Below are 144,179 nucleotides of genomic sequence, written 5' to 3' on the forward strand. Positions count from 1 at the left end.
GGACTTTTCCCAGTGTTTTTTAAAACAGTAGCCCCACCAAATGCACAAACACAACCTGAAATCATATACTAAGCCAATAATAAGAGAGCACTGCTACCCACCCTAACTTTGGGGAACAACTGAAAAGATGTGGTGCAAGGGGATGAGCTCCCCTAGGGCATCTCATTGTGGATGTGCCCCCACTCTCTCCTGTACTTGGAAGGCCATCAAAGCCTTCCAAAGAGAGTAACCCGGTGGAGCAATGCCTATCATGAGTTGAAGTGACAGTTCTACTTCTCTTAGTGGTGGAGCGATGCCTATCATGAGTTGAAGTGAGCGTTTTACTTCTTAGTGGTGGAGCAATGTCTTTCATGAGTTGAACTGACAGCGTTGCTTCTTAAAAGACTGGTCACTACTAGGACCAGTCAAATTGGCAGCTGCTTCCCCCTCCCCCGGGCACGTCCCCCTATTACTGATAAAAGACAGATATAACCTTTTTAAAAAAGTTCTTCTTGTTGTTTATTCAGCAACACTGCTGCTTTTAATTCCACCCCTCCTTCGTTTATTTATTTATTTATTTATTCCATTTTATATGCATTACTGGCTTATCCTTGGCTCACTTCCTTATGCCCCCAGAAATGTCTGCTGCCTGCCTGCCTTCCCTCTCTCCTCCCCTGCCCACCTTGCAGGGATGTTGTGTGTGTCTGGCTTTGACTCAGGGGAGAAGTCCTTCCTGCGCTCACTTGGAGTTTTGGAAGTTCCAAATCCATTTTTCAAGTGTGGAAGAAGATTTCATAGGTTTATCTCTACTCCCCAATTCATGGCATGTTGGGATTTCCTTTGAAATGGCCCCATTGAGATGTCTGCAGGTTTAAGCCCCGCCAAAAAACAGGAGATGATGGGACTGCCTTGAGTCTCGGCGTGCGGCATATGTATCCCTGGATAAGCTGTCATGGTGGTGAGTTTGAGGGTTTTTTTTAATGTGCAAATTGACGGAGCTATTGGAAAGGGGTGTGAATGGGTGTTGAATTTTCATAAATTCCCCCAAAATCAGGGGATGATGGGACTGCCTTGAGTCTCAGCGTGTGTATGTATCCCTGGATAAGCTTTCATGGTGGCAAGTTTGAGGTTTCTAACGTGCAAATTCACGGAGCTATTGAAAGGGGTCTGAATGGGGTGCCCGATTTTCAAAAATTCCCCAAAAATCAGGAGATGATGGGATTTCCTTGAAACTTGGCATCCATATGGACACGTGGATAAGCTATCATGGTGCCGAGTTTGAGGTTTCTAACATGCAAATTGACGGAGCTATCGAAAGGGGTGTGACTTAGGGTTATGGGTGGTGCGTTAGAGGTTAGAGCCCTGCCAAAAATCAGGGGATAATGGGACTGCCTTGAGTCTGGGCATCCATGTGGACACATGGATAAGCTGTCATGATGGCGAGTTTGAGGTTTCTAACGTGCAAATTGACGGAGCTATGAAAAGGGGTCTGAATGGGGTGCCCAATTTTCATAAATTCCCCAAAAATCAGGGGATGATGGGATTGCCTTGAAACTTGGCATGCGTGTGTATACGTCCATGAGGTGTCATTGTGCCAAACATGAGGTTTCTAACTTGAACAGAAAAAAAGTTTTTTACTTTTTTAGCTTTCAATGCAACCCTATGGGAGGAAAAAAATGGAGCTCCGATCCGGATCCGGAGCTCCGAGCGGAGCGGAAATGGGCGGAGCGGGGGCGGGGCAAAGCGGCCCGATCCGAAAATCGCAGATCTGGAAGTGAAGCGGAGCGGGGGGTCCATGCACACCCGTACTAAAAAACACCCTGAGGGAGGCTGAGGGAGGTGAAGTAGTGCAGCTACAAGGAGGGGAGCATGAAAGGGAGAAGTAATGGAAGCAAAAGGAAGGAAAAGGGGGATCATGCAGAGCTTGGCTAAGCTTGGTTTGTCAGAGACCAAGGAACAACAGCAGCAGTTGATTTGCACTCTCTCAATAGGGTAGGAGGGGGCTTTTCCCTCCCTGCAAGATCAGGGCTCTCTTTTGAGTGTGGATCTGGCTAGGTCAACTCTTTCAAAGAGCTCTGCTTTCTCAGCTTGGGGGAAGTGTGTGTGTTTGTGTGTTGTCCCTTTAAGAGAAATGGCCCGCAAAGGGAAGGGGCTTCAAAAGCAGACAGATGGTGGGGGCCACATTAAATTATCGGTTCCCCACCGTTGCTATAAAGCCTCTGGCTCCACACAAACTGTATTTCCCTGGAGAACATCACACTTTTGGCAACAGAAATGTTTTTCTCAGCATTCAAGAATGACTCATACTGTTCAAGAAAAATGATAAATCTTTTCTTCAGATTTCTCCCCCTTTGCCTTTATTTGTTGGTCCTCATCCTGAAATTGATGTCTAAATCAGTGATGTAGGAGAAATCAGTGTCGGTTTGTTGTTGGCTGAAATTTACCTAGTTCACACTTCCCATAACCAGACGCAGAACTGAGTTGAAGTCCATATATTTGCCAGCTTGTGATGCGCTTTGTGGAACAAAAATATAATAATAATAATAATAATAATAATAATAATAATAATAATAATAATGATACCTTTGAAAAGTGGGTACGAAAAATGTATATGTTTGAAAAATATACACAAAATATACACACTTTAGTCCATGGGAGAAAAATGTGTACATTTAACGAATGTGCACAATTGAGGTGTATATATTTGGGGGAAGGGGAAATGTGTACCAAGAATTTTCAAGTGTAAAGGAAGAACAAAGCTCGCAATCTTATACGGACATGAGTCAGAACATTCTTCAGAGAATCTGGCTAAGTCAGAGTTTTTCTGATTCACACGCTTCTAGTGTAAATACATTTAACAGCTTTTGTCACCTTCTCCCTATGTTGTCCTCCCCTCTGTTGAAATTTGGATAAGCTCCTTGTTGAAGGACTTCCCTATACTCTGTGAAGTGGCATTTACATGGATGGAAATCAATTATCATTATGCTAAATAAATAAAGGCATTATAATACATCTTTGAGAAATTTTCTATTGTTTATGAAACTTCTGGAAAGAGATATGGCTGGTAAAGCACATAAATGACAATCCAGAGTTTTATTACAATATTTTATTATGTGTCTCTGTAAGGAAAAGACCAACAACCGTATAGAAGCTTACAAAGATGGTTAACCTCCAACACTATAGATGTGTTAAAGTGACAAAAGAAGCTCAAGATTTTGCATCTTTATTGACTTTTACAGAGTGAAGGAAGAAAAGCCCTCAGGAATGGCCTACCAACAGTATGACTTTCGATGAGAGACATTTACAATTGTTGTCAAGCCTTGATGTTTTAATGCAAGCCAATAAACCTGGCTTGCAGATTTAGAAGTGAAAAATACACAACTAGCACCATCACATTTATCTTTTTACACTTCCCTAATTTTAGTGGTCTTGACCAGCAATGACAGGAAAGTACAGGAGCACCCTTAAAAATTCAATGCAGTCCAGCAATAAACTTATATTAGTCTGTTGACCTCAGGGCATTCACTTCTTCGGATGGACTGTATTCTGTTCACCACAAATCACAGTACAGAAACAAACAAAAAAATCTGACCAGATGTATTCACGGCTCCCAACATATTTTACTTTGGCTTTTTCGGTGTGAATCATCAAACTCATCCCAGTTTCTGTCCATGTTGAGGTAGTTGAAACAGGGAATTCTCTCTAGCTTTATGAACTGCATGTTATCATGGAGGGTAAACTTGGATGCTGGAATTCGTCAGTGCTTGATCAGTGGGCAGGTATTCAACTAAAATTACACAGTTTTGCTGTACTGAGTGTTGAGGTTGTAACGTAGCACCATGGAGATATTGTTGAAACATGGGATTTTGGTGAAAGAAAATAGAGCAAAAGGCGTTTTGTTGTACTTTGTGTAAGAGCAAAATAAGAAAAAGGTAACCCTTTATGTCAATTTATCTCTTCCTCCCCTTCCCCTCTCTCCAGAATTTTGGCAAATAAATAACTGGGATACAGTTGATTTGACTCTAATTGTTGAGAAGGTTAAAACAAGAGCAAAGTTGGAGTGTGATTTTTTGGTTGGGCTTCAGAATGAGCATTATTCTTGGTTTATAAGAAGCAAACTGGGCCAATGTCCACACCGAATTCCTGATTGGGTGCGCCGATATCAAAAGGCGCAATATCGATCACAGGCAACCTCATTGTCTTGCGTGTTCTGAACTCGAAGACTGTTTGACCCCATTCGTCAGTGTGTTTCTGTGAAAAGCGAAAAGAGAAAGGACTTTAACCCAAAAATCTTCTCAGAGAAATGCCTGATTAGCGTCTACAGGGGCTTGTCTATACGGCCTGTGTACCCTCTGGTGGCTGCGCAGTGGCACTGCTTTGTTTATATGACGCAGCTGCCAACTCACAGCCACCATATGCTTTCCGCCCTGGAACTGCACTTTTAAAAAGCTGTTGACTGGCCACGACCTTTTCCCTTACTTCCCACTGTCTGTCACCACCGACAGACAGTGGGAAGAGGGTGGTGACCTCACTTCAGGCAGGGGTAGTTCTGGGGGCACATCAAGCACAGCATAGGTCGGGGGGACGTGTGTGAGGGCCAGGCAGAGGGCGGCTTGGTGAGCTGAATGACTGCAGCACTGCCTGGAAATCCTGCGCTCCCTCCGGCTGCGGAGATTTGCAGGTCCCCTCTCCACAGCTGTGATGCCAAGGGGTTTTGAGGAATGAGAAGCAAAGCTACGTTGTCAAGGCACCCACCCAGGAGGTCCCTTTGGACTGTTCTGTGGTGTGAGAGAGGAAGTGCTGAGTGTGTCTTATGATTTCCCTCTCTGTGCTTCTGAGTCACATTTTTTTAAGTAAAAGGAAGAAAAGAAAAATAACCCTGATTTAAGGTAAGACCACCCCCTTCCATTTTTTAGGGTTTTGCCTATTGAATGTCCCTTTAAATTTTGTGTGAGATGGGTGGTCCCACAAAAGCAGGGTGGTCTTCAGCATGCCTTTCACATTCTCCATTCTGTCCCCACATTGGGAGTGCTGGTTAGCAGTGGAGCTGATGGCTGTGGCTATGCCAGCAGTGTTTGCTCTGGGGAAGTGGAACCCTAAATCCCTTGTGCTTTGTCTCTCATCCCTTCTAGAGAATGCCTGAAGCAGGCATCCTTCCTCATGGGTCAGACGTAAGGATTGACAAATCCATCTATTTCGGTTTCTCCCACTTCCTAAGTTTTCCAGTCTTACGTTCCGTTAAGCACTGCACTTTGATTGGTTACGTTCCTGAACTTTGAGAGTTTCCTTTGGAAGTTTGCATGAAAATTCATTCGCGTTTAGGTGGCCATTGCATTTTGGTGCATGTTGGAGCACCAGCAGGTAAGTGGACACACAGGAAGCTGCCTTATACTGGGCCTGTTCAGACAACATGCCAAGCCATAGTTAGACTACTAACCCTTTTGTAGCAAGTGGTGAGTGAGCAAGTTTAAACCATGGATGTGTAGCCACCATATTTAGGAATAGTTCACACAACATGCTAAGCAATAACAGTTAGATCAAAATGCTTAATCATCATGGTTTAGAGTGTTGTCTGGACAGGGTTACTGAGTCAGACCAATAGTCCATTTAGTATTGTTTGACCTTGACTAGCAGCAATGGCTCTCCAGAGTTTCAGGCAGGAGTTTTTCCAGTCCTAGTTGGAGATCCCTGGGAATGAACCTGGGACCTTCTGTAAGCAAAGCAGGAGTTTGGGCACTGGGTTATGGCTCCTCTCCTAAGTAGGGTGGAAAGGCATTGTGGAGGGGGGTTCAGAGCATCGGTAGGTGGGGGAATTGGGCGACACATACCAGGAAGGGGACTATGGAATGGGGAGTTTGCTCACCACTACTCTTAAGCCTACATAGAAGATGGAATGTCTGTATACAGTACTATGTGTGAAAGCCCAGCTCAAAATCCCTGCTTCCCTGCTAGCAAGCAGTGTAGTAAAATTTTACTTTGCTCTTCTGTTTCTGACTCTTGGCTCCTATAAATTCTGTGAAGGGCTATGTGAAAATACTTCTGCAGTAGAAAGTCCTAGGGGTTGGATCCAGTCCAGGAGGGATCAGATCCAGATTTATGCTAGATCAACAGTGCTGATGGAAATAGAATTCACAACCATCTTCTTCCCACAGCAGCCCTTCCAGCACTGTGACAACACTATGCAGAGAGCCAGGAGACCTTTCTGAATGGGGTGAGTCATGATGTGAGGGGGATCCCTAAAAAACAGGCAGAGGGACCTTCTGGGAGCAGAGCCCTTCCTCTCACAGAAGGTCCCTTCTTCTCATGGAAGGCACATCCTGGATCCAACCAACCCCAGTTAGGTGTACTTGAGTCCCCTTCATTTCAATGAGACCTAAGTTAGATATTAGTAACTTTTCACGTTGATTTCAATGAAATCCAAGTGCAACTAATATCATTTTGATCTAGTCCATTATACTTGGGGTTATCCAATCCATGCATTCTATTGAGCAATGTGGTAGTGTAGGCAGTTCCCAAACCATATATAAATAAAACCCAGGGCATACAAATCCATGGAATTGGTACAGAAAATGCACCATGTTAGGATTTTTGTTCATGCAAGAGGGTGGAAAATTTACTAAATCTAATGGCGTAATATACCAAATCCCTCTTTCATAAAAGATAAATGAACATTTTTGAGGTTTTTGTTTACTTACAGTACAGCCATCTTCCAGAACAGTGTATGTGAATTTGCTGTTTCCTTCTGCCTTGATTTCGCTGTCAGTAGAGCTCATCAGCTTAAGTGCTCTCTTTACATTCCCACTGGCTTCATCCATGTAAGCGATGCTGTTTTTGCAGTGATAGGTGATATTCTGAGAGGCGCGACTAGAGAGAATTCGAAGGAATGCCAGTTGAACATCTGCAACTTCTTCTGGAAGTTCTGGATCTCCGTAGCTGAACTGTGGTGTAAACACAACAGGGTTGGCCACTGTTTAACACAATTGTGACCATCCGCTTCTGTCTGGCTTGCTTTTTGCTCTGCCAGATTGAACCGTTTCATTAACAGCAAATGAAAAAAACGAAACTGTATTGATAAACAACTGCAGCACACACTCTAGTCAAAGTTACTTATTTGAATGATAGTGTCCTTACCTGGAAACCTCCATTCATAGACTCTCCAAACCAAATATGTTTCTTTTCAGGTCCTGGGCTTGTCCACCAGTTCTTCTGTGGAACATTTTTGGGATTGGCATTGATGCATGTCTCTCCAGTTTCCATATTGCAGAATACTTTAATAGCATCCAATTTGCAGCCTTGGTTAGGATCAACCCAATACTCTCCTGCAAAGACATTGCAAAAAGATAGTCCATACATGATCTATGTAGGGATGTGATTCTTTGTTGTGTCTGTTGCAAATACTGGTGCTACTGCCTATAAATTGTTAGCATTTTGGGACGTAGGAACACAGAAAGCTGCCTTATACGCGTTCAGACAGAACACTGGTTCATCTGGCCTGGTATTGTTGACACTGACTGGCAGCAACTCTCCAGGATTTGAGGCAGGAGTTTTCCTGCCCTACCTGGAGATGCCGAGGATCGAACCAGAGACCTTCTGCATGCAAAGCAAATGCTCTACCGCTAAGCCACAGGCCCTCAAATTCTACCCCTCGAGTTCTAGTCCCATAGTGAATGAGCAACAAGAGTAACCCATGGGGAGTGGGGATGGGGTGGGGAGGCAGAGGCAGAGGCAGTCAGCTTTCCAATGAGTAGTTAGAAGAAAACAGAATCAAAACTCCAGTAGACTCAATATAATGGGAAAGATATTGATCCGTTACATTAAATCTCTACAGATTTTTAAATTACAAACACGATGAGGTCCCAATGCTATCTAAGAAGATGTTAAATTATATTGATGAGAGCTGTAAGTCTTTTCCCATATTATACATTGACCACTTAGGGAAAATTCATTCTTGGACTAATCAGAAGGAACATAGCAAACTATATAAAGTTCCACTTGCTATCCCTGTTCTCCACCCCCCACCCTGCGCCCCCAACAGTATCCATTATGAATTTATGGAAATCCAACACTACAATAATTTAAAAACAACAACAGTGCCATTACTGGGCACATTAGTAGAATGATCATATCCAAGACATGAATAAAATATTATTAATATATTTGGTACCTAATAATAATAATAAAAATAATAATAAAAATTGATTTGTACCCCACTTTTCTGTCAGACAAAATGGTGCTCAAGGTGGCTAACAGTAATGAAAACCAAGATGAAAATAAACTTCGTTAAAACAACATAAAAACATTGCATTTCATCAGTTAGAACAGTGGTACGGAACCCGGTATCTTACAGATGCTTTGTACTACAACTTCTATAATTCCTGAACATAGACCATGCTGGCTAGGGCTTATGGGACTTGTAGTCCAAAATACCTGGAGAGCACCAGTTTGCCAACCCCTGGACTAGAGGCATTAGCCATTACTCTATGCGTCCTTCTCTCCTGTTTCTGGTCAAGTCTAGCGCAATTGCACCGTGCATCTTTCCATTCGTACCCCCCATTCATTGACTGACATTGATGGGGAAGCACATGGTGTCTTGAAAACACATCGCATATTGCACTGCCAGATGTTATCAGAAAGAGGGCAGAAAGGGATATGGGGCGGTGGCAGCTCTGTCTCTTGTATTGTCTGGGACAGTGTATGTTTGGAGGATCCATTCTGTCTCTCTGATTTATGCAAGAATAGAATGGAACATACCACTCTTAAGTTCAGGATGGCAAAACTTCAGATCTCTGCAGTTACGGGCTGGGTTCTTCCGTGAACCGTCAGGGCTAATGATGTTTTCAATCTGGTTATTGATTGATTTCAGTGAAGTTATAACATCAGTCATTGCAATTTTGTCTTCAGGTGTCTGATCTCTGTAGTAGCCTTTTTCCATGCTTGGCTCAGGACCTCCTCCACCACCACAACATGGGCCAGGAGCTCCAGGTTGACCAGGAGGCCCCGGAAGCCCACTATGACCAGGTGGACCCTATAAAACAAAACAAACAATCTGGTCAGGTGGACACACAAAGTGAATGAGTATTCAGATGTAACAGGCACCTTCAGCCTTGTTTGGATGTAGTCACTCTGCAAGGACGTGACTTCCCTTGGAGGTGGGTGGGGGGAATCTGACTTGACTTGTTTTGCCATGTCTTGCACCAAGTTCCCTGACTGTAGGACTAGCACATAGAGCAGAGTTTTCAAGAACACGTCCCTCACAAGTGGAGCATAAGAATGGAATCTTTCCATTGTCCTAAAGAGTGCTGTATCCCTTACCGCAAGTCCAGATTCACCTCTGCTCCCACGAGGACCGGGAGGACCAATGGGGCCTGGGTAGCCATTTGAACCAATTTTTCCAGGTGGACCACTTGGTCCAGGAGGACCCTAAAAAGCACAGGTAATCAGTTAATATCTGCATTGTTCATGTCTGGAGAAGCACTGATACAAAATAAGATGGGGTCAGAGTCCATTAATTCTCTCTAATTTGTCTAGCCATAATTTAAAGATGCATCCAGCTGAGGCTGAATAGGGGGATTACTTACTCTAGCACCTGCAGGTCCTGGGTTTCCATTTGGACCCGGGGCACCCAGTGAACCCTGTTAAGACAAAATTGACAAATAGAGGTAAATAAATCCAGATCTGACACTCCTCTTCCTATGTTGCAACTCAAACTTTGTTGCATTCATTACAACAGGTGGCGACAACCCCTAACTGCTTTGAGCATGATTTTTTTTAATGAAAAGGCAGGGTATAAATCAAACAAACAAACAAACAAATAAATAAATAAATAAGAAAAATCTATAAGTAGGGAATGATCCTAGATCAACAGCAATGATTTGTGCTAGGTGGAATATCTCTGAATAGCCAAGCAAGAGGGGAGAGGTGCTCCCTCTACAGCCGGCTTAAAATTTTCTGGAAACAGAACACTGAACTAGTAGCATGGTGGCTAAGAGGCTGAGCTTTGAATCAGGAAATACTCAGTTCAAATCTCATCTCTGCTGTGAACTCAATGGGCTTAGGCAAGCCACTGTCTCTCAGCCTAAGCCAACAACAAGAACAAGAACAGTCTGGTCTGGTGTAAAGCATACTTTTATACCCTGGACATACAAATCAATGGGGGTTGTGAGCGCTTAATTCATTTCATTAGTCCAGCTAAAAAAAAAATGGTGCTCAAAATTCTCATCAGTGCTCTAAGGATTGCACTGTCAAAGCCAAATATAAATACTATGATTCTCTGTTTTCTAGCAGTAGAGTCTGGTGGCTCCAATTTCAATGGGGCTGTAAATCCACTCTGGGTTTTAGTCAGAACCAGCCAGAATGCTAAAGGAACTGTCCAAGGTGCTGGATCTATTTTGGAGTTAGCATTCAGCACCTTGGATAGTTCCTTTGGAGTTCTGGCTGGTTCTGACTAAAACCTAGAATGGATTCACACCTGCCGTAATCGGAGCTGACAGCCTCCACTGTTTTCTGTATTATTACTTTGTATGGGTCGATATATCATGGCAATGAGAATGGTTTAGAGAGCTCAATGCTTTTCAATAACATTCAGTTCAACAGGACTTGAATGCTTGCATTTCTATAGACTATACCAAAGACCTTGAAAGTCGATCACTCATGGATTATCTACTGGTTTCAGGATTGAGTGTCTCCTTTGAGTTTCATACCACTGTAGTCACTGTTCAAAGAAAGCTGGCTGTTCCCAAGTCCTCTTGACATCAGTCGGACTTGAGTTAGTTGTGATGAATGTGCCACATTGATTTCAAAGGGAATAAAGAGCACCTTTCTCTGAAGTAGAACCATTGAGCTTTTGTATCAGAAAAACAACAATGCCATTTGTAGCAAGCAGCTCTTTTCATGCATTGCCCTGGTTCAGAAGACGCCTTAAACCACAGCTTCACCATGGTTAAAGCCGTGGTTTAAGGCGTCTTCTGAACAGGGGTATTGTTTCCCAGGATTTAGGGATATAACAAAATGTCCACCTACACTCCTCCAAAAATGAAACAATAACATTCTAAAGCAATATTGCCGGATGCCTTCCTCCCGTGAAACATAATTAAAAGCTAAGAAATTGGATGGGAAATGCCCAAATGCTTGTTTTTCCCCACCAAACCATGCAATCGTATATCAGTTTTAAGATGAAAATGGGGTTGGGGGTGGGGAAAGAGATGAAACCGTTTTAATAAAGGAATTGTTTGTGCTCCTTTTCATAATTTGTCAAAGTTATTTGTGCTTATTTTTGGGATCATCTAGACACTCTGCATCATTTTGCTCTTCTGCAAGCCAACAGACTTCTAAAAACTTATAGGTGGACCTGAATTATTAATTTTGAAAGAAAATCAATTCTCAATTTTTTGGTTGCTCTTATTAAAAGATCTGCTATTGGATGTGAATGAATGATGTAAAGACTTTGATTTTATTGCAATGAACTCCTACAGTTAAACTCTAGCCATACTCTAGTAGATGACTGTTCCAAGCTTTTGTGTTTTGTTTGGATTCTGTATATGAAACTTCTGATGTATAATTTATGAATGCTAAAATGTATATATTGAAATAAAAACAAAAATAAAAAAAACCAACCCCCCAAAAAAACTTACAGGTGGACCAGGAAGTCCTGGGTTACCATTCATTCCTCGATGACCCTTCATACCATTCAGTCCACGTTCACCAGCTTCACCTTTATCACCACGTGGACCAGCAGGACCCTTTAGAAACATATTGAAGAAAAGGATGTTTGTTTTTAAATGCATTTCAGCTTAAAGAGAACTAGCAACATATGTAGAGGTGAAGTTGCAAAGTGGAGACTTACAGGAGCACCACGGATCCCAGCAGGCCCAGCAGGACCAGCTGGACCACCAGGTCCCTGAAAAAAAACAAAAACAGGAATGGGTGCACTTCAGGATTGCATCTATGTCCAGGATCTACTTCCTAGTTATAAATTTGCCAAAAAAACAGAGTGAATATTCACATCACAGCTAATAACACTGTGCTCTCAAATATACCATTGAACATAAAGTACTAATGCTGCCTCTGTGAGTTAGGTTTTCAAAAGAACTTACATCTCATACTGTTTTCCCACAAGAATATGCCCTTAGATCCGTTTGGCGTTTCGCACCGGATTTGGTTATGAATGGCTTGTTATCAGCAAAACTGATCGGATTTAAATAGGGATGTGCACCGGATTTGCACAAATCCAATGCAGATTTGTCCAGTTTGGACAAATCTGTCCAAACTGGACAGATATGGACAGATTTGGGAGATTTGGTCTGGATCTAAGTGGGGCTCCTCTGGAGCAGAACCTATCCGAATCTGAACCCTTCTGAAGAGTCATTACCAATTTGGATTAGGAGGGACAGAAAGACACAAACAGTGGGTCTCCCGAAATTGATACATTTCCCCCCAACCTCTCCATATAAGAAAAACATCAGGGTGGGTTGAGGGAGCAGAGAGAGAAGGGAGTGTAGTTTTGTGTCTGGCAGCTCTAGCTTCTAATCACAGTGAATGCTTTTACCAGGGTTCTTCAATCCCTGTGTTTTGGGCGAAGGATGTTGAAGTAATATATCACAGGGCTGCTCGGTGCTTTTTGCTAGTTCTCTCTCTCAGGAGCAGGAATGTTAAAAGAGGTTTGGAGAAGTCTGTGGGACCTTGCAGGGTATAGCATTGGGTGCTTGCTTGGAAAATGCTGAATATTCATGCTCTCCTACTTCTGCCACTGGATGTTCCACATCCATCATTCACCCCCCCCCATATTGCATTTTCTGCCATTTTGGTGCCAATTGAGCAGAAAACAAAATAGCCTTGACTTGTTTTTAATTCATCATAACTCCCTAGCACAAAAAGTGTAATAGCCATTTGTTGATTTCCAGTGATGAAAGTTTGGATTTCTGAATCAAGATGCAGATTCAGAGTCAAACTGAGTGGCCTCTGAAACAGTCCAAGCCAAATTGAACTGTTTTCTGAATCACTATGTTGGGGTTCAGACTGAATCTTGCGGTTAATGCACAATCCCATAGTTTTTCAGTTGAGTATATCCCCCCTCCCCGCGCAAAGCACTAGAATATGAAGTATATTCACCTCCCACAGTTTCCAGCATTTCAAAGGAAATGGCATCACAAGGACCTATTGTATTCGGAAACTTTTCGAGATCCCTGATTACAGATAGCTTCCATTTTTTTTTCTCCTCTAGTTTGTGGCAACTTCTGCAGTTGCTAGATGATGGGATCTACTGGAAGTAGTTCACCTAAAAACATCCACAGTTACTAAGTGGATGTTTTCTGTGGTATTATTGCTAGGTTTCCCTTTGTAAAACAGAAGTCTATAGTATCAGATGAAAGTAAATAAAATATACCTTAATATAGATACTAGGCTAGTACAGGGAACAAACAAAAACAGAATTTAACATTGTTTTCATACTTACGGGTTGTCCTCTATCCCCTGGTTTTCCGGCTGGACCAGTATTACCTGCAGGGCCTGGATGACCTGGGGCCCCTGGTGCACCTGCAGGACCATTTTCGCCACGATCACCCTGAGGAAAAGAACATCACAGCCGATGTGAACAATTTATTTATTTACTAAATGTTATGTCAGTTAAGCATGGGCAAACTCTAATATTAACCAAGGCCTAGGAATAGGTAGCAACCACAATAATTGTCATTATAAATACCACACACAACTGCGTCACTTAGATAACTACTCACCTTTGGCCCTGAAGATCCATCACGACCTGGCAAACCATCAGATCCAGGGTTACCCTTAGAAATACAGAATGATAAGTGTTTAAATATGGGCATAAACTGTCCAGAGAGCTTTGGTTATTTGATGGTATAGAAATGTAATAAAATAAATAAATGTGAGACATACATTATGGTGGGATGTGGGAGAGGCACCCCGCTTGTGGAACACCCTCCCCTTGGAGACCCGACTGGTGCCGACGCTGGCTCCATATCAGCGCCAAGTTAAAACATGGCTTTTTATCAAAGCCTTCAAGGGCTAGATTCTCCATGGTTACACATAGTTTTAATTGTTTTTAATTAAGAACATTAGATGTGCCATGTTGGATCAGACCGAGGGTCCATCTAGTCTAGCACTCTGTTCACACAGTAGCCAACCAGCTGTCAACCAGGGACCATCAAAGCAGGACATGGCGTTTTATTGCTTTTAAATTTTTTCCACCAGTTTTAATTTGTTAGCAATTTAATATGATTTTAGCTGTGTAAATTATTTATGTTTATATTGTTCTGATTTTATCTGTATGCTGCCCTGAGATTCCAGTGATAATAGGGGTGGGATACAAATATTTTAATAAATAAATATATAATAAAATAAATAAATATAAAAGCAATGGGAGAAACATTAAAAAAACCACCCATTAAAACTACTGAAACTTTTATCAAGTTCTTTAGCTTGGGCTATCACAGATATATCACAAGTTGCACTTGCATATTACCTCAGGGTCAAACTATATGTTATGTTAATTGTATAATATGTTGTGGAGGATAATCGTTTTGTTTTTACTCTAGGCGAAGTGTGTGTGTGTGTGCCATAATTTCAGGATATTTGAATGAGATCTATTTTTTCAATTTTTTTGGATAAAGTGCTGTGTCACTCTTTTAAGCATAGAGAGCATTTATCTCTGGGGTTCAGCAAATATGAAAAAGATGGCTTACATCTCTGCCTGGTTCTCCAGGGCTTCCCCTAATGCCTGAAAGACCTGGTGGTCCTGCAGGCCCTCGTTCTCCTGGGTTACCATTGGTTCCTGGTTTGCCATCTTCACCCTGTAATGGATGGATAACACATTGAATTTTTAAAAAATCCTTCTAAATTTATGAGTAGCTGTTACCAGAAAACACCTTTAAGAAGCAGTGGATGGCCCACTTTGGGCCCATTCAGAAGACACCTTAAACCATGGCTTTAACCATGGTGGTTAAGCCAGAAAGCTAGGTCGTGTTCAGAAGACACCTTAAACCATGGCTTTAACCACAGTGAATAAGGCTTTTTTGCTTTATTCATCATGGTTAAAGCCGTGGTTTAAAGTGTCTTCTGAGTTCAAATTCTAGTTCAGTTCAGTTGTTGTTGGACTACGGAGGAGGTTTGCTGAAAAACCTTCCTATTTTAAAGGGCAATTCTCCCAGTAATCCTAGAATACAGGCACTAAGCGCTGAACGAACCATATATCAAAATCCCATTAGACCCCTATATTTTTGCAGAGCTTTCTACACCCAAGCATCAAATTAATTCTCAGACTATGGCTTGTATCCAACATTCTGCTAATATAAGTGGTTCTGTCAATTAAACTGGGGGGGGGGGGGGCTTCAGCTATTGGGTGGTATAGAAATGCAATATAAATAAATAAATAAATAAATAAGGCCTCAGAATGGGCTCTGGAGGGCTGAGAAACCCTCAGAAATATATTATTACATGGTGAAGAGGGGAGGAGAGGATGGGAGAAAGTCCTGTTGCATTAGTGGACATCTACCAGCAGGACATTGAATTTCACCTTATATCATTAATACATGTCTAATTTTTCTACTAAAGTGTATATCTCTATAAATGAAAAAGGATAGAGATTATATATATATATATATATATATATATATATATATATACACACACACACACACACACACACACACATACATCCCTAAGACAAACATGTGATTCTATACATTTCTGATACCTGATGAAAGGCATCATCCAAATCTGAGAGGAGAAGCAACCGAAGTTGCATTGAGCTATACTTTCATCTCACTGGACATAATTGCCAATATCAGTGGACAGTGGATTCATTCAGTGTGCATCTGTGATTGGGCTTTTGTAAGAGATAGGAGAGAAAGCTAGTTGGGGTGGCTTGGGGCATGGGGGGCAGTACTTTTTTGTATTTCTCTTCCCATTGTTTTTTCTTTTCTGCTGCCATTGGCAAACAGTTTAAAAAAATATTAGAGAAAATGCTGCCACTGCCCTGCTAACAATGATAAGTGCCCCCCATTCATTACCCCAAATTACACCTGTTCACCCTCCCCCAAATTCATTCCCACAATCCCCCCTGTTCACCCCTCCACCCAAATTCATCCCTCCAAATCCCCCTGTTCAAATCCCCCCAAAAAAGCTACGTTCAAGAATGTTCACTTTCGGCAAAGTCCTTGTTGTATTAAATGCTTTGGATGGTTTGAATAATGGAATAATGGCTCACCTTTGGACCAGGTTGACCAGAGGAGCCAACCGAACCTCTCATGCCTGGCAATCCCGGAGAACCACGTGGTCCACTTGTGCCTAATACTCCCGCAGGACCTGGGTGACCCTATGAGAGATAAATCAGTCCAGGACAATACACTTTTAGTGACAGACTTATAATATGGGTTTTGAGGTAAAGGTTTTATCTATACTTACTAAGACATGTGTACTTGAAAAAAGAAATGTTTATACAGCAGAATACCTTCAGCTGAGCACATGAAAAGTTTTTAAATGCAAAACAGAGGATAAAGAAAGATACCTGCTGTATTGCGGGCTAATCTCAGGGCCAGATCTACACCAAGCAGGATGCGACAACATTTTGAAAGCTTTATATGGAATGTGTCCTGGGTCCTAACAGTTGTCACTACTGTTATAAACTGATTTAAAGCAGTAGTGTAGATTCTTCCCAGGTTGTAACATTCTCCTGATAAATTTTTTTTGTAAGGTATCTTTGGGTCATCTAAGGATTGATTCATTAAATAAAAATCCTTTGGTTTACAAAATAATGTTAAGGCTCTAGAGCTTTCAACCAAGCACCAAAAAGAAAGGAGAGATCTGAAGATCAGGTTATCATGGATCCAGAGGAAGGCTGAAAGAGATCTCTCCTAGAATCCAGGGTGTAGAACTCAGCAAAGTCCAAGTGGGGAAAATTAATCCAGGTAGAGAGTATAGAAAATATTTTCAAATGAAAGTTGCTGTGAAGCCCAATCTTCACCAGTGAGCAAAATGAAATTAGGGGGCAAAAACTACACCAAGCTGCTCAGGAGCCAGGTTCCTGGGTCAGAGAAGCTGGCCTTGTGAAAAAATAGCCCAACATAGTCTCAAAGCCAAGGGAAAACATGTTCCAAAAGAGAAAAGAGGACTCTTCTTCTCTCAAAAGGGAATCAAGAACCAGGCTGAGCCTGCTTCTCAGACGTCAGGCAGCAAAACTCTCTGCCCTCAAGGAAAGCAAAGGCCTGTTTATGAACTAAAGTTTCACTCCCATTTAATTCCATAGCTTCCATGTGGTCACACGGAGGGGATTGCTTGTCCATGTACAGTACATCCACCCACACACATGCACACGTCACAGAAATTCATAGCTGCTTCTGCTTTTAATCCAGATGGCAGTTATTCCCTTTCAACATTCTGAGTGCTGCATCATGAGCTTCCATAAGCTTTCATTAGCAATAATTTATTTATTTTAAAAAAAAAGTAAATTGAATTTTAAAATAAGCAAAGCTACTCCATCAAATATAAGATCAAAGAAAAAGGAAATCATCAGGACTTTAATTAGGCAAGCCTTCATATCCACAAAGGCTGGACAAAAATTCATAAAGGTTTTTTTTTAACAAACACTTTGGCCGAAGGAGTTTTTCCCCCCCTACTTTAAACTGCCCTCCTTCCCTCAATGTTTTACCAATATTCTTGAAATTTTCAGGTTATGTAAAACGAACATTTCTTTCTGGCAAATGTAAATTTCAGGAAGATTGGTGAAACATCTTTGATTGTATGAATCTTAGAATGACCAGCCCCATGATTACCCCTTTTTAATAGTAGAAGGCTTTCCCCCCATCTATTGAATCTTAACTAAAGACTAACTATCTCTAATGGCCCTGCCATTAAAAAAAAAGGGGGAATATGGTGAAAGAAAAGAGAGAGTCTCTTTTCTAAAGGAAAAGAAAGAAAAGTAGGACATTGTAAATTGCTTAAGCTGCAAGAAAAAAAGGGATGGTTCAGAGAGGCAGGATCTACATTTATACGTTTTCCCTTGTTTATATTCTCTCATGTCCATGACATGGTTTGTACTTGATAATCACCATCAACTCTTTAAACTTCCATTTGTGCATGTATGTTATGATTGCCAATTATGTGGTGATATATATTTCTGTGGTTTAGAGACTAGAGGATTATGATCCCACAGCTGTGAGATATTTGCTTTCAAGCACACATATGTAACCTGTGATTCATGCACATTGTTCTTTAAATGTTTGTTAAATGTTTGCTAGATGTTTATTAAATGTTTGTCAAATGTCTATTCATATTTATCATATGAATGCTGACTTGGATAAATCATATTGAGGCTTTTGGTATGCGTACAATACACTGGGCTTCCCAAGCATGGTGCACTTAACTTCAGGGGCGTTGGTGGATCCTTTCCCTCCCTTTCATTCTTTCAGTGAGGGTTTCTCCTTAATTCTTTTTGTTTTAGGATCTACACTACTGCTTTAAAATAGTTTATAACAGTAGTGTAGAAAAGAGACGGGGGGAACACCACAATGCAGATGCCAAAAGTGACACAAGCTCTGGTGTTAGTAAAAATTATTATCTTTAATAATAAAAAAATTTCTTCAGTACAACTGTTGAGGCCCAGGACACACTCCATATACAGTTTCCAAACCATCTTCAAAGTGTCATATCCTGCTTGGTGTGGTTCTGGCCATAATGCCAAATCCTGGTTTGGTGTTGTGTGGATGAGCCTTGCAGGACCATTGAGCTTTCACGCTCCGTCCTGCCCTTAAGTGTGCTGATTTCCTGGTTTGGAGCCAACCATAGTTGACCTTTTCATCTGTACTGACAAGCTATGGTTTGAAATTTACCCTGCAACTGTGGGTTAAAAATTGAGGACCAAGGCCTGTGATGTAAGTAAAACAAGGCATAAAATAAAATCCCGAAAGGGTGTTAGTATAAACCCGAAAAAAATGTAATTTTTGGTAGCATTCTACGATGTAGACAAAGTGATGCTATAATTCAAAAGAAGAACAACTATGACTAGGTTAGTCTAAAGGTTGGTCTTCATTTAGGTTAGTGTAATTGATGCATTTCAGTGTTTAAGTATCAGGAGGAAGAAATTACAGGAAAAGTCTAATCATCACTGAATGTTTATTGATTCCTATTTTTAAGTAAGACTCTCAAATAGTGTGCTTACCACCTCTCCTTTTGGACCTGATGGACCTTTTTCACCTGGCGTGCCAGGCTCACCTTTAGGACCCGGACTACCTGCAATGCCAGGAGGGCCAGAACTACCAGATGGACCAGGAGGACCGTCTTTGCCTGGAGGACCTGAATTGCCAGCTGGCCCTGGGTTACCCTAGAAACCAAGAATCGAAAATGAAGATTGAAATACAGTATTTGATCAACGTTACTAGAACACCAAAAGAAAGGAGAAGTAATGATATATCTTCAGATACCCCACACCCTCTGCTGCTCACTGAAACCCCCCCCCCAAATATCTATATGACTGTACTCTATAATACATTTGAGAGTTGAACGCATACATGATAGAAGAGTTAGGTTTGACAATGGTGCAGGAAGAAGGGCATAATAGTAAAAGGCAGTGAAGGCTGGTGGCTCCAATTTCAGTGGGGCTTTCAATTCATTCTGGGTTTTAGTCAAAACCAACCAGAACTATCCAGGGTGCTGAGCCCTATCCCCAAAACAGGTTCAGCACCTCAGAGAGCTCCTTTTAGAGTTCTGGCTGTTTCTGACTAAAACCCAGCATGGATTCACAGCCCCATTGAAATCAGAGCCAACACCCTCCAGTGGTAAAAGGAGTTCACTAGCTTGTATGTGCCCATCTAGTTTTCTAAAAATGAATTTATTCCTTGTCCCAAGAATTCATTTGCTAGAAGTGTTTAAGCAGCGGTCAGATGGCCATCTGTCAGGGATACTTTAGTTGAACCTACATTGCAGGCCTTGCATTGAGCAGGGGATTTATTTATGTATTTATTACATTTATATCCCACATTTTTCCCTCCAAGGAACCCAAGGCGGTGTACATAATCCTCCTCTCCATGTTATCCTCACAACAACAACCCTGTGAGGTAGGTTGGGCTGAGAGTCTGTGACTGGCCCAAAGTCACCCAGTGGGCTTCCATGGCCTAGTGGGGACAAGAACCTGGAACTCCCAACTCCCAGTCCAACACCTTAGCCACTACACCACACTGACTCTAAATGTCCTTCAACAGCCCTTCCAACTGTTGGACTAAATGTCCTTCAACAGCCCTTCCAACTTCATGATATTATAAATCCTCTGGCATAATTTAAGTTGATAACTCTTGTTTTCTTTTTCTAGCAAACCATAATATGGACAATTAAGGTTTTGCCTTCCTTTGATTTGTGATTATGGATTATGCTATTATTATTATTATTATTATTATTATTATTATTATTAAGCTGGAAGGACAAGAGGGTTTTGGGCTTGGGGTTGGGTATGACAGAGATATTTTCTTCTTACAACCTTGGTATAGGTGAGGCTAGGAAGGACTTAAATTAGCAAGCATGGTGATGCAGCAGTTTGAATTAGATTTCTCCATCGAAGGGACATTTAATAATCTATTAAAATAAATCAGTTGATTAAAAATTCAGGAATTGTGATCTAGAGCACACCATAAGCTGCAATGTACATACGGGGCTTCTGTGAAAATGTGTTTTCCCATCCATTTTAATGGAGGGCCCAGCTCAAACTTTGGATCAGAGCAAAGGAATTTGAAAACATAATGGCATGACAAGTTTTTTTAAAATGATAGTAATCCTTACATTGTTACCAGGAGGACCAGGTAGACCACGACCACCAGGAAAACCAGCCTGACCCTGAAAGATAAGAGGAGTGTTCATGTTAACAGGTCTCAAAACTTTGTTAAGCAAATGTGGAAACACAGAATTCAAGAAAGGGGAATACAGTTCACCACATAAGTTAACCACTTATATTTGGCAACTGTATCAGAAGATTCTTCACAAAAAATAATCATGACAGCTAACTCAAACACTTGACATGATCTAATGGTACACATGTTACCCAGCTACAACTTCTAAAGAGCTGAAAACTTAATGACCTGTTTTGTATGTTACAGTAAGCAAGAATTTTTTTGGGATGGGTTTGAAGAACAAACTCTTATTGTTAGGAGAACAACAAGCCAGAGTTCCCACTTCAGATATCACACTAAGCAAACCATGGATGGAAAGCCTCTGGCTTGTTTAGCCACTCCCTCTGGAAGAAGGAGCCAAGTGGGAATGATTGAGCAGCATATGCCAGCACACAAGCCAAGATTCAAAACAAATTCTAGTTTACGACGATTATCTGAACATGATCAATGAAGAGTCCTGTGGTCCCCTAAAGACTAATATATTTATTGTGGCAGAACCTTTCATGGAGTACAGCTCACTCCATCAGACACCTGAAGTGTTATCCTTAGCTGGCAAACATATATGCAGAGATAGATTCAAGAGCAGCTCCGTGCAATATGTATGTAGCTGGTTTGGGAAGAGGTATGCAGGTACATTGCCACAATACCTGTACATATTGCTCAGGTATTAATATTTTCCCATGGAAATGTCTAACTGTAGGTAAGTACATTGTCAAAGAGAATTTTTGGAACCAAAAATGCCCGGTGAATGGGAGTACAAGATCTACTTCTTTACTTTACTGATCCTCCTTGTTAGAGGAATTTGGTGTGCTGTTTGTGGATTGTAAATTAGAGACCATAAAGGTTTACATCTTGCTGGAGTTGGAATAGTGGTATCATTGTTTAATGGCTATGGGTGGACTGAAAAGGTAATACTCACTGGAAGACCTGGGGAACCACGCTCTCCTTTCCCTCCTTGTGGACCAGATGGACCCTAGACAAGAAGCGAAAAGGTTACATCAGAATACCAAGGAACCCAGGCCAGATAACCAGTGGAATCCTATGGAATCAGTGTGTTGAAAGATTTCTTATTGCATATAAAGGAAAATGAAATGGCAGAAACAGTATATTTGAGCATATATTGCAGAATACTTACTGGTGCACCAGGGCCTCCTGATGGACCTGCAGAACCTGGGGGTCCAGCTTCTCCTCGTTCACCCGCAGGGCCTTTCTCTCCTTTCCCGCCAGGTTCTCCATTTTGTCCCTATATAAAAACAAGTTGTCACACATATTAGACCTTAATACTAGAAGAGACTTAAGAAACCTTGACTTTTTGGTTAGTCCTATTGGGAATAACAGCAGAAATGGTGCTTAAGGGAATCTGGGATCTAAATCAAATTCACTTTCAAGTTCAGTGTCTGTTTTACATTGCAGATACAATGAAAGTTGCTTGCCACAAACTAGTGTGTACAAGAGTTGGAATCTCTACTAAAAGGCTGCAGTTCTTCCTCCATCCCAGTAGGAGTGCTCCTGTTCCTACCAGCCATTCTCTCCAAATAGGGAATTCTATCACTCACTCCCTGTCTTGTGTTTCATTTCTCTCCCCCCCTTTCTCTCTCTCTCTCTCTCTCTCTCTCTCTCTCTCTTTCTCTCCATTCTATGACTACTGAGCATGCTCAGTCCTCCTTTGGCTGTTTGGGGGATTTTTGTTCCTTTGGTGTTCTTTGTTTAACCTCGGGATTCCACCAAGCATGCTGATTCCTCCATCTTGTTTCTGATTAGCCTGATTTTGGCTACAATCCCGTCAGCCCTCACCACCTCATTCCTCTATTAGAAAGAGTGATATTTCTACACTGCTCAGATGAGAATGCATCAAAGAACGAGAAGAAAGAAACTGCAGTGTGTTGATAGCTGAAATTAAACATATCTCTATATCTGAAGTCAACTTTTTATGAATAGTCCCTTTGAAATACCAATATGGCTGTCGAATGCACAGCTTAGAGACCTACACATGAATATGGGGTTAATACTTGTCTTCTGCATATACACATCAAGTGCAGGGCTTATATTTAAAGAGAATAGGAAAAAAATGAAATAGTAACAATACATAAAAACAACTCCATACTTACAGGAGCTCCAGGGAAGCCAGCAGGACCCGGGGCACCTTGTTCACCTCTATCACCCTGTAGATTACAAAGGAAGACATGAAGGAGCATAAGTAGCCTGCCAGGAAAGCTTGACACTCCTAATGCTGTCCTTCATTTCCCCCAACTGTCCTTGTATGTTGGGGATATTCTGCCTTTGCAACGTCTTCCCTGTCCTCTCCTGCCAGACTTTAAACAATTTACAACGTCTAAGGAAGTCTGAGAAATATTAGCTCTCCCTCAACAACTGGTTGTTGCTTTGTTTGGTCGGTGGTTATATTTGGGGGTTTAATGTTTTCATGAACTGCACAGACAGCTTTGGCTATTGGGCAGTATCGAAACATAGTAAGTAAATAAAATAATGAATGAAGTTGTTTACTGACAACTAATGCCACTGTGCTAACTTCCACTGCTGCTTGATTCTCCTACATATTGGCCATGGCTAGACCAGGCCTATATCCCGGGATCGCCCTAGGGTCATCTCTGTGTGTCCACATGATGCACAGGGGATTCCAGGAGCAGGGAGGGATGATCCCTCCCCTGGCTCGGGATATGGCCCTACACTTTAATCCCACTTTTACCATGGCCCGAGACCATGGAATGTGTGGCCAGGCATCGCGGGTTGTCCCAGCTCCTTGTGAGTAACCGTGAGGAGCTGGGACCGGAGGTGGGGTGGGGAGAGAGCAAGGTTGTTTTTTTAAAATAATAAAACCTCGCCGTTTGCGCACGAGCAAATGGTTTTATCTTTACCCACCCCAAGATTTTGGTATGTCTCTCAGGGGTCCAAATATACACTATGAAGCCAGGATGGTGAAATGAACTCACAAGGGGGCATTCTAATAATCATTTTTTTAATAAAGCCCTTTTGGCACTGTCATAAAGAATATTTTATATAGGGCAACAGAGCTAATGCCTCTCATAAGGAAGAATACAGAAGAGGTCTATTGACCATGCTCTTGTACTTTTTTTTTTTTTTATAATAATTTTTATTCATTTTCAACACTATATAAACATAGATAAACATTTCCAAAATATAACTGAAACTAACACAATAAGAAAAAAAAATGCATCAAATATCTGCTGCATACATATTGAATAATTGTTGAGTACAAATATCAAAAACTATTACATATGCCTTATCACACTACAACATCTTCATTCTTAACATAAATGTGCACCCCCCACCTCGGGATCATTCTTGAGTCCAAAATCTAATCATTTCTTCTGCTGGTGGTTTCCCACTTCCCTTAGTAAACACGAACACTAGGAACTGTTTCCAGATTCCTTCGAACTCATTTATTTTAGTTACGCCCATGCTCTTGTACTTGACTGAAAACTTCTACATGGCCTCCAAATGTTTAGCTAATCCTGTTAATCTTGAGAATGAACAATGCTGTGTGCAAGACATAGATTGTAGTTACATGGGTTCATGCCATCATTGGAGTTAAAAGCTTGAAAGTCTTTGACAGAGATCAGCATCCAGGTGTTTCATAAGAGACAGTAATATGTCAAAGTCGAAATAATATTTACATAAATATAAAAATAAATAAATATAGTATAAAATGAAAGGAATATGATGAATACTAATGCCAGATTGTTAAGTGTGGCAACTAAGTGGGATCCTGTGAACGATCAGGCCCAATTCAAGGTGTCGAAAAAGCCCTTTTTGGCCTGGGACCCAAGTTATTACAAGAATGCCTCCTCCATTAACGACTAGCCTGTGTCTGAAGATTGGCCAGAAAGGCCATTCTTATGATTCCATCAGTTGGCATGGCCTACAATGTGATGATTTCAGTTCAGCCTTCTTGGTGGTGGCACCCCAATTATGGAACTCCCTCCCTGGTCTTCAAGTTGTTGAGTTTTAGAAAACAATCAAAAGCATGTTGCTTTACCTGGGCTTTGGAGATGTAACTTGACCCTGGCACCTTGCTGCTTTAAGATTATATGTTTGTTTTTTTAGATTTGTGGTTATGTTTTAAGCATAAATGGCAGTTGATGTATTTAATTATCTATACATGATGTATTTTTATTGTGTTGTGTGCACTGCCCTGGGCTCTTTTGGGAGTAAGAACAGAGTACAACTAAAATTCTTATTGTTATTCTCATTACTACTACTACCACCACCACCACCACTTTAATGTTTAATTTAAAAATCTATTCAGGATTCAAGTTCTAATACCTTCCATACATCTGGATTTCCTCTATCAAAATACTGATCCATTAACAAATAATCTAATTTTTAAAAGTACTATAACCATATGAGGTGAATGAGTTCTACCCAGGCTACATGTCTTCTTGAGGAAGTATTTTAAGAGCAGTACAAAATAATCTAGGATTGAATTATGATTGATGATAAAAAAAGTATCTCTTACAGGACCACCACGAGCACCCGTTGGGCCATGAGGTCCAGCTGGGCCAGGCTCCCCCTAAATGGAAAGGAAGAACGTAATTATTTCATGATTTGACTCTCCAAAATAAGTACAGTTAAACATTATGCACCAATAGCTGGTATTTCAGAATGAGACCAGTACCTTATCACCAGGTTGGCCAGCTGGCCCAGGAGGTCCAATGGATCCTACAGGACCCTGCAAAGTTAGAAAATATATATTCAGTAATGGAATGAATGGATATATCCATCAATAAAATCTACAATGCAAAATCTCTCTTGCATGGATACTAAGGTCGTAGTAGAATTTTGTTTGTGCTCTCAAAGCAATATGCCCCATTCACAACTGGGAATGTGATCGAAAGCAGGAGAACCACGTTCTACAAAGAGGTTCGCAAATTCTCGAACCTGCATTCGAATTTGAAAATCGCGCAAACTTCAGAGAAAGGGCAATTCGAAATTGTGTAACTTTGTCATTTCACGCTTTAGTCTATGAGGGAAAGGGACGCAACTGTATAAATACTCATTTTTTTCATGCAATTTCCCCACTCAATCACATTTGATTTGTGCCATTTTCCTGTTTGTGCAAATCGAAGTGTGATGGGCATCAGGCTCACGCTGAGAGAAACTGAGTGAACGTGAACATCACTTGTTTGCTCATCCCTCAATTTGATAACTTGATGGACTGCTCTTTCATATCTGGATTTTGCCTTTCTAATCCAGTATTTTTTCCTATTGTGCTGAATGGGCATTGGGTGAGACAACTATATGCTGTTTTAAGATTTCTAAGATGGGCTTGATGAACAACCTGCCAATAATATTCAGAGAATATTCATGGGTGTCTGGAGCTTGATTGAAGGCATCTATCCATCAAGCTATCCTTTTTATTTATTTATTTATTCATTTTATTACATTTATATACCGCCCCCCAGCCGAAGCTCTCTGGGCGGTTTACAACAATTAAAAATAGTAGACATTAAAAGTATACAAAAAAATTAAAAAACATAAAAACAGTATAAAAACAACAACAGTATTCATTTAAAACAACAATTCTGGGGTCCATTAAAACAAACTTAACGTTATTAAATGCTGTTAAAATGCCTGGGAGAAGAGAAAGGTCTTGACCTGGCGCCGAAAAGATAACAACGTTGGCGCCAGGCGAGCCTTATTGGGAAGATCATTCCACAGTCAGGGGGCCACCACTGAGGAGGCCCTCTCCCTTGTTGCCATCCTCCGAGCTTCCCTTGGAGTAGGCACTCGGAGGAGGACCTTAGATGTTGAGCGCAGTGTACGGGTAGGTTCATGTCGGGAGAGGCGTTCCATCAGGTATCCTTTTTAAACCTGTGGATGCTATTTACCAACTTTTGTTCACAATGTGCACGGAAATGAGTAGAAAGTACAAATGTCCCCATCAACGGGACTTTTCGGTATGTGTCAGTAGGTTTCGGGGATTTTAATTCTAGCTGTTTGAGAGATGGCAGGGGACGCCTATATCTTCCTCAACCAGCTACTTTTGGAGAAGGCAGTAACAGTTTCTTTCTACTTTAAACTCAATATATGTTTTTCCGAAATGACACATAGTTACGTATAAGGCATAGTAGGCAAGTTATCAGCAGAGGGAAATGAACATACTCAAATGAACATTTTCAACTGGAATGCGAGGTTCTACTTACTCGTACTCCATCTTTGCCAGGTAAGCCATCTCCACCTCTGCCACCTGGTTCTCCCTGTCAAATAAAAGGCAACACAAATCAGAAGGCAGTCACTGCTACTCCTTAATATTACTAAAACACTAGCAGTCTCTTATAACTGTATTCAGTGAAGTCCACTTCACTATGGGTGAAGTCCAACAGTGTGTGTCTGCTAGGAGAAAGGACACCATTGCTAGAATGGTTTCTCCCCTCCCTCTTGTAGCCTCCCATGTGTCCCCAAACAGAGCTCTAGAAAGTGGATTTGGAGACTGCACAGGAGTCGCAGAGGGGAAGACAGGGGGAAAGACCTGTTGAGCTCACGTGATGTTGGATATCGCCCTAACATTGTTTTGATAGTAGCAGAGCCAAACATAGTAGGGCCCACATATTAGATACAGTGAACTTTCTTGTGGAGTCTGTGTCAGTTCAGGCCAGGCTACCCAGCCCTTGGGACAAGGAGATGGTCTTTGCTCCTGCCACAATAGTGTGCATGAGGGCTTATGCTTCCCCCACTGCCTTTTCATCCTAACTTGGGGCGAGGGGGCAGATTTTGCCTTAGTCAACAGTCTGGTCAATTGGAGCCTATCAGCTTCCCCTGCTTCCATTTACCTAAATGGGAGCGTTTGAAGTATACTGAAGGAAGTAATCAGGCTGCAACTGCAGTCACAGTTGGAATTGGGGAAACATCCAGTATCCCCAACACTGGAGATCTAGTGAGGCAGGATTTGTCCATCTTTGTTTCAATCAAACTCATTGGGAGCTATTGTCTGAACCTACCTCATTTGAATATCCCTGCTCTTCTGCTCTAATGTTTGATCATCCTAGAGTGTAATCAATGGAGAGAAAGAGAGCCTATGGACTGACTTTTATATAGGGTTATCTATAGGAAGCTGCCTTATACCAGCATGTTCTCTACCATTCAGCTCTGGTCCCTATAATTTGGCAGTGCAAAACCTGGCGCACATCCCAAAGAAAAGCACATAATGTCCTCTGAGATGTCACTCGCTGCAGCAAGCTGACCAGGTGCTATTTATACGAGCAAGGAAGTGTTTGAAGGTTGCAGTGACTGGGAAGATACAGACTGGCATATTGAGTAAGTCATGGAAATCAAGTGCAAATCTCTTAAATTAATCCAAGGATTAAAAATCAATTCTGAACCAATTCCACTTTTGAAGTAGCCTCAATAATATAAACATAATTAGGGTGACCCATCACCTTTTTTGTTTGGAAGAAAGTCCTGTTGACTCAGTGGAAGCAGTCTCTATGTATGTATACCTAGGACATTTTCTTTAGGAGCTGGCTTAGTACTTTAACAGATCATTCTGCATTAGACTTTGTAAATAGGTGGTGAGGTTTTCAAAAAGATGAGTACCTGCAATTTTCAGTGGTCTGGCTTGAAAATGTGGTTGTTGTTTTTAATAAATTTGGGCCAATATTAAACCTAGCTAATCATTTTCGAGTGACCTGATTAGGAAGGGAAGAACAAAAGGGCATACCTTGTCTCCCTTGGGTCCAGGGTTTCCAGAGCCTCCTCTTTCTCCAGGCATTCCTTGCAAACCTGGTGGTCCCATACCCCCAGCAGGTCCTGGAGGACCACCAGGGCCCTAGAAGATTTTTTTTTAAAAAAGAAGATATATCATGACAACAAAAGAGAAAGACCTGAAATTCAATTTAAAGGATGCACAAAAAGCATTCATGTCAACGTACTTTTCCACCTTCTGGTCCAGCAGGGCCGACTCCACCTCTAAGTCCTGGGGGCCCTTGAGGCCCTTGTGCACCTCGTTCCCCTGGGACACCGTTTTCACCCTAATATAAATAAAACCATTTAGTTTTGTGGTCTCCACAGTCCATCTCATGCATTTGCTTGATTTTTTGTGTCTCATATTTTAAGAACCATGTAGAAGTTGATGAAAAAATTACCTTAGATCCTGGGAGTCCTGGAACTCCATTTTCACCTCTTTGACCCTGTAATGAACCAAAGGAAGGTAGGTTACCTACATGTTTTCTGGGTTACAGATGGTCAACATGCATCCAATTATTTTCTCCTGAATCATCTGTCTAGTCTATGACCCAACTTATTTGATTAATCTTCATCCAGCAAATCACGACTACCCACAACTGAATCATGACCTTAAAGAACATATGGGGTGCAATGATCATATCAGAGGGGCAGTAAGGAAAGGAGAAACTAGAAGAATGGAGAAAGAGGGGGGAAACTTGATCAAGGGTTGGGGGAGAAAAATGGAGAAAAATCTCGACAAATAAAGCAGGTAAGCAGGTAATATAAAGTTGAAGTATTATATGTCAAAATAATAAACTACATAATTTGTTGCCAGGTAGGATTATAGGTGTGTCCTGATTCTGGGAAGCTTGAAAGCCACTAGTGTACAAGACATCCATGCTCCGAACATGATAAAGGCAGGATGGATGAAATGGTATTCCCAAAAGCCATTTCTCATTCATGAGCAAATCTGTCTACCTGTTTGTGAACATTTGGGATAAGTGTTCAATGTCAAAACCTTCTAAACTTTTTAAGAGTTCTATTTATGGGTAAAGCTCTGGAACACAAAGAGGGGATATGGTCAGAAAACATTGTGGCAAACCTTTCTGTTCCAGATATGCTAAGGCCAGTTTTACAGCTCTAATATGTGTTGCCAGTTCAAGATACCATTTAGACTTTTCTGGATTGCCACTCAGGTGGAAGGATAGATAGCAGCAATAATGGTTGAAGGAGGATGAATGCCGTTCTCCACACCAAGAAGTACAGTAGATCTATCTATACATCTGAAGAGGACAACTTACTGCTTCCCCAGGCTTTCCACTCTCTCCGGGTGCTCCTGAAGGACCAGGCAGTCCCTATGGGAAGCAAAATGACTACTTAATACATATTCCTATACAATGATTCAACACATCCACACCCCATTGGTTTGCATGATTCCCTCCCCAATGCCCCCTGCCCAAGCTATGAAGCTCTGTTATACTGTCAGACCATGAGCCCATCAATTCAATTAGTATCTTCTCTAAGTGCAGCATGCTTTAGGTAGAGATATTTCCCAGTTACTTGAGTACTGATATTCTTTCACTAGGAATGCTCAGGCCTTGAACCTGGAAACAGGGATTCTGAGTTCCCACCCATATTCCCTTCCATGTGTCATGGGTAACCTTGACAAAGGATATAATACAGCTTTTCACTGGGGGGGTTGCATACTGTGACACAGGAGGCTAATTTAGAAGCCTCAAGCAAAACATCTGTAGGAATATTGAGGGAATTTAACAAGAGTTTTTATAAGACTGGGGACATTTTATTGGTGGGGTGGGTGTTACCCATAGATGTTTTACACTTCCCTACTATAGTCAGTTCTTGCACATAATCAAAAGCTAAATTTAATAATCTGCTGATCTCTCTTCATTTTTGGTGAGATTGAGAATGCCAACTAGCGAAGAGGGGGACAGTTATGGGATAGGGAATGCTATAGGATACCGACTAGCTAACATAATGCTTTGCTTGTCCTTTCTAGCTCAAATCTAGCTCAAAGTTGGGTTGCTCAAATCCTACTGATTTTGATGGGATTTACAAGCGGAGTTCAGGAATTTGTTTATTTGATTTGTATCCTGCTTTTCACCAAGAAAATGGCATTCAAGGCAGCTTATAATCACATGCACTTAAAAAAAGAAAACAGAAAGAGATTGCAGCCTGCAGCTTTACAATATGACTGAAGGCACCTCAACAGGCAAACTTAAGCTTCTAACTTTTTAATTCCAGATGGAACACAATTATTTTTAAAAGCATTAAAAGAGGAATGTCAAATTACCTGGAATCCAGGTGGCCCTGTTGCTCCTGGCTCTCCTCTTTCACCAGCAGGACCCTAGAAAAAGGAGAAGAAAACCAATCCTAATATTTTGCCATCACACAGTACTAGTCCATCATCAACACACTTGTGTTCCATTCTAAGAACTGTTCTTGTTTTTGTACACATTGAGTAAAAGAAACAAGACGTAGAGAATCCCAATCAACTTAAAAGAATATATGTCAAAATGATACTATAAAAGTATTAAAGTAGTCACGAGTGATTCCCCACACCAGCACCCCCTCCAAATCTCTCTTTCAAACGTCTAAAACTACTAAGGATCAGAAAATAATTTGCATTGTTGCTAAGTGAAGATTGGGCTCCATTGTCCAATGATGGGGCTCAAATGACCCAACCAGTACAGCAGATATGATGGCCGATAACCTGTTTGGCTGGGGCATGCTGGGAATTGTTACTCAATCATTACTATTTTAGCACATACGGTATCCATGGCTTTCATGTTTCTGAAAGTAGTTGACTTACACCAGGTCCTGGGGGGCCTTGTGCTCCTCCTTCACCATCCTTTCCAGGTCCTCCCTGTTAAATAACAAGAAAAGCTGCTAAGATAATGCTTATAATACATTTAAAAATAAATAAAAGGGAAACAGTGTAGAATCACTAAAAGGTTGATTAATTCTACTGACCTGTATACCAGGAGATCCAGGCGAACCTCTTTCTCCGTTTTTACCTGGTGAACCCTAAAAAAAGAGGAAAAGATATGGCATAGTTGAAATGCATTCCACTGCTTACTATGAAAGGGAAGTGATAGAACTTTACCTATGGTCCTCAAACCTCTGTTACACACACAGAAGTGCCATGCTAAAGGCAATTTTGGATATTTTACTATCAGCCCCATTCCTGTGGTTAATGTATTCTTGACAAGCAAACTTTCCTTCCATTCACATTTACTGTCAGCACACATTAAAATGGTTGACACATGGAATTCCAAAAGGTTTCAACTAGTTGTCCCATATGAAGTCACCACAAATTACAGAAGCTGGAAATGTGGCCTGCATTATACTAACCTCACTACCCTTTGGACCAGGAAATCCCATCACACCTGGTTGACCTCGTGGACCAGCTGGACCTGGGGGACCACTTCGTCCTGATTCTCCTGGAGAACCCTGATGCAAACAAATGGAAATTAAAAGCACAGAGTTGAAACAAGAAATAACTGCATGAGCAACAGAGAAATATGAAAAGCCCCAGGGATTGTATCAATATTATGAATGAAACATTGGATTAGTATCTTCTCCATTTCAATATCTGTGCATGATATTTTTTTTTCTAAAAACTTCCCCCAAACCTAAGACACTGAAAATAAACTTCCATCAAAGAATATTTTGGCGTTTCCATTGACATTATAAATAGATGCAGCAGTACTATCGAACACAAAATGAATGCTTTGCTAATATAACTTCAGAGCAGACCAAGGTATCCAGTGAACTGAAATGAGCTACTATGTCACCATTCTCCAACTTAGTATCCTCCAGATGGTCATTGCCATGCTGGCTGGGTATGATGGGAGTTGTAGTGCAACACATCTGCAGGGCACATGTTGGGGAAGGCTGTATATTTATTGTAGTATAGCTTATGACAAAGTCAGGTATAGCAAGAGGAGGTGTATATAATTGTTTACATACAGAAGGGCCTGGTTTTCCATCTGCTCCTGGGCTTCCTGGACTTCCTGTTAATCCCTGTGTGAGGAGATAAAAACAATAATTGTGTAAGAAGTACTTCTTGTGAGAGGACATTTTAGGGACCCATTTTATTTCCCACATGTTACAGCATTAATTAAAAACAACAACACCATTTAGGATTAAACTTGGGGATACAGAACTGGCACATCAATAAAATATAAGAACTTTTTCTGTGCTGCACTAAAAGCAATACATGTGCTTTTTAAAGATGAAACTGATATAATATTAATGAGTTGAGTCATACAATCCTTTACATTGATCCTGAGTTGCTTGCCATCAATTATCTACATTCAATAGGGAGTCAGGCAAGACTTCCTAGTTTCAATTTTGTTTTGTTTCCTCTTTTTATCTGTGGGTTGGATCCCCCACAAATGGAAAGACTCCTTCCACTCTCTGATCCTCCTTTGTCCTGGAGGTCTTGAGCACATGCTGTTCTGGAGGGTGCCTGGACTTTCAGAGGGGCTGGAGGTGGAGGGTCAATTGGTGAAAATTGCTTCCCCCTTCTATATATGAGAACATATGAATATAATAAGAGCCATACTGGATCAGACCACGGGTCCATTTAGTCCAGCATTCTGTTCACACCGTAGCCAGCCATCTGTCGGCCAGGAACCCACAAGCAGGACATAGTTGCAACAGCAATATCCCACCCATGTTCCCCACAAGTGAATTCAGGTTTACTTTCTGCCTCTGACATGGGAGCATCCTAGGGCAGTATTCTACGAGGCCTGCATGCTAGTGCAACTGTAATCTAGCAGTACTTAAAGCAACCAGAAACAAGCAGAAACACTCATTTCTGGAAGAAGCTCCACTGACCTGTCCTCCTGATCCAGAAATGAGTGTTTCCACAAGTTTCTATGAAGCGCTAACTCCTCATTGGGTCCCACTGGTGCAATAGAACGAGTGGGAACACAGCAGCGGTGTAGGTGACCAGTTTGCAGCATTCCACTCTGTGCAACTGACTGGATCCAAGACAGCATTTTTAGGCTGCAATCCTATGCGCACTTACCTGAGCTGCATCCCATTAAACTAGGTCTGTTCAGCCTAGTTCTCACAGATGGAACATGGGGTGATCGACCTCTTCCTGGGATCTAACTCTTCAGCCTGCAGTTACGGGCTCACAAGACTCTACAATCCTCCATACCCTAAATCACCCTTCCCCATTCTGGCTAGGTGAAAACTCTCCTCCCCTGACATCTAATTTTCTATGTGGAGGATCCCCCCGCCCCGCACACCCTTCAGGAAGAAAGTGTTCAAACATGAAGCTCCCACTTGCAGTGAAGAAGCAGTTCCCACCATTTCCTCAGCTGTACAATGCATTGAAGCACAGCTCTTTAGAAGTCTCAAAAATTGTATGGGGGTAACTGGATTCTCTCAAGGTCTTAAAAACTGGTAGGAGATCACATGATTTCAAAATCATGTGACACCAGTTTTAAAATCTCTTTGCCAACTAGTTTCCGGGCAAAGTATAAAGTGTTGGTTATCACCTTTAAAGCCCTACATGGTTTGGGTCCAGGCTACCTGTGGGATCGCCTTCTCCCATACAATCCACCCTGCACACTCAGGTCCTCTGGGAAGAATTTCCTTCAGCCAGCCAAAACTAGACTGACAGGTATTACCCAGAGGACCTTTTCTTCTGCTGCTCCCAGACTGTGGAATGGCCTGCCGGAGGAGATTTGTGAAGTTAACAGTCTATTAGCATTTAAGAAAGCTATATAGACTGATCTCTTCTGGCAGGCTTATCCAGTGGAATTTTAGGATGCTTTTAGTATGCTTTTAGGATGTTTTAACAATTTATACTATGTTTTTAATCAGTATTTTATGTATTTTATACCTACTGTTTCCCCCCGCCTCGATCCAAATGGAGAGACGGGTAAGAGATATTATTATTATTATTATTATTATTATTATTATTATTATTATTATTATTGGTTAACCTATCCTTGAACACAATTTCTAGATTCTTCAATTAAATATAACAAATGTGTGAAACCGTGAAGGTTGGTATCTGACTATTAGCAAAAGAAAGATATTGGCTGACTATTAGCAAAAGAAAGAATTGGTGTTTGGGCTGTATCTAGTCAGCTCAGCTATCCCTAATAATGAACCCATTTGTTTCCATTCCCCATCCAGAAGAAGTGTTTGACTTACTCTCATTCCTGGAAGGCCAGGGCCACCATCACGTCCTGGTTCACCAGGGACACCTCTTGATCCTGGGCTGCCTGGGCCACCTCGTTCACCTGCTGGACCCTTAAATGACATGGAAAGCAATGACCATATAGGGTTATGAATGAAATGTGGAAATACAATTTTGATTGTGATCTGAACAAAAAAAGTTAAGAAGCATTATTGAAAGCAAGCATTCAAAGAAGCAGGGAAGACCATACCTTTTCACCTGGAGGTCCATTACTACCAGCAGGGCCACGGAATCCTGGAGAACCCTGAAAAACAGAAGAAGAGAAATTTTCATTTTGTGGACCAAGAAATATTAGGTTGAACCATTTCTAAAGGTATGTAACCCACATTCTAGCCAAGCAGAGAAATCAATAAGTATTTTCAGGCTTCCATTTGCGCTATGATGTTCCTGTAACCACAACGTGTATGATTGTACTGACATTTCATTAAACGAATCACTGAATTGTAATTAAATGAATTCCCATTAGTCCATTGCATCACAACCAACAAAGAGTCTTGTAACACTTAAAGGCTAACAAATATATTTATTCTGGCTTCAGCTTTCATGGACAAACAAGCAAGCCTCAATGTTTGCTGCATATTGTTCTTGTTGTTGTTGGTTGTTACACTATCCAGGCACATGGCACTTGATACAACTAATGAGAGGACATATTGCATGCTTATATGGGAAAGAGTCCTGCAATTCCCAGCATTCCTTAGCCAATCATGGTACCTGGGGGATGCTGGCATCTGTAGTGCTTTTATCCCCACCTAAACATGCATATGATTGCGCCTCTAAGTGTATAGATAGTAAAGAGGGATGCGAAAACTAGAACCTAAGAGAACAGTTCCTCTATTCTGCGCTGCCACATATTTTCGTGTAAGCACTGACCATCTCATTGGCTTTTCTCCTATGAGCAGTCCTATTGGCTTCAACTCTCCTGAATTCATATTCTTCTGCGTAGTCCCATGCACCTTGACAGAGTTATGCTAGTCACAATTGAAGTTCTCCCTCCTCTAAAAGAACTGAGGCTTCAATCCTATCCATGTATACCTGGGAGTAAGACCCACTGAACTCAATAGGACTTATCTCTGAATAGGTATGCATTGGATTGCACTGTTAGCCTCACAAGTAACTCTAGTTTGATGGGGACACCAATCCTGATGACCCCTGTTGCAACTGTGTGACCCTGTAAAACCTGATAACTTGAGTACTTGCCCTTTCTCCTGGATTTCCTGGTATACCATTTGTTCCAGGTTGACCAGCTGCTCCTGGCTTGCCTTCTTCACCTGGAGGACCAGCAGATCCGGGAGTGCCATTTTCACCCTTATAACAAAAGACAGTGAAACATTATTTGTTGGTAAAGCTAAAGATGTTTTACAGATAAAATCCCACTGGAGCCACACCTTTTCTGAAATGGATACTAATTCATTCCATACAAAGAGGAACAGCAGTTTTATCCTACTCAAATGTACCAGGACTACATAAGCAAATACTTACACGTTCACCTCTTTGTCCTGGTTCTCCTTTTCCGCCATTCTTACCAGGTTCACCCTGAAAAGAACACAAAGTCCTGTTAAAATTCTGCCAGAAGGCTTGTTAAACATGACATTTTCAGGCCAAACAACCACAGGACCCAACAGCGTTTTACTGTTATCCTTGCAATCGAATTTGAGGTTTCATTGGTTTGGATTCAAAGAGCCGTGTGCAGGAGGACAAAACATATTAGTGCTGTTATGTGGACTCTTGTGTGGCTGCGTTCAGAAACACAATAGTCAATGGTGGGTTAATAGTCAACTCCATGGTTGATTACCGAGGGGACACTCCCCACCCGACATGATTATAATCAACTGTGGTGTGGATTAAGGCCAGCGTTGAGTTGACTATTAGTCAACAGTGTGTTTGATTGACACATCTCCTGCCCTCTCTACCCCTCTCAGTCCTCCCACTGGTATCCCATCAGCCATTGCAAGTTCTAGACTAGAGCAGCAGCCGCCCCCTTGGTTTCTCTTGCCAGGGGACTCAGTAGTTGCTGAAAATAACCAACTGTGTGCAATGAATAGGCAACGGTGCCCAACACAATAACCAATGGTTGTTCAAATAATCAACACTGCACAGCGTTGGTTATTTGCATTGGTTATTTTGGCCGAATACCCAACCGTGGTGTGAAAAAGTTCTGACAGATGACACAGTAACCCACCATTGTGTATTTAACCCACTGTGGGTTATTGTGTCATCAGAATCCAGTCTGGTGGAAGATATCTCTTAGTGAAGCATCAGAATGCATTGGTGGACAGGGGTTATATTTTGAGGAAGATGGTGATAAGGAAGATAGAGGCCATTGCATTTAAACTCAAGCGGGCTATAAAAATATCTTGAGAAAGTTTTTGTGCAAAAGTCTCACGTAAGAGCATGAGCAAGTGGAAAATTTTTGCATTAGAGGTGATGTTCCTCAAGCAATGCTCTTCATTGGTCAGAAAAAACCTCTTTGGGAAAGGTTTTGGCTAGCAAAAGGGCACCTTTGGTTATTGGGTGGTATGTTGTTTATTCGTTCAGTCGTTTCCGACTCTTCGTGACTTCATGGACCAGCCCACGCCAGAGCTTTCTGTCGGCTGTCGCCACCCCTAGCTCTCACATTTAGAGGCTTCATGATTGGTTCACTCATCCATGTTCATCATTTGACTTACATATGTGAATGAGAATAAAGACTACATTTTACTCTGTACAGCACCATGTACATTGATGGTGCTATATAAATAAATAATTAATAATAATAATAATAATAATAATAATAATAATAATAATAATTTTCATACATCTTGCTTCACTTCAAATCGGTTTTTTTCTGGAGAACTCAGTGCAAACGTTCACTTACGAGACATTTGCCATTAAGGAAGCCATTGAAGAGATATCAAGTGATGCTCATGAAAAGCATGAACCAATCAGCCCTAAATTATTACTTGTTAATATTTTGGGTATCTAGTGTCATCCCAGTCTTTATTATATGCATCATCATAATAATGTGCCAGATAAATGGAGTGATCACTTTCAAATCTCAGGGGGAAATATGGGAAAGCTGGCAACTCAAAGTTTAAATGTTATTTTCAAATCACAACCTTCTGCCAAAAGGCATCCTACAGCCAGTGTGGTGTAGAGGCTAAAGTGTCAGACTGGGAGTTGGGAGATCCGGGTTCTCATCCCCACTCAGCCCTGGAAACCCACTGGGTGACTTTGGGCCAGTCACAGACTCTCAGCCCAACCTGCCTCACAGGGTTGTTGTTGTGGGGATAAAAATGGAGAGGAGGATGATTATGTACACCACCTTGGGTTCCTTGGAGGAAGACAGGTGGGATATAAATGCAAAAATAAATAAATAAATAAAAATGAATAAATAAATATTGCAGATTTTGTTTTTCTTGATCCATTTTTCATGTGAGTATGTCAGATAAGAGCCTGCTGGTGACTTACAGATGGGCCTCTTTGTCCAGGGACTCCATTAGTGCCAGGGGTGCCTGGGGGACCACGGCCTCCACTTAAACCAGGAGGACCAGTCATACCAGAAGGGCCCTGCAGGGAAACAAAATGTGCTCCAATAAACAGTACTATGTGATGTTGTATACAAAATTTGCAACAGGACTTAAGTCAATGCCACAACTTTGCACTGGGATACTTACCTGTGGACCTTTTGCACCTGGACTTCCATCACGTCCTCCAGGACCCTATAGGGAATAAGTAATAATGTTGACATTAATGATAGCAGTTATGTCCTAGATATAGGGCCTGTTCAGACAACATGCTAAGCCAAGGTTAGATCGCTAACCTTTTTGTAGCAAATGGTTAGTGAGATTGTTTAAAGCATACTTATGTAGCCATTGTCATGAGGAATGATTCACATGACATACTAAGTCATGGTTCACATGACACACTAAGCCATCATGCTTAGCTCAAAATGCTTTATTACCATGGCTTAGCGTGTCGTCCGAACAGTGCCATAGTGCTTTTAAAATACTACCGTATTAATGCAGCAGATTATAGTAGAACAGTAAATAGGTATAGTTTTTGTGAGGGACACTTACAGCAGGACCAGGACCGCCAGGATGGCCTTGAGGACCAGGTTCTCCTTTTGGTCCAGGACCCCCACTAGAACCAGCGGGACCAACAGGACCAGTTTCACCCTGTAAAGCAGAGAGCATGAGAGCAATCAAAATAACATGGAAAGGTAGCATGACAATCTGCTGGTACATTGCCTTCTGAGCATGTCCCAGTGTGTGCATATATGCCATATTCTACCAAGTGTCATTGATATTTAGAATGTGAGGAAAAGGCTGCATGGGATTGTTTGCCACAGGGTAGTGTACAGAGGACATTAAGGGTGCATTATTATTATTATTGTTATTATTATAATATTTATTTGTATCCCGCCTTTTGCCCAATGCTGGGCCTCAAGGCGGCATTAGAAAATTAAAACACATACAATTAAAACCTATAAACAGAAATATACAAGAGTTAAAATATATTTAATATGTTCCAATATTAAAACATTTAAACATTTAAAATACATGACAATTTTAAAAGTTCTTGGCAATTTTAAAAGTCCTATATCAGTTTTCTATGTTTTTAACTAACTCCCCAACCCAAGGATTCTGGGTACAACCCAGTATGTTAATTCAGAACTAAGATTTTTAAAAAAGAACCCTTAATGATAGTCACACCAAAATAGTAGCCTGAAGACAACACGAAAGACCTATATCCACACAGATATTGTAGATATAATACAAAACATCTCCATTTTAAAATAAAAGCGAGAATATTTAAATGCAGAAGCACCATGGGAGTTATCTTACCAGGTGCATGAAAATAATAAAAAATAGCAATGCAGAAACTAGTACGACATTTTCACTTCATAACTAAATTTGGCATATTTGGTTGAGATATTTGATTACTTCATTGGATCAGATGTTTCGATAGCCCCGTTGCCATAGCCTGATTCGTACAGCATATTAGACTGTTAGGACTGCAACATTAGAGCAGACCCTTTAAATCTACGTATATATATCCCAGTCAAACACAGTAGTGAAAAAAAATGCAATGAACAGATATGTAACCCTAACCCCCACAAAAAAAGAAACTACATTTTTAAAAATGTACATATTAGTGTGCCCATCCTAACTTCATTGACTTCATTTCAGTGAATCCTAAATAAATGTGCTTAGGGTCACAGGTAAATATATTAAATATATGAAACACTTATTTACAGAGAAACACATCAATATATTTTGGCAGTTACCTTAAAACCTGGAGTGCCTGGAAATCCTGATGGTCCAGGAGGGCCTGGTGGACCCTGAAAAAAACAGCAACAAAAAGTGTAATTATCAGGGGCGAAATAAATCAATATTGGTACATTTTTTAAAAAAAAAATGTGTCATGTCATAGCCTTATAGAATAGAAAAAATGGTATGGTCCTTAACAAAACAGGCTAATATCAACAAGACAAGAGTTAAGGAAAATGGTTGTATTTACAAAATATTATCACTAATGCTTGACGGCTATAATGAACATTGGCCGTCAAGCATTGGTGATAATATTTTGTAAATACAACCATTTTCCTTAACTCTTGTCTTGTTGATGTCATAGCCTTATGACAAGAACCAAATATCTACTAGTCAAACAAGCAAACAAACAAAGCGTATGCAATGGGGTGAAACCACTAACGTGAATTATGTTGTGCTAGCTTAAACTACTCCAGCACAACGTGAAATCGCATTAGCTGGTGTGCTGACACATGTTTATAGCATTGTTAGCATTCTTCTGTTTAAACTGAAGAACCATCATGGTGTGGAAAATGAATATGTAGTAGCACGAGACACTCATGTATAACATTAATTTCATGCATTGTTTAAGTGTTTTAACCAATTTCCTGGTGCTTCTGATTCTCCACAACGAACATAAGATTTGAAATGGAATTCAGGTGGTTGAGAACCACGAATTGTTCTTTGGCAAATATTTTCATTATAAGAGATCAGAAGAGTAAAGCGTGTGCACTTCTGCCTTGTCTGCAATTAAAATAATACAGGAGCCAGATGTATGACATGTTCTGTGGAACAGCTGAGAAACAGAAAACAACAACTATATTGATACTTACGGGTTGGCCAGCTGCTCCAGGAGAACCATCATTACCACGACCACCCTTAAAAATAAAATAAAAATACATTAGAAATTGATTTTGTTTTTGCCACTGAATAATATTACTATATTTGATCTTAAAAAATAAGAAAATCCATAAAAAGGCCTGACATGTGAAGAGATGTGTATCATTTCATGTACATAAAATGTACCCTTTCGTTTCAGTTTTGACCACAATTTAGCCAATTCGGACCTCCCAGAACTGAACACAGACCCAAATGCAGTCTGCATTCAAAATCCATACATTTCCAAGCTTGTGATGCGATGCGTGGAACAAAAGAAAATGTTTTTGGAAAATACATATATTTGAAAAATATGGGTAGTATTCATAAATGTGAGCAATATTCATTTTTATGCTAAAGACCTTTTATTGTTTATTTCTGGATTCCAGTCATCTGAGCTGACTTTAATGCAGCTGATTAATTTCATAATTTGCCTGATTATTCAATTAATTAGTCAAAATCTGAACTGATATCTATTGAAGATATTCTATCATGTACTGTATTAGCAGATTGGTAATTTCAATGGTGCCTGGATGTTATTACTTATCCTGGAATACTTATTCCCAGAGATATATCTCACATCATTAAGCTTAATTTTAATAAAGTGATTCATGAGATTTCTTGGTATTTTGATAGATGGGTATCTTTAAAGCTGAGATTGTTGGGTAAGGTAACTACACTCAAGAAGAATACTAAACCTCAGATTATTTATGTTCTACATGGGATTCCCTTATCTACACCGGGCCAAAGTTTTCAGAAAATCAATACTTTGTTTTATAAATTTGTGTGTGTGTGAGCTTCCTCTCCAGGAAGATTATCTGTGAAAATGATACAACTTCCAATTAAAGGTGAATTTAGAACTGCTGATTCACACTGAATTTTGGACTTTCCCATCTGCACTGGATCTTTCTTCATGGTAAGTTTTGGAATCTTCTTGTTTAGTTACTCTCTCTAAATGGGTGACATCAGGTTTTACTAGATATACAAGAACAAATAGGGTTCTTGGGTAGTGGTGAAAAGTTTTTGTCGTTTTCAATCCTGCATGCCAAATATGATTTGCCAGCTATGGCTGGATGGTAGTACTTGCAACTGCTGGATTTGTTAGTATCTTTTATAGCATCTATGGCCTTAGCTAGACCTAAGGTTTATCCCGGGATTATCCTGGGGTCATCCCTGCCTGCTCCTGGGATATCCTGCGTGTCATTTACATGAACAGGGATGACCCCGGGACGATCCCAGGATAAACCTTAGGTCTAGCTAAGGCTAGTGTCTCCATTGTTACTGGAAGAACTTATCGGGAGTTATTCACTCAAAGTGACCCACAAGTATGCAAACTACCCAGAGAGCTTCGGCTATGGGGCAGTATATAAATGCAATAAATAAATAAACTGTTTATACTTGTTTATAATTGGGAGGGTGTGAGTGAAAACTGATTCTTACTCCAGCCACATATACATGGAATAAGTAAAGCGCAGAACCTAGGGATAGCATTGCAGTAGGAATGGTGGTGAGATTTACAATCCACTCCCCATTCTTGACAATCAAATGCCAGGCCTGCAGCAAGGACACAGTGCTTCTATGGAGAACTGTAGTGTGTTTTTTTTTCTTATGGAAGGTTTGTTTTTAATACATTTCCTGATTATGTTTTAAATAGATTTTTTTATTGTCATGAATATTATTGATTATTGACCATTTTTAGAAACACGTGTGGTAGAAGGGCAGGACCTCAATTCCCATAGAAGCAAACCAACCAACAAGCAAGCAATTTGAGTGCAAAGAACACATAGCGTTTCATGGTGCCCCTCTTGCAATGTACAAACTCTTTCTCCAAACACACTATAACGATGAGCAATTTCATAATGATGAGCAACTTGTTACTGTGTTAGAAAATCATAGAATCATAGAATAGTAGAGTTGGAATGGACCTATAAGGCCATTGAGTCCAACCCCTATTCAGATCTGCCCCCAAAAGGTGGCAGCGTTGGGCTCTTGATGGGGCTCCAAGGACAGGAAAGGGCCCCATGAGTGTCACCAGTCTTACTTTGCACATTGCACTAAGAAAGCCAGGGGCAATGCAGGAGAATTCTTGGCTTGCATGTCTTAGTCCTTCCATGATTGTTGTGGGCAGTGGTACTATCTAGGCAGGACTTCAGGGAAGATGTCAGGGTCCCATTCAGCAGAATGGGCAGGAGGTTCCTAAAGGCTGCAGGGCTGGCCTAACACATTTTGGAGTAAGTGAAACAATACACATTGTCATAAATGGGGAAGTCCTTAGGGGAACAGAAAGCCATTACAGTCTGGAGTCTAAAATGATCTAACTGTACCCCTGAAGATGCCTTGGCTGAGAGTCTAAGGTGGCATTGAAAATAACAAAAAATGACATTTTGGCCCAATAACTTACAGCAGATCCTGGAGGTCCTGCTCGTCCTCTCTCACCAGGTGCACCTCTTGGACCCTAATGAAGATACATTACTTTTAGAGTAGGAATAGCAATCAAGCATACTTTGTTTATGGCCATTCAATGGCTGACTGCTGTTGTTTTAACATCTTGCTAAATTGGCTTTTTGGAGAAGATGGGGCGGGGGGGGGGGGAATTACCATTGGTCCAGGGCTTCCATTTTCTCCGGGAAGGCCGTTCTCACCCTATTAAATAAACAGAACACTGGTAAATACACAGGATTTATTGTTTCGCATTTGGCTGGTGTAAGTAAACCATCTTCTTGTAAATTATAAAATATTTTCCCCCTGAAGAACAATAAGATGCAGAAGTAGGCTTCCATATGTGGATCACTTCCTGGATCAGACCCCATGTGTACAAAAAAGGGAAAAAATAGGATAGACTGCCTGCAGCATTTGGGGCTGTACATGCAGTGATCCTTGCTGGATTGGGTCCACATCCATTTTTTAAACGGATTGATCAATCGTTCCAGAAATGGGGTGGCAGACTGAATACAGGCACCCACATTCTCCTTACATCTCACAAGTAAGATGGCAAATATTCTCCCATTCTACTTAATGCAAAAATGGGTGTGCGTAGATGTGCGTACGCATGCGCAAGTGTTAAAAAACAACAGACGTTCAAATAATGGACAGTATGCAACGCTGCATACATGCTAGTGGGACCCACCACTAGTGCAATGGGAAGGTAGCAGATCCTGCAGTGATCAGGAAGGAGGAAATCAATTGTTTTCAGAACAGGGCAGGTCAATGGAGCCTTCAGAAAGGTGACTTGTCCTGTTCCAGAAATGCGCATTTCCACTGATTTCCAATACTATTGTCAGAAGTGTTCATTCCTGTTGCGTAAGCAGCGGGTCCCACTAGTGCAACAGAAATGGCAGGAGTGCAGAAGCAGTACTGGATACTGCCCTATATAATCAGACCCACCTCCCCTCCATTAAATGCGATCATCTATTTATTACTTAAGTTCAACTGAAGTTACAGTGCAATGCTATAAATGCATAGTCAGAAGTAGGTACTGCTGTGTTCTCCTTAGCAAGTATTGTTTAGGATTGCAGCCTTAATCTAGCATACATGTAAAGCAGCATTTAATCTGGTAAAAGTATAGATAATAAACTCTAAATTTTAACCTTCAGTCCAGGAGCGCCTGAATCACCCTTGGCACCATCTCTTCCATCAAAGCCCTTTATGAAAGGAAAAGAAATAAAATATAAAACATGTTTTGAAATTTTGAAGCGCTTGTTGTATTCCTTTGTAACTACCTCTAAAGCATAAACTTATTCTGAATGCCAGAGGCAAAGTAAACACCAAATCTCAACACGTAAGGAAATGGGATTGTCGTTCTCAAATATCGACCTATAGTGGCAGTGGGGAAATCTCCATATTGAAGACAAATTACATCGAACAGGGCAATGCAAATGAAAGATCACACCTGTTTTAAGATGCCTCCTTATTTCCTCGTCTGTTCCAGTCAAGGCTTACTAACCCAAGTGAGGCCCAATCCAACTAAAGTTAGTTGCAACTACCTTGTCTTAAGTAAAGGGACTGGTTAAAGTGGAGCCATGTTCCTTTGGGCTTCAGTGACGGCTGGTGGACTTCAGTCAGAAAAGTTTTAGAGTTGAGAAGTATCGTTGGCTAGAGTAAGGTTTGCCTCCACAACAGTATTTGGAGAAGTATTGCCTCTTGATAAGGGCTTCATGTGACCTACATTAGAGGACAGTCCTTTATTTAAAGATGGCCTCTGTTTTCAAGGGCTGTTGTGTCCAAGGGCAGGTCTAGACCTCCCGGTGTTCCGGGAGGGAGGGGGGAGGATCTTGTGGTATTCTGATCACGAGATCCTCCGCTTTGAACAGACAGCACGCACAACATCCCGGGAGGAACTAGGGCTGTTGCGGCTGCCATTTTTATTGTTGTTACAGAAGATGAGTGCACGAGTGCTCCAATGGAAAAGTGTTTTTGTCTTTTTTAAAAAAAACCCAAACATGCTCCCTCCTCCCACCCCCGATGGGCACGGAGCGCCTGAAGAGCCCCGTGCCCGGTTCCCAGCTCCTTGCATTTACTCGTGAGGAGCAAGGACAAAAACAGGACGGCCACCCACACCTCCCACAGTCTCAGGACGATCCCGAGACTGTGTGGAAAAGTCAGGATTAAAGCTGTCCTGGTTATCCCAGGGAAATGGAGGGATGATCCCTCCCTGCCCCCGAGATCCCCTGTGCATCATGTGGATGCACAGGGATGATCCCGGGGCTATCCCTGGGACAAGGCATAGTGTAGACATGCCCCTAGTCTAGTTTGGGGTGAAAGAACTATAAGGAGGGTGAGTTTATAAAGGGTTGTTGAAGATGATCATCAACAGTGAGCACCTGAACAGCAGACTGGGCAGGCACTCAGGTCACCTGGACACAAACTTCTTCACAGTGGTGACATGTATTGTCTTTCCATTTAAATTTTAGTAATTATGTCTACATTTGCATCTATTGCATAAATGGGCATATGCAGATTTTATGCAAATCTCTCTCCCCTTCTGTCTTCTCCTTTAGTGATGAATTCCTTCTTTTATTGACAACCTACCTAGTAGTACTTTCCGCTGATCACTTGTTAAAGTATTTATTTATTTTATTTATTACATTTCTATACTGCCCAATAGCCGAAGCTCTCTGGGCGGTTCACAAAAAAAGTAAAAGGAAAGTAAAGGAATAGTATTTGCTAAAAACACTTACTCTGTGACCTTTCATTCCAGGCATTCCAGACATTCCAGGGGGACCTTTGTGGCCCTAAATAAAAACAAGAGGCAGCAGTAGCAGCAAATTAAATGGAGAACTTGATATATAAGTATTCCCTGAAAGAATCTGTATTGCATTCTCAACTTTGTATAAAGGACGGTAAGTCTTGTTTTTCAAGGTTAACTTCTAACCCCCTCACAATGCATGTATGTATGTATGCAAGAACTGTAACAGAAAGAAGCAAGCAATGCATAACAACACAATCCTATGCATGCTCACTTAGAAGTAAGTCCCACTGCATCCAGTTAAACTTACTCCCAGGTAAGTGTGTATAGCATTGCAGCCTTAAACACAGTTAATGAAATCCCAGATTAAGAAATGAAGGGTATTCAGGGTAATGAAACTAGGTAAAACCAAATTAATGAAAAATTCAGTCAATTCTGAATTCAAAGGGAACACAAATGTTTCAAGGCTGTCCAAAGAAGTTGCAGTATAAAGCAATTAATTCGGAACACATTATTATTTGGAGTTCACACATCTGGTCCAATAACTGCATTTTGCAATAGATGTTCACGTATGACTGCTTTGAAAGATAAGGCTGTTTTCTAGAATCAAGATCATAGAATCATAGAATAGCAGAGTTGGAAGGGGCCTACAAGGCCATCGAGTCCAACCCCCTGCTCAATGCAGGAATCCACCCTAAAGCATCCCTGACAGATGGTTGTCCAGCTGCCTCTTGAAGGCCTCTAGTGTGGGAGAGGCCACAACCTCACCAGGCAACTGATTCCATTGTCGTACTGCTCTAACAGTCAGGAAGTTTTTCCTGATGTCCAGCCGGAATCTGGCTTCCTTTAACTTGAGCCCGTTATTCTGTGTCCTGCACTCTGGGAGGATCAAGAAGAGATCCTGGCCCTCCTCTGTGCAGATGAAGACTCCATATTCATGAATGAAATCTCTATTAGGTGGTATATTCACTGAATTTTGTGAGATTTTGATATTTGAAGCAAAGTCGCTTTGCAGGACATTCAGGTTCTGTCAATCATGCTGAATGCCCTTTTGTTCCTCTTCTTATTTATCCTCTGCTTAATTCGCCCCAATCATTTGATAATCTGACCAGTTGCCTTGGCCCACATGTTTTGGATGTTGTGACATCACTTCATTGGCAAATTTGCACATGGGTTTGATAGCCCACCAAATGAAATGGCAGGGAAAACAAATGAGGTTGATGGACCAGAGAAGAAGAATGGCTCTGAAGAAAGCTGTAACCATTACAGGGGTGGGTGGGGGTGGAACAGCTCTGTATGGGTCCCAATCTGGCACTCAGGGGGTTTACCAGAAAGCTCCGCCCCCACTCTATTTCCCCCAGCCACTGATCATTGGGTGGCTTCCTGGCTTTTGTACAGTTTCGCCCCGTTCTCAAATGTTAAAATGTCTCTCTTGGGGTGTAGTTCCTGGCAGTAACAGCTTTAAACTACAATATGCTGGCATGATTTGTATTTTTGGCACTGCTTTGGCTCCGCCCACCCACCACTGGAATGCAGTCCCTGAGGGCTTTCCCAGAATTTAATTTGTCCCTCAGGCTGAAAGAAATTCCCAACCCTGCAACAGCATGGCATTAGGGCACAGAACAGCATTGAAACAATGTGTATATGTTTACAAGTGTCAAAACTGGCTGAAAACAGAAGCCCCTTCTTGACTGGCACAAAAATGAATATGAAATGAAATAAGTAGCATTTCTACAGCATTTGGTATAATTAATTGACAGTTATATATCTTAAAAAAGTGAATCCAAAACGTCATGGCATCTGGATATGCCTGGGTAAATTCCTGGGTAAATTCCTGAGACAAATATGGCTTCCCACATTTGCAGGGCCACAAAGCTGAGACGGCATTTTGGATGTTGTTTTCCAAAGGATGGGAGATATTCTAGGATGTTTTTTGGGGGTGGGTGGGGCATGGGCTTGTTGGACAGGTTGCACTTAGGCTCCTCCCACTTTGTTCTGTTAAAAACTGATTTACTCCACCACCGCCGTAAGTGGCAACAGAGCTGCAGCAATGCCTCGCTCAGAATGACCCTGAGAAAAGTGGCTTTCACTTCAAGATTTTCTCTAGGCATATCCAGTTTGGACTATTTCTAGATCCACCCTTAGGTACACTCAAAACCAAGAATATGTATGTATGTTTTCTCTCACAGGAGCTCCGGGCAATCCACGTTCGCCGGTTCTGCCTGGTCTGCCAGATTCTCCCTAAATAGAGAAGAAAGAAGAAAATATCAACACTTTTTTACACTGTTTGGGTCTTGTGTCTTAGGACCAAACTAGACCTTTTGTTAATCATGTAGGTGTAGCTGAGCCTAATATTTTTCTTTATTCCACAGCCCTAATTCGAATCGGGGCCAGTGTGCTCCAGCAGGAAAGGACGGACCCTTCTTCGGCACCTGTTTCCCCCCAAGGGACGTGTGTGTGTGTGTGTGTGTGTGTGTGTTAAACCAAGAAAAAAAGTCGCCATTGAAGTCAATGGAGGCTCCCTCCCTTTTTTCCGCAACCAGGAAAAAAGTGCATTTCTAAATACGCACCCAAACGCTCACAATCTCCCACTGATTAAAGAATTGAAAATGTGTCCTTTTTGAAAAATGTATGTTTTGAAGTGTGCATTTTCAACAACAAGAAAAAGGTTGCATTTTGCAAATGAGATCTCATGGTGGAGAATGTGCAGGCTTTCTCCGAAAAATGGGATTGTAAAATATTGTGCCAAATTAATGAGAGCCTTTGCTGGCCTTCCAGTGGACGTTTGGTGTGTGCATGATGGGAAGGCAACCTGCATGCCATCCTTTGTTCTTGATCACAGAGGGGCGCAATAAGCTGGGCAGGACAAGTGTGATCAGGGACTTACCGAAGCAAATAGTAAAGCAGCTTTTTTATCCTATTCATTCTGCAGGTCTGATTTATTGATCTTGGGGCAAAAAGGAGTCTTGGCAGATTGGAACCAAAACCCAGTCAAAGTTACAAGCATGGCACTGCACATACCCCCCCCCCAACCCACTTTGAAGGCTGATTCTGAGCTTCTGAATCGGCCCCATTCGTCTTGGCCCACTTTGAACCTGATCCAGCCCACTTCAAACTCTGGAACTGAAGCAAGATTTGGACATCCAGAGCGGGGCAGATATTGTGGTTTCCCAAGCAGCCACTGGGCAGCTGCAGAAATGGCCCTATTCATTGTGTGCAACATTAGATCTACGAAAATACAGAGCCCACATCTTCTATAAAAATGGTGGCTCACATGGAGCATGGGTGGCTGATGGGTGTGAGTGGACAGGTCCGGTAAGCCCCAACCAATCTTGCTTTGGATCAAACTGACCCACTCCAGACCACTTTGGACCAATCTGGTTCCAATTCAGGTTTGGAATGATTCGGTCTGAATTGCCCTGCTTCAGTTTGGGATTTGAATCTGAAACCAAAGTGGTGCACAGCCCTAGTTACAAGGTACTGATCACTGCAAGTAACAATGGCTCAGATCCAATGTAGTGTGAGCAGAATGTCATTCACACCATAGGGTTTTCCTGCCCCTTCCTCCTCATTGCCGCACTTGGGATTCCACCCCCACCCCACCCCAATCCATTCTGGAATGACATGGGATGTGGTGCCTAGTGCGGTTGTGCAAAGGGAAATCTGAAACTGGGGACCAACTTCCATGAGACGAAGTGAATTTTCATTTGTATAATGCACCTTCAGAGAGACACTACGCTCCCAGCTGTCTTTCTATTAGCTGTTCTACACAAGGCTGATAATCAGCTACAAATCAGCTGTATCTACTTTCGGTTTTGTCATAGAATTGAAATCTGAGCATTACAGGAGGAGCATTTCCTTTCCTGCTTTTTTGCTACATAACCTCTAGATGGCACTGTGCTACAGCACAAATACGCAAGAGGAATGCACTGAGTGATAGCACAAATACACAATGCTTTCACAATTAAATATCACATTCTCTAAAAAACTTGCCAAAAGTGCTTATTAGACACAGAAGTGACAATGGAGGATCATGTCATCATCTAAAGAGCCCATAAACAACTGTGAGTAGGGAATGACAAGTGAACAATAAATGTCTCATGTAGAAAATTCTATAATCTTATGCAGTGTTACTAACATATTACTACTACTACTACTACTACTACTACTACTACTAAAACTTACATCTTTTCCAGATGGGCCAGGTGGACCAAGCAATCCAGGAGGGCCAGGAGGACCCTGAAAAATAAATTAATCCAAAAATAATTTCCTTTCACAACTTATTAAATAAAAAAGAGATTAAAGGTAAAATATTGATATAGCTAGATGAAACTGATTTTTAAGACTCAATAATAATAATAATAATAATAATAATAATAATAAGGCATTGTAGAAACCTAATTATTTAATTTTTATGGGAAAGGGAACTTTAGAATGAATGGAGAATATATAGGCTCTAATTAGATTATTCAGACCTTTCCCCCTTCTTTGCAACCTGAGACAGTGGTGTCTCCATAGGATGGTTTGATGATGTCGGTAGCCATCATTGAAAAGCCACATTTTCCGAAGCATGAAGTATCTGGACCTTCTTAGAAATGAGAATTTCACTGGGAGACCTACCGTGCAGTGATTTCAAAAAGCCCACATATGGTTACCTGAATTCACTCATGTATGAGATGCATTTTTGGTGTATAGTAACATGGCCATATAATGATTGCTGCTTGTTAATGTCCTGAGAGAATGTCTTGCATGATTTAGCAAGTCTTGCAAAACATTAGCATCCATCAACACTCTCAGGCTGTGGCTGGAGTGAATTGCACTTTTATGGATTAAATTAGGGAAGAACTGGCCATAGTTCCATTGAATGCAACTGTTCAATAAAACGTCACATGATCATTGGTCACTTTATGCAGATGTATATTTTAAAGCAACATATGACACTTATTTTTTTTTTTAAAAGGACATAATTACTTAGTTAAATCTAGAATTGGCCTCCAGTGGTGGAGGTAACTGGGATGCAAAGGAGCCTCCCTGTTGGAAGAAAAAATCCAGGCAGAGATTTCCTCTGATTCCTCATTTCTGATGTATCCCCCAGAACTGCCTTTATACACTGTTCTGGAAGCTCACCCCAACCCTCCAGAGCAGATTTTGGGAAGCATAGGAGGTTGTGGAGGGGAGGGGAATTGGTAAAAATTGCTTCCAACTCCAGCGTTAGCTAGACCTAAGGTTTATCCTGGGATCGTCCCGGGGTCATCCCTGTTCATGTAAATGACACACAGGGGGTCCCGGGAGCAGGCAGGGATGATCCTGGGACAATCCCAGGATAAACCTTAGGTCTAGCTAAGCCTCTGTTCCACCCATGGGATCATCCAGTTCTTTTCTGCCCAAATCTGGATCCATTCCACTGTGTATCACCCTTAGAGTCATCGTTCTAAAAGGACCATAGAATGTGTATCTGAGCAGTTTGTATAGTGCGCACAGTTTTCAAAAAACGTTTGAATCAAAAAATGTCTTTGATGTTTGGAGCTCAGCAGATTCAATAGTCTAAAAGGCCAGCTGGTTTTCCAGCTGGAGAAGCAAAAATCTTTGGATTCAAGTCTCTAATCACCATTTTAACCATTCGCAGAAAACAAATGCTGCTTTTTAATCACATAGTTTTGTATCAGATATATTGTATTCAATTGTATAATAAAAAAAACTGCTACTAATTGACCGCCGGAAGCATTTGATGTACAATTCCTTCCAGCACGACCATTTGACAAAGGAAAGTTGTGAGGCCATTATATAATAATACTGCATGCTGATACTCACTGGAGCGCCGGATTGTCCAGGTTCACCAGGGCTGCCTTGGTATCCGTGGGGTCCCTAATAGGTAAGATAAATCACACAACTAAGAAATCATGAGCTCCTTTCTTTGTTAAATCATTAATTACCATAATCATAGCTGATCAGGAGAAATTTCTAGTTTGCAAACCATCAGGTTCTGAGACATCAAGAGGTAAACAGAAGACCATGAATTGATTTTACACCAGTGAAAAGATGCCATCGTGGAAATCAGACTTAAACATGCAATGATTAATGATATTTGATTTTTTTAAAAAACTAGCAAAACAATATTTTACAGCATAATAGCTCAGTTTGCTACCTGGATGAATCTCCACAAGCATTGAGGACCAGAGGAGGCAATGAGAAGCATTCGCTTCCACTTTTAAACCATCTAGAAATCCTGATTATATAGGCTGACCATATGAAAAGGAGGACAGGGCTCCTGTATCTTTAACAGTTGCATAGAAAAGGGAATTTCTGCAGGTGTCATTTGTATGCATGCGGCACCTGGTGAAATTCCCTCTTCATCACAACAGGTAAAGCTGCAGGTGCACTGCCCTCTTTTAAATCTGGTCACTCTAGCGTAGCTCCTGCACCTTTAACTGTTGTGATGAAGAGGGAATTTCACCAGGTTCTCCATATATACAAATGACACCTGCAGAAATTCCCTTTTCTATGCAACTGTTAAAGATACAGGAGCCCTGTCCTCCTTTTCATATGGTCACCCTAACTAAAATAAAAGAGATCAAAAGAGCTAGCTACTTGCTAACATTTGCTTTGGCCCTTTTACTCCCTCTTCTAACTGTCTCAAATTACTCTCCCTAGAGGTCATTCACAAACTCCACCCGCTATTCTATCATACTCCCCTGCTGTCAATCATTCCTTCACTTATTCTTCCATTACACAGCCCGATCCAGCAACTGGCCTTTATGCATTCTAGGGCGCTTTGCTCAGATGGGACATTCATGCATGACAGTATCCTCCAAATATGATGGCTGAAATGCAGCAACAGCACCCATACGTAAAAAATGAATGAAGGTGAAATTCCCCATTTACCTCTTGATTGGGACATGGATGTAGATCTAAATCAGACATCTGTGCCACTGTTCATGGGTATTGTCCCCTCCCCCGCCCAATGTGTGACACAGAATGCTTTATCGCAAGTGTCTGAGCATCTCGGGACCAGGACTCTCTAACATGTATGTCATCTGCATTGGGAAACATTGCAGAATGAGGGACAAAGTAGATATTTCAGCAGAGACCCAGGTAATAGTCTTTCTCTCTGTGTGTTTTAATGAAAAGCAGCCGGGGGTGGGGGAGAGGCAGAGGATGGGGAGGAGATTTTATTCCTTTGCCTTCTATTCAAAACAGCAATCCCTCCCCCCACCCATCTAATTTTTCACCTTTGGGGAAAGGAGACCATCTGCCATCATGCATGTCTCCTGTGTAACATCTAGTCTGGCCCTTATTCACAAAATGTGATCCAATTCAACAATGAAAACATTATATTAGATAAGAGAAGAATTACTTCATACTTACAGGAGGGCCAGGTGGACCAGAAGGACCAGAAGGTCCAGGTGAGCCAGGAGGTCCCTGCATACCAATACCACCACCCTAAAAACAACAACAAACACCATTTTAAAAGATATCACACGGTTAGTGAATTTTAAATAGTCTAGGGAAGCAGAGTATAGATGTGAAACATAAGCTGTAACAAAAGTGAGTTAGCATCGGATGAGAAAAGCAACAAGCAGCATGTGCTTTAACTGAATAAGCTTGAAACCAAATCGACATTTCAGTTAATATTGATTCCATGGGCAACAGAATGGGATCTTACTCCGCTGGTAAGTGGTAAGAAGAAGTAGTTCCTCAGAAAGCAAGGAAGAACGTAGCACCATATTTCTTGGAGCGAGATGGCTCTTTTTTCTGTGTAGACAATATCAACAAGTGCCAAGCTCCCATGGGCTCATCCTACTTGCCATGCAGATGGAATCAGGGATATATGCCTGACATGAACAGGGTTGCTAGGTGCTCACCTGGAGTCTTAGCCTGCCTCATGAAGAGGGGTATGTTCAGACAATACGCTAACCAATGTAGGAGGCAGCACTTGACAAAGTGAAATAATTAAGTAATGCACAAGGCACACAACCACTAACCTTATAATACTAATATGCAATACTGGGGGAAGAGAACCTTATATCACATACAATTTTTTTATCATCTAAAACAATTAGTTATTTGAATTCCATACATATAACATCATCGCTGAGGCCGAGATAACAACATTACTGATACAGCTGAATGAGAAGTGTTTGAACAAGAATTAAACAGTCGACGATGAAAGAGCACAATGCTGAACAGAAATACTTTGTACAGAACAAATAGGCAGTTTACACAATGTTATATATAGAAGCATTTTATACAGAAAAAATAAGCAAATTTTGCAATGTTATATAACAGGCTTCCGGGATATTTTCAACCTGTTTCGCGAGATTGCTTCATCAAAGATTTATTAACTGCAAAGACATAATTAATAGATCGAATTTTAGTAAAATCCCCAGAGGAAAGATTACATAGCCAGTCTTATTTGTTTGTTTGAGTAAAGTATTGTAAACTCACCACCATCAAGAAGGCTATTGCCGTGGACAGATAGAGGGACACATTCCTCAACTCCACACTGAAACTCACTGTAGAAAAGTATACATGTTGATCTAAACTATCTGATATGATAATAATAACATCAATAAGGCAATAGAGAATTTCACACCTTGAAGTCCCGGCCAAACAGGTTGAAAATATACCGGAAGCCTGTTATATAACATTGCAAAAATTCCTTATTTTTTCTGTATAAAATGCTTCTATATATAACATTGTGTAAACTGCCTATTTGTTCTGTACAAAGTATTTCTGTTCAGCATTGTGCTCTTTCATCGTCGACTGTTTAATTCTTGTTCAAACACTTCTTATTCAGCTGTATCAGTAATGTTATCTCGGCCTCAGCGATGATGTTATATGTACGGAATTCAAATAAATTATTGTTATAGATGTATTATATTTTATTTAGTGTTGTTCCCCGCCTTGATCCTATTATTATTATTATTAGTGATAAAAGATTCTCTTACCCCAGTATTGTATATTAGTATTATAAGTTCAGCGGTTGTGTGCCTTATGCATTACTTAATTGTTAGACAACAACTAGGCCATGGTTAAGCCGCTAACCCTTTTCCAGCAAATGATTAGTGAGCATGTTTAAACCATGGTTATGTAGCCACCATGGTTAGGAATGCTTAACCACCATGGCTTAGCGTGTCATCTGAACAGGGTCAGAATTGGAAGCAATGGGAAGAAATTGGAGGCTGCTGCCCTCTCTGCCCTACAATTACAATTGTTCCTAATGGAAGCTAGTGTGGTGCTGTACTTAGAACATCAGACTAGGACTGTGAAGGCCCAGGTTCAAATCCTCCCTCAGCTCACTACGTGACTTTAGGCTAGATAATATCTCTCAGCCTAACGTACCTTACAGAGCCTTTGAGAGGATATAAGGGGAGGGAAGAACCATGTATTCTATCCTGAGTTCCTTGAGGGAGGTTGAATTATTATTATTATTATTATTATTATTATTATTATTATTTATTTATTTATATAGCACCATCAATGTACATGGTGCTGTACAGAGTAAAACAGTAAATAGCAAGACCCTGCCGCATAACTACTACTACTAATTTTCCAGTGAGCCTTTCGCCTCCCATTATTATTATTATTATTATTATTATTTAAAATGAGCTCGATACTAGAAGTGTACATAAGTACTTTATGATAGCAGCTACTATGCTGTTTAGACTAAAATTGTGCTCTAGTATATTTAATTTTTAAATGCACTTCAGAAAATTTCATTAATTCTGTTTCTTATTTCAATATATGCATCCTACCTGTCATGCAGCTGGAATTTAGTGATGTATGGCTTGTTGACCTCTAGATCTTTACTCATATTTTTTAAAAATAAATATGCACCCCCCCCAACACACCCACAAATGCACAAAGCTTTGGTGGAAAACGAAAGCAATTTGTACATTGGATGTTCAATAACTAGGCCTAAGTCCACACCTTGCCATCAAATTGTCATCCAATATGCACACTCCAACGCAACACATACGCTATGGTGGGACATGGGAGAGGGCTTTCTTTGTTGTGGCACCCCCACTGTGGAATGCCCTCCCCTTGGAGGCCCGACTGGCGCCAACGCTAACTTTATTCCGGCATCAAGTAAAAACATGGCTTTTTAACAAAGATTTGATGGTTAAATTCACCTGGCTTGCAGATTGTTTTAACTGTTTTAATTGTTTTTACTGCTTTTAAATTAAATACTGCTTTTAACTTGATTAATGGTTTAATTTGTTTTTAGCTGTGTATATTTATTGTTTGATATTGTATGATTTTATCTGTACGCCACCCTGAGATCCCAGTGATATAGCGCAGGATACAAATGTTTTAAATAAATAATAAATAAACATATACACACACGTGTGTGTGTGTGTGTGTGTGTGTGTATGTATGTGTATAGGAGCACTAAAATTTATAATTCCTCTGACAAAGGGGACCTCCCCTTTCCACCCCACTTGTTTCTATAAGTTAAAGCACAAGTAATATATTCCCGAGGACTGGAAATGTATTCTATGACTTACAACATAGATAAAATACATTTCACCTTACAGGAAATATATCTCTATCTAGATACATCTACATTGTATAGTCTGTATTGACAGCAGCACAGGAAACAAGAATTACAGCTTAGATGAATGCAAGAATGAGAACTCCATAGCACAAGACATGGGCAGTATAAATGACAATAGCAGCTCCAGAAATATATTCCACAATGCAGTTAATATATTCACTGATTTACAACAGTTAATTTATTTGGCAGCTGTTATGTTTCCTTTATGAGTCATTCTTACTAAAGTTTATTAATTCGTATATAGTAAGCATGCTTCAACAGGCTGGTCCAGTGTAAAACGAAAAGGTTTTGCAGTACAGGGCAATCACATCCACTAAGCTAATGACATGTTTAGGCAGAAGAAGTCCCACAACTCCCAGCATTTTGGGAGGTGCAGGACCTTTTTTTTTTTTGGTCTAAAGAAAATGCATAGAATTGTGCCTTAAGTTGGTTCTCCCATTGTGGTCTTAACAGCTTATATCGCTCAAGAGCTACATCTGAAAGTATACACAAGATGGCACTGGACTGTTAGATATGGAATTGTGAAGATGTGTTTTTGATACAGTTGTGTCATAGTAGAGGGTCTCTCATTGTCGATCACTGCAGGTTGGATGTAATCATTCACTTGTTATGAGCATGGCCAATCACAAGTGTGCTTCCTTTGCCATTGGGTGGTATCATTTGCACATGATGAAAAAGGCTATTAGAGCAGAATATGAGATTATTGTGTGGGTTGTATCCCTACCTTCAGAATAAATGGGCTGGTATTGCTTTAATGCACTCTCCGTACAATAGACTGAAACACTGTATTTTTCACAGGGAATACTAAAGTCATAAGCCAGATACTGGTTGAGTTCACGTGCTCAAATTCTCTGTAGGCTTTGGGGAGATAAATTGGAGGGTTTTTTTGTTTTGTTTTTTAAGTTAGCGTATGCATTTTCTTGGCAAGATACAGATTCAGCATGTTCTGAGGAAAATATAAACCGTTAAATACTCTGAAAAGTTAAAAGGAGAGCTTAGATTCTATGCACAAAAATGTATAACAATCGCACAAATAATCCAGTGATGTTGAGATGTGCTGACAAAGAAATACCTCTCATGGTCAGCTATTGTTGTGAAAAAAGAAACACATATCTGATAGGTTTCATTATTCAGGAGCCCATCAAGTCATTTGAATTGTCCTGAGTTAGCAGCAAGTATGCAACAACATAGAGAGAACCAATGAAATGCTGACATTCACTGTATGCCACCGAATTTTAGGTTTGACTGTCATCCATGTGAGATATGGTTTCATGGTAGCTCATGGGTGCCAGGCACAGCAACACCAATTCAGAGCCCTGCATGCATAGAAACACATATATGGAGCTTTTGCACATTTGAGTGACTCCCATTTTTCAATGGAAGAAGAAGCTCTAGTTATATGTGGATAGATCTGCTTCCTTCATTGAAATGAACTTTGCAGGCAAGGGAGCTATGGTTATTAAGCATCAGTATTCTCAGACCTGTAAAAAGAGGAAAATGCTGCACAAAAATATAAGGACGAAAAGCAGAATTTCAGAAAGCAAGCCAGGTTTTTCATTCTGGCACTATGGTGATATACAGCCGAAGAATGTAGATCACTCTCTGTAATGCATGCCTCGTCCCCAAACATAAGCCAAACTAAAAGCTCCCAAATTCTTTAGCCACCAAGCCTGCATGGTGGTGATGAGTATTTCTCTTTTCCTTTTCTGGTTCAGCACATCTCAGATGAGGAAGCCAAGCAGCAGAATGTAAATGGCACAAAACTGTGAGGGGGAAAAAGTGGTAAGCAACTGGAAATGGATGAATGAATTAGAGGATGGGTGGATGGATGAATTCATTAATAAATGAAGTAACAAATAAACTGAAAGGAGAAAAACCTGTAAGGAGCAGAAGATGAATGGATATGACGATTAATGAACATATTAATTAATGGATAAAGTAGGAAAGATGGAGAAAATAACCAGAGAACATTCCTGCTGAAAGCATTTTCAATAGTCCAATGCAAGATGACTAGTCCTTGTCACGGAATAAACAGAGTACCAGCCTGAACCCTATAGGGCTACTGGTATACAACAGTGTGAAGTGATCTGCTTCAGGCGGCAGACAGTGGATGGAGGCAAGAACTGCCATCTGAATAGCTCGGCAGCAAGACTTTTAACAGCGTTGGCCTCAGTGTGTGTGTGTGTGTGTATGTGTGTGTGTGTGTGTAGCATTTGGGATCCACGTTAGGCAGAAAAATCATTGGGCTGGCTCTGGATCCAAATTTCCATCGCTTTTCTATAGTTAATAAGGTTTGTCAAAATGGATAACTGCAGGCAGCTTATGGGTGGGTTCACACAGCATAACAACCCAACCTATGAATAAGCTATACAGTGTGGGTTGTTTGTGGAACAAACCATGGTACACCCAACAGATGATTGGTCTCACTGTGGGTTTTTCTCCCCTTCCTGGCCCCTTGGTCTTCCACCCACTATTCCTGCTGTGCAGGACCCTTATTGTCTGCCTGTTCTGTCTCTCTACCCACTTCAATTGTGACCCCATTTCTGTTCCTCAACTTTAAAAAAATAAAATAAAAAATCAACCCCTGAAATTTCCACAAATGGGACTGATGGCTCCTGGGATTCGCGCAATTGGGGCCATAATATTTATCTAGACTGATCTAGCAATCTATCTAGATATAATTTTTTAAACTCCAGGAATTTGTGCAAATGCGTTTGTATTTTTTTAAATTTTTTGTTGATCTTTTGCAAGTGTGCACTTGCAGCTGTCAAATATATATAGCCTTGCCATGTCAATGCCCTTGTATGTTTCAGCTGTCAAGGGAATGAAGTGCAGTTTAAAATATGCAAGATAATTGACAAGCCAAGACTGCATGTAGGCTATTTTGAGAGCTGTTGACAGTGACAGGTCAGGAAAAGGGGACAAGATCACCCGCTTTCTAAGGTGATTCCCCAGGGTTTTAAGTGTTGGTTTGATGCTTGTGGGTGCCCTGTTCCCATTCCACAGTCCCCCAAGTCTCTAGGAAGACCTTTCAAGAGAGATCTGGGGTCCCCTCCTTTTTTGCAGCTCCCATTCACAGCATCCATGGCAGTAAATTCCTCCCGCCTCTAAAACACACACACACAGGGAAACAAAACTGCTTGTACCATGCCCAGTTATTGATTCAACATCCTTACTGGGGCAGTCTGAGCCACTGTAGATAAGAAAAATGCAATAAAAGGCTGCATTTGTTAAAAGAACTATAAACAGTGGTCATATTGATTTGTTTTTCATTCTGGAAACAGAGAATGAGGTACAATGAATGGTCTGGAGAGTTATTGCTGAGGGCAAAAAGGAAGGGAAGAAGAAATGGCTGGCAGACAGGAATTAATGGAACAAGCAATGAAGAAAAAAATAGCATGGGATAACAGAGAAGTAAAAGAGAAGGAAAGGAGGGAATCAAATCTGGGTGCAAGGAAGCAGGAGTATGAAAGCAGAAGAGCTGTGCTGGGAAATGCAGAAACAGATATATCAAGGAAAAGTCTGAACAGGCAAACGACTGAAAAGTTTCAAATAATTGCTCAAAGTAGAATCCGAGTAATGTTTCCTGGAAAAATACTGCTTTAAAGCTGTTACCTTCCTAGGCATTGACAGAACGGCATTTGTTCAATAGATAATCTGTAGAAGGAGGAGAAACCCACCCACCCCGCCCAATAATTTCAAAGGACATTCAACTAGAAAAGAGACATCGTTATTATCTTACAGTTTGTGGATATATCATTCCAGATTTCTCATCATACTGAGGAGCAAAGTTCTGCAACAGAAATCAAAGAGAAGAGGCCAAATGAACTGGCAGTCAATATGGTCACATGGAATATCACATAAAATTTGACACATTTAAGTATGTGTACACCCCCACATTGAATATATTGATACCAACTTGAAGTCTTGGGAGACGTCTTCATGCCTCTGGTTGATCATCTTGAGACGATTAGCCAGATAGAGATGCTATTGTTGTTAAATCACTCTGACTAGGTTGACCAAAATGTGGTCCAGGAAGTTCAGTTTCCAGGCAGCTGAAGTTATAGATCTCTTGTCCACTTCCCCTCCCCACCCAGCCTCCTTCTCCATATTGTCGTTGATATCATTATGATTATACAAAGCATCTTATGTTGGAAAACAGGCATCTTGGGAGAAATGAAAGAATATTCTAAGGGCATCACCATACGTTTGCTCAGGGATCATACGTTTCTTCAGTAGAAAGAGAAAATGAACACACATTTTTGGAGGTGGCCCAAAGCTTGGCTGGCAAGGAGAACTAATAGAAAGGGTTGGAAGGAAAGGAGATAATAGAAAAATAGCATTATGGGCTGTAGAAGGCCATGGGCAAGGAGATATTTTCCAAGATCTCTGGCTGGGGATACCATTCCAAGGTTACGGAAGGAGGTCTACAGAGCAGTTTGAAAAGAGAGGGCTGACTTGGAGTCCTGCTCTGGGTACATTCAAAATTAATTTGTGAAAAAGGCAACATAGTTCAACAGTATTTGTTGTGGCTGCTTCACAATACTTCACAACAGCTGTGCAATATTACAGGCCCATTTAATGATGTAATGCAACATTATAGGCCTATTTAATGATCAGAAGCAGTGAGGGGCTTCCTCAGCCCTCCATAAATAGAGTCTCTTTGCAGCCCACTCCCCATTTTCACTTTCCCCATCATATCTGAAATATGTGATATATAAATCGGGTGTTTTTTTTTTAAAAAAATATATATGACAGGTTTATTTTAGCACTGGCAGACATGCCCCAGAGAGTAGTAAAATGTATCTACGGAATTTGAGAAAGCAGACATGGCTGAGTATCAACATATACACTACAAAAAAAGGTACCATTTATGTGTTATTGCTCAAAAAGACTCCTGTCAGTTCACACACTTTTTGAATGCATTGTGCAGATGCTCAGTAGAAGGACTAATTGGTCTTGAAAACAAAATGCAGTGGAAATGCAGATGCAATAGAATGTGTCAATTACAGGCCCCCAAAGCTAGTTCAGATCCCATCATCTTAAATGTGAAGTTGGGTGTGTGTGCCCCAAAGTGCATCACTTTACACTTAGAATCATAGAATCATAGAATAGCAGAGTTGGAAGGGGCCTACAAGGCTATCGAGTCCAACCCCCTGCTCAATGCAGGAATCCACCCTAAAGCATCCCTGACAGATGGTTGTCCAGCTGCCTCTTGAAGGCCTCTAGTGTGGGAGAGCCCACAACCTTCCTAGGTAACTGATTCCATTGTCGCACTGCTCTAACAGTCAGGAAGTTTTTCCTGATGTCCAGCTGGAATCTGGCTTCCTTTAACTTGATTCCATTATTCCGTGTCCTGCACTCTGGGAGGATCGAGAAGAGATCCTGGCCCTCCTCTGTGTGACAACCTTTTAAGTATTTGAAGAGTGCTATCATGTCTCCCCTCAATCTTCTCTTCTCCAGGCTAAACACGCCCAGTTCTTTCAGTCTCTCTTCATAGGGTTTTATTTCCAGACCCCTGATCATCCTGGTTGCCCTCCTCTGAACATGCTCCAGCTTGTCTGCATCCTTCTTGAATTGTGGAGCCCAGAACTGGACGCAATACTCTAGATGAGGCCTAACCAGGGCCGAATAGAGAGGAACCAATGTAAGCAATGTAACTTGCTTACATTAAACTGTATTTGCAATTTGGATGTCCATTCTCCCAGTCTGAAGAGATCCTTGTGGAGCTCCTCACAATCCCTTTCTGTTTTAAACACACTAAGGGCACAGTCCTATGGGAAGTGCCCTGGCTGCTTGTAAGCCTCTGAATGTGGAGGCATATAAATATTTTAGCTAGACAGGCAATTTTGCCCATCTAACGGAGGCTTCAGGGAGGGGGAAGGGAGAAGGCTGGGGATACTTCCTAGCCTTGTGTTCCCAGTCTCCTCTCCTCCCTTCCCCTGACTCCGTGTTCCATTGTGTGAGTGCAGAGAAGTAGCTGACACAGTTTTGTCCATGCTGGCTACAAGGGGGAGGGGTGGATAGCATGGTTTTCTGGCTCTGAGTTTGGAGCCCTGTCTATGATCTCAAAGCCAGGAAACTGAACAATCTTATGTCCCCCACAAATGCTGACTGGGAGGGGAGCATAGGATTGCTCCCTAAAAATGGCATCCAGAGTGGTTATTTTAAAGTCTTTGGGATTTTAGTCTTTTAGTGGTTTCTAGCTAAAAGGGTCAAATTTAGATTGAAAACAAAATAATTTTGACCCTTTTAATGCTTTGTAGTGCTCTAGATGACATTTTAAAATGTATTTATTTAATTTGCAGCCCCAGGGGATTATTTGGGAGTAAAAAACGGCTCCTGGACCTCCCGATGTTGCCCTCCCCTGGTTTGCAAGCTAACTGTGCAATCATATGCATGTTTACTAGGAAGTAAGTTCTGCAGCTAAATTCATATTGATTGTGGTGTTGGACCCAAACTGGTAAAAGGTCATCACATTCTTGACAACTGTTTCTGACTCTTCTAGGAAGTGATCCCTTGATTCTTTGGAGAATCATCTTCATTCTGAACAGTGACCTTTGACAGAGCACTATTCTGCAGCGGAACAATTTCTTAATGACTTGGTACTCGATACATTCTTACATACAATTAATTCAGAGCAAAAAAAGAAAAAGAGAAGGTTACTTACGCCAGTCTCGAAACTAGGGCAGTTTTGGCAGATTCCAGGGGGGCCAGGATTGCCAGGCGTTCCTGGCAGGCCAGGTGAACCAGGTGAACCATTTCTTCCGGGAGTACCAGGTGGGCCCTTAACATTATTTTAGAAAAAAAAAAATCTTAAAAAACTGAATGTCATGCAACAAATGCTCAAACACTTTTGAAAGGAATAATGGAATGTTATAAAAGCAAAAACAAATGTCTGCTTGTGTGATGTTGGATGTATCCCAAAAGTGATTGTGGAAGAAGGGCATATTTTGTGTGGAGGAACATTAAATTATGTGGGCGCTCCATGTGAAGAATGAAATAGAGCTTTCCTGCACAGTGCTGTTAAGTCTCTATATCTACTTTTGGTTTCATCCAGGATTGGGATACAAGCACTAGGCAGTGTTTCTTTCCCTGCTATTCCATTATATAACTTCTAGGTGACACTGTGGTATAGTGAAATAGCATTAATACACTAGTTTTTGTCATTTTCAGAAATAATACCACATTTTCTGTGCACTAAAAAAAAACCTCACTGAGAGTGTTCTTTAAAAATGGAAGTAAAATTGGAGGGTCATGATGCTGACTAAAGAATCCATAAACAATCATGAGCCTTTCCCTAATAAGAAGGATGAAGCCTTTGAATCTAAAGTGCTACAATAGGTGACCAGTGTCAGAATCAAGTGGCTGAAGCTTCTCTTTCTTTCCTGCCTTGCATTCATATTATTAGATATTCAGATTCTCTTGCATTTTAATCAGATGTAATGACACCCTTTTACACTTACGGGATCTCCCCTGGGTCCCATGACTCCATTATCAGGCCTAGGATACTAGAAGAGAGAAAAATAGCATGAAATGAAGCCAAAGTATGCAATACATGTCAATACAAACCAATAATAATAATAATAATAATAATAATAATAATAATAATAATATGAGGAATTGCAAACATGGCTGCAAACAAAGATCCACATCTGCACATTTAAAAACTGGTATTAATTCTTACAGACAAGTGAATGAAATCATTTGGACATACCAGGCATATCCCCTAGAGAAAAGGCGGGGAACTGTGGGTTATTGATGGGCTACATCTCTCATCATCCCTGACCACTGGGCATGCTGGCCACATATAAGAGGGGAGTTCAACAACATCTTGATTGTCACAGGTCCCCACCACTGTCCTAGAGGCACATTTCTGGCTATTTAACTATAGGGTTAAATCCAACTTAAGTCGTACTTTGAGTAGACCCATTGAAATGATGAAAACAGACAGCTGCCGTGTCGTCGCCGAGCAGCAGGTCTGCAAATGCACCACTGGTGAGAAAGCTGGGGAGTCCACCAAGCCACAAAAGGGCTGGGTTATCTTACAATAGGGATATTCCTAAGGGTTTAGCGGAATAGCAAAAATGCACAAGAAGAAATTGCACTCTTTCGCTTTCACAATTAAATGCCACATTTTCCCAGCTCTAGAAAAACTTGCTGAAAGTGCTGGTTAGACACAGAAGTGAAACTGAAGCATCACGACATCATCTAAAGAACCCATAGATAACGGTGAGAACCCATAAATGATGCACACACGATAAATGCCTTGTGTAAAAAAAAAAAGCTCATTGACCGTAAATTCCTTGGGGTTTACATATGTACTCCTGTGAGGTGCCATGAGCACTGACTAAAGTCTTCTTCAATCATCCTCCATAATTGTGTGAGGGAAGAGTGGGCCTAATTAGGGATGTAAAACTTGTTCCGACTGTGTTTTGCAGACCCATTCATTCTTTCATCCACTCCTTGATGGAATCCAATTCTTTTCCAAATTCACACTTGCAAAAATGCACAAATCCCCCCCAAAATGCACGTTTTTATGCTTTAGCCTATGGGGAAATGCACATTTTCATCTTTTTTAAAACAAAAACAACAACAACATATTTTTCTACAATTGTACTTGCGTAAAATTCCAAAAAGTAAAAAACAAACAAACAAAAAAAAACCAGTCCAGAAGTCTGCAGAATGAGTTTGACTCGGGAAAAACGGGTCAGCTTCAGAATTCAGGGGTCAGATTCATAGAAATCTGAATCCATTTGATTCCTTTGTGGATTTCTCTGATATCCTTAGGCATATACCCATCCCATTCTCCTTCATGTCCTCATCACCTGGTTATCATGCATGTCATTATAAAAGAAGACGTTGTTGAAAGATGGCGTGTTTGACTGATTTAATCAGTTCTGAATTTGATTTTGTAAGCCTGTGGTGAGTAAGGTAATAGGATATTGCTGGATCATACACCTTTGGCTAATGCATAGTCATTCCATGACTGCAGAATTAGTGCTTTGGGATCATTGCTCTCTGCCTCTGTTACTTGATGAAACTATGGACCCCCTCCCGTTTCCAGATCATTGGGCTTTAATCCAATTAATGTTAGCCATGACAGAAGCCTCCTGTTGTTAGCTTTGCTCCCTTGAACCAACATGTGCTTAAAATTGTGTGAGGTCATGAGCCTGTTGTCCCCACACTCCCCTCTTCGTCCCCTCGTCCCCTCATGTAGGCTCCCCATACAGTTGAGAACCCTAGAAGATCAGGGATCTAATTCCTGAGGGAAACCTAGATGAAGGAAGCAGGTTCCATGCTGCAGGTGTTCAGCCCCCAACATGTGGAGGGCTGCAGAACTGGTGAGAGACACACACAGGCAGAGGGGGCAAACTACAGGTTCATCCCTGTTCTCCTCCTCACACAGTTATAATCATGTGGCAGGGAGGGGGGGAATGACTGAAGAGGACCATGTAAATCAATGCAACAGATGACTTGTGACTTAACAGGAACACATAAGAAGGCAGCAGGGTTTTAGTGACAAGGCCTGCTCTTGATGTAAGTAGGACTGATCCTATGTGCACGCAGACTGTACACACTTAAGCCCTGTTCAGATCCTATGCATGTCCACCATTTATATTTATAGTGTCAGTTTAGACCTTCAACTGAGTGCATGTCGGTTATGGGAGCAGGGCTTGTCTCCCCCACCCCCGGCCCACCCCCAGCAAGCACCTGCACTGTGGTTAACAGAAGTGTCATTCCTCTCAGGTTAGTCATGAACAAACTTTGGCTGAACTGGAGCCTTGGAATTCATGGAACTGGCGTCTGCCAAGCGGTTGTGGCTTTTGCACGTGTTTGCAGTGAGGCCTGGCAAACAGGGCTTCTTGTGAATAAACATTTTGCATCCTGAGAACATGTTTCTCCCCTTTGTGACTGTCTTTAGGTGGCTGCCAGGGCCTCAGCAGGGCCACTACTGATACCTGCAGTAGGCAGCTGACAACTGCAATTTGAATTTCCCACAATGCCCCAGTGTGATGCTATTCTGGGGGCACTGGGGCCAATTTAAATGGCCCCAGCAGCTAACACTCATTTTGAGCTCTTCCTCCGCCCAATGTCAAGGCTCATAAAGGTAGAAGGTGCCATGTTGCTAAGGAAAGGAAAGGAACCTCTCGTGCAAGCACTGAGTCATTAATGACTCTTGGAGGGATGCCAGCTTTCGCTGATGTTTTCTTGGCAGGCCTTATAGCGGAGTGGTTTGCCATTGCCTTCCCCGGCCATTACTACCTTTCCCCCAGCTAACTGGGTACTCATTTTAACGACCTCGGGAGGATGGAAGGCTGAGTCGACCCGAGCCGGCTGCCTGAAACCAGCTTCCGCTGGGATCGAACTCAGGCTGTGGGGAGAGTTTCAGCTGCAGAAACTGCTGCTTTACCACCCTCATATCTGGAGCCAGGTCTGTTTGCAGTCATAGAATTGTTAGAATACGGTAGTAAAGCTAGTGGTGAAGCTTCACTTTTATAGAACAGTTAGGGCCTTAATAGACCTGCCGGCTTACGCCGGCAGGGAGGCAGGGCTGAGGCGCGCTAATGTTAGCGCGCCTCCCCCACGCTTCCACACGCACGACGCGCAGGGATGTCGAGTCCCTGCGGCGTTCGCCATTTATTTTTTTTTGTTAAAGGGGCTGGGTGCGGCCCGAAGACGTCGGAGAAGGTAAGGGTTTTTTTGGGTTATTTTTACAGAGGGGGGGCGAAGGATGGCAGGGTGGGTGGCACGGGGTGAGGGCGGGTGAGATCGTGCCGCGCGCCGCCCGAGCAAGTAGGCGAGCGGCGCGAGTAAGCGAGGCGCCGCGAAAAGCCGTGGAAGTCTCCACACTTCCCCTAGCCACGGCCTGAGGCCGGAGCTGGGGAAAAAGCGCGCCATAAGCGCATTCGCTTATGGCGCGTTGGAGGAGGCCTCAGCGCGGCCTGCCTCCGGATTCCCCTGTGCGTCATCTGGACGCACAGCAGGGAAACCAGGTGAGAAGGCACGCTAAGGCCTCGTCTAGGAAGGCCCTTAGTCTTCCTGTGGGTCATATTAGGATGGAAAATAAATCCTGTTTAGACAATGTGGTAAGCCATGGTGGTTAAGTATTTTGAGCTAAACATTATGTTTTAGCATGTCATGTGAACCATTCCTAACCATGGTGGCTACATAACCACAATTTAAACATGCTTACTAACCATCTGCAGCAAAAGGGTTAGCGGCCTAACCATGGCTTAGTGTGTTGTCTGAACAGGCCCACAATGAGATAATAGCAGAGAGTCATGGATGGGCAGAAGGTAGATCTGCAGAAGTTTTGGACATCAACCTCCAGCAGGGCCAGGAATGCTGGGAGTTGAAGTCCCAAACTCTGGAGACCTGCCTAGTCTTGCTCTAAATCATACCCTGTTATTTTTGGTTCTATGTAGGTTAGCAATTTAAATTCACCTCATAAACTTTTAAAGAACTTGTGGCACTACATATGTTTTGGCCTACAACTCCCACCATTACTCACTATCGGCTATGCTAGCCAGGTCTGACAGAAATTGTAGGCCGAAACATTTGGAGGATCACACACTGCCCACCCCTGGTCTATATACATCCAATCCTATGCATTTTGCCCTACTGCATTCAATGGGGCTTACTTTCAAGTAAGTGCATAGGACTGCAGCTTTATGAGTAGCATAAAATTATCATAATACTATTAAAATATCAATGTTAAATTAAGGTTAGGGTTGGATCTTATATATGACAAGACTCCAATACTTAGCAAACAAATTTCATTTGAGGTTTTTTTTTAAAAAATCTATTTGTAGGCATTCCTAAAATGGAGAGGACTCCATTTTATGAAGCTTTCCATTTTGATCCAAATCTGGGTTTTAGCAGAACATTTTAGCTAGAAACCAAGTGCTTAACATGAAATGAGTTCTAAGTATCCACACATTATGGGGATGTTCCAGCTGAAATTCACACTTGGCAACATCAATTGGGGACAAAGTGGACTTTCTCTTGGGACAGAGTTCAGTGTTCTTTGGATCCAAGGCTTTTGGCCTAAGCAGATGTTTATGAGACTTGCCAGACTTTATTTGTATTCAAGTGAATAACAAGCCCAGCCCGATTTTGAAATGCTCAACAGTTTGCAGCATCTTTCCATTTCTAGTGAGAACAGATTTCCTTGAGAGATTGCTGTGAGACTTCCTTGTTGACATTTGGCTGGAAAGCAATCTTTTGCAGTCTATTCTGGCACAGCACATGTTAACGCTTTATCAGCCTAGGAAGCGCAGAGGTCCCTGTTAAATGTAGAAAGGGAGGAAATGACCTTGTCAGGACCTCCATGAAATGCCCTGTTTGAGTATTTGGGTATGGGGAATGGCTGTGGTTCCTGGAATACATTCAAAAGCCCTCTGCAAGGAATTCAGGCCCCTGACAAGACCAATCTGTTCCTAGCCCAGCAGCTCACATGACTGAGAGGAAGAGGAAGAGAGAGGGTCAGTTCACACAATCACTGCAGCCCACCATGGTTATTTAAGCCATGATGGGTTGCCGCACATGCCAGCGGCCAATATTCAACCCCCAGTAGGGGTTGCCATGGTTTGCCATGATATCCAAGGCTGAGGCAGTAGGGCTTGTTGAAGTGGGAAACAATCCTCAAATAACCTATGGTCTGTTGTAGGGTTATTTGAGGGCCGTTTTCCCCTCAAAAAAACCCAGTAGCATGGGTTCAGATGACACCAGCAGACCTTGACAACCCCTCATCAGGGTTGAATACTCAAAATGGTGGCCCAGCATGTGCCATAACCCACTGTGGCTTAAATAAGCCATGGTGGGCTGCATGAGAACCCAGTCAGAGAGAGAGAGATGCGTTGATGGTTATGGTGGTGGCCCCACCCACTGCTGCTTCAGACTCACCCACTGCCAGCAAGTGGCCACCCCCGCAACAGACTACAGTCCTCAAATGAATATTCCCCCACATCCCTGCTTTAGATTGTTTCTTTTATCTCAAATGCATTGTCCCTTTCTAACAATTAATTTCACAAATCCTAATCAGTACCTGATTATTTCAAATCTACAACAAAAGAGCATTTAGCATGTTCTGATCAACACCAATAGCTGGCTGCTTGAAAAGGACCCAGTTGTGCCCCAACTCATTGTATTTTAGACTAATATACCCCTTTGAAGCCAATAGGATTAAACCAGTTTAAATCTAAATATCGGCATTGGATTTAGGCTGCACCAAAAACATGATAAGTTTAAACTAGCACTTACAGGTGGCTCTGTTGGCTTTGGACAAACTGCACAACATTCTCCAAACGGAATCTCTGGAATGGCACAATCTAATTCGTCTTCAGGGCACATGATGTCATCACAAAGAACATCTCCTGAGTCACACACACAGATTTGGCACGGTTCCGGTTTCCATACATCCCTGTCAGCATACACCTGGCCAAGGTGGCTGCATTCTTTTAGGACTGGGGGGGGGGGGGATGGTGGGGAAGGGGGAAATAAAGAGGAAACATTAGTTGTTTTGTGAACATCAGTCAAATCAAAATAAAAGATCTGTGAAACAGATTGATCACACTATACTTATTTTAAATAATGATACAGTTTAACGTGACAAATTTGATGCCATGATCTACGACAAGGGCAGTGGTGCTCACTAGAGATCAATTGTTTTGTAGCTGAGGGGGAAGTACACTGGGATGTAGTTGTTGTTCTTATTGTTGTTTTAAGAGTTTTGGAACAGTTTTCACATGGCAAACAATGGCAAACATTTTCAGGAAGAACATAGATTAAGAGAAGGGTGTGAAAGTGTTAACTGAAATAAGTTAGGCAGGATGACAGGCAGGCACAAACAATAAGGAGGCAGGGACATCCTTCTGTGTTTTCTGGTACAAATTGAAAACTGCATAGAAAGAATGTGTTCTTGGTTGTTTCTGCAGTGAATAGTGCTGCTTCAGGGCATTGTGGGAAATTAAAATGGTGGCTCATAGCTGCTGCCCCTGGTAAGTGCATGGCTAGGTGGGGGCCACAGCCCCTGAAGGTGGAGAGACCCAAGGGAGGGCACAACAATGATACACCCTTTAGACTTTGAGTAGGCCCTGACCATTGTTCACATGTCATGGGCTTGAAAGAAAGTACAATTGTAGCAGGCTAGTGTCCACATGGAAAACAGTACAAGTGGAATTTGCTGACATATTTCCCAGTCTTTCCAGCATCAACAACAATCTCTCTCATTAATATCTTGAAATAATAAATAATGCAGGTATATATATTGGGGTGGGGGGAAGCAAGTCTTTGAATTCAAAGTCTTTGAATCCAGTCACGTTGTATTTTCTATGCTTAACAGCAGTCGTTTCTGCATGGTGTGGGTTGCCACTTTAAAAACAAAACAGACAAAAAACCCTAAGAGCCCAAACTGAATTTTAATTTTCTCAGAAGCAAAAGAAACATAAGGGGCCCAAATGAAAGAATTAAGTCAAATGTGGATGTTCTGAAAATGTTAATAACGTGTATTTGTATTGAAACTGGGGGTGGGGAAGAGTACAAAAAAACACTGGAGTATGATGCTAATTCAGAAAACTTTTATTTAATCCAGATGAACATTTAAATACTCCTTGAAAACTATGGTTATGCATTTTGGGGTTGTAATATTAGCAGTGTTAAAAATAGGGTCAACAATTTATAGCCTTGCCATTACCAAGTGAGTATTTCATAACCTTTAAAATTAAAACAACACTGTTTTATTACAATCTCTGCTGGAAACAAGAGGGCCACACCTTCCTTCCTTGGAGATTCATGGCAGAGTTCCCAGTAGAGTCAATGAGTTAAGACTCATCCAGTTAGAAAGAATCCATGACTTGGAAGAGGTAGATCCCTGGTTCCAGTCTCTGCCCACCCATAAATCTACTGGCTCTCTCTCATAACAAGTACTCCCTATCTATAAAATGGGAGAGAGAGATGGAGAAGGAAGAGAGAGAGGGAGGGAGAGAGGGAGGGAGGGAGGGAGAAGAAAGAAGAAAGGTTGTAATGAGGATGCATACAAACTACTTTAACTGGGTCAAGTCCCATGGTACTCAGTGGACATTATTCCTGAACAAACAAGGGCCTATTTACACCAAGCAGCATAGTGCACTATGGAAGTGGTATGAAAGCTGTATATAAAAGGCAGGCGCCATACCACTGCTTTATAGTGGTATTGAAGTGCACTGACGACTGCTGGGGCCCATTGACATATCCCATAAACCCCTTTGATAATGCTATATCCTGCTTGGTGTGGCTCCTGCCTCTTATATACCGCTTTCATAAAGCTTTCAGAGTGCAATATCCTGCTTGGTGTAGATGAGGCCAAGGTGAATTTTCCAGTGTAGCACCTTGCTCAGTTAAAATTGACTCAATAAAACAGAACTGGGCCAGGCATCAGCAGAATGTAGTTCTATGTTCATTTTATTTATTTATTTATTTATTTATTTAATGTTTTATAAAATGGCTACCCCACTTTTCAGCCTCCAAGTGCCCCTAAGGTGGCTTCCAGATTGAAAACATGAAAATACAATAAAAATAATTAGATCAAACAATACATCAGTTACACACAGTACATCGATAACACCATTAAAAGGGGCATAACATGAACCTGTTATGGTTATCCTGTTATGTTTATGGACTTGTTGTCTTGACTGAAAATACTGAGAAGTCCATTGAGAGATGGGCGGGAGCCTAGTGTGCCTGCAAGGCTGCAGGAATAAAAGCAATATCCAGCAAAATGAGGTCTTTGGACTGAGAAACACTACTTATTTTTGCCAACCAAAAGGCATGAAAATAAAATAAAATAAATAAAAAAGACATGAATTTAAAATAAAATTGCTATTGGTAATAGTCAAATAGCCTTTGCTCACTGAACCATCTTGGAGCATTGTCATTCTCTTAACATACAGTAGGTGGCAGTATTGACCAGACAGAAGGCAATATTATACACACACATCTGGTTATAATGACTTTCAGCCTTGTGTCTAAGTTTCTGGATATTGTTAAATCAGTTAAGAGCCAAACTGGAAGTGCTGCACTACAAGTTTTTGTGGCTTTTGGCAGAATGAAAGTATTAAATATTTTTTTCCAGGAGAACGTTCCATCTGGGTGGATTTGCCAGTTCAAGAAACCTCTGGTAGGTTAAGATGTAGTCAGCTCACAATGACATAATGCCCTGTACATTGCACAGAAAAGTTTCTTTCCTTTTCTTTTCAAAGGTGAAAAACACTCTGCAAAGCTCAGTGGTGTTCCACTGTTGGCAATGAACATGTCAGAAAATAATGGGGAGTCAATACTGCAATCCGAGATGCCGGTTTCCAGACTTGTGGTTGAAAAAAATGAAAGAAAAACAATAGTCAGTCAGACTTCTTAATTTTAAGCAGTTCACAATGATGGTTTTTTTTTTTTTTTAATTATTCTAGGTTACTGTAGCAAGGGGTACCTGCATCATTTATATCCAGGGCCCTGTCTTCACGGCATTGAGTTGGTGCCACCTTGCCCCCAAACCCTGCAGTTGTCTTATCCAGGGTGGCATTGGGTAATCCCAATGCCAAGGAGGGAGCGTGGGGTTTCCGGAGGTCATCCGAGAACCAGAACTTTCCCCCACCTTCTTCCTGGTGAAAGGCGACCAACAGTGGTTGCCTTCCACCAGGACTGTCCCCTGGATTGACCCTGGAGTGAGATTAGACAGCGGAAGAACTGTACTGACCTCACTCCCACTGATAAAATTTGGGTAAGCGCCTGACTTTTTCAATGCGCAGCTTCGCACAGCGGCTGTGAATCTGCAGTTGCGTCATATAACTGATGCAGTGCAGATTTGCAGCCACCATGCGGGGTTTCCCCATGGCTATTTCAAATTCATGGCTAGATGTCAGGGAACTAGAGAGAAGAGAGATAATACCAGTGGGTGGTGCAGTCAACTTCTACTGCAGTGGTATGCTCAGAAATATCATGAAGACCCCCAAAGTTAAGGACTCATTGGAAGCTTTTCTGATCTCACAGGGACTTTCATAAAACATGGGCGGGAGCACTGGGTCAGAATCCCAGTTGGCCCCATGAGCTTACTTTAGGCATGATGTCTACTACTGGGGATGAAATGAGCATATGGAGAAAGAGGTGAAGAGGAATGATGCAAATCCAAGACAGGATTTGGTGCACTTCAGCCCACTTCAGCTGATTCCTCTAAGGAAATGAGGAGCAACAGGAACACGTAGGAGAACTGTGGCCTCTCCCTGCCCTGCCTTCTTCTGGGTGGCAGTGGACACTGGTCTAAATGGAATAGGCACAAGCCAATGGGCTGCAGTGGTGACAGCTAGGAGGAGATGGCGATACTCAGGGAAGGGGGGCTGAGGGCATCTTGCTCAATGGTCCCTCCCAAATCTGTGTGCAGCCTTTCTCCCATCTCCATCCCTGACTTCGTTCTTCATGGAAACAGAGCAAGGAACAGTTGACGGACTATTTCCATGCCAACTGCTTCTCCACTCAAAATGGCTCACCCCCCCCCCCCACAAGCTGCTTTTGCCTCTGGAGAGGAAAGAGTACAGGTCCCAAGAGGTTGGGGAGAGGAGAAAGCATTTAGAAGAGTGGGGCAAATTTGAGGAAAGGAAAGACCAGTGGGGAAATGCATAAGCACCGTTTCCCTACCCAGTAGTGTTCAAGACTACAGCATCCAGCAGCTGCTAAAAATCAGGGTCAGGAGAAAAATTACACAGGTGCCTTTTTAAAATCACAGTTTGGCCCATTATCATGAGTTTACTGAACCCCAAGTAGAACAGAATGACTAAATGCATCACCAAGAATCACTGTCTTCCTCCAATTCTGAGCATTTATAAACTCCTGATGCGGTATTTGTTAGAAACAGCAATATTTTCATCAGGCTTAACAAGTGTTGACAAGTAAGAACAACAAGAATATCTGTTTCTAATCAACATAAAGCAATAGCTACACCACACACACACACACACACGTGCACACACTGAGGCTGATATCTTTTGAGTGACAATATTGGAGAAATATGATAAAATCTCCCTGGAAGTCAAACGGCTGTTGCTTGTGAGCAATGCTTGCTGTTGTCTAGTTTGTTTTGGCCTAACCTGTAGGACAGGGTAGGCCAACTCATGTTCATCCAGATGTTGTTGGGCTGCCATCACCCTTCACTGCTGGCTCTGATGGCTAGGGCTGATGAAAGTTGAAGTCTAACAACATCTGGAGGGCCATTAGTGGCCCACCCCTGACGTAGAACATGGCTTAGTTTGCTTACACAAGTCACCAATAGTTATTTGAGGCACGGGGGTCCCTTGCTGTGCTCTTACTTTTCATTTAAGACAAGGGGGGAGATTTGGGTGCCCCCTACCCATGTGTGCCCTGGGAAAGGTTTGTGATGCCTCAAGAACTACACTTCTTGTAGTGCAGTTAATAGGCAGAATGTGTATATTTTGAAAATACATATCTACATCTCTCTCTATATATGTATGAGATATGTACATGAAAACATATACCCAGCTATTTAAAAACAAGGCAAAGTCTGTCTGTGAATGTGTATGGATCCTTGGAAGAGATTTACGGGAATCTTATAAACTGTGTCCCCTTTTGATTTACTAAACAAAACGGCAAGTTTAAAACATCTCCCTGTCCCTTGGAGTGAGCTGGCAGAGTCTTATGTCTGTTATTATGGCAATGTTTACAGGAAGAGTTAATACATCCATTCCATACTAAGATTTGTAATAGAAGCAACACATACTCTCAAAATGAACTCACTGAGTTGCTGAGCCAAAATGGAGAGTGTTTTCAGTTTAGGGCAATTAGATAAGTGCTGAGTGCAGGGAACTGGAAACATTTTGCTCATAAGACTTAGAATTAGACATGAAGAAGTATAACGCAAGAACGTATAAGCACAGTCTCTTTTCACCCTCCTGTGGATTATTCTTGTCTTATACTTATCTGCAATATTTTCATCCTTCCAAACTACAAAGGAATAAGCAGGAGGTTTGTTTTTTTTAATTATTTTACTTCTCCCCACACCCAAATCTGCAAGCATGCTAGGGAGTGCAGAATCTTAGCTGTGCAATTGCTAATTACTTCCCCATTCTAATTGTTTTCTCATTCGCTTTAGCATAGAAAGTGAAAATGTACATGTCCAAGGAGAAGAATGTGTGGACCTTTACCCTTTCTTGATGTGATTAGGGCCTTTGCTAGACCAGGCTATACCCCGGGGTGATACCCGGGATCGTCCCTGTGCGTCCAGATAATGCACAGTGGATCCCAAGCCGAGGCAGGGATCAATCCCTTTGCGCCCGCTTTTTCCTGCGGTCTTGGGCTGAGCCCAAGATCATGTGTCCCATTTTCCTGGCTTTTCCCGGCTCCACACGAAAAAAGCCGCGGAGCCAGGAGCACTGTGCCTATCGGGGGCAAGGGCGAGTGGGGAAAACCGGGGGGAGTGGGGAGAGCTCTGGCTATTGGGCGGTATAGAAATGTAATAAATAAATAAAGAAAGAAATAACATTTTTTTTTAAAAAAAACCCACTTACCTTGGCGCACGAGCGTTCGTGCATTCCATTCCTTTAAAAAAAATGGCGGATGCGACAGGTCTCTCCTTGAGCTCATTGAAAAGGGAATTTCAACAGGTGTCATTTGTATATCTGGAGAACCTGGTGAAATTTCCTCTTCATCACAACACTTAAAGCTGCAGGTGCCCTGCCCTCTTTTAAATCTGGTCACTCTAGTATAGCTCCTGCACTTTAACTGTGGTGATGAAGAGGGAATTTCACCAGGTTCTCCATATATACAAATGACACCTGCTGAAATTCCCTTTTCTGTGCAACTGTTAAAGATACCTGTCCTCCTTTTCATATGGTCACCCTACATTAAACAAAATAAGGAGAACATATACATACAAGAAAGGTCAACACTCCTCACTTGTGGGTACTTAATAAAAAAAGACAAAGATATGAGTCAAGTAGAGTTGTCAAGAAAATCGTTGTATTTTAAAAAGCTCATGGGAGGGGAGGGAAGCTCTTGCCTTGGAATACATAGAGCAGGCTTCCCCAGCATTGGCCTTGTTAGCTGGGAATGATGGGAGTTATAGTCCAGAACACCTGAAGGGGGTCAGGTTGTAGAAGGCTGACATAGTGAATCGAGTCCTTTGGTGGTTTGGAATTACTGTAATTGCTGGGGTAACATGGCTCTTAGACCGGATGGCATGGCTCCTATATTTTTTATTGTTTTTTTTATTTATTTATTTATTTATTTATTTATTTATTTATTTATTTATTATTACATTTATATTCCACCTTTTTTTCCTCCAAGGAACCCAAGGCGGTGTACATAATCCTCCTCCTCTCCATTTAATCCTCACAACAACAACCCTGTGAGGTAGGCTGGGCTGAGAGTCTGTGACTGGCCCAGAGTTACCCAGTGGGTTTCCATGGCTCAGTGGGGACTAGAACCTGGATCTCCCGACTTCCAGTCCAACCCTCTGGTCACTACACCGCACTGGTTTTATAGGGAAGATGGAAGGACAGACTGAACCTCCAATGTCATCCATGGAAGCTTCCCTTGAAATGCAAATGGCAGCCACTTCTGTCAGCACTATGGCAGGGAGAAAAAAAGAGTTGAACTCCTCCACAGCCACAATGGCACTGGCTGAGGCTGCTCAGGCAGAATTCCCCAGGGCTGCTGTTTACATCACAAATAACAGACACATTCATTACATGCACTCAATGTCACATCACATCTGGTTTGGCCCTTAGAGCAAGTGTGGGTTTTGTCAGCTTCACAACACAGTCTCATGAGAACACACAGCACTTATGCTGTTCCCATCGGACCAACATGCATTGGAGAAAATAACACAGGCCTTTGAGTCATTCACGGCTAACTAAAAAGTATATTAAACACATAAATCACCATGTAGGCCATGACTCAGATGGAGAGCACATTCAAACTTTAGAGAAAAGACCAGGCTCAAACACATGTACCTTGTGTGCTAGTTTTCCATATGCAGGGAGTTTTTAAGATGGAAGATCCATTGAATCTATGCGGGTGGGGGAAAGATCCTGCTGGAAACAACTTGGGTAGATGGCCTTACCTTATAGAAGTTATTTCCACGATTTAATAATTTGGTCTTCGTATAATCCGCAGAACACTACTGCTATGCAATTGTGTTCTCTGCACTTTTATGCCCATCAATGCCTGTATGACAGTGGTCCTATTCACGCATTGGAGGAGTGAGTAGGAATGCATGGGCTGGCCCCGCCCCAAGAAAGACAAAATGGGTAGGGGGTGGGGCATGTGTGTTGCCCATTCGACCTGGCCAGTGCATGTTCAGTATCATTTTGAATAGGGATGGTGTGTCAACTTTTGATCCTGGTAGAGTCATGATTTCCCACTCGTCTTGCAGTGATCACTATGGGAAATTAAATCATGTTTTCTGCAAAGAGAACCTTTTAATCAGTGCATCATCAACAAGAAACGCGCATTTTTGTAACCTCTATTTATGGTGCAACTGTATGGTGACCATATGAAAAGGAGGACAGGGCTCCTGTATCTTTAACAGGAATGTAGAAAAGGGAATTTCAGCAAGTGTCAATTGAAGAGGGTGAACTTCCCTCTTCATCACAACAGTTAAAGCTACACTAGCTATAGTAGAGTGGCCAGATACAAGAGAGGGCAGGGCTTCTGCAGCTTTAACTGTTGTGATGAAGAGAGAATTTCACCTTCTTCAATTGACACCTGCTGCAATTCCCTTTTCTACATTCCTGTTAAAGATACAGGAGCCCTGTCCTCCTTTTCATATGGTCACCCTATGCGACTGGAATGTCTCACAGTCATCAGTTGCTGTCGTTGGGCAATCCTTATATAAGAAAAACAATCCATACATAGTATAGAAGTTAATAGTATTGGCGGTGTTATGTCCTCTTAATTGAACCATTGCATCAGAAGACTGTGAACTTCTATATGGAGTGGGAAGGAAAAATTGGCTCTTTAAGCAAACCCATCCCAATTCCCAACATCTACACAAGGCCTGGAGCGTTGGACTAATGCCCCCCAAAAGCCTTTTTAATGCTCCCTAGGATGCCTCTCTGGGACTATTATGCCAAACACAGTCCAAAATCCAATGTTCTCTTTTTGCACAGATGCACAAATCATCTCTGATATCATTTGGGGGAACAACCAGAACCAGATGTTTTATAGATCTCTCTCGATCTCTCTCTGCCCGCCCGCCCCCCGCCGCCTCTTTGCCAAGGTGGACTAGGAAAATTTATAGAAAAAGACTGAATGAATGGAGAATAAATCAGCATGAGAAACCAAGTTTGTTTCTTTTATAATTCGGTGTAAGGTGCCTCTAATAAAGCACTCCACACCTCTGAGACTTATTTTTCCTGGCATTTTTCCTGCTGCTGCACATCATTCTTTCCGTTATGGCCTGACCCACTATGTCTGCATACCAGAGTTCAAACAAAGCCTGGCACTTGGATTTCTGCCCAGTACTTGGAGAAACACTTTTATTTGGAAATACTGTTGATTTCAGTGAAAGTTATGTTCAAATAAATAAGCTTAAAGTAGTGTTAACAGCAAGATTTGGGGAAGGGCATGCAGTGACTAGAGCATTGCAAATTTCAATCTCCTGATCTTATTTACTTTATCTTTTCTTTCCTAGCAAAAAGAAAGCAATGTTATGCAATACTGCACCATCCTGCCACCCCACCTTGCCACAGAGGTACGGGAAGCAATAAGAAAATGACAAATTTGATTGAGAGAAACCTATTCTGTACAAACATTCGTCGCTTCGGTCTCCTGGGAACACTTCCTGTCAAGAGAGATGTAAATAATGGAAGCAGCAGGGAGAAATCAGGCACAAGGCTGATAGACTAACCTTAACATTAACCTCGTGTTCATCATTGGCTGAGAGGTTTGCCATTGTTTGCCATTGTCTGAGTATAGAGTTCAAAATTCATTGTAATGCTCTGCAGAATGGGAAACAATGTTAAATTCTTCCTACACACCTTGGCTGTGATCCTCAAACTGCTGTCATAAGTGCATGTACAGGGAAAGGTTGCCTTGTACAAGCTGCAGGGTGAACAAGGCACTCCAAATGCACTCCAGCTGGACATCAGGAAAAACTTTCTCACTGTTAGAGCAGCACGATGATGGAACCAGTTACCTAGGGAGGTCATGGGTTCTCCCACACTAGAGGCCTTCAAGAGGCAGCTGGACAACCATCTGTCAGGGATGCTTTTGGGTGGATTCCTGCGCTGAGCAGGGGGTTGGACTTGATGGCCTTGTAGACCCCTTCCAACTCTACTAGTCTATGATTCTATGATTCTTTGTGCTTGACAATGCTTCTTTGCCACACAACCTCTGCCCTTGATTTATAATTTAGGTGAAACATGCGTGACATCAAGTTTTTAGTAGGCCACTCACAGAATTACACAACCTCTGTCTGTCTCTCTCTTACATCCCTCAGTTCCTATCTCATAAAGGCAAGCTAAGCAATTAGCAGTAACAAAAGTTGGATAGGTTTGGATATTGGGCTGTTAATGGCATGATAAGGAATTGACTGTGACTTTTATGTGAAAGAACAAGAAGTAGAAGGAGGAACTCCTGTAAACAGACACTTAGGCCTTAGCTAGACCTAAGGTTTATCCTGGGATCATCCCAGGGTCATCCCTGCTCATGTAAATGACACACAGGGGATCCTGGGAGCAGGCAGGGACGACCCCGGGATAAACCTTAGGTCTAGCTAAGGCCTTTGGTCCTTTCTTCACCTAAGGGTTATCCCAGGAAAATGGTGGGATTGTCCCTGCCTGCTCCTGGGATCCCCTGTGTGTCATTTGGATGCACAGGGATGATCTTGGGATGTTCCCGGGGAAAAGGCAGGTTTAGAAATGGTCTTAGTAGGAAGGAGACACTTGCACATAGGAAAAGGGTAGTTTGCATTAGCAAATGGGAGTGAGCTTCATTTCCATTTCAGGATGATTTCATTGCTGGCTAAGGACCAGCAGTAAGGTAAGGGTAGACAGAGGACATATGGTGCTCTAGTGAAGCAAACAAGGACCAGACGAAAGGCAAAATTGCCAAGCAGACAGTCTAGTAATAAGGAGTTTTAATAGTAGGAGTTTAGTACGAGTTTAGCATTGGGGGTAGGAGTAGGGTTGTCAGTGAAATCCAAAATAGAATCAAATGAGTGTGAATCTGACCCATGGATTCCGCAGCAGACCAGCTTTTCCTGAGTTGCATGGATTCCACAGATTTGTGGAACATTTTTTTTTGGGAGGGGGGGAATTTCCGGAATTTTACACAAATTTACTTGTAGGAAAAGATGTCAAATAAAAGAAAACAGCTGCTAAAAATGCACATTTTCCCCATACACTAAAGCAAAAAATGCACGTTTTGGGGTGGATTTGCACGTTTTCCAGAGGTTCACATTTTTGCAAGTACAAATTTGCACAAATGTGAATTTGCACAAATTTGGGAAATTTAAAAAAAAGTGATTCTGTCAATGAGCAGATGATGGAACGAAAGGTACCTGAGAATCCATGAATAGCAGACAGAATCTGTGCATCCCTAGACAGGAGCATTGTGAAGAATGTTGGCTTATTCCCACATTTGTATGACTTTTAACACTCTGGTTGTTATGTCTTTAAGGCATTTCCCTTGTTGCCATCTGTCCTTACATTAGGCTAAATTAATACTTGCCACCTGTCACCACCGTATAGAAGAGATAAACTGCAGAGATATTACCAGTAAACTATCATGCAGAAGTAGATTTGTGGACAAGTAGAGATAAGAAGAAGAATTGCCATTTGGTGTAGCAAACCATCGGTACAAAGAAATGCATAAATGTACACAGTGGTCGAAATGTGCAAGTAAAAAGAGAAATATTTAACCAATGATATGTGTGTGTGTGTGTATGTGTATTGGATTATGCAAAAGGCACATTGTGTGGCCCCAATCTTGATCTCCTTTAAGAAACGATTTTATTGAAATGCATGAGCATTGTTAGGAATAGACATATTGTGGAATTCACTAGCACAAGATGTGATGTAATGACTATCAGCAAAGATAATATTCTGTATGTATGTTTGTACTCTGTAAAGGACCATACATTCTAATGGAATAATAATAATAATAATAATAATAATAATAATAATAATAATAGGGTCTGTTAATGGTTGGTAACCATTAGCTAATGGAGCTGCCATGTTGAGAGGCAGTTTACCACTGAATAACAGACTGGGATGTGGATGTGGTGGGGACAAGCATAAATGGAGAACTCTGCAATTTGTGACTGCTAGTAAATTTCCCAGAAGAATCTGGTTGGCTACAGGATGCTGGACTAGATGACTTTAGTCTGGTCCAGCAGGCATGCCCTTAACCTATAATGCATCTTTCTATTTTGGGGACATGGAAAACCAAATACGAAGGCTAGAGTAAGAAATATGAGTTGCTTGAAGTCTGCTTGGGCCAAATGTGTTTCCTATTCAGCAGGAGGAACCATGGGAAAAATCTCAGAAGTAGAGGAATGATGTTCTTCTGCCAAAAGGAAGAGTTACATATTTTATGCAGCGAAGTTTTAAAGTTATTTCACTTGTTGCAATATTTCCCTCATGTAACTATGGGTAAAGTTCATAGGGGGAACTTCTGTGGGGTAGATTACTACACAGAGAGAGAGAGGGAGAGGGAGAGGGAGAGGGAGGGAGGGAGGGAGGGAGAGGGGGGAGAGAGAGAGAGACTCCAGATAGGAAGGAAATTCATTCCTGGTCTAGCTCAAGTGACAGCACTATTTCATCAGTGACACAAGTCTAATTCCATGCTAAATTATAAATGGTCTGGATGATTCCAAGGGTTATGAGTCAGTGAAGAATTTAGCTCAGGTAATTCATTTCAATGTATATTAAAGCGATCCAGCTGACTACCTAAGATAAATGACTGCAAAATAAAATGAAAGTACGTGGAAGTCTTCTGATACAGGACACATCAGCTAAAAACATAAATCTTCATGCACATATTAGATTATCAGCTTCCCCTTGAAATTCCTCTGTGCATCTATTTGGGACTACTTGGTCAAACATGTATGGTATTTGGGAGAGGTTTTCTTTATCTGGACTGATACTCTTTTAATAAATAGAACACCAAAGTGATATTTTAATATATAAAAATGTTTTATTTTTGTTTTGTTTTTAAAAATCTAGACAGCTTTAAACTTTGTTTTTATGTGGAGCACTATTCTCTCTCATAGACCAACCTTCTGGAGGCCATTTGAAAGACCTATGAAGCAAAACTCCTGCACTTTGATACAGCTTTACTGAACACACACCAAGCAGGGTATAGTACTATGAAAGTGGTATATGGAAAGTGTCAATGGGCCACAACAGTTGTCAGTGCACTTCATAAAGCAGTAGTTGGCTCCTGCCTCTTATCTACTGCTTCCATACCACTTTCATGGTGCTATATCCTGCTTGGTGTAGATCTGGTGAAGAGAAGGAAGGTATAGCCAGGCATGTGCATGCTTTGTGCCACTGAGGTATTTCTCAATCAATCCTATGCATGTTTAATCAGAAGTAAATTGCACTGTCTTCAGTCGGTGTTATTCCCAGGTAAATGTGCATATGCTGGAACTGAAGGGCTGTTCAAGTCTACTTGCAGCCTAGCAATGCTTCCTCTTCATTCAGAACAGCTGCATTAGAGTGTAGAAGTAGCGATGTACCGCTGACTTACCTCACAAAACCTCAAGGGTTTTTGTGAGCATTCAGCAGGAATGCTCACAGCTCCTCAGAGGATTTCAACCCCCCCCCGCCACCCGCCAGTTTCCTGCCTCCTCAAACCCTTACCTTTGAGAAAGGGAGTCAATAGGAAAAAAAGGCTCAGAGGTAAGTCACAGGCTTAGCATCTGAGCATGAAATGATGCTTCTGAGCAATTTCAGGAGTGCCATTTCCTGCAAAGGATCATGGAATTAGTCGTTTCGTCTGAGCAGAATGGCCCTGGGCCTGACTCAAAATGGGGTGCTCCTTTTCAAGTGGGTTTCTGTTTTTCATTTATAGGACTCCTCTCTTTGAACTTCTTCACCTGCCTTATCCAGAATGAATTGGGCTATAATTCAGAATTAATCAATGCTTGCCATGGAGAAGCAAAGATCTATAAGAGCTCGGAAGCTCTCTTATTCATCAAGGCTGCATCTTTCATTAGAACACAGAGATGTACGTGCAGAAGAGGGCATGTATTGAGACTCCTTCACCTGGAATAGGTTAGCTAAGTCGGAGTGAAGAGAAGATTTTATTCAAGACAGGTCTAATATGCAAGTAAGACTATCTGTGACTAATTCTGGGCTTGTCTACACTATGCCTATATCCCGAGGAAGTCCTTGGATCATCCCTGTGCGTCCACATGACGCAGAGGGGATTCTGGGGGCAACCCGGGACTAGCAAGGACTTACCCCAGGATATCAGAAACCATGGAAGAGGTTACTTTTTCATGGTTCCAGGACCATCCCGCAGAGCATGGCTATGTGGCTGCTACTCCTGGGTTGTCCTGTCCTCCCTGTGAGTAAAATAGGCATGGAGCTGCATGGGGGCAGTTCGTGCCCATCGGGGGTGGGGAGCGGGGATGGGATTCCCCCCCCCCATACCTTTAATGCTGGAGTCCAAGTGTGCTCCTCTTGTCATGTTTTTTTTTTTAAAATGGCTGCCCTGACATCCTTCTGGGACGTCGCGCAGCTGTCTAGACACCCAGGGAGGATCACGGAAGCTGGTAAGTCCTTGATCCTCCCCCAACACCCTTGTGGTGTAGACATGCCCTCTGTGAACTGTTGGCCAATCCAAAATATGCCCCAAGATCCTGAGTCCATAAGAAACAGGATTCAACATTTTCGCAACAAAGATCCAAGTCTCTTGTGACAAAATTATCACTATGAACATACTGTGGAAGCCGGTGGGACTGTGTAATTTGTACTTCTAAAGAAACCTGCCATTACAGTGTATTCACAACCCGTCTGATTCCATAGCTGCCACTGTCACCACCACTGGGGCACATTTAGAGCAGTTCTCCATGAGTAATGGAAACATTATATCACTGCTTCTGATTCTCACCCTCCAGATCTCTGAGAGCCTTCAGTCCTAGCCTTCCCCATCCAGGTGCCCTCCAGATGTGTGGGACTGCAACTCTCATCATGTGCAAGCATGGTCCACACATCTGGATGGCACCAGGTTGGAGAGGGCTGCTTCAGTCCATCCTGATTTCTGCCTCTCCACATGGCTGGCCAAACCGTATGAGCTGGGCATTTTACAAGGCTGGTTTTCCATGCTGTATTTCTTTCTGCCTTTCGTACAGCATCCTACCCATCAGGTTACTCTGCTGGTGTGATGGCGGTTTCTGCTTGGGTTTCCCCCATCTTGCTCTGGTAATTTATGTAACAGGAACACAAGAAGCTGTCGTATACACAGCTGGCTTATTTGTCCATCTAGCCCAGTATTGTCTCTTCTGACTGGCAACAGCTCAACAGAGTCTTAGGCCAAGGTCTTTCCATCATTGCTACCACTATCTGATTAAGTGGAGAAAGAATGTGGAGTGAATGTGGAATCTTCTGCATGCAAGGTAGGTGCTCCTCCACTGAGCTACGGTGCCTCCCTTTATGGGGAACCCATGAGGGATGGACATGTGCGAATTTTACTGTGACACGGTGAATGGACATCAAAGTAGTCATGGAATATACATCCCATCTAATATATCATGTTATTTCTTCCAGAAACGTTTCTGTAGACTTCTTTATTTTATTTATTTTTATTTATTTTATTTCATTTATATCCCGCCTTTCCACCCTCCAATGAACCCAAGGCGGTGTACATCTTCCTCCTCCTCCTCTCCATTTTATCCTCACAACAACAACCCTGTGAGGTAGGTTGGGCTGAGAGTTTGTGACTGGCCCAAAGTCACCCAGTGGGTTTCTATGGCCAAGTAGGGACTAGAACCCGGATCTCCCGACTCCCAGCCAACGCCTTAGCCACTACACCACACTGGCTCTCTTCTTTACATGAAGAGATGTAACGCTGCTGCTTTCAAAGTTTTAGTAAAAGCAAAACATTGCATGTTCTGATTTATTAGATGTGTTCTCTCACCAAAACCATGGAACTAGGGAGGGGTGGGAAACTTGTGGCCCTCCATAAGTTTTGGATCACAATTCCCAACAGCCCTAGCCAGCAACACCAATGGTGATGACGGATGGGAATTGTAGGCCAAAGCGTCTGAGGGCCTCTCAAATTGCCCACCTCTGAACTGTTATCTGAACAAGCCTTCCTAAGACAAGAAAACAATGGCTCAAGCCTTCCCAAGACATTAAAACACAGATAGGTTTCTAATTAGGCCCCATTCTTGGTTGCTAGTGGTGATGGCGATATTTATTCAGCCCATGGCATTTGTAAGTGATCATGCCTTTTTGTCTTGATCATTAAGGAAGCCAGAAGCTTAGCAAAACAACTAAATACAACCAAACAAAAAGATGGGTGGTTCTATGGACTTTCTTTATCTGTAGTGCAGTTCTTGAGAGTTGACTACAGGAAACAGGAAATAGATTCCAGCTGCATGTCAACCCCATTTTAATGGGAGGGGGGAAAAGAAAAATAGCTTTATACTCAGTGTCCTGATCTAAAGACTGTTGAAATATTCAGGGGGGGGGGAAGTGGTACAGTCCTCCTATAACCATACCACATCAACATGCATGCTTTTGGGACAGTGCATTTGATTTATTTTTCATTATGGGGTGACCATATGAAAAAGAGGACAGGGCTTCTGCATCTTTAACAGTTATATAGAAAAGGGAATTTCAGCAGGTGTCTTTTGTATGTCTGCAGCACCTGGTGAAATTCCCTCTTCATCACAACAGTTCAAGCTGCAGGAGCTATATTAGAGTGACCACATGCAAAAGAGGGCAGGTCTCTTGCAGCTTGAGCTGTTGTGATGAAGAGGAAATTTCACCAAGTGCCGCATGCATACAAATGACACCTGCTGAAAATCTCCTTTTAATACAACTGTTAAACCTGCAGGAGCCCTGTCCTCTTTTCCATATGGTCACTCTACCATTCCAGAACTTCTCTCTGTGTAGAATGCTGTATTAGCACATTGAGTCACAGCTTGTGTAGGTGTGTGTTGTGAACCTCCTGGACAGCAACCCTTTTGTACAACAGCTAGTAGCAAAAGAAGCTTTAGATAATAGTAGCAGAAAAAAATACGTTATCAAAAGGATGTAGCTATTTGGCTAAAGAATAAGATAAAATTTCTATAGCACATGGTATTTTCTCTCCCACTGACATATATTTTATAAAACCAATGAGAGAACAAATACACATTACAAGAGCATATTCTTTCTCGTTCTTGTTCTCTTTTTCTTAATAACAGAGCTCGCTCAACATGAAGTCTTGGAAAATGGACGTGGTTTATTAGCTAATATGAAAGGAATCTTCTTAGCTGTGTTTCATTAAATGCAGCCAAAAAAACGAAAAGAAAAAAAAAACCCTGTGGTTGAAGTGCACCCAAAGTTAATCTAACAAATGACCGTTGTTAGAAGGGTTATATCATGTTTTCCATTGTCATCTTGACATGAAACAGGCAAAGTTTCCAAACAGTGGAAATCAGACTCAGCTTGATGTTCAGGAATATAGAAAAGGGTAACCATAACTTTCCATGCAACAGGGGGAGAATTATGGCATGGAAACAGTTGGTGCTATAACTCTTCTCCTTCTTCTCCTTCTCCTTCTTTTAAATCTAGGGGTGGGGGAGATTCCAAACTAAAAGATTATTATACACATCCATTTCTATGAGGCTCTGGAGTTATTTATTTTCTTTAAATCCCCCTTCCCCAACAACCTGGTATGTTACTTTTATTCATGATTTTGTAGTAGGGGAAAGTAGATAAGTGCCTAAGGGCTCATCTACATCAAGCAGGATATTCCACTATAAAAGTGGTATGAAAGTGGTATATAAAAGGCAGGAGCCACACTGCTGCTTTATAGCGGCCTTGAAGTGCACTGACAACTGTTGGGGCCCACTGACACATACCATATACTACTTCCATACCACTTCCATAGTGCTATACCCTACTTGGTGTAACTGTGTCATGGGCCCCAAAAGTTGTCAGTGCATTTCAATACCACTATAAAGCAGTAGTGTGGCTCCTGCCTTTTGTCTTTCATGACTGACACAGTACATGCCAGATCTCTCTCTCTCTCTCTCTCTCTCTCTCTCTCTCTCTCTCTCTCACACACACACACACACACACACACACATAAATTGAGTCAATTCATAGCCTAGGTTATATGTAATGACTGATATTTGTGTCAATAGCTGGCCTCCAATAGAGAAGGGTGTTGATCTGTATAGACAATGAGCTTTGAATCAAGACTTTAACTTTGGACTGACTTCAGACGTTCAATCTCTCTACAAATCCGGAGCAGAATGATAAAACCTCATAATAAATACATGAGAATTGGTGGGATGTATTCTGCTGCAATGTATATGTAATTCTCATTAAAGTATCTATATGAAGGAGAGAACTTTACAACTTCATTTCACAACCACTTCATCCTTGCTTGATCACCATTGTTCTGGAGATGATACTTTTGTGCTCCTAAACATAAGATGGAACTACATAGAAGACCATCTCTTTCTCACACCTCCATGTAGTTACTTCTAGATTTGGACTGAATGGAGCCCATTAAGTTCAAATGTCATTCATTACAAAATGAATGCTATAATGAAGGGGTTCATTTAACAACAACAATAATAACAACCCAAGTGTACGTTTTCATCATTCGGAGGTGAGAGACTCCTGTAGTAGAAGCATCCCTCTTAGACACTGTATTGTTTGGGGGCATTCTGGGGGGAAATGGTGGTCATGATTTTGTCCCAGAACAGTCCAAAATGAAGCAACCTGGGGCAACCTGGAAAAACAAAATGGCAGCCACTACATGGCAGCCACTAAAATTAGTTCTGCTGCTTCTGCCTAAGTAGGAAGAAAGAAAATTAAAATAATTGTGAGTAGCCAAAAGAAATGTGACTTCCAACGGATAAATAAAATGAAACAAATCCTATTTTAATAATGAAAATTAATGGAATAATGAAACAAAAGACTGTTGTACACCCTAGCAACACATTTGTGTTTGTTGTACTGTTTTGTTTTGCCCATAAACAGAACCATAAGATCTTTATTGTCTCATTTATTTAGCATTTGATGATGACTATGAAAAGTTGAAGAGGGTGTTGTCATTTAATTAAGGCTCTAATTTCTTGAGCACAATAACTGTTTTCAGTAAGCTGCATAATTAATTATTTTGGCTCTTGGATCCATAAATTTCAAAGGCTAATTCAATGCATTTGGTTAACATTTTGAAGATGACAGGCCAAATTCATCACATCTTTAGAATTCATCAGTGTGGGAAAATAGAAAATTAACTGTGTTCTGTCTTTCAACAGCATATCCTTTTACAAGAATATTTGCAAAATCAGAAAACTTGAATATTTCCAGTTAGTGGGGTTTTTTTTTTTAAAAAAAAGTATGAACTTCTTAATGCTCTACAGACTGTGGACCTATAATGGTTCAAAATGGCTTAGAATAATAGCTAGCATAATACTTCTTGGGATTCTTCCAGATCCATGGAGGACGCCAGTGAGAGCCAGTCTAATATAAAGGTTGGATGCAATCTTGCTCAGTCCTGAAGCTCATTGGGTAGCATTGCACCAATCACTATCCCTAACCATACCATATCTTTCAGGGCTTTTGTGAAAGTATAATTAACTTAACCATACAAATATAATAAGACATAAATGCAAACCAATGTGATATTAGTGCTATAAAGTAAGGCAGACCAATAGACTGAAATAAATATGTGTCTAGGATAGCTTTCCACAGTAACCCCGCTCAGAAGACACCTTAAACCATGGCTTTAACCACAGTGGTTAAGCCACAAAGCCAGGCTGTGTTCAGAAGACACCTTAAACCATGGCTTTAACCATGGTGAATAAAGCAAAAAGCCTTATTCACTGTGGTTAAAGCCATGGTTTAAGGTGTCTTCTGAACACGGCCCAGCTTTCTGCCTTAACCACCATGGTTAAAGCCATGGTTTAAGGTGTCTTCTGAAAGGATCCAGTATGGTGCCCTTCAGATGGTCTTTTGACTATATTTCCCATTGGCCCCAGACAGCATTAGCAATTGTCTTGGATTCTGGGAGTTGTTGTCCATGACATCTAGAGAGCCCCATGTCAAGGAAAGCTGGTCTTTGATGTCTGGCTGCATTTTGCATGCTTTGTATACTCCACCCATGTCACACATTCTTAGTGCAGATAATAGCTGCTTGTGCCATAGAGCTGGAAATCATTGGACATGTATGTTAGTGACTTTAGGCTGCTTCACATACACAGTGATACCCATGGCTATGGGGTGGGGGAGACACATTGCACTTTTGCCCTCAACCTTTCACGCTTGACAAACTGAGCCCACAGCATTGGGCAGAATCTAACACAACATTAGATGTTAAGTCAGTGGGTTTAGACACACTTAACTCTGTGGTGTACTGTAGCCAGGGGGGTTGGATCCAGGATCTGCCTTCCGTGAATGGAAGGCCTCTGCCTGATTTTCAGTTGGACCCCTTCCCCCTCTTATAAAGCAGGGTCCCCAACCCTCTGTGGAGCATTTTCGGGGTGGGTGGGTGGAGGGGCTACCATGGGGAGGAGGGGTGGAGAAGTCTGCTTCCATCAGCCCCTTTGCACACACCTAAATCTGGATCCAATACAGTATGTTTAGTATTGGAGCCAGGGCTCACGGGATGAAACATCAGCACTATTTTATTAGCAGGGATTATGATGTCATCTGCCACCCCCCTCAGACTTCCCTGTTCCCTCTGAGTTTAGCTGCAATCCGCACAGAAGCTGGGGGCAGGGAGGGGATGGTTTTTTCATGCAATAATATATTGTTCCCTGTAGTAATGGTGGAGTGTTTGGGGGTGGTTCGGTCTTCAATGGGCAATTAAAACCAATTAGCTTTACCAAAGACCTGCTCCTGGTAGAAATGAAAACTACTAGAGCTATGCATGGCTTTGGGAACTGTCATGATGAGCACCTACACTGATGTTTAGGTGGTCAAGTTGTAAATCAACTTACTTGTCAGAAGCATCACCCCACCTCAATTATTTCCCCTCTTCTTGGGTATTTTGCAATTCAGGTGCATTGGTTCTATTCCCATGGATATGAAATAGACTGGGATCTCCAGTGTGGTGCCCATGGGCAAAAAGACTCTTGGTACCCACCGGGCTCCTCACCCCTCCTGATTTTTTAATATTATTTCTTAACTTTTAAAAAATAATCCCTGGGAACGTGGCATACTGCAAAATGAACTGCTGCCCACCAGCACCATCTTTATTTGGGTTTCAAAGGGTGATTTTGCTTCTTGGAACTCAAAACCCACCTCTGCCTTGTACATAGGTTCTTGGGAAGTTACTTTTCTGTAGTTTCACTAGTTGGCCATCTGGGAAAGGAGCATTTTGTGACCAGCCATGCCCACCATGTCAGCCATTTTGTGAATGTCAGCCATTTTGTGAGACTGCCCAAGACGCTACTTCAAAATTCCAAATGTTCCCACTGACCCCCAAAAGGTTAGAGACCCCTGAAACAGTGAAAGAAATCACACTGAAAAAGGAGTGACACACCATACTATGAGACTTGATTCACGATATACAAGATGGCTGCCCCAAACTCCATACAACGGAAGTGTGTCTCAGCAGGTTTCATTGCATATGTCAAGATATAACTACTCATTGTCTATCAAGACAGATGCATGGAGGGTACATTGCTTTTATTTCCTGCTGCCTTGAATAGAACTCAGCTTCAGGAACTTTAGAAAAAGAGAGACAGAAGAGAATGATGTATTCAAAACTGCTCATTGACGATACCCCACTATTGGGGTCTTGCTATTTACTGTTTTACTCTGTACAGCACCATGTACATTGATGGTGCTATATAAATAAATAAATAAATAATAATAATAATAATAATAATAATAATATATTTTTTAAAGAATCCTAATAATGTCACTGTAGCCTTTTATACATGATCAGAAATCTCCAGCTGCAGAAGTAGCAATCTTTACTGCTGCAGCTAAAGGGTAGCCTAAGTCAGGCAACTGTGGCATGGCCCACCAGCTACACCGAACTTGGAAGGAAGCTTATTGTCATGACACAGGCCTCACACACCAGGTCTTGTCGCACACAAACGCTCCTCAAGCCAAGCGCCACCACTTGAACAACCTGAGGATAGGGTAAAACACAGCCTTTCCCCTCATATGAGAGGGTAAAGGCTAGAATCTGAAAAGGGTTTACTGTGGATGTAATAAGCTGAAGGTTAGGTGTTTACGATAGTAACTGTAGAGCAGGTGATAAAGCCAAGCAGACACGTGGTTTGAGGTAACAAAACAAAATAAAACATTTATTTTTGTTTAACAGATCTTAGTTACCGTATTTTCCAGCGTATAAGACGACTGGGCGTATAAGACGACCCCCAACTTTTGAGAAGATTTTCCTGGGTTAAAAAGTCATCTTATACTGGGCGTATAAGACGACCCCCAACTTTTGAGAAGATTTTCCTGGGTTAAAAAGTAGTCTTATACGCCAGAAAATACAGTACTTCAAATTCAAGTTAACCTGCTTAACTTGAAGTTCTGATAAAAAGAGTAATCTTAAATCTCTTAAAATCTTATCTCCTTTCACTCTCCATCCCACTGACAATCCTAACTGACACTCCCAACCAACTAACCAACCCCCATGCTCTAGACTCCCCCCATTTATACCCCTTCTCCCCACTTTCACAGCATCATCAGCCACACCCACTCAGTCCAACATTCTGCACTCACTAGACATACAAACCAGACATACCTAAGGGAACAGAACTGTGGGGTAAGGCCACACTTATTCTCCCTTATTTCTAGATATGCCCCCCCTCTCTCTTTCTTATTCCTATTAGTCTTGTGGAAAGCTCTTTGCTTGGCACTGCATACCATGGAAAGGGTAACGTGGGAGTGCAATCCTGGCAGTGTCAAGTAAATGTGCTAGCATGAGATCTGGGGTTGGCAGGAGTGTGTCATTGCATCAGATCCAGAATCCTTTCACATCATCCGATTAATCATTGCTTCAGTTCAAGGATCCTAATCACACTCAGCTGGAAGTTGAGCTCATTGGCCTCAAGGGGGCTTCCAAGTGTTTCTTTAGAACCAGAGTGTGTCGCTGTAAACCTCCATCCCTTTTATATTCTGAGTTAGACCTCTTGACTGCATTGAGGCTGCTCTGGAGTAAAAGGGCTGAGCCTTAAAAGGCCTTGCTGGAACCATGTGGTTTGCAGCTGTCATTGTTCTGCTCAGTGTCACTTGGTTACGATTTGGCCACAGAATATATCCATTGTTCACATCACTTTATAGCCTGAATAAACATGCCAATGTTGACAGCCTGAGGAATAAACTGTGGTTAAATTAAATTTCATAGGGATAAAGAAGCCTTCCAGCACATTTTAGCAGCTTGAGCACCAATATGAGTCAAAGCCTGGATTATGTCTACTGAAGCTCAACATGTCATCTAGAACAGTAGCCTTCAAACTTTTTGAAAACAGGTCCTACTTTTAATTGTTTACTTTATATATTATCCCCCTCCCAGTGCCATCTGTCTAGATCTGTCCTCACTCTCCATTTATCATTCTTCTTCCCTCATTTCAAAATATGGCTGTGGGACCACTAGTGCATGTCACCATAGGACACCATAGGACGGGTTTGTGTGAACCAGTTGTGGGTCATGACCCAACAGTTGAAGACCAATGATCTAGATTCTAGGACAAGGTAAGAATTATGATAATGTAAGACTCTAGGATTCTCCACCAACCTAGCACCCATATCAGCAGACATGGGGCAGTGTCCAATCCTGCCCATCATCTAGAGGAACCTATCACTAGTACAGTTCATTTCTGAAACAGCACAGATCAGTGGAGTGTACATAAAAGAAATGCATTCTGAAAATGAGTGTTTCCACTTATTTTCAGTGTTGCTTTTTGAACTGCAATTTCCCCATTGTGCACACAGTGGGTCCCATGAGCACAATGAGCGATGGGATGGACCCCTGGATCCAATATGGCCCTTCTTATTTTCTTATAAGACACAAATAATTTAAGTCTGTCTTAGATACTAGCCAAAATTGGACTAGAAGTTCTCCACCTGAATTATTGTTCTTGGCCTTCTGTTTCAACCACTGAAGTCAAAAGTCAGAGATCAAGGGTTGGTGCCTTATACTTTCCCAGCAGTTGGAAAGCAATAGAGGTTCTACTTAATTATAATGTACAAGACTATCAGGAGTATAACGGCGTTGATTGAGCATCATTAAAAGTAAGTGAAATAATGTTAGTGCCAGTAATAAAAGGAACACCACCCTCATTTCTTCCTCCCTGCAATAAAGGAATGATTTTTTTTCCAGCCCTGTGGCTTTCTTCAGGAAAATGTTTGATGGGACTTGGTCCCAAGTCAAAAAGCACATATGGAAAGTCTTGCAAGGCAAAGGTAATCATTTAATTTTCATCAAGCTACAGGCCTCCTCAAACTTATGAAATTGGCCTAATTTCCAACAACACCTACTCACCTAGAGAATGTAGATTCCCTGGGACTTAATTTCGATTGGACTTTTCTACATTACAGGAAGTCATAGAAATTTTTCTGTACTGAAGGTTACATTTTGCAACACGTCAATCCCCAGACGCTCACTTTCAAGAATGCTCTCATTTTAAATGTGGTAATCAGAATTGCACAAACCAGCCACACACAGCTGTGTGTTCTTACTCGGGAATCTTTACAGTTGGGACTTTCAAACATTTCTTGATCGGTCCTCTTCACAGCTCCACTCCCCCACCCTTTCCAAATACAAAGAAGAAGCATGTCATCCATTAGGCCATGTGAGGGTGGGGGGGAGGATAGATGGAGGGAGGTGGGAAGGAGTTGTACTGCTGAAGAAGGTCAAGGGAAATTAATTGCATGCATGGTTAAGGCAGGCAAGTAGTAATCCATTCTCAGCACTCTTGGGGTGGAGCCATCTATAAGCCTGGCCTGGTCTCCACACACATCAGCACGCCCTCATCAACCCATGATAGTTTTTAATGCTTGGCTAGGGGAAATGTTGCTTTACAGGAAACCAAGATTCCAAATCAAATATTGAAACCTAGCCAGCATTGGTCATCCCTGCCTCTAGTTCGGAAATCAAGCAACACATGCAATGTAATGCTTGCCTTACCAACCCTTGGGGCTGCAGGAACACAAACACAGTCATTGGAAAGTATGTTGATTACTCCTTGTTCAATCAATACTCTTCAGAATATTTAAGACCCGGCTGTTTTACCTAACTTTCAAGGTTGAGAGTCAAATGGGCATATTGGGCATATGGAATTATATAATCACATGGTTTAAATGGGATTTGTATGGAAAGTAAGTAATGAGTGTGTTCAAGCTATGGGCATGTCGACGATATCCCAGGGATTGCCCCAGGATCATCCCTGTGCATCCACATGAGGCACAGGGGATCCCTGGAGCAGGGAGGGATGATCCCTCCCTTTCCCTGGGATATGGTTCTACACTTTAATCCCAATTCTTCCCGCGGTCCCGGGATGATCCTGAAACTGCAGGAGGTGTGGCCAGGCATCCTGTTTTTGTCCTGGCTCCTCGCGAGTAACCGTGAGAAGCCGAGAACCAGGCACAGGCCACGGAGCTCCTCAGGAGCTCCATGCCCATCGGGGGTGGGGTGGGGGGAGTGGGAGGTTTGTTTGTTTGTTTGTTTTTTAAAAAACTTTTGCGCTGGAGCCCTCCTGCACTCAGCTTCGATAAAACACACACACACACACAAAATGGTGGGCACAACATCCTCTTCTTCCTGGGACGTCGCGCGCCATGTGTAGACTGAGAGGGAGGATCTCGCAATCACCAGGTCGCAAGATCCTCCCACTCCACCGGTAGGTCTAGACATGCCCCTGTCTATTGATAGCTCTTGGCTACTTTGGAACATAACATAACTACATTAAAATATTCAATTGGCAAAGACTGTGACTACTTCATAAGTTACATTTTGCCCTTAGGAGCCGGTGCAGTTACATGCGCCAGTTACATGCACCCTACCAGTTATGACTGGTGTTCACGTGATACACCACAGCTTTTGGCTGCAACATACCTTCATTGGGTGAAGAGAGGAATCGGTTGTTGAGTACAAAAATGTCTTGAGTCAGTCTCAAGTCAGTGGCTCTCTTAAGTAACCAATGAGTGTGGTCCATGTTACATCTCTATTGCTATTTGCATGCGTCGCGACTGGCAAATTTGCATTTGGTCTACCTCATGGGCCACTAATTTCATCATATGAATGCTTGCATGTCAACAAATGTAATTAATGCCAGCTGTTTGTGAGGGTCAGCAAAAACTTATGCTGTAACTGAAAACCCAGAAGATCTTATTACTTCCTTTGATTCCATGGCCAAATCCTCATTGCAGATGACAAATGACTGCATCTATTCAACTTTTCTCTTTGGGACTGGAAATGTAAGGCTGATTCATATATTACCTCTGTTGCTTGTGGTTGCTGCTTTACCATGGATGAATCCCAACACTAACATCTAAATGTAATAATCACATGGTATGGGTGGATCATGTGGAACATGATCCAGCCAGTGCTAGTAACCCCCCAGGAAGGCACTGTGCTATTGGGGTGATCCACATGTTCTGCCAATACCACATGATTATCTGATTTAGATATTATTGCTGCGGTGTGAGGTCCGGCCGTAAGGAAGTGGCAACCAGAAGCAGCACATAAATTGGATCGAGAGAAGATTATTGAAGTAGAGGAAAAATGATTGACTCACATGTTTTTTGCTCTATTTTTAAAAGCCAATTTAACAAATTATCCTGGAGTGAGCATGCTTGTATCATGCTGCTACATATTGACAACACTCCAAATGTGGCTGCATCCCTTTTAGGAAATACACAGATAAATGCTGAACAAGAATTAATTTATCCACTATGTCTAGAATGCTTTTAACACACCGACTTTTTTCTTTATGCACTCCAATCAAAAGTAGGTATCAAACATGAAGAGGCAAGAGTACAACGAACTCCAAAGCTCACTTATTGTGGCTGCAATGTAACGATTAAATGTTTAATCTTTTTATTTTGGTTTTAGTTAGAAAATTTGCAGTTATGGATATGTTCAAATTACTCAGGAAATCCTTTATTTATCAGTTTAGCAGGGATTCATGCTATCGAATGAAAACTTTTCGGGTGTATTTGTTGAATGATGGAAATGCTAATCATTTCTGGCCAGATAGGAATGAAGATCATATGGTGCAATGGATAGACAACTGTACTGGGAGCATACATACTGGAATGCAGGCAGATTGGGAATAAAGAGAGTGATCATCCACTAGATGGCCCTTCATTATAGCTGATGGTTTGCTTACTTGGACTTTGTGGGCAATGGAAGGGGCGGGAAGAGAAGACTTAACTCAAAGAAACCTTAAATCAAATCAGAAAACTTCAGCTTAGTTAATCTCGTCTAAATATGTTTTGCAAAGAAGAATGAATCCTGACCACATGAACACAACAACGATCAACTACTATTGTCAGATATCCCCCTCACCCCGATATCCATAACCAGAACTCAGAAAAGAGATGTCATTACAGCCCAACTGTAAAATGAGCTGCATCAGTATAGACGGATACAAGACAGGATACGTCTCAATAGCCAGGTGTGAATGACATAATTTAAGCATGCTATAGTGATATTTAACCTGATGGTCGCTTCTCCCTTTTTCAGGTATTGTTGTTATTATGGCAAAGAAGAAACTCCTTACAGTCAGATTATTCTAAGCTCACTCTATACTCAGCAGCTTCCTTAATGTCTTGCTAGCAAGATATGCTAAGAAATGTACTTTTCATTGACATTCATTTGATGCTAAGCATAAAAACAGTCTGATGCATAGTAGAGTGGTTTAATGCATCTAGAAATTCTCTTCTCATCCATGCAAACGTGAACGTCCTCCCAGCCTATAGGTGCTTCATTGCCTGGGTTGTATCTCTCAATGCTTTGAATAGGCTTTCCTCTGCTGTTAAAAGCTTCATGTCCATTATGGAAAGTAAAAAAAAAGTGAGATTGATTCTAGAATGCAAGCGTCATTTGGACTGTATGGAAAGATGAATTCCAAGTACTTTACCTGGTACTCTGTAGGGAAAACCACTTGCATACTTTGAAAACAAAAACAAAACCTTCTTACTATTACTATAGTCATTAGATCTCCCTGTGTCTCTCAGAGAACCTAATCTTGCCCTCAAATAATGGCAACAGGAAACACAGGAATAAAGGGACGTTATTGAATATGGTTTTGGCTTCTTTGTTACACTTGTCCAGAATGTATTCTTACAACCAGAACTAAACACTATGTCCAAACTCCACTAGCCGTGGGGAATTCGCAATTTCCCCACGGCTGGGGAAATCATATATTTTCTCCTACTGTGGTAATGGTGGCTGCCATTACTGCAGTGGAGGAAAGGACAAAGGGCACATGCAGCTCAGGGTGGAAGTGAGTTCCACCTGGACCTGCACCCCTTTGGGCTGCAGCAGCAATGGGAAGAAAATCCATCCGGTGCGTCCGTTGGGATCTGGGAGGGTTGGACATGGGGGCGTCTGCTGCCCTTGCAGGCCCAGGTGAATTTTTGCCTCATCACTAGAAAGAGGCAGTTGATTTCAATAGGATGTGAAAAGAAAAGAAAATACAGGAGAAGGTCCCTATCTATGATTACACTGAAATCAGTTTACATCTTTACTGGAAATTATTCTTGTTTTCTTCTTACAGATTGAATGATGGATAATTGTTTGCTAACAAATGAATGAATGATAGTGGATGCTAATGAAACACTGAGTGTCAAACAGTGAAATGGAAAGATCCATACTGTAATTATTTCATGAAAGTCAAAGCATACAGGGAATGTGGATTTGTGCAATCCATATTGCAGTTGTGTGTGTGTGTGTGTGTTTCACAATAGCAAATGAAATTTGAGCATGTGTTTCTTCAAAAAGGCGCCAAGGAAGTTTATGAAAGTTGTAAAGTTGTAAGTTATATTCTAAGTCCAATCTTTACAGAGCGATGAGCATTGTTATTTGCAGTTCGTTTCCTTACGTTCTGCATAATGCCTGGCTTCTTCATTAACAAAGCTTGCTTTTGGTCAGAAAACCAAAACCTGTTCATTTCAGGCCTGTTTTTTTAAAAAAATGTTTTGCCATCTATTGACTCAAGTAACCCTTTCCTACAATTATATAAATGGATTGCACAAGCACATCTGATTGTGGTAAGAGATAATGATAGTCTCCTTATCAAATCATTTCATCAATCAAGCTATACATTCACACATTCAAGGCACAAATCAAAAGAAGAGTGACATAATTCTTGTAACTTAACACAGCATATCCCAACACTCCAAACATATCCATTGATTCAAATATCGAAAAAGAAAATAGACTCCAAAGCAACAACTCGACCAAATATACAGGCAATTTAATATACATTAATTCGTGAGTGATCTTTTTCGTTTACGTATGCCATATGAAGCCCAGTTCTATGCTCATTTACTCAGATGTAACTCTCACTGTGCTTAATTGGGCTTACTCCCAGGTGAGCATGTGTGGGTGTGGGCAGCTTAAAGTAGTTTGTTGTTAGCAAATCATGTAACAGCTTGAAGCAGACTCTGATGAGTGATGGAGCAGGTTTTGAGCTCTATAGATTTACCTATCCTTCTGCTAAGTCTCAGAAGAAATGAAACACACACACACAGAACTGGAAATCCCCCCCCCCAAAAAAAAAACAATTCTAGTTTTTCAAAATTGCTTCCTTTTTACATTAAATGCTACTTTTCCCTCAGACGTATATTCCTGCAACACCAAAGCAATGCTTCTTATAAAACAAAGAGCAGTTATGTAGCAAATGGCAGAAAATAAATCCTTTTTACATATGACAAATGACTTCCAGATTTCACTGAACTAGCACTCACAGACCTTATCCCAAGAGCTAAAAGAAAGGAATGTTAAAGTTTCCAGTACTTGTCAAGCAAAGCAAGTCAAGGCGCAAAGAGCTGAAGCGCAGAAAAACAGCAGAGAACGCTTAAACCCGGAGAAAGTTTCTTCCTTTGTAAGTTAGTACTCCATCATAATGCAGAACTGAGCGGGACCCCTAAGCTAGCTCACAGTGTCGAACTGGCAAAAGGGATTTACTAAATGCTGATTTCTGGCAAGCTCAGAGACAAAAGTGATGAAAAAAAAGTGGCTCAAATCCATGAAAAGTCTTAATTGGGAATTACTCACCTTGCTCTTGTATTTGTTGTTGTGCCAAAACAACTGAGGAATGCAAAACAGCAATGGAAAGCAAAACTACTCTCTGCACACAGCTCATCATGTCTAAAGAATTAGACATGAGACTCTATGTGCAAAAGAGGAAAAAAGAGGGGGAAAGAAAAATCAAAAGAGCACCATCAATTTTTTTCCTGCCCTGTCAGCCACCGGGCCCTGCACAGAACTCAGCCACAGGAATTCCTTTGCTTTGGCCTTAAATAGGGAAATCTTTGGCTTCCTTTCCTTCCCAGCCCCTTTCTGAAATCTGAGAGGAGGTCCCATCCCCTGAACATGAAATGATTAATATTGCTTTTGGCCTTGCAGAAAGAACAGCCAGCTGAAGCAGATACATAACACATCTGGACCGTGCATGTTTGTGGGGCTGTGAGCATGTATGGAGCATAAACATCCACATGTCTGTTAGACAACGGGATGTCTGAGCTGAAGATTTGCATTTGATGTGTCACTTGATGCTTTTGTGGAAATGGGAAAGAGGATGCAGGATTCCATTTTTTTTCTTTTATGTGCAGCCGGCGCTTGTATGTTATTGCATTTTAATTTGCTTTTTTTGTGTGTGCTTCTAAATTAGAAATGCCATTAGTATATAGTTCAATTATAAAGTTAGAAGTCTGCAGCCTCTCTCTTTCTCACTCCTGCTCTTTCTCTTTCAGTCTCTAATGGGGCGATATCAGACAATGAGGAAAGACTGCGCACATGGTTTTAGGGTGACCCTTGAATGAGGAATCAGCCTGAATCTACAGCTTTTAAAGTGGAATTTCCAAAGTAAGTGGATGCAGGAGCTGGAGGAAATGTAAGCTCCTAGCCAGGCTAGTAAGTGCCTTAATTGGTACAGGAAGCTATTATTATTATTATTATTATTATTATTATTATTATTATTATTAATAATAATAATAATAATAATTTTCCTGCCTTTTTCCCAAGACTGGGCCTCCAGGCGGCTTAAGTATGCCAACATGCTCTGCCTTAACAACCAATGGAATGCAGTTTTAAACACCAGAACATCAGAACATAAGACGAGTCATGCTGGATCAGGCCAAGGGTCCATCTAGTCCAGCACTCTGTTTACACAATGGCCAACCAGCTGCCTGTAGGAAACTCACAAGCATGAAAAGAGTGCAACAGCAACCTCCTGTCCATGTTCCCCCGCAACTGGTGTACGTAGGCTTACTGGCCCTGTTAAGTTTCGACTGCCAAATCCTTTTCTTACTGAAGTATGGTTCTACCAGCAGTTTTAAGGATGCTGAGTAGAGAAGGAAATTTTGCCTCCTCCTTATTTCCCTAAGATTGGTGACCTGATCTCTTCATGCAGCAATGAGGTGGGAATGATGTGGCAGAGTCCTGATGTGAGGGAATGGACTGTGCCACTTCAGACTGCAAATGGGAGAATCATTTACAGTAACACACACCTTCCTGCAAGGAAAAAAAACCTAACATGCCAGGGACCAGGTTGGGCCGCAACTTTCCTTTACACTGTCTGCGCTACCTCATCTTCTGCATGTGTAGATCAAAGCATATGACAAGTATGTATTTTATTTCTCTACCATCCAGAAGCTGAAGTATGTAAATAGGGAGACATGCTTCCCTTGGAGGGGATCAACAGTTTCTTTTCTTGGGTCAGATCTACACCAAGCAGGATAAAAGACTTTAAAAATGGTTTGAAAACGGTATATGTAATGTGTCCTGGACCTGAACAGTTGTCAAAACCATTATAGACCATTTTAAGCAGTAGTGTAGATCCGGCCTTGCTGTGGGGAGGCCAACTATGAGCGTCATCAGACAAGTGTTTTATTGCACACTCGCTGCTGCCCACTTATGGATGTTCTCATGTCCTTTAGATTTCGCCATCTGCCTCCCATGTGCCTCCTGCTCCTTCTTGCCTTTTTCCCATCACAAAACAGACCCATTTTAATCCATTTTTTTTTAAAAAAAACAGGATGTGTCACCATTTCTTGCATGATAAAAATGGCCCCTGAATGGGCCATGTGGTCTTTGTTGACGTCCTCTTTCTTCTGCTGGTAGAAAGAAGAAGTATTGTAGGACAGGAGTGGGGGCAGAGAAGCAACCGTAGGGAACTATGTTTTCTCCTCTTCTGATGATGGTCCAAGTTTCAATCCAAGTCCTCAGGTACTACTCCAGACTTGATTTGTTGATGTCAGGCCGTAGTATTGTTTCGATAGGACAGGAGTGAGGACCTTTAAATATCCTGATATTATTGGCATGTTTAGCATTTTGGAACACCCCATTTTCCTCTGGCCCCATCCCCTTTGCCTTCAGCCCCATGCAACACTAGGATGTGGCCCCTGAAATCTTCTCCCAAATGGAACTTGGCCCTCAGGCTGAAAAAGGTTCTGCACCCGTGCAATAGGGCATTCTGCCCAGGGATGTGGCTGGGTCAGCCAAGCCTTCACTTGAATCGCTCATAAGTATTGTTTGGCATTGATGTTAATGAGACTTTTTGTTGTTAACCCCTAGCCATGTTGCATTTAAGGTAAAACAAAAATCCTGGAAATTTGCCTTCCCACAAAACTTGTTGGATGTCTCTTTAATAAAGGTTTGTCTATTTGGCTAATTCTTGGAATGCCCAATAGCTGCCTCCTTTGAGAAGGAAGTTATCATATGGATAAACTTTATATTGGAATGTTCTTTAACTTTTTCTTCCTCTTAAATTATGTACCTGCTTCCTGGAATGTAACACCTGGTCAAGTAAATGTATTTTTCACACCCTCTTGACTGCTGAAAGAGTAATTCTACTACATTGGATAGATGAAAGCTCATCGCATATAATGCAATGGATTGAAGACCTAACAACATTAGTGACAATTGAAAGAGTGATAAGAACATAAGGAGTGCCATGCTGGATCAGACCAAGGGTCCATCTAGTCCAGCACTCTGTTCACACAGTGGGCAACCAGTCATTGGCCAAGGATCAACAAGGCAGGACATAGTGCAACAGCACCCTCCCACCCATGTTCCCCAGCAAGTGGTGCACACAGGCTTACTGCCTCGAATACTGGAGATAGCACACAACCTTCAGGGCTAGTAGTAGTATTTAGGTACCATTCACAAATTGACTTATATTTGGATATTGGTCTAGCTTTACAGAAGGTTAGGTGTAATTTACTCCTTTTACTTTTGTTTGTTTTAAAGAATGCTGCAATATTTGAAACTGAGGGCTTTAAAGTATATAGTTACACTTGCATTTTTATTTTGTCTCATTGATTTATTTTGTTGAAACTTACAATAAAAATTGAGTATTTGTTTTGTTTTGTTTTTTTAAAAAGAGTTGCTGAATATCCTCTCCATATGACGGGGACACATATTGCCCCTTGAAAGTATGTGTGCAGATGAGATATTCAGCCCAGCTTTACTTCCAGGGTGGCCACTTATGAATTGCTAAGAAAGGAGGATAAAAGAGGACACTAACAGGATCTACACCACTGCTTTAAAATGGTTTATAACAGTAGTGACAACTGTTAGAGCCGAGGACACACTCCATATTCAGTTTTCAAAACGTTTTCAAAGTGTCATATCCTTCTTGGTGTAGATCTGGCCACTATTTTGCATAAAATATGCATCAGCTAATTTATATGTATATATGCAAATTTAGAATTAACTATTATATGTTAAGTAGAAATACAGTACATCCCACCATAGTGCGGAAGATTCTGGCCAAGTGTCTGGTGTGTCTTGCTCAGACTACTTTGTAGGTACTATTGATGGGCAAATTCAAGGACCAGCTCTTTCTTCTGATGGTACTTTCTCGTTAAACTGGACTTGGACTGGGCAGCCCTTCAAACAGAGGACACCTTCAAGGTAGGTGCTTTAACACACTTTAAGCAGATAGACCAAGTAGGTTTTGACACCAGTTCAAATGAATTCTAGCCTCTTCCATGTATGATCACATTGTATAACAACATTTTTAAAAGCCAAAACAATATATTCCTTGGGCTGGATTCAGATTCGGGCTGCCCTTTAAACAGAGGATTGTCCTCAGTTAAATAAGACAGCTGGCCCCTAAATTTACTGATCAGCTCAGTGATAATGGTTGCTTGTTTACCATCACTCTTGACTCCTAAGCATTGCTTAGATTGAAGTATATCAGGATTATCACTAATAGTGGACTTTTTTTTGCTTAAAATGTGATATTTATTTATTTATTACATTTATATCCCATCTTCTTTCCTGCAGGGAACCCAAGGCGGCGTACATAATCCTCGTCTCCATTTTATCCTCACAACAACAACCCTGTGAGGTAGGTTGGGCTGAGAGTCTGTGACTGGCCCAAAGTCACCCAGTGATCTTCCGTGGCTGAGTGGGGACTAGAACCCGGATTTCCTAACTCCCAGTCCAACACTCTAGCCAGGAAGACTGGCTAGAGTGTTGGACTCATATTGGCTCTCAGCAGATATGGCCCTGATGGTAACATTTTACCTGATATAGGCCTAAGAGTGGCTCATAAGCCCTTGATCCCACATGGTTAGGTGAAATGCATTTTCACTTAAATCATGAACTCCTGACCTGTTAAGGTCATTTGAGGTTTTATAGATGTTTTGATATGGCTGAGGTGGGACTATGTTTATGAGGGGACATCTAAGATTGTACTAAGTGTTTCAAAGAGTTTGAACATAACACACTTAAAGCAGATAGACCAAGTAGGTTTTGACGCCAATTCAAATGAATTCTAGCCTCTTCCATGTATGATCACATTGTATAATAACATTTAAAAAAGCCAAAACAATATATTCCTAGGGCTGGATTCAGATTTAGTCATATCTGGAAACCGGCCATTGGAATCAATGGGACTTAAGTTAATAATAACTTAAGTCCCATTGATTTCAGTGGATCTACTCTAAGTATGACAAAATCTGATCCAACCCTCAGGGGTTATAATTCCTATAATCAAATAGCACACAAAGAATTAATCAGATATTGATGAAAGGGTGGTATTGAACTTGATTAAGACACTTGTCCATTGATAATCAGATGGTTAGAAATTTTAATAGCTGTGATAGTGCTACAGAATATAAGTGTATTATATATATTAAAAGCAAGTTGCTCGACCCTAGAGTTCTGTAGAAAAGCTTGAAAATAAGTGGATGTATAAAGATAGCCCAATTCTCCTTTGCAAAGCACCCTTGGGAAGGCATGCACTGCTGTGGTGAAAAGTGGGAGAAAGAAGAGACTCCTTAACTGTCCTCTGTGCCACTTACTTTCCCTTGAATTGCTCCCTTACAGCCTGCCAGATCTGTGAATGCAAAGTAAACCTGAGTTCAGAACATTCTGGGTAAAAGGAACTGGGGAGCCTAACCATGGTTTAGTGTGTTGTCTGAACAGGCCCTATGTCTTGTTGCTACCAACCAGCATCTGTCGCCTGAGGCAATTGCTGCATGCCTAATGATGCCTGGAGAGTTGTGATCGCTCTCTCCTCCCTCCCAGATTGAAAATAAATTGAAATGTTGGCAGTATGACCGGGATCATGGGCGCCAGACTACAATCCTACATGGTCCCCAGTTGAAAATGATACTGACACCCTAATGTATAACAAATAATATCAGGCCCTTTGATTGAAAGGAACAATTGAATGGCCCGATTTGATTTCAGGGTGAGCATGAGGTGGCTTGCCCAACTTCAGTGCTACTCCTCAAGTGCATTTCCAAAGGAGAAAAGATCACCAAGCTAACTGTTGATGTTGGTACAGCGTAACATGTAATTCATCCTGGGAGGGTCATTTCACAATGCCAAGAAAGCCTCCATGACATCATCTAAAATTGGGGTGGATCCAGGCTTTGTCAGAGTAGATCCATAGAAATTAATGGAGCTGACGAACTTAATGTCCATTGATTTCAATGGGACTACTCCAAGCAGGATGAAGCCTGGATCCAACCCATACAGGAGCTTATTAGCAGTTTCAAGCTTAATTATTTATGCAGTATGACTGAGATTCAGGATATATTTGCAAACGTTGCAAATATTGACAAATGTTAATTATTACACGTTAACGTTCATGAGCTGTATGTGAAGCAACAATAACCATGCTTTTCAGTTAACAAATAGCCTTTTTGGGAGGTGTAGCAAATGAATACTTTGGGGTGGGGGGAATGCCAGCTCCTCTCTCAGCACATTTTTCACTCCTCTTGTAACTGTTGGTCCTGACGATTGCAACTCTCACTTGGTCAAGGAACGAGAGCCTTGGACCAGGGGGAGGACATGGTCTAGATGGGGATATGGGAAAAGTTCAGGCAAGGCTCTCATTCCCTGTAAGAATAGCATTACACAAGACCTGGGGATGCACAGATGGGGTAACGGGGCTCTCTCCATCTGCACCCATTGCACCCATGTGGAAATGGACCATGCCCCTTCTTCATCAGTTCCGAGCACTGAGGCTCAGTAGTTCAAATGCCAAATCACTGGTACTTGAGGGGGGAGGAAATCTACTGAAGATAATATGGAATGCAATTATTCATCTGAATCATGTTGAGGACTTAATCTGGTGTCCAACACAGCTGTAACTGCTCCTAAAACACAGCCAAAATTATGACTATAAACGGATGAACCAGAGAAGACCAAAGATCAGTTGTCTGCAAAAAAAGAAGAAAAGAAAGCAAAATAAAACAAAGACAAAAAAAGAGTTGCAGTTGGAAGTGCATTTGGTAAGCCCACATATTCTTGACCCTTGGGAAACAGAGATGTAGGCAGGGTGGAGTCCTGTTTGTTTGCAGCTACAGTATTAGCCAGTAATGAATCAGATGATTTGGAACACTAGTCCAAACTGCTGTTCTAAAGAATGCATATCATTCAAACTGAATGTGTGGCCTTGTATTTTTCCAGGTTATTTTATCTCTGAAATGACCTACATGTAGACACTGGAAGGTGCACTCCAGCAGCTCCATAAAAACAAAACAAAACAAACAACAAAAAACAAAAGCAACACACCTAAAATATTTAAGGATCAAAAGAAAGGTCAGGGCTATTCCATTAGAGGTTTGTTTTATATTGCTACAGCCATGGGGATGGATCTGGACTTCGTTTGCACCAGTGGGAGCACTCCTGAGCAGTGTTTGATTGTTTGTTTATTTATTTATTTATTACATTTATGTCCTCCCTTTTTTTCCCCCTCCAAGGAACCCAAGGTGGCATGCATAATCCTCCTCTCCATTTAATCCTCGAAACAACCACCCCCTTGTGAGGTAGGCTGGGCTGAGAGTCTTTGACTGGCTCAGAATCACCCAGGGACCTTCCATGGCCGAGTGGGGACTAGAACCCAGATCTCCCGACTCCCAGACCAACACTCTAGCCACTACACTACACTGGCTCAAAGATGCATTTTCATATACCTTTGCAAGGATATATGGCCTAAAAAGGTGCCTATATTTATGTAAGCCAATCTTGCCTGGGAAGATATAAGAGAATCAACTGACCTCTCAGAAAGGAAAGTTTTGAAGCACAAAACCTTCCTGTAATGAGAATAGAAGGGATGGTTGTGGTATACACCCTTCCTGCTCCTTCATTCTTTTAGTTGAATCCAAGGTCCCAGCTCCAGAGGGTACATCAAAAAGGGGGTATAGATGCTGCATACTGTCCCTGTGGTGTGCCCTCTCTTCAGGCCCCACAGCAGCCCACCTCAGCACCCTAAACTTTTGCCTTCCCTTCTGCTGCCACCAATTAAATGTGTACCCCACTCAGATACCTTATAAATCACAACAGTGTGAATTAAAATAAATGTTTATTAACAAGGAGTAAGTTTCAGTTGTAAAAGCCTACTCTATCACTTCTCCCTCAATCCACCAAAATAATAAACCACTTTATTCCTTCTTCAAATTACCCTGACAGACCCAAATCCCCAAAACCCCTCTCTTACTCTCACAGCACTTCAATATATACACACACTCAGCTAACTCCTCCCATTCCCTGCTATCTACCAATCCAGCCACTCCAACTACCAGCCAATCAGCGCTCACTCTCACATCTTGGTCCCTGAAACATAAACACAGTGAGTACATTTATAATCATTTAACATTCTTTAAAGCAATAGACATTCCTAAAACATTTCAAATGCTTACACTACATAAATAAGCATAATACAGCAGAACATCACAATGGCATTCCTACATTAGTATATTATTCAGCTTGACTCTGTGGTATCCCACAGGCATAAGGACCATAGGGGTGAGCTTACCTGCTCAGCCTGCCGCTTGCCCCTAGACTACCAGGCAATAACTTCAGAGCCTTTTCCTTGCTGGATTCCTTTATTATTGAAACCTCCTGGAACAGTGACACACCAAACTCCCTGCAGCAAAGCCCACACCACCAAGTGGATAAGACACAGGCCCCACCCAGGCCTTCGATGAGGACCTGGAGACTAGCAGCTGCAGGCCTCTTAAGGGTACATCCACATATCACAGACTCCAACATGGACTGTGGGAGAATGGGTCATTTATGATCCCACCAAATAATATAATCCTCCTGCTAGGACAACAAATGTGATAATGTGACTAGGTCCCACTGGACTAGGTCCTGCTAGGACAACAAATATGAAGATGTGACTAGGTCCCACTGGATCTATCACCAAATTGTCAAGGATCTGGCTACCAGTCCTTTCTCTATCTGTCTTTTAAATTTACTGTAATTCCTCATCACTTAAATTCCATTGCCACCATAAAAGCCCAAATAAAACCTACCCCTTAGTGCAACACCAATATTATAGTAGCAGGGCATTACATTTTAGGGATGGCATGAACAAACTTTTTTTTTAAATAAATAAATAAATAAATAGTTTGTTTATTTACCATTTTTATCTACTGTTCCTTATCCAAAGATTTTTAAACTTTACTTACAATATTACTTACAATATTACATATGATTAGATATTATCAATACATTTCAGCAGCTGAAATGTATTGATAATATCCCCTTTTCACTTTAAGGATGCTGTTATTTCAGTAAGTTCACTTCTGTAAATAGAACACATATACCAATTGTCCTTGACCCAATTTAGAATGACACAAAGGACAAGAGTTGAAGTTCTCTCTCTGGTCTTGAAAGGATACATGGTTAAGCAGAGTTTCTCAATACACTGAATTCTCAACTCCTTACGACTGATGCTCTTTCTCTGACAGGTTTACTTTAGCTTCCCCTAAAGTCTTCCCTCTGGTCAATCACTTGCAGTCAAGATGGTGACAACATTTGCCTCCTCTGAAGTCTTGCTTCCTGAGGCAAACTGCCTGCTACTGTCGCTGGCCAGAAGCGATCTTGGAGAATTGACTCCATAGTCTTCCTCACCTGGCTAGCTCTCACAGCTTCTTCCACTTCCTATGGACATCTTCTTCAGTTTTTTTTCTCCACTGACACCAAACCATTATCTTCTGTTTCAGTCAGGACCTTCTGAACAATGACCAGGGCTGGTCCAAGACATTTTTTTGGCCAGAGGCTAAGGACAAGATGCCACAGAAAGAGACAAGAAACTGACCAGACTGGCAGTTAAATCTTACTTCAGCACCTGCAACGGGACAGCATCCACCAGTGACACCTGAGCGCAGCAGACTAGTTAAAGAGTTGTGGGGAAATCACATAGCACACTTAGCTATGGCACTACTCCACATCACTACTACTTTATATACCCCAGTATCTGTCAACTGTGGCAGCCTGCCTCACTCTGTCTAATGGTACTTCTGACTCTGCCAAAGACCCAACAATTACATCAGTACCTGCCACCTCATTGGCCAATAAATATGAGCCAATGAGAACCAATAGAATGTTCATAAATGACCTACTAAAACTTCACCTTTTCAATCCTCCTGTTTAGCTGTGAGCCACTATGGCCATAACAGCTTTTTTGTAGCAACTGACAGATTTGGCTGCTTACAGTGAAGTAGCATAGGGCTCATCTACACCAAGCAGGATATTCCACTATGAAAATGGTATAAAAGTGGCATATAAAAGGCAGGAGCCACACTACTGCTTTATAGTGATATTGAAGTACACTGACAACTGTGCCCATTGACACATCTACGCCAAGCAGGATATAGCACTATGAAAGCGGTATAAAAACAGTATACGGTATGTGTCAATGGGCCCCAACAGTTGTCAGTACACTTCAATACCACTATAAAGCAGCACTGTGGTTCCTACATTTTATATACCACTTTCATACCACTTTCATAGTGGAATATCTGCTTGGTGTAGATCAGGCTTCAGCTACAGCTGACCTTTTCCCATCTCATAGTTAGTGTTCTTTATAGGTGGGTATGATCGTTCTAAACACATCCTTAGTTTTATATTAATAATGCATTTTCAAAATATTTTACCTCAGACTTTGGTTCCCCATATGGAGTATCAGAGCAAACCCCATTTTGAAGTCATAACTTACGGAGACTATTTACAAGCCCTTCTGTCCTCAGTTTGTGAGTTGCTCCATTTCCCTCCACTTGCTCTGTTGTCTCCCCTGTGTCAAATTATTGACTACAAAGGCCTGTCCTCTTGTATTCTATAAAGCACTACGCACATTAATGCTGTACTCTTTATTCTTGTAAGCAAGAACAGTGGGCTGAGGATATAAGCTACAAATAGGGAATGGTGGGCTAGGGATATAAGCTGTTTTTAAGTGGTTTAATATTATGTAAACCACCCAGAGAGCTTCAGCTATGGGGTGGTATACAAATGCTAATGCTAATAATAATAATAATAATAATAATAATAATAATAATAATAATAATATGCACACAGTTTTCCCTTCCCCTACAGAAGAATGTTAATATATGTGAATATCTATAACCATTATCTTGTGAATGAAAAGGTGTATGTCCTCCACTTCCTGAGCCTAGAGAAACAATAATTATTATTTTCTGCAAATTAGCAAAGATAGAATTCAGATGCATTGCAGTTTAAAGCTGCTGATAAAGACAGTATGCTTGGATCCAAATATTTTTCATTTAAAAGATGAGGTTCTTACAAATTCACCTTTTTTGCTAGAAGATTATATTGCCAGAGAACAAGTTGCAAGGTTGTATTAGTATTAAAAGACTGCAAACCATACACACTGTTTCTTGGGTTTTATCTGCACTGAATTCAACAGGAATTGATTCTGAGCTAAAAATATTAAATTGTGTGAGGAATTACGAAGAGAAGAACCCTCAGTTATGCATGTATCAGTGAGGGAACTGGTCTATTAGCACCTCAGCCTTCACCTGAGCAACAATAAGTTGTTCACACAGAAGAATCAGGCAGAGAGAGGCAGTATATGGTCAGCAGGAATGTGCGCTAAGATGAGAGTTCTCAGATGAGAAATTTCAGCTCAAAATTCAGGGAATGTGAGGCAAATAGAGAAGAGACATTATTCCCCTATCTTTGTTGTGTTCACCCCAGCTAGTTTTGCAGTGGTTGTGGAAAAGAGTGTTTCCTAGTGGCTGGCAGTTGGTAGTCATTATTTACTCCTTCCCAGAAGCCATCTGGAATGCTGCTGCATCATTACTTGGGGAACTCCTAGTTGAGTTCTTGGGGTGGGGTGGGGCGGGGTGGGGAGAGGGAGTGTTCCACCATAAAGAGCTCTCTTTGATATTGACACTACTGGTAGGCCCTTCATGTTGTCCTCTCAATCAGAAAAATGGCTCCCATTTTGCCACAAATGGAAAGGAAGACAAAATGAGAAAGGGAAATTTGGCTTGGCCAGTACTGGTTCCTTGTCTTATTTGATTCCTGCTGAATGGGAAATTGTAATAGCATCCTCCAGTCATCCACAGTGATGGTGCTATAATAGAGATGACTTCAGACCAGCAGATCCCTTGGCTTTCAAGATGGTTCAGTACCCTGGATGCCTTACAAGTTCTCTGATTCAGTACCTTGGGTGCCTTACAAGACTGAAACAGCAGCTGTGAACAAGTTTGGGGTATTTATTATCTCATTTTGTCATCCCAATCATCAAACGAACTCCATTTTACCGTCCAGAACTGTTTAGAGGTTGCTTTATGGTGTGTTCAGGTTCAGATTATTTTAATGGGTGTTGACATTTTATTGTACCACCACTGAGCAACTCTCACAAGCCTTTGCAGCTTCACTATAAAATGTCCACATGCCATTGAAGCTCAATAAGTTCTAGTTCTCTTAGAACAAAAACAGATGCACAAAGACCACACACAACGTGTCTATTGCTGGGTAGTATCATTCCTCACTGGTTCTCCACTTAAAATACACCCCACACAGACCTAAGTAACATGTTATGGAAAAGCAAGGCTACAACTTTCTTTCTGATACACTAGTTGTATATATGCAGGGGATAGTGTGTGTGTGTGTGTGTGTGTGTGTGTGAACATTAAAATATTTACTTCCTATACCTACCATCTGAAAATGTCACATTCCCATCTGTTGTTGTTGTTGTTGTTGTTGTTGTTGTTGTTGTTGTTGTTATTATTATAGAACTTAAGTGTCTTACAATATACTGATGAGGATAGAATGCCATTATGGAATTCACTACCACAAGATGTAGTAATGGCCACTAATTCGGATGGCTTTAAAAGAGGGTTGGATAAATTCCTGGAGGAGAAGGCTATCAATGGCTACTAGCCCTGATGGTTGTGTGCTATCTCCAGTATCCAAGACCGTAAGCCTGTGTGCACTAGTTGCTGGGGGACATGGGTGGGAGGGTGCTGTTGCACTCTGTCCTGCTTTGTTGGTCCCTGGCTGACCGCTGGTTGGCCTCTGTGTGAACAGAGTGCTGGTCTACATGGACCTTTGGTCTGATCCAGCAGGGCTCTTCTCAATGTTCTTAGCCATCTTTATTCTATATAAATATTAGCAATGGGCGAACATGCAATGCTGGAGCTCGTTGAGGGTTTCTGAATTCCTCCCTGAAGCTTGGTTCTCCTTGTTTGCATTACCTATCTGAGAACTACATCTCCATTTTGAGATTTCTGTGAGTCCAGAGAGGTTGCCCAAGGAAAATATGCATGTCTTTGGGATTCCTTTTTCAGCTCCCTTTTCTTTGGGCAGAATACAGAATAAGGAGTATTGAGTGTCTTGGGATCGTGGACGTAGGGATGTGTGAATCAGCAAAATTTGAGCTCACCAAAGTACTCTGAATTCCATCTTGAAGCTCATTCTGACTGGAGTCTGAATAAGGTTGCGATCTTTCCTTTTTCGTTTTGCATAACATCCAGATGTATTTTTGTGCATCCTTTTTCTAAATGTGTGCATCAAGTGTTTGCATCTCGGAAATATACACATTCGTCTCCTATTGATTAAAGCATATTTGTGCACATTTTTCAAAAGCACATTTTTTTCATGAGCATTTTTCAATTGTACATATGCTATCGAACACATTTGTTTTTTTAGTCAGTAAATCACATTGCCAGCTTGGCGATGTATGGACTTTGACGGCAGATTATGTCCAATCTGTATTCGGCCCAGAAAATATGAACTGGGTAAATCCTGGTCTTAAACTAATTGTAATGAATTTCTCATACATCCCCAATGCATAGAGGGGAGGATATCTGAGATGGATCCATCCTGATCAATATGGTGTTAGATTCATAAGTTCTACAAAGAACAAATTAATTAAAAAATAGATGGGAATGTCAATAGGTGTGATTCCATCCTAGTTTGGAGGTATAAATCTAGGGTAAAGTAAGAATTTAGTTCCGAGTGTAGCAATTCAGTGGGGTGTTTTTTATTTTTTTTAGTGATTAGAGGAGATGCATCAATTTAATTTGTTCTTGGCCAAATTCAGATCTTTGTTGTTTATTCATTCAATCGTTTCTGACTCTTCGTGACTTCATGGACCAGCCCACGCCAGAGCTTTCTGTCGGCTGTCGCCACCCCCAGCTCCCCCAAGGTCAAGTCTGTCACCTCCAGAATATCATCCATCCATCTTGCCCTTGGTCGGCCCCTCTTCCTTTTGCCTTCCACTTTCCCTAGCATCAGCCTCTTCTCCAGGGAATCTTGTCTTCTCATTATGTGGCCAAAGTACTTCAGTTTTGCCTTTAATACCATTCCCTCAAGTGAGCAGTCTGGCTTTATTTCCTGGAGTATGGACTGGTTTGATCTTCTTGCAGTCCAAGGCACTCTCAGAATTTTTCTCCAACACCACAGTTCAAAAGCATCTATCTTCCTTCGCTCAGCTTTCCTTATGGTCTAGCTCTCGCAGCCATAGGTTACTATGGGGAATACCATTGCTTTAACTATGCGGACCTTTGTTGTCAGTGTGGTGTCTCTGCTCTTAACTATTTTATCAAGATTTGTCATTGCTCTCCTCCCAAGAAGTAAACGTCTTCTAATTTCCTGGCTGCAGTCAGCGTCTGCAGTAATCTTTGCGCCCAGAAATACAAAGTCTGTCACTGCCTCCACGTTTTCTCTCTCTATTTGCCAGTTATCAATCTAATAAAGGAGAAACAGAGTTTTATATATTACTAAGCCATCCCCTCAGAAAAATCAAATGCTTCTAAGCTACAGGAGAGATGCCGGAATATATATAGGAGAAACTCCATGAAGCCAGTTTCTTTCTAGCACTAGAGCTCGAGCAGCTGAAAAGGCAAAGCAGCTTTAAGTTACAAAGCAGCTTGTCTTTTCATTAATGACAAGCACCTGCAGTAGAAACTTCAAAGTAAGCTGTCTTTGTTTATATGTTTGCTTTGTGTACTGCAAGAGTTCTGAGATGGTTTCATAATAAAGGGTCAGCCCTGCCAAGCATTTTTCCTAGCATGGTGTGTGTACGCTATTTGGGCTCTGCTTCATGCAGAAAAATGTATAGGGCCAACAGAGTGAGGATGCCTTTGATGCTAGGTCATCTGTATCCACATTTCAGAAGGCTTATGCGAAGCACAGCCCATGCATCTCCTCATGACTCAATGCAGATCTGTAATGTATGAATCTCAGCTCTACTTTTCCTTGTCGTTGAAGTCAGCTGGGGCGGTGAAGGTGGGGGACCAGTGCCTGGAGGATGTAATGGGCTGGATGAGGGCCAATAAACTGAAGCGGAATCCTGATAAAATGGAAGCTCTGTGGATTGGTGGTTCCCAAGTCCAGGAATTGCGTAAGCGACCTGTTCTGGATGAGGTGGAACTCCTTCTGAAGGAGCAGGTGCATAGCTTGGTAGTATTCCTAGATCCATCTTTGTCACTGGAGGTTGAGATGGATTCCGTGGCCCGGAGTACTTGGGGTCAGCTTTGGCTGATCCACCAGCTATGGCCTTTCCTGGACTGGGATGACCTAGCCACAGTAGTGCACGCATTGGTAACTTCCAAATTAGACTACTCTATGTGGGGCTGCACTTGAAGATGACTCAGAAGTTGCAGCTAGTGCAACATGTAGCAGCTAGACTGCTGACCGGTACATGTTACAGAGACCACATAACACCAGTCTTAAAGGAATTGCACTGGCTGCCTATACACTTCCGGATGGAATTCAAGGTGCTGGTAATGATGTTTAAAGCTCTAAAAGGCTTGGGACCTCAATACTTGAGAGAGGGCCTCTCCCTATATATGCCTGCCCGAGATTTCAGGTCTGCTGGAGGAGCCCTCCTCCACGTCCCACCAACATGAGACATACGCTATGGTGGGACAAGAGAGAGGGCTTTCTCTGTTATGACACTCTGTGGAATGCCCTCCCTTTGGACGCCCGACTAGTGCCAACGTTGATTTATTCTGGCGCCAAGTTAAGACATGTTTTTTAAACAAAGCCTTTGGTGGCTAATTTTCACCAAGCCTATATATAGTTTTAATTGGTTTAATTGGTTTTACTGTTTTTAAATTTTGTACTATTTTTAGCTTATTCATGGTTTAATTTGTTTTTAGCTGTGTATATTTATTGTTTTATATTAGTTGTATGATTTTATCTGTACGCCGCCCAGAGGTCCTTGTGATATAGGGTGGGGTATAAATGTTTAAATAAATAAATAAATATAATGTATCCATCTCAGATGTTGCATCAAAATGGTGCAAAGAGGATGTACAAGCCATTAGTTTATTATTCTTGCTTGGCATCTCCTTGCAATGCCCCTACTACACTCATTCAGCAGGAATTGATCTGTTCAGTACCCACAGAGGTCCAACATGGTCTGGCAAACAGCTTCTATGCATGTGCAGAGAGCTCGCCTCTGCAGTGTAGAATGCATATGATTTGCAGCTCAATACAATGATGAGAAGATTTTTTTTTAACAACTTCAAGCAAAACTGAATGCAGAGCTGGGTGGCATTAAGCCTAAAACAGGTTGGGTATCAACTTATGTAAACATGGCAGTTCATTTATTTTGCATTTATTTTTAAGAATTGTATCCTACCTTTCTATCCTTTTTTTTAAAAAATAAGTGACAGTTTACCCAAAGCAGATGATAATATTCTACTCCCGCGGCTTACATTTACTTTGAAAGAGAAGAATTCACCCGCTTGGCTTTTTCTGACTCTGTATTGTTAATTTATCTTCATGCTTGGACACTTTGGATTTGGAGGGAAGGGTGGTGCAAAGGGGAAATGAGTAAATAAAAGAAAAATGTGTTAACTTGGACTTTTCCATTTTTGATTTGGTTTGGGTCAGTACAGCTGGTTATCCCTATGATTCACTTATTGACCTACTTATACCATTAAAAAAAACTCCTCTCAGTTTTGATCAACTATCCATGTAATTAATTAGCATTCTCAAACCTACTTTAACCTTAAGAGTAATTGTTTCACATCATCATCATCATCGGTGTGGTCATCATCAGATACAATGTCTTTAGTACTCAGCATTTACAAACATGGGAGTGGTTCTAATCTGATCAAAACATTTAAAGGCGGCAAGTGCTTTAATAATCATGACTGGTTATTAAATAGATGGAAAGTGGAGCAAGACTGTTTTGCCAGTTCCACTCTGCAGCCCACTGTGTTCCTTCAAAATCTGCTCCAGATGGTGGGAGGAGACAGAGGCCATAGCTAGACGGGGCTTTATCCTGGGGTGATCCCCAGGACCGTCCCTGTGCGTCCACATGATGATCCCTCCCTTGCTTCTTTATCTTGCCCTCCACTTTGGCCCCGGTTTTTCCGTGGTCCCAGGCTGAGCCTGAGACCACAGAATATGTGGCTGGGTGCCGCGGGTTGACCCAGATCCGCGTGATTTCTTGTGAAGAGCTGGGAGCTGTGCACAGGGCACCCATCGGGGTAGGGTGGGGGGAGCGGGGAAAGTAATTTAAATAATAATAATAATAATAATAATAATAATAATAATTATTATTATTATTATTTATATAGCACCATCAATGTACATGGTGCTGTACAGAGTAAAACAGTAAATAGCAAGACCCTGCCGCATAGGCTTACATTCTAATAAAACCATAATAAAACAATAAGGAGGGGAAGAGAAAGCAAACAGGCACAGGGTAGGGTAAACAGGTGCTGGGTAGGGTAAAACTAACAGTATAAAAAATACTTAACGTTTGTGCATGAGCGTCCATGCGCTGCTGCCCCTTTAAGGTTTTTTTTTAAAAAAAAATGGCGGGCGCGACACCTCTCCTTCTGAGGTCATCGTGCGTCGCATGTAAACAGAGGAGGGATCTCGCGATAAACACAACGCGAGATCTTCCCTCCTCCATCGCGGGCTAATCGGTAGGTCTACCTAAGGCAAAAGGCCGTTCAGGGGGGTAAAAAAAGGGAGAAACGGTGAATATTCTGGAACATCATTCTCAATGTAAATCAAATGGCAATAGTTTATTCTGTTTTTCCTTCTGGCCTTTCCCATGGTTGTAACTTTAAAAGTACTAGAGGGTATGACTGGAAAGCATTCCTCAACTTTCGTTAAATTTATTGCCAGTTTTATTGTTGATGTCGAAACCACAACAAGCAGTTCAAGTAACCACCACCCCCAGCCTCCTGTTTTTGTCCACGATGACCTCTCCACGAATTCTAGAAACATGCTTATACTTGCCCACACCACTGTACTTGCACATGTGAAGGAAAGCAGAAAATTGGGCTCCAGGGCCTGGGTGACAATACAATGGTGGCAGTTTAGAATGTAAAAAAATGGTCATATGGCTCCCAGAGGTATTTGAATGTTGGGGAGCTTTTTTATCCTGTTGTGAGAAAGAAGCAGAGAATAATTGGTATTAAATGCTTCTCAAATATATATTGCAGTTTTGCATGGCCTTTTCCCTACTCCCATCCAGAACGCATTGTAGGAATGTTGGAACCCTTGAAAAAAACAATGAAACATTGCCCTGATTGGCCACCATTGGTTGGATTCTCCAGTTTCTCAGACCTTTGCATTCACCCCTTCATTTAATGTTACAAACTATCCGGAATTTTCCATTCTGACCAATAAAAGCTCATTTTGTCAGGCAGCTGGGCTGAAAAGCCAGTAAATATCAGAACCAGCTCAACAATTTTTTTCTATTGACTCCACTCCAAATCTACCAGTTGCAGCCCATAACCCATCAGAATCTGCCAGTCTTTACAATGGCCTGGTTCAGACGACACTCTGGGCTTTGTGGTTAGCTTAACTATGTTCAGCTGTGGTTAATTCTAACCGCATGCAGAATGCTTGCAGACAACACTTTTAACCCTTTTGTGGTTATTTATTTATTTATTTGTTACATTTTTATACCGCCCAATAGCCAAAGCTCTCTGGGTGGTTAAGTTTTCCTTAACCACACACTAACCACAAAGTAGTTAGTGGAACACCTGATTCCTCCAACTGATCCACCCTGAATCCCAGCAGCCCTAGTGCTAGGAGTCCTGGCAGTTACAGCCATCATTGTAGTGCAGGCTCCAATGAAATCAGCAATTACATACATGCATCGCCCCATTTAGTGAGCGGTTCCTTTGCTTTCTGCATCGCCATGCCTGCTATACCTCTACAGTCATCACAAGGCAGGTGGAAGCCTTCTGGGACGGCTGCGCTATCAGGCAGTGCCACCACAGTAATCAGAATCTGAGGACTGTAATGGCGAGGGTGACCCTATGAAAAGGAGGACAGGGCTCCTGTATCTTTAACAGTAATGTAGAAAAAGGAATTTCAGCAGGTGTCAATTAAAGAAGGTGAAATTCCCTCCTCATCACAACAGTTAAAGCTACACTAGCTATAGTAGAGTGGCCAGATACAAAAGAGAGCAGGGCTTCTGCAGCTTTAACTGTTGTGATGAAGAGGGAATTTCACCCTCTTCAATTGACAGCTGCTGAAATTCCCTTTTCTACATTACTGTTAAAGATACAGGAGCCCTGTCCTCCTTTTCATATGGTCACCCTAGTAATGGCGCTTCAACGAGGTAGGAGAACCAGATGCTTTGTATGGGGAAATTGCAAGCGGGGATTTGAAAAGCTCTACTGTAAGCATGCTCTGCTAGGAAGAGCAAAAAATCGCTCCAAAAAAACTAATGCAAAATGCGAAATGGCAGCCGCAGAGAGCGTATCAACCAGCAGTTCAGAGCAGCCATAGACCCCGCTGGCTAGAACAGCTCCACCTAGTTAGGCAACTCTGTACTGGGAGCTCTATGCCTTAACCCCTTAAACCCTTAACCATGTTCCTTAACCCCAGATATGTGTCAGACAACACTTTTTAGCCATGATTAGTGCAGCTAACCATGTTGCACATAGATCTGGTTCAGACAACACACTAAACCATGCTGCTTAACCACAAAATGGTTAAGGGTTAAGCAGCATGCTATAGAGTGTTGTCTGAACCAGGCCTATGTGGTTAACAGGGCAGATAGTTAGGGAAAACATGCATCAGACAACACCGTTAACCACGGTTAAGCATTTCGTTAACCATTTTGTGGTTAAGCAACGTGGTTTAGCATGTCGTCTGAATGGGGCCAATGTTCTGCTCTAGACTGACTCACCAGATTTGTCCCTGGCTCAGCTGTTCAGATAGCCAGTATTAGGGCTCCTATACAGTAAAACACCACACAAAAGAAGTCATGATGCAAACAGGCTGTTAACAAATATAAAATCTAATGTCTTTCAAAACACATCAAAATATGAACAAATAAAGCAATAAGAAATCAAATGTAGCTAAAGCCATATTTATGGGCAAGCCTGCCGGTATCTTTATATTTGGCATCAGGTCTCTTGTACTCCCCCTTTTCATCAGCTAACCCTGTTCTCATGGTTTTGGTTAAGAGTGCTTGTGCTTCCCTTACTTATGAGATGTCTGAGGAGTGTGTGTGAGTGTCCTGTCTTTCATTGTACAATCATCTCTCAGACAGCCTGTAGCCTCCTTGGCTTCCTGAACTTCCTGCTCAGGGGAAGACATCAATGAATTTATTCCTCCCATGGGAAATGTTCAGATCAGGAGGTGCAGGCAGCCTGGGACACTGTAGAGCAATGGTGAGATGAGTAATAGAAAATAAAATACAGACAGAGCCCTCAGCCACCTCACAATGATTAAGATAGGTCAAGTTAAGGTCAAGCCACAATGATTAACAGGCTCAAGTTACAGGAAGCCAGATTCCAGCTGGACATCAGGAAAAACTTCCTGACTGTTAGAGCAGTACGACAATGGAACCAGTTACCTAGGGAGGTTGTGGGTTCTCCCACACTAGAGGCATTCAAGAGGCAGCTGGACAGCCATCTGACAGGGATGCTTTAGGGTGGATTCCTGCATTGAGGAATTTCTGCATTGACAGAATTTCACTTCTCTAAGTCCTTTCTCACCCCACTGTTCTCACACACAGTGAATTTCACTGCCACCAGACCCTTTAAGATTCAGGCCCAACCCTTTTTACCCTATCCTCAAACTGTGAGGACACACAGACGTTATTTTATAACCTTATACTGTTCCTTTTATTACTTCCCTCTTACATAGTCAAGAGCAGAAGGCCTAGGATGTTACAAACAAAGCTTTATTAATTACAGTAATAAGTTGTTGAATAACAAACAAGTAACTCTTAATGGCTTAATGTTGAATAATAAACGAGTAACTCTTAATGGCACTACCAATATATGTTCTCTCATACACAGTACTCACAAGCAACAATCACTTAGCAAATTGCCACAGACCTCCTAAAATCCTATCTCTGATCTAAACACTATCTCAAATCACACTTCTTGCTAGCACAAAATCACCACTGGGATACAACCTATGGAATTTGACTGATACAACTGTCTATGCTTTTTCTTGTCTTGCTATCCCACAAAGTTTTCTAGGGCAAAGATCCTTGCGCTGGACATGAAGATGTTACTTTTAACATGGGAAATATAGGCTGGCAAGGAATTATAAGAGTTCCTCAGATCATAAAATTGCAGTCCCTTAGTACAAATAAAATTAGACTACCCAATAGTTCAAAATCACTGCATAATAGGAACCAATCAATTCCTGGCAATGAGGATAAATGGTATGATCTCATAGTTCAGCTTGATCTTCAGTTCCCTGTACTTCCCCACACAGTGCCATCTGAAGATCAGTTTATTTGGACAATGGTCTGTTTTAATGGAATACAGCACGATTCACCAGGCCTATTTACAATATTAACACAGTGGTAGATGTAGTCCTAAGCAGTAGGCGTTTTCTAAGAGTAGGTCAAACCAAAAAAGTTTGTTGACTAGAGCTGGTGAATCTCATGCACATTTTCCCCATGATCTAGCTAAAATAAGAGAGGAAAGATTTTGTTTTCCTTCCCCTGGGTCAGTGGCACAGGATTTCAGCTTCCCCACTAACCCATTTTCCCCCTTGCCTCATAAACAGTTTGGATTACATTTCCAGAAAATAGCTGTTTTACCCTTGGTCTGAAACTTCTTCCCTGGCTGTAGCTACATTAGCAGTAATGTTTTCACTGCAGTATATGTTGTAAAGATTAGAAGTGAAAAATGAAAAGGCAAGGCAAGACAAGAACCTGAAGAATGTTGCATGCTTTTTTATGAAAAAGAGAAAAAGAAAAAGAAAAGTTATCTCTTTTCATGGCTTATGGAAAATAATTTTAAAGCATATCTGTGGTTTTTTTTTTTTTTTAAAGACATGAATTTTCTCTAGAAATATTGTTGCCCCCCAAAAAGTGTGTTTTTATTTATTTATTTATTACATTTTTATACCGCCCAATAGCCGAAGCTCTCTGGGCAGTTCACAAAAATTAAAACCACAATAAAACACCCAACAGGTTAAAAACACAATTACAAAATACAGTACAAAAAGCACAACCAGGATAAAACCACACAGCAAAATTGATATAAGATTAAAATACAGAGTTAAAACAGTAAGATTTAAATTTAAGTTAAAATTAAGTGTTAAAATATTGAGAGAATAAAAAGGTCTTCAGCTGGCGACGAAAGCAGTACAGTGTTGACTATCAATAACTAATTCACTTACTTCATTCTTCTGTGGGACAAAGGGTTGCTGTAACATTAAACATTTCTCCATATGGATCTTTAGATAGAGAATGTTGGATTTGCACGTGTGAGCTGATTGGTTGTGAGAGTGAGAAGGAGGGGTGAAGTAAGTGTGTGTGTGTGTGTGTGTGTGTGTGTGCGCTATATAAGCTGGGTGCTGTGCCTGTGGTGGGGAGACAGAGCTGACCTGAGCTAAGAGAGAGAGAGAGAGAGAGAGAGAGAGAGAGAGAGAGAGAGAGAGAGAGAGAGAGAGAGAGAGAGAGATGGGGCATGTCTACTAGGGGTGTGCATGGACCCCCCGCTCCGCTTCACTTCCAGATCCACGATTTTTGGATCGGGCCGCTTCGCCCCGCCCCCGCTCTGCCCATGTCCGCTCCGCTCCGCTTGGAGCTCCGGATCCGGATCAGAGCTCCGTTTTCCCCCCCATAGGGTTGCATTGAAAGCTAAAAAAGTAAACAACTTTTTTTCTGTTCAAGTTAGAAACCTCACGTTTGGCACCATGACACCTCATGGATGTATACACATGCACGCCAAGTTTCAAGGCAATCCCATCATCCCCTGATTTTTGGGGAATTTATGAAAATCGGGCACCCCATTCAGACCCCTTGGGATAGCTCCGTCAATTTGCACGTTAGAAACCTCAAACTCGCCACCATGAAAGCTTATCCAGGGATACATACGCACGCCAAGACTCAAGGCAGTCCCATCATCCCCTGATTTTTGGGGAATTTATGAAAATCCAACACCCATTCACACCCCTTTCCAATAGCTCCGTCAATTTTCACGTTAAAAAAACCCCTCAAACTCACCACCATGACAGCTTATCCAGGGATACATACGCCGCACGCCGAGACTCAAGGCAGTCCCATCATCCCCTGTTTTTTGGCGTGGCTTAAACCTGCAGACATCTCAATGGGGCCATTTCAAAGGAAATCCCAACATGCCATGAATTGGGGAGTATGAATCTTCTTCCACACTTGAAAAATGGATTTGGAACTTCCAAAACTCCAAGTGAGCGCAGGAAGGACTTCTCCCCTGAGTCAAAGCCAGACACACACAACATCCCTGCAAGGCGGGCAGGGAAGGAGAGAGGGAAGGCAGGCAGGCAGGCAGCAGACATTTCTGGGGGCATAAGGAAGTGAGCCAAGGATAAGCCAGTAATGCATATAAAATGGAATAAATAAATAAATAAATAAACGAAGGAGGGGTGGAATTAAAAGCAGCAGTGTTGCTGAATAAACAACAAGAAGAACCTTTTTAAAAAGGCTATATCTGTCTTTTACCAGCAATAGGGGGACGTCCCCAGGGGAGGGGGAAGCAGCAGCTGCCAATTTGACTGGTCAACCAGTCTTTTAAGAAGCAAGGCTGTCAGTTCAACTCATGAAAGCCATTGCTCCACCATGAGAGCTCTGAAAAGTGGAACTGTCACTTCAACTCATGATAGGCATCGCTCCACCACTAAGAGAAGTAGACCGCTCACTTCAACTCATGATAGGCATTGCTCCACTGGGTTACTCTCTTTGGAAGGCTCTGATGGCCTTCCAAGTACAGGAGAGAGTGGGGGCACGTCCACAATGAGATGCCCTAGGGGAGCTCATCCCCTTGCACCACATCTTTTCAGTTGTTCCCCAAAGTTAGGGTGGGTAGCAGTGCTGTGTTTCTATCTCTTATTATTGGCTTAGTATATGATTTCACAGGTTGTGTTTGTGCATTTGGTGGGGCTACTGTTTTAAAAAACACTGGGAAAAGTCCGTTCAGACTAAGAAAGAGAAGTTCCCAGAATCCCAAGTTACCCGTTTTGCCTATCCCCTCCTCCAACTTTGGGATCATGTGATCATGACCGGGAGTTGACTCTGCCCCTCAGCAATCGAAAAGGTAATCTTTTTCCCGCCTTTACCCTACTTTTTAAAAAATTCTAGCGCGTGACCCGCACCACGCAGAGAGGTGAGAGTAGTCTCAAAATGACCCCCATCCACGACTGTCTAAGCACAAGAATTTTCAGAACGATAGCTTCAAAAACAACCCAGTTATCCCTGATTCTTTTCCGCAATGCAATCCTATGGGCGAAAACCGCCGTTCGACCCGCGCTGTCCGTTTGTTGACCCGATTTTTAAAAAAATATAGCACGTGACCCGCACGCCACAGAGAGGTGAGAGTAGTCTCAAAATGACCCCCATCCACGACTGTCTAAGCACAAGAATTTTCAGAACGATAGCTTCAAAAACAACCCAGTTATCTATGGGCGAAATGTTTCAAGATGGCGATCGGAGCGCTCCGCAGAAAGAGAAGCGCTCCGGAAATGGTCGCTTCTCTTCGCCTTGCTTCTAGGGGTCCGCGGTCCGCTTCTACTCCACCTCTGGGCAAGGCGGAACAGGCCAATTCGCTCCTGCTTCTGTGCTTCTAATCGGAGCGGAGCACATGCCTAATGTCTACACCTGTGTTTATCCCAGGAATCATCCCTGTGCGTCCAGATGATGCACAGGGGATTCCGGGAGCAGGGAGGGATGATCCCTCCACATCCCTGGGATATCGGCAGGCCCTTTTAGCCCGATTTTTCCCTCAGTCCCGGGATGATCCTGAGGACCGCAGGTGGTGTGGGCAGCCTTCCTGGCTTCTTCCCTCCTCCCCGCAAGTGGCGAGGGTCAGCAGACGGAAGGGGCTGGGCTTGGGGGAATCCAGGGCCATTGGGGGTGGGTGGGGAGTGGGGTCGGGTCTTTTTTTATTTCTTCAAAAACCTTACTTTTTCACTGGAGCGCAAGTGTGCTCCAGCTCCGCTTCTTCTAAAAATAAATAAATGGAGGGCCATTACAAGTTACTTGTTTTTTATTCAAGAACTGTGTTGATATTACTTATGATTTATTAGGAAAGACTTTGATAGTGTAGGTGGAAGCTTATGTTGCTGTTTGAAGTAATAGGGGTTTTATGTGGGTAGGTGTGGGTGTTAATACATGTGACAGACTTTATTTTTAGAGTGTAGGTTTTAATCTGTCTCAAGCCCTCAGAACATAATAGATTACAGAAAAACAAAGACATGACTTCTCAGTCAAGATGGTTCTTTCCTCAAAATGAAAACAGGTCTTCGGGGAGCACTTTTCCAGTGTGTTTTCTAATGAGTGGAAACTTGGCCTAGTCTTATTTTTGATAATGTCCCTGGAATCATGCTGTGAACAAGTGCCATGGAAAACATCTTTAGAAAATAGGACAGTTCGAATGTTCTTCTCTCGGGAGAAATCTCTTATGTTCATTTGTCTTGTCATTTGCCAGTAGAGTTTTTCAACTATTGATACTAATCCTCAGTAATTTTTCACACCGGTTTGAGAAATATACAATTTGAGGACACAGTTGCCACCTTTTAATTGGCCAATTTTGATTATTCATGATTATTCATGGGACAAAATCAAGCAAGAAAAAAGGAGGTGGTATGGACAGGGATGGATCCAAACAAAGCAACTTCCCCCATTCCATGTACAAAAGCCAACTGGACTGGAAGATGAATCTTACTTCAACAGTGGTGATGGTACAGTGTCCTCCCTCACACCTGAGTGCAATATGTTAGCTCAGAGAAGACATGGCAGGCTGCAACTCTGGTATATGCAACTCTGCCTGTCCGCACCTTGCTGCTGCTTTGTAGCATCTGCCACTTGAGAAGGAGGCTGTTTCATTCTGCCTAATGGTAGAACGAGCCTTATTTATGGAACAGAAGAACAAGTGACCAATAGCTAATGGCCAGTGACCATGGGCGTGTCTAGACCAACCAGTTTTCCGGGGGGGAGGGGGGAGGATCTCATGATATGCTAATCGTGAGATCCTCCCCCTCAGTCCACATGTGGTGCGTGATGTCCCTGGAGGAAGGAGGACATCATGCCCCCCATTTTGTTTTGTTTTTTACTGAAAATGAGTGCATGAGTGCTCCATTTAACAGTAAGTGGGTTGTTGTTGTTGTTTTTAAAAATCCCGCTCCCCCACCCCACCCTCGATGGGCACAGAGCTCCTGAAGAGCCCTGTGTCCCATGCCCGGCTCCTCGCATTTACTCATGAGGATGGCCACCGACATGTCCCACGGTCTCCGGATCATCCTGAGATCATGGGAAAAAATGGGAAAAAAATCTAGGGCAGTATCCTGGGAAAATGCAGGGATCTTCCCTCTCTGCTCCCAGGATCCCCTGTGCATCATGTGGATGCACAGGGATGATCCCCAGGATATCACCCCGTGTAGACATGCCCCATATGGAAAGGAGGACAGGGCTTCTGTATCTTTAACAGCTGAACAGAAAACAGGTGTCCTTTGTATGCATGCAGCACCTGGTGAAATTCCCTCTTCATCACAACATTTAAAGCTGCAGGAGCCCTGCCCTCTTTTTATCTGGTCACTCTAGTATAACTCCTGCAGCTTTAACTGTTGTGATGAAGAGGGAATTTGAAGAGGAAATGACACCTGTTGAAATTTGCTTTTCTATGCAACTGTTAAAGATACAGGAGCCCTGTCCTCCTTTTCATATGGCTTCCCTACATTAGACCCCAATTAACCAACAAAGCAATTTCAGTTTTCAGACTGGGTGTATTCTACAAAGCAACTTATTCTACTTTGTTCTTTCTCCCATCCCTCTCTCACCTTATTTATTCAGCCTATTCAAAGTGATCAAGAGGGTCATTTTTTTCCCAGCACCCTTGGAGTTTATTTTAAAACACAGAATAATAGAAGCTTCACTAGAATATATACTACAGATTGCAAATGTGTTCAAGCAGAGTCAAAGGAGAACATTCCAAACCCTCTCCTCTGATCACAATCTCTGACAAAACAAATGTATTTTGTTGATAAGGCAAGCAAAACAAGCCCTTGAGGAGCATATTGTTACAAAAATGAAGACCAGCAGCAATAAAAATGTTGGTAAATATTCGAAGCAGAAACCACCCAGGGAGGTGGTTCAGCCATTGTTTAGGCATTCTGTTTGTTTTGTGTTGTATCCCTTCGTTCATAATGACGAAGGGATTGCAGGTATAGTTCAGGCAGCCTGTTTTTCCATTCTTTCTGCCTGAGCATCCTTCACGCCAGTGTGTCTGAGAGAGATCCTCGGGTCCGATTGGCTGTTATCATAGCTTCTTGTGACTCTTTTACCAGTATGGTTCCTGCTATGGTGCCAAGTCCCCAGGATAGAGTTTCCCTTTCCTATTGATTTGCCTTATTTGCTGCATACCCAAGGAGAACTCTTCACCCAATCTTGACCACCATGACTCTTCAGATGAGGATACAAATAAGGCTGAGCCTAATGACCCTGTAGGTCCTCCTGACTCTTCTGATACCCCAGGTTCCCCCAGAGAAGCTATCTGGGTCCTCCAGTAACCCCCACCCCATGTGCCTTGTCAGCTCTGAGGTCAGGGGAGGTGGTCATGAAGTGAGTTTAATGTAGTGGGAAATGGCTACCAAAGAGTCTTGAGTGAGTGAAAAATCTTTGAATTGAATTGGAATATGTAGGAGAAGTCCTGTTGGCAAAACTTTCTGTCCTAATCTATATTTAACCAAAATTGTGTCAGCTCTGGGGCCCTTAATAATGGCTTAGCCTCTGTTCAGTCTACCCACCATTGCTACAAGTGTCAGGTAATCAAGAGTTTAACACTAGGATCTATCAGCCTTTGATGTCTCTTGAGACATCAACGGCTGATAGATCTCAGTGTTGGACTCTTGGCCAGATCTACACCAAGCAGGATATGACACTTTGAAAATGGTTTGAAAACTGTCTATGGAGCGTGTCCTGGGCCCCAGCAGTTGCCACTACTGTTATAAACCATTTTAAAGCAGTAGTGTAGATCCTGCCTGGGTCTCTGCAGAACTCAACTGGGTACTCAACTGTGCCTAAATGACTTGAGTATGAGGATGATTAGGGGTCTGGAAACAAAGCCTTATGAGGAGAGACTGAAAGAACTGGGCATGTTTAGCCTGGAGAAGAGAAGACTGAGGGGAGACATGATAGTAATCTTCAAGTACTTGAAAGGTTGTCACACAGAGGAGGGCCAAGATCTCTTCTCAATCATCCCAGAGTGTAGGACGTGGAATAATGGGCTCAAGTTACAGGAAGCCAGTTTCTGGCTGGACACCAGGAAAAACCTCCTGACTGTTAGAGCAGTATGACAATGGAACCCATGACCTAGGGAGGTTGTGGGCTCTCCCACCCAAGAGGCATTCAAGAGGCAGGTGAGCAGCCATCTGTCAGGAATGTTTTAAGGTGGATTTCTGCACTGAGCAGGGGGTTAGACTTGATGGCCTTGTAAGTCCCTTCCAATCCAACTCTACTATTCTATGATTCTATGATACCCCACCATATTTGAATTGACCTTAAACTGAGGCACTAGCATGGAAACTGGCATGCCTGCCACAGACCCAGGTGCTGGAGTGGGCCCAAGCTTCCTGTGTCTCTCATTCATATCATCCCAGCATGCCATCTGGGATGTTGGAATTCACCAGCAGGCAGGCTGACTGAAGACTGGAATCTAGGCCCTAGGCCTCCCCAAATCTCTTTGAGCTGTAATCGGAATAAACATGTGGTCAATTTTGAACCCAGGCCTGTCTGTGGGTGGGTTTGTTGCTCCCCATCTCTCAATTTTGTGCTGCTGGCCCAATCCAACTCAGGATTCATCTGATGCATATCCCAATGTGTGGGAATGAGATTTCTTTGGTCTGTTTATCTGTGTCTCCCGCTTTCCAGATATTGAGGAGTCTATTTCTCTATACAGAACAGTTCCCAGTCATTTGACAACAACTGGCACTCGAATGGGAGCTTACTGGAATGCCACTTCCTTGCAAGTATAGGGTTAGCTGCCATCAACATTTGATCTCTATCCTCTACAGTTCTCTGGGATTGGAGGCTCTTCAAAGCAATTCATAAAAACCACTCTTGGACCCTGCAGAATTGAATAGCCTATAATACTGTTGATCCTAGCCAAATAATTCTCCCTCAGTCTTTGATGTCCTCATGATGGCACCTAACAATGGTGCATAATGTATATCTCTTTCTGGACAGACTACTTCCATGCCTTGCTTTCCAATATGAGTGAGGCTTACATCTGCTTGCTTGCTTATTTTGTTTGTTTATAAATGTATATCCCACCCTTCAAATTAAATGTTCCAGGCTTTCACACGATTCAACCAAGAGAGGTAAACTTTTTGAAAGTGAGCTGTGTGATTTGCAACTGTATGATTCTCCACTGGTCTTGTGAGCTTAAGAACTGAAGGCAGAACTTAATAGAGCTCCACAATTCTGTGTTCACGATACATACGGACAAACACAGATTTTTTTTTTCATTTTTATGGGCAGCGCGCCCAACATATGAACAATCCATAAAAATCATGAACAAGTAGCAACCACATTTTCTTGATGGAAAGGTGTCATTTTCTTGGTAGAAAGGTGGGGTTCAAATCAAATAAAGAAAACCAATTAATTAAAATAGAGGGCTATCAAATTTGTACTAAATAAGTGGCAGGGAAATAATGCAATTATCAGTATTTCCTGCTATGCATAATCAGTCTCAGATCCGTATGGGTGTCTGAGCAAAAGGAGTCCTCTGCCTCTGTTCACTTAAGGCCAAAACATGACCTTTAAAAGTTTACCATTTAAAGGACCACTGCTCAGCAACGTGGGCCAGGGTTCATGATTTTAATAAATCTTTGGTAGTTTTGACAATAATATTGTTGCTGAAGTATATGTGACAGACAGAGTAATTTCAAAATATATTTAGTATTAAACGTTACAGACCTAAGAACCACATGTCATAGAATCATAGAATAGTAGAGTTGGAAGGGGCGTATAAGGCCATCGAGTCCAACCCCCTGCGATTCTTACCAAAAAAACTAGAGCAGCCTGTTGTAAGACATTTTAACACGCCTGCACATGCAGTTTGTTCCAACCGAACAAGCAAAGGACACCAACATGCTTGACAGAAAGAAAAGCTTCTGGATCTACAGACTCAGAACTCTTAGTCCATACGGCCTTAATCTGGAGGACAATGCATAAGTCATGCCTCTGTTTCCTTCTTCTTAGGATTTTTCATCTCCAGGCATTCCATAAAGGGCCATTTCCACATAAGAGGTGTAATATTGTGGAAATGGCCCTCTATGGCTACCGTTTTGTGCAACTTTCATGCTGTTCAACATCTATATGAAGCTGCTGCGTGAAGTCATTAGGTGTTTTGGGGTTGGGTGTCATCTGTATGCTGATGATACTCAGCTCTAGTTCTTCTTGTCATCAGAATCAGCTGGAGTGGTGAAGGTACTGGACCAGTGCCTGGAGGCTGTAATGGGCTGGATGAGGGCTAATAAACTGAAGCTGAATCCTGATGGAACAGTAAGTAACATGTTCTGGATGGGGTTGCACTTCCTATGAAGGGTGTGTAGCTTGGGAGTACTCCTAGGTCCATCCTTGTCACTGGAGGCCCAGATGGACTCCATGGCCCAGAATACTTAGGGCTGGCTTTGGCTGACCTGCCAGCTACGGCCTTTCCTGGTCAGGGATAACCTAGCCACAGTAGTGCATGCACTGGTAACTTCCCAATTTGACTACTGCAATGCACTGTATGTGGGGCTCAGAAGACGACTCGGAAGTTGCAGCTAGCTCAAAATGTAGCAGTTAGACTGCTGACTAGTACATCCCACAAAGACCATATAACACCGGTCTTAAAGGAATTGCACTGGCTGCCTATACATCTGATCAGTGTTGGTAATGACATTTAAAGCCCTAAACAGCTTGGGACCCCAATACTTGAGGGTGCACCTCTCCCTATATATACTTGCCTGAGATCTGAGGTCTGTTGGAGGAGTCCTCCTCCACGTCCCACCAACGCGAGACATATGCCATGGTGGGACATGGAAGAGGGCTTTCTCTGTTGTGGCACCCTGGCTGTGGAATGCCCTCCCCCTGGAAGCCCAACTGGCACTGGCTCTGGCTTCATTTCAGCACCAAGTTAAGACATGGCCTTTTAACAAAGCCTTTGATGGCTAAATTCATCGTGCTTGCACATAGTTTTAATTGTTTTTTTAAATGCTTTTAAATTCTATACTGGTTTTAGCTTGATTAATGGTTTAATTTGTTTTTAGCTGTGCATATTTGTTCTATATTGTTTGTATGATTTTATCTGTATGCCGCCCTAAGATCCTAGAGATATAGAGTGGGATACAAATGTTTTAATTAGGGTGACCATATGAAAAGGAGGACAGGGCTCCTGTGTCTTTAACAGTTGTATTGAAAAGGGAATTTCAGCAGGTGTCATTTGTATATACGGAGAACTTGGTGAAATTACCCTGCCCTCTTTTGTATCTGGTCACTCTAGTATAGCTCCTGCAGCTTCAACTGTTGTGATTAAGAGGGAATTTCAGCAAGTGCTGCATGTATACAAACGACACCGGCTGAAATTCCCTTTTCAATACAACTGTTAAAGATACAGGAGCCCTGTCCTCCTTTTCATATGGTCACCCTAGTTTTAATAAATTAATTAATAAATAAATACGGCAGGATAAAAACCCCACACATTAAAATTAAGAAAATTACAGCGCACAGGGACTTGGCAGTGACCAGCCCACCTTTTCAGGCTGGTGTAGAAATGGCTGGTGTGTGGCCATCTAAGGAACTCAGTCTGGCTGGAAAAGATTTAGCCCTCAGGCCAGAGCTTCTGCACCCCTGAGTTACATCATTGCTAGAATGAAAATGAATCAAATCTCCATAGACTAATTCAATTTCAATGGAACAAAGGAAAGAATTCTATTTTAAAGCATTGACTGAAGGGAAGAAAAACAAGCGTTCATATTTTGCATAGCCGGACCAGGGATGGTTTTGTCTATCAGCAAAACTGGATAAATTCCCTTTGACTCATATTTTAAATTATAACGTAGGATTAGCCGAAGAAAATGTTAATAAACAGAAAAGGCAAACACTGTAATTATATACAGCCTCTCAAAGAAAATTGCTAGCACACGATTTTTATTTTCTTGCAAAAATCAGCGCTTTTGGTTACAGTTGTCAGAAGCAATCAGCTTGGAATCATCCGACGTAGGGACGTCAGACATCCAGCATTGTTGCTAGAAAGAACATAAGGAACCCACCCAAGTATTAACCAGTTCTTCGTGGGGCCCCTTCTACTGATACATTAGTAGGATGGAGGATGAGGCACAAATGATACACCATATCAAAGGAAATGCTGAAGGCAACTCTTTATATGAAATTTGCACATGCTACTTTTTATGCAAAATAATTACCAGAATTTAAATAGAAATACAATACATCCTCTCACAGCAAGGAAGACTGAGGGCCTGTTCAGACATCATGCTAAGCCACTATAGTTAAGGATTTGGACTAACTATGATGGCATGTCGTGTGGGGGGAGAAAAATGGTACCATAGTGGTTATAGACCCATTCTGGCTAACCATTCTGTTGCAGTAGAGTTAAGCCCCGGAGTGGCTTACTATGATGTGTGGCACCAGCGGGCTCCCCAGTGGTTAAAAAGGGCTCCAGGAAGTTAGATGGCCATGACCATAGAGACAGCAGCCTAGAACATTCTGCACTTCTGGTGATGCTCTAGCCACTGTGGACATTTTTGTATTTTTGAAATGGAGCAGCTGTCAGGACTTTGTTCATGCTGAAGAGGATGCTGGCATGTATGATATAACCATGTGGAGGTGTGTACCCTAAGTAAGGAGGGATGGGTGTGTAGTGGAACCATGCTGTGCTTCCTGGTTCCGCAGTTGTGTGGTGGGCCTGCTTGCAGTGGTTCCGCTAACTCTCTGCTCTCTGTAGTTGCCCTAACCACCACCCCTCCTCATACGTGTGAATGGGGACTGTGTCAGGTATAGGTTTTGGCATGGCCTTGAGGCGTTGTAATTTGTAGTTGGTTTTAGTTAGAACTAGTCTGCAATGTTAGAACTTATGCAAGCATGTCTCTGTCAGTGTTCTCAGAGAAAGAGCAGATGCAACCTTGAGGCTGCAAGGCTTCTCTAGGAACCTAATTGAGTTTTGGAAGAGGTGGGGGCTTTGCTGAAGGAGTCACTCAGACTGAAGCATCGTCTTGGTGGGTTGAGCAGTGCCACCCTGTTTGGACAAGGGCCTTGCTGAAAGGCCAAAGCCCCTGTCTGTCAAGTGGTCTGGAGGAGGCCTACACCTCCCTTTTTTAAGTTGGAGCAAAGGCGAGGAGATTTTGCTAGGAACATCTTGCCAGCATGGCCCCAAACCCCTCCCTGTTTGGATCCATGACCATCTGGCACTCTGCACATGGATTGGATTTTGGATTACTCAGGACTTTGCCATGAAAAGTACTGTGAGGTTTTTCATACATTTGAACTCTCATTTGCTGTGGATTGTGGGTTTTTCTTGCTCGACAGCTCAGTGTAGTGGCTGACTTGCTGGATTTTGACTGTTGGACTTTTCCTCTGCCAAATCAGGTGGTGGGGAGTTCCCAGTGCTGAAGCAGAAGCATGGGGCCCTTTGTGCCTGAGGTTTCACCTTCCTGCGATCTTGTTTAGTCTTTGACCATGTTCCCACAAGTTACCACCGGATGTCCCATGGTTGGCTGAGCTCTCTTGGGATGGTTTGTTAAGCCTTTCAAGAATTTCCCACTGTGATTGCCTGAAGAATTATATCATGAATCTTTCCCCTCCCTCATCTGGGTTTGGAACCCATTTCCGGAACTGTGAAGATGGCAGCTGGGAAACCACGTTGCTATTGTAGTGATTAGCTTTTGGCTGTTTTGGAATTTTGGAGCCTATAGCTCTGACCGTCAGCTTTTAACCATTAAGCTTTTACTATGCGATTTCTTGCAATAAAGACATCTCACTGATTCGGATGTGCTGGGTCAGTTTGCCAGAACGTGTGCTTGTGTGAGGGACCAGGAGACATGACAGCCTGTGACTCGGTCCCCTGTATGCTTGCTTAGTTTGCTGTCCAGGTGCCAAGTGCTGATGAGCAACTATAAGGACCCTGTTCTCCCTCCCTATGGTTCTGTATTCAAATAGAGGATGCCTTCAAACAGTCCTCTGGCAGTTCTTCAAATTGAGGACTGCACTCTGTAAAGGGTGGCACACATGGCACATATCATCTATCCAAAACAGCCTTCCCAACCTGGTGCCCTCCAAATGTTATGGCCTAGAGCTCTCAGCATTTCTGACCATTGACCCTGCTGGCTGGAACTGATGGGCGTTCCAACTCCAAAGCATCTGGGGAATGCTGGGTTAAGAACATAAGAACCTGCTGGATCAGACCGAGGGTCCATCTAGTCCAGCACTCTGTTCACACAGTGGCCAAACAGCTGTTGACTAGGGACCAACAAAGCAGGACATGATGCAACAGCACCTTCCCACCCATGTTCTACAGCAACTGGTACACACAGGCTTACTGCCTCGGATACTGAAGGTAGCACATAACCATCAGGGCTAGTAGGCATTGATAGCCTTCTTATCCAGGAATTTATCCAACCCCCTTTTAAAGCTATCCAAACTGGTGGCCATTACTACATCCTGTGGTAGTGAATTCCATAATTTGACTACACTCTGTGTAAAGAAGTACTTCCTTTATTTGTCCTGAATCTCCCACCAATCAGCTTCACAGGATGACCCCAGGTTCTAGTATTTTGAGAGAGTGAGAAAAGTGTATCCATATCCACATTCTCCACATCATGCATAATATTGTACACCTCTATCATGTCTCCCCTTAGCCTTGTTTTTTCCAAAGTTTATCCAGGTGTGCTATGGAATTTGGTTTCATAAGAACATAAGAGCCATGCTGCATGAGACAATGAACAGTATCGAACTGTGTCATTCCATTGGCAGAAACTAAGTTCTTGATGGTGCTAAGTCATTGATGGTGCTATATAAAATTAATAATAATAATAATAATAATAATAATAATAATAAAGTTCTGAACTGTGCACAAGAGGAGATATATTTGCACAAACAGTTGCACATTATGCTTGTGGAACCTATTGTACATAACTCATGTGCAATCCATTGTGTAACCAGTTGTGCAAACGTAACGAACAACTGCTTCCACAACAGAAATATCTGTTGGAGTTTGCTAGCCCTAATGGAATTTGTGGAAGGAGACCATTGGATATTGCCCAAAAGGCCTACCTAGTCCAGAATTCTGTCCACACAGTGGCAAACCAGCTAGCAGTGGGAAGCCTCCAAGGAGGATATGAATGCAATAGCACACTTCCACTCATGTTTCCAATATATAGAGGCATCCTGGAGGGAAGATATCATCCTGATGTCCAGTAGCCACTGATAGTCTTACCCTCTACGTTTTTTCCTTTATCCTTAGCCTTATGTCTGAGGCCACTGGGGGGTGAGATGGCTGGCAGTCTAAGGAGAAGCTTGGTTTTTGACTAGGGCAGACTGGCCGATATTCTGCATTGTTTAGGTTGCCAACATCAATTTATGCAGCCCCACTGAATTCATCTCACAAGACAGCTGCATCCACATCTGTGCAGATTTTACTAATGTCTAGTTTTCCACGAGGCATGGTACAGTATATGTGGAAACGTGCAGTCACGAAATGCACACGGTCTCATGACACCACACATGCAGCCACTGTCATTGCCACCCCTTAGCGCATGATGTGCATTCAGTGTGACTGTTGATGCATGAACACTAACAGGAAAATCAGCTCCACTGCCATTTCTCTGACTTTGCACCACCCTATTTTGGTAATCAGTCAAGAGGATTACAATCTAGCACATGACAAGCAGGGTATAACAAGGGTTGTTCTTCTTAAGCCTGAATCTGTCAGTTGCCTCCGTGATATTAGTGCATACCAGATGTTCTGTCATTCCCATTCCATATATTCATCCTCTGGGGCATGAAGCTATTGCTGGAGGGGTTGCAGTCATCATACTTGGCATGGCAGGATAAAGGAGAGAAGAAAGAAACCAAATGCAGCAAGAAATGAAGAAACTTGGCTTTCTGGTGAAACACGTTTCTTCTGATGTTGTAAGGGCAATAGGGCAGTATCTAATGGTGACAACCCATGAGCAATCAGCCCCACTGATTCTGTTGCACAAGTGGTGCCCACTGCTTGTGCAATGGAGATATAATGCTTCCTGGGTTTGAAATGAGTGGGAACTTCCTTTCAAATACTTCCAGGTTTGAAATGAGTGGGAATGCTCCTTTCTGGAATGGGGCAGGTTGGCGGAGTTTGCATAAGGGCCATTCCAAAAACTAGCATTCCTGGAAGCACTAAATCTCCATTGTGCGAATGGTGGGTCCTGCTTGTGCAATGGAACTGGCAGGACTAGCTGCTTGTAGAACAGAAGTGGCTGTGGGTCCTACTTGTGGACAGCAGCATTGGATACTGCCCATAATTCATAAATTTATAAATATAAAAGGCTCCATTGATAATGTGCTCTGCATGGAGCCTAGTAGCCTCCAAAGGGCTCTGGGGGATTTTCTAGTTGGTATGCCTACTGCGCCTGTCAAAACTGTGGTCATTCTATGGAATATTGAATTGACTAGGGAGTTAACAATCCCATCCAACACAACTGCTCCAGAAGGATACCATGATCAATGGTATCGAAAGTTTCTGAGAGTTCCAGGAGAACCAACAGGTTTACACTCTCCCATATCTCTCTCAGCAAAGGTCATTCCACTGGGTGATCAAGGCAGCTTCAGTTCCAAAACCAGGCCTGGATTGAACTGGATATAGAAAATCAACTTCATCCCGAAGTGACTGGAGTTGACAGGAACCTTGGCTCAAGCAACTTGCCCAAGAAGGAAGTGTGAGCAACCAGCTTATAGCTGTTCTCCACTTGTGGGTCTAGGTTAGGTTTCTTTAAGGAGTGACCCTGATGGCTGCCTTTTTAAAGAGGCTGATGCTGCCCCCTCTCTCAAGGAAGAATTTATAACCCCCTGGACCCAACTAGCCATCCCCTACTTATTAGATGGAGTAAGCCAAGATGGGCAAGGGTTGAGGATACACGTGGTTGGTGGAACTGATTCAAGCACTTTGTCTGCATCCTCATGCCTCAACAATTGAAACTGGACCAGGCAGTGCCCTGGATACCTCCATTAATGGAACCACCCAAATAGACGCATCCAAGTGGAGCAATTTTATTTTCAAAGTGTTGTGCCAATTCCTCACAGCAAGCTGTTGAGTGTGTGGGTTCAGATTGTAGTAAACCCTTCAGCACTTGAAACAGCTCTGATGGTGGGCACCACTTGTGCAACAGAATCAGCAGGGCTGATTGCTCATGGGTTGTCACCATTAGATACTGCCCTATTGCCCTTACAACATCAGAAGAAACGTGTTTCATCAGAAAGCCAAGTTTCTTCATTTCTTGCTGCATTTGGTTTCTTTCTTCTTGCCTTTATCCTGCCATGCCAAGTATGATGACTGCAACCCCTCCCCAATAGCTTCATGCCCCAGAGGATGAATATATGGAATGGGAATGACAGAACATCTGGTATGCACTAATATCACTGAGGCAACTGACAGATTCAGGCTTAAGAAGAACAACCTCTGGAAATGCTTGGCCATGATCATGTCAACCACCCAGGTCAGTTTCATGATCCATAGAGTGATCAGGGTTTCACCAGGAGCACCAGTCAAACCAACTTTAAAATCCCCCAGCGCCCTTTGGAAGCCACTAGACTCCATTAGTCTCCAGGGGTAGACCATTCCAATAGGTCTCCCACCCTCGCAGAGGGGAAAAGCTGCTGAACAGTTAGTGATCCCACCATGACAATGGGGTAGATGTTAAATCTCCCACTTTCAGGTCACCATCTTCCTGCTTAACTGAGAAAATCCAGAGTGTGACAAGCATGTGTTTGGTAACATGTTGGGATAGCCCCATGATGGTTATGGCATCCATGAAGTCTTGAGCCACACAGAATTGGGCAGCTTTGGCATGGATATTGAGGGTCCCCAGGATAATCATCACTTAGACCTCACCAATTTCGGGCCTATCCCTGAGATCCCAGTGATAATAGGACAGGTTACAAATGTTTTAATAAATAAATGAAATAAATATCTGTGTCAGCTCTGGCAAGGAGGCTGCTGGGCAGCAGGGTGGGCTGTACATTAGCAGAATCCGTCATCTGTCCTGGATTTCCAACCACAGCTAGAAGCACTCAAATAGCTTCTCTGAACAACAATTTAAACCATGTTTAGGATTGGCAATTCATGGAAGTTTGCCAGTCCATTACGCCACATCATCAGTATCGAGGGCCCCTCCCATGCTATCACCTGTAAATCACAGGTCTAACCCCCCTCCCCAAGATAATGTGGGAATATCTGAGAAATGGCGCAATCTTCCAGTGTGTAAACTTGGCATTGCACTATAATTATGCTACTAGATGGCTCTGTCTCATTAAAGTCAATAGAAGTGAATGGAACACATGGAGCATGCAGAGAGAGGTTGTTGTTGTTATTATTATTAACATTTATACTCCACCTTTTTTCCTCCAAGGAAGCCAAGGCAGCATACATAATCATCATCCTCCTTTCCATGTTATCCTCACAACAACAACCCTGTGAGGTAGGTTGGGCTGAGAGTCTGTGACTGGCCCAAAGTCACCCAGTGGGTTTCCATGGCTGAGTGGGGAATAGAACCTGGATCTCCCAACTCCCAGTCCAACACCTTAGCCACTACACCACACTGAAGTATTCAATTTCAAACCATATGGCCACCCGTGGCTGCCCGTGTAATGGCTCCAATTATAATCCCAGAAAGAAAACGGATGCAGAAAGCTCTTAAAATACAGCACAATTTTCTTTTAAATGTAGGGAAGCTCAAAATTGCCACTTAGGCAGGCAGGAAGGCTGGAGATAAAGATGGAATCCTTACAGACCATAGTGACCCCCTTCTCTGATCCTTGTGTCTGTGCTGATGCCGTACCAGATACCCAGGTGGGCACAGCTGGGTGAGACTAGCCCTTCTTTGCCCAACCAGATTGAGCTGCATCTGTTTCTGAATGATGACTATATGTGTACAATGTTTGTATATCCTCAAATAATAGTTTAAGAGTGCAGTGTTGTGTATAAGATCCGATGATCTAGCCCTTGTAGTGAAGGCTATTTTGATCAATAAAATGCAATCATACAATGGGGGAGTTTTTAAATGTCTGGGAGCTTGATGGATTGCAGGAGGCCAAAACCTGACGTCTGAAATTGTAAATAAAAGATGTATAGATCCTTGGAAAGCAAGTCTTCCACCGTCATTGTCCAGTGAAGCTCATTTCTTGCAGTGAAAAAATATCAAGAAGTGCCTAGCCTTAAAAGTGACTTGCACTTCTGTTTGAAGCAGATGTCATAACTGTAAACTTTATAGAAAAAGAGGACACTTTCTAAGTCATCATGTTTAACTGGATTGTAAATTATCAGCATTCGCTAGTAGCGTGGATTTCCCTCCATTTTGTTCCATTTCTGATACAAAGTAAGACATTAAAATGAAGGTCAAATTGTTAAGTGTTGGACACCATTATTCATCACACAGCAATTTTATGTGGAAGACTGTTTAAGGCTAATCTAATCTTGCTAACAGTGAGACAGCAGGCTTGACTACAGGGGAATCCTGACAGATGTTTTGCTTCGTTCTGTAAAATGCACAGAATAATCCCTCATAGAAATGGAGAATTAGAAAGGATACAGTTCAGCTCCACTTCAACCGGAAGACAGGGCATATTGGCTCTGATGATGGGAAATAAATCTATTTTTGGACAATAGAAAAACAAAATCTCTTACACTTATATTCACTGGGGGGAAAGCATGAAGTTTGGTGAAGATCCATCAAACAACAGCTATTTCTTAATATTGGCGGTGGGGCATTGATGCTCCCTAATTTAGGGGACAACCCTGTCTTGAACTGGCATCCATGACATAAGATGAGGCCTAAAATAGAATATAGATTCTTCATTAATTATTATGGGCATCATCCAATACTGCCGTAACACTCCTGCTCATTCCATTGCACCAACAGGAATGACCACTAATGGTATGGGGAGATAGCAGCAGTAGGCACAATAGGATACTGCCCTATGTCTTTACTATTTCAAAAGTTATCTGAACCAGGATTGCTGATTATATTGCTATGGTAGCTGGTTAATCAGTTGTGCACAAATAGCAATGGCAACTCGAAGTACATTTCTCACATGCATGTGCTTCACTGAACTGGACTATTCAGAACTGTCTCTTCTGCCAAGACTCTTGTTCATGCATTGGTTATTTCTCGGTTGGACTACTGCAACCTTCTTCTCACTGGCCTTCCTTCTTCTCACATCAGTCCGTTGGTTTCTGTTCACCACTCTGCTGCTAAGATCATCTTCTTGGCTCGCCGCTCTGACCATGTAACTCCACTTCTGAAATCTCTTCATTTGCTTCCAATTCACTTCAGAATCCAATATCCAGAATCCAGAATCTCCTGTTGACCTACAAAGCTTTTCACTATCTAGCTCCTTCCTATCTCTCCTCTCTCATCTCACACTATTGCCCTGCTCGTGCTCTTCGCTCCTCTGATGCCATGTTTCTCGCCTGCCCAAGGGTCTCTACTTCCCTTGCTCGGCTTCGTCCATTTTCTTCTGCTGCCCCTTATGCCTGGAACGCTCTTCCAGAACATTTGAGAACTACAAGTTAAACCGCAGCTTTTAAAGCTCAGCAAAAAACTTTTCTTTTTCCTAAAGCTTTTAAAACTTGTTTTTGTTCTGACTTTATACTGTTAGTTTTACCCTACCTAGTGCCTGTTTACCCTACCCTGTGCCTGTTTGCATTCTCTTCCCCTCCTTATTGTTTTATTATGGTTTTATTAGAATGTAAGCCTATGCGGCAGGGTCTTGCTATTTACTGTTTTACTCTGTACAGCACCATGTACATAGATGGTGCTATATAACTTGACTTTACAGAACTGCATTCTCCTGTTGTTAAATTGTTTCAGTTACAGAACAGAATTTGGACAGCCTAGATTTCTTGGAAAACAACCATGGGGTTTACCACTATATTAAGCAAGCTGTAGTATAGGGTCCTATTCCAATTATATTATCTCTTGCTGAGAAATTACTCATTTGCAATCTGTGATTATGTTCCCATCTTGGTCTGTGGAGCTCTTTAAGGGGGGGATCTACACTACTGCTTTAAAGTGCTTTAAAACGCTTTATAACAGTTTTGACAACTGTTGGGGCCCAGGACACACTGCATATACAGGTTTCAAAACGTTTTCAAAGTGCTTTAAAGCGCTTTAAAAGCAATCGTGTAGATCCTCCCTAACATTCCCTGAAGATCAGACCACAGGATCTGTTAGTTTCTGTAAAACAGGAGACCCTTTTCCAGCTGCAGAGTGATATAGAATATTCATAGCCTAGCTACCATAAGGCTCAGAAACACATTTTTCCACTACAGAATATTTCCTAATCAGCAAAGAGATGTGACCATAATTCACATCAACAGAAGTACAGAGCAATTAATATAGATTATGATCATACTATCTCTCTGGGATCTAAACATGAACTGAGTTTTCATATTTAATTACACATATTGCAATACTGACCTTTGAACAAAATATCTGCTAATATATTTAATTTACTCCTTTGGGTACAACTGAGATTCTTGCCGAATGTAAATGAAAAAATGCCCTTTCATTTTAATAAATCAGAACTGTAGAGAAGGGGAAGTGAGAGTAGCATTTGTTCCTGGATTCCCACTACACCAAATCAATACTTAAAGTGTTGCAATAGTCTATTTCAAAATGAGAGCAAAAACCAATGCATATACCCGTGTGTGTGTGTGTGTGTGTGTGTGTGTGTGTGTGTGTGTGTTTGTCTCTGTGAGGGTGGCCAGTTACACATCATAAAAACAACCAAAATGCATCACCTCCCCAAAAGAGAACCAAGGGAGGATACAGATCTCCATATGCTAATGTGTATGTAATAGAATGCTATTTTTACGTACATAGATGCACACTTAAAATATTTACTATTGAAACAGAAAACAACTCACCCTAATAGGGAATACTGCGACCAGGTGAGCTGTGTGCCTGCATGGTCTGTGACAGGCAACTTCAAGGCTCTCCCTTCTGGTAGCTCTTCTTTAAACCAGGCTTAGACTGCTCAGCCCTTCAAATAGAGGACTGCCTACTGTAGAGTAGGATACATGGCCACCCTAATCTTTACAGAGGATCGTGCTCCCCTTAGAAAGAAGCCTCCAATCTCCAAAATCATAAGAAGTGCCATGCTGGATGAGACCAAGGCCACAGCTAGACCTCAGGTTTATCCTGGGACCATCCAGGGTCCGCCCCTGCCTGAGCACTGGATCCCCTGTGTGTCCCCTAGATGAACAGGTTTGACCCCTGGACGATCCAGGGATAAACCTTTGGTCTAGCTATGGCCCAAGGGTCCATCTAGTCCAGCAATCTGTTCACACAGTGGCCAACTAGCTGTCAACCAGGGACCCAGAAGCAGGACGTGATGTAACAGCACCCTCCCAGCCATGTTCCCCATCAACCGGTATATATAGGCTTACTGCCCAGATATTGGAGGTAGCACATAGCCAATCCTATGGTCTCTCCAGCAGCTGCCAGCATGGGTCCACTCAACAGGCTCAGAGGCCTTCTCAGAGAGGTGAAAATTCTTCCTCCTGCCTTGCTCCTTTCCCCCCACATTTTACAGTATCAAAGTTCCGTCTAGAGGAAATAAATACAAAAAGGAGGATGGATAGGCTGTTTCCAGCAGGGCGGGAGGAGAACTGGTGTGATTTTCTCCGGTCAGTCCTCCTTTTTACATTTCCCCTCTATTTCCCTTTGAGCCCAGCTAGTCATGCTTGTGGGTGCTCAGCTGGGGATGAAGAGGCCATAGGATTTCTTGTAGTGTTGTGCTGAATCCTGCCCCCTACTTTTGGGAACTTCTTCTTTCATTGCAAAAGAAGCATTTTTCCCCCTGCCTCTTTTGCAGGGAGGGTGAGAATTCTGGAGAATTTTCTCCCTGGGGAGGAGGGCAGTGTTTCCACATACCTTTTAAAAGTGTGGCTGGTTGTTGAGGGGGTCTTCCTTCTGGATTTTTTTTTAATACAGCACTTGGAGGAGCCCAGCAGTTCTTAGTGAATGCCTATTGGAGACCATGTGACCTTGCCTTCTCCAATAGGCATTCAGGAAGAGCTCCTGCAAGTGCCAGGGGTGTATATATATATATATATAGAGAGAGAGAGAGAGAGAGAGAGAGAGAGAGAGAGAGAGAGAGACAGCCCGCCCGCCCGCCCGCCCTCAAAACTGCCTACACTTAAAAAGGTATGTGGAAACCTTGGCCCCCTCCCGAAAGAGAAAATTCTCCAAATTTCTAGAATCATAGAATAGTAGAGTTGGAAGGGGCCTATAAGGCAATCGAGTCCAACTTCCTACTCAATGCAGGAATCCACCTTAAAGCATACCTGACAGATGGTTGTCCAGCTGCCTCTTGAATGCCTCTAGTGTGGGAGAGCCCACAACCTCCCTAGGTAACTGGTTCCATTGTCGTACTGCTCTAACAGTCAGGAAGTTTTTTCTCACCTCCCCCAGCCTCTTTCACCTAACGACTTTGGAATTTCAGCAGGTGTCATTTGTATGTATGTAGCAAATACCCTCTTCATCACCCCTGTTAAAGCTGCAAGAGCCCTGCCCTCTTTTGTATCTAGTCAGTCTAGTATAGCTCCTGCAGCTTGAACTGTGGTGATCAAGAGCGAATTTCACCACATGTTGCAGACATACAGATGACACCTGCTGAAATTTCCTCTTCGATACA

General features: G+C 42.0%; 1 protein-coding gene across 1 annotated transcript; it reads right to left on the minus strand.

Annotated features, from left to right (window-relative positions):
• Positions 1-3,186: 3,186 nt before the first annotated feature.
• On the minus strand, positions 3,187-100,338 carry COL3A1 (collagen type III alpha 1 chain). Its single transcript, XM_063116273.1, has 51 exons — positions 100,133-100,338; positions 69,986-70,188; positions 64,186-64,230; positions 63,390-63,506; positions 60,462-60,512; positions 53,527-53,601; positions 51,973-52,026; positions 50,347-50,400; positions 48,349-48,402; positions 46,154-46,207; positions 44,564-44,617; positions 43,575-43,619; positions 43,378-43,431; positions 40,934-40,978; positions 40,079-40,132; positions 38,868-38,966; positions 38,466-38,510; positions 38,260-38,358; positions 36,292-36,345; positions 36,010-36,117; positions 35,003-35,056; positions 34,767-34,865; positions 32,559-32,612; positions 31,941-32,039; positions 31,560-31,613; positions 31,399-31,452; positions 30,880-30,933; positions 29,870-29,923; positions 28,988-29,032; positions 28,775-28,873; positions 28,564-28,671; positions 27,050-27,103; positions 25,522-25,575; positions 25,363-25,416; positions 22,976-23,029; positions 22,003-22,110; positions 21,787-21,840; positions 20,761-20,814; positions 19,151-19,312; positions 16,202-16,309; positions 14,679-14,786; positions 13,710-13,763; positions 13,430-13,537; positions 11,822-11,875; positions 11,610-11,717; positions 9,558-9,611; positions 9,292-9,399; positions 8,731-9,004; positions 7,111-7,298; positions 6,675-6,917; positions 3,187-4,230 (listed from the first exon to the last, which is right to left on the minus strand). The coding sequence occupies exons 1-51, from the start codon at positions 100,239-100,241 to the stop codon at positions 4,084-4,086; spliced, it is 4,395 nt and encodes a 1,464-aa protein (XP_062972343.1). The 5' UTR covers positions 100,242-100,338; the 3' UTR covers positions 3,187-4,083.
• Between the last annotated feature and the right edge of the window lie 43,841 nt (positions 100,339-144,179).

This window comes from Elgaria multicarinata, chromosome 2, assembly GCF_023053635.1.
Source record: "Elgaria multicarinata webbii isolate HBS135686 ecotype San Diego chromosome 2, rElgMul1.1.pri, whole genome shotgun sequence".
Lineage (NCBI taxonomy): Eukaryota > Metazoa > Chordata > Lepidosauria > Squamata > Anguidae > Elgaria > Elgaria multicarinata.

Excerpts from the sequence above, each read along its gene's own strand:
- COL3A1 (XM_063116273.1), bottom strand. The coding sequence starts at position 100,241 with ATGTCTAATTCTTTAGACATGATGAGCTGTGTGCAGAGAGTAGTTTTG. Across the intron at positions 64,231-69,985 it reads CAAAGCCAACAGAGCCACCT|TATCCTAGGCCTGATAATGG; the intron begins GTAAGTGCTAGT and ends TCTCTCTTCTAG. Across the intron at positions 31,614-31,940 it reads CTGGTCCAAAGGGTAGTGAG|GGTTCACCAGGTAAAAACGG; the intron begins GTTAGTATAATG and ends CTCTTTTTTTAG.